The sequence below is a fragment of the Coloeus monedula genome, assembly GCF_965178545.1.
Source record: "Coloeus monedula genome assembly, chromosome: 23".
NCBI classification, from domain to species: Eukaryota; Metazoa; Chordata; class Aves; order Passeriformes; family Corvidae; genus Coloeus; species Coloeus monedula.
The window spans coordinates 7,077,613-7,218,740 of NC_138803.1; the positions used below are offsets into that span (position 1 = coordinate 7,077,613).

The window sequence follows — 141,128 nt, forward strand, 5'->3', positions numbered from 1 at the left end:
AAAGGCTGTGATGGCTCAGCAGTGCCCTGTCCCTGTGTCCTGTCCCTGTGTCCTGCCTGTCTGAACCACAGCCCCAGGCAGATCTTGACATGTGCCCACAGTTCTCCCATGCCAAGGGGGCACATTGCATAGAGACACCCTGGGCAGAGCCTGGAGCAGCTCTGCCACAGCTAGAAAGGAAAGGGAAAGCTGGACTTCAGTGTAAGACCCACCAACCAAGGTGAGGATCTGGAGTCGCTTGGTTTGTTCAGCTGGAGAAAAAATTAACAGAGACTGTGGTCAGACCTCATTGGGGTCTGCTGCTTCCTCCTGAGGGACAGCTCTGATCTCTACTCTCTGTGACCAGGGACAGGACGCAACGCAATGCCTGGAGATGGATATTGGGAAAAGGTGGTTGGGCACTGAACAGGCTCCCCAATGCAGTGGTCATGGCCCCAATGCAGCCAGAGCTCAAGGAGTGTTTAGACAATACTCTCAAGCACAGGGTGGGATTTTGGGGGGTGTCCTGTGCAGGGCCAGGACTTGGATTTGATGATTCTTGTGGGTCCCTTTCCACTCAGGATATTCAGTGATTCTATGACTCCCCTCTGCAGGCAGGGCAGTAATGTGGTACCATTCTCTCTTGCAGGTACATCGGGGCGCTGGGTGCAAGGGTGATCTGTGATAACATCCCCGGGCTGGTGAACAAGCAGCGACAGCTCTGCCAGAGGTACCCTGACATCATGCAGTCGGTTGGGGAAGGAGCCAAGGAGTGGATCCGGGAGTGCCAGCACCAATTCCGGCACCACCGCTGGAACTGCAGCACCCTGGACCGGGACCACACTGTCTTCGGCCGGGTCATGCTGCGAAGTAGGTTCTGCCCTGTCCCCTTCCCAGCACCATGTGCCTTGTCTTCCTGGGCGAGTCTCTCCTCTCACTGGGCTGCTGTGCCCGGTGGCTTGGATTACTCCCTGAGGAGAGCTTTGCCTTTTCTTGTAAATTAATCAAGTAGTAATGGGAGCAGAGCACTGCATTTGGAATAGCTGCACCAGATGAGATGGAGCAGGGGGAGTGCTGGGGGAGAAGGGGGAAGGAGACACCTCCGGAGAACAGGCTCATATGTAAACAGTAATGGGATATATAAATATTTGGAGAGCGGGGTTGGCCAGGACTCAGCAATTCACGTGGGAACTGGCTGTTCCCTCGCATGGCAAGGGAGGCAAGGCAGAGACACAGCTCCAGTCCTTGATTCGGGCTCCAAGGTGGAGGAGGATCATGGCTATGGGGCAGGTGCCAGCCCTGCACAAAGGGCTGGGCATGGCCCCTACTCAGGAGGGACCTTCCCGCTCCAGGTGAGGGATGGACACAACACCAGCAGGGATGCACCCAAGAAACGTACCCAAGGAACAAAGAGGAAAGGTACCATGGGGACAGGCATGGGGCAGTTCCAGAGCAGGAGCAGCATCATGGGCTCCAGCTGCCCCAGAAGTCATCTGGCAGCAAACAGGCCCTGGGAGCTGGTGCAAGCCCTGGCACAGGCAGCGGCACTGCAGGACAGATGCTGCTGCATCCCATGACGTGCCAGGAGTATCCAGCCATGTGGCCTCCAAATCAAAAGCGGCTGGAAGAGTCTTCCCACTCGCAGCTCGTATGGAGGACACGTGAGCACCACGCAGGGAGCCAGGCAGCGGGGGGCTTGCTCCTAGCTGGCGGGGGGATGGGGCAGCTGCCCATGGGTTGGATGAGCATCAGAGCCACAAGGAAGATGCCCAACCTGACTGGAGGGAAGGGGACTGGAATGCCGAATGCAGCACTCACCCTGCCATGCTGCAGCCTGCCTGCTCAACCTCTCTGTTCCCATCACGGCACCTTTTCTCCTGCTTGCATCCTCTCCTGGCAAAGGATGGGGAATGATGAAAGCTACTCGCCACAGCCCCATCCTGCGAGGCCCAAAGAGACCTCTGCTGCCTTTGAAGTTGCTTTCAAAGGCTCTCAAAATGAAGACTAACATGGTTTTGATTTGCAGCTTCTTTTACAACATTATAAAAACAGCTGCAAACTTGAACCAGAGACATAAAATAGCAGGCAGTGAGCTGTGCTGTGTGGGGAGAGCGGAGCCCGGCCGGGGCTGGCGCTGCCTCCATGCTCCACACAGCACTGGGATGGAGGGAAGTGGCCCTGACAGAAGGGTGCTGGCTGGTCCTGCAGGCTTAGCACCCGTGGACATGCACCCTGAGTACTTCAATTAGTGTGAAAGGCTCCAGGGAAGCTGAGTCTGGACACTGTAGTCAGCAGAAATGTTTGGGCTTGGCTTACCCACATACAGGATGGTCTCGCTCCCCATGCCCTGGTCTTTCACGGGATGCAGGTGCTTGGCACAGCCTGGCACGTTCACTCCCCGTCCTTGTTTCTCTCCCCGTGGCAGGCAGCAGGGAGGCCGCCTTCGTCTACGCCATCTCCTCGGCTGGGGTGGTCTATGCCATCACGCGGGCGTGCAGCCAGGGGGACCTCAAGGTCTGCAGCTGTGACCCGCTCAAGAGGGGCCGCTCCAAGGACGAGCGCGGGGAGTTCGACTGGGGCGGCTGCAGCGACAACATCAACTACGGGATCCGCTTTGCCAAAGCCTTTGTGGATGCCAAGGAGAAAAAAGTGAAGGATGCCCGGGCGTTGATGAACCTGCACAACAACCGCTGCGGGAGGATGGTGAGTGCAGCCCCTGCAGCAGAGCCCAGCACTTGCCCATCCCACTGGGACCTTCCGTAGGGAACTGGGCAGCTGAGACAGCTTGGCCACAGAAACAGGACCTTGGGCATCTCTGGAGGGCGGTTCCTTCTGTGGATGAGGGCTGGATGCTGCCCTGCCTTCGCAGTGCTCCTCTGCACACTGTGCCCTGGGGAATGGCCCCACGAGGATGGCAGGACCCCACTTCCCTTTGCCTCCTGTGTCCTTGCCGATGTTGGCATCAGTGACCTCTGTACACAGCCCCCATCTCCAATTAGGAGCTCCATCCCACACAGCCAAGGGCTGATAAGCTGCACCAGGAATGAGTGGACACTAGTGCAATACCTGATGCCCAGGGTGACCACTGGTCCTTATGCATCCCTCTTCCCACAGGCTGTGAAGCGCTTCCTGAAGCTGGAGTGCAAATGCCACGGGGTCAGCGGCTCCTGCACACTAAGGACTTGTTGGCTGGCAATGTCAGATTTTCGAAAAACAGGGGATTACCTAAGGAAGAAATACAACGGGGCCATCCAGGTGACGATGAATCAGGATGGCACTGGCTTCACAGTGGCCAACAAGAACTTCAGGAAGCCCACAAAAACAGATCTGGTGTATTTTGAGAACTCACCTGATTACTGTGTGATGGACAAGTCAGCAGGTAAAACCCAGAGCTCCAGTCATTACCCAAAAGCATCTCTTCCTCCCTTCCCAACAGCCAGCAGCTCCCAGCTAGCCCAGCCTGGGGGCTCAGCTCCCCCACTCAACCCCAGTCTTTGGAGACGGGGTTACCCGGACCCAGACTCCCCACAACACCCCACACCTGCACAGGCAGGAATGCATCTTTCCAAAATCCCCAAGCTTTACACCAAAGCCCCAAACCCCTCAGGCTTCTGGTAATGACAGAAGTGGAGTGTATCATCAGAGCCCATCTCCTGCAGAGCAAAGCTCCCTTGAACAGGCAACAAAGAGCCTGTTCCGTGCACAGGCTGCCAGCTGCTCCTCTGAACACAGCCCGAGGTTGGGATGAGAGTGGGGAAGGGGTGTCAGGGCTGCTGGACTCGTGCAGAGATGATCAGTGGTTTCTCAGCCTGGAGCATTCCCAGGTTAGGAGTTCGCAGCAGCCATGGGAGCTCGGTGGGGAAGACAAAACATGCTCCTGCCATACTCAGCCCGAGCAGAGAGGGTATTCTGAGCTTTGCCAGCTGCAAAGCCTGGCTCGGTGGGCACACACTGCTCCAGGGGTCCCCCAGGCACAGAGGGGCTGCACAGAGCCCATCCCTGTCCCCCACCACTCTTATGCTCTGGCAGCAGCAAACACAGGCTCTAGCAATGGGCATGGGAAAGGGGGCATGCAGAGTATCATAGAAACCCAGAATGTTTTGGGTTGGAAGGGATGTGAAAGATTATCTCATTCCAACCCTCCATCATGGGCAGAGACACCGAAGCTGCATCCCTGGCTGGGTTCGCAGCATCCCATATCCATAAAGCACAGCAAGTGCAGGCTCCAAAGTGCTGCCTTTGGAGACCCCACTGCAGCACATGCTGTGACAGGAACAATGGGATTTCCCCACTGAAGCAGTCGCACCCAAGGTCCCCACCGCAGATGGAGATGCCCAGTCTCACCAGTAACCCCTGCGGGTGGGCGGGCAGGGAAGTGTTGGAATACGATGGAGAACACCCTGACCTGCTGTCGCTTCCTTCCCCAGGCTCCCTGGGCACGGCCGGCCGGGTGTGCAGCAAGGTGTCCCGCGGGACGGACGGCTGCGAGGTGATGTGCTGCGGGAGGGGGTACGACACCACGCGCGTCACCCGCATCACCAAGTGCGAGTGCAAGTTCCACTGGTGCTGCGCTGTGCGCTGCAAGGAGTGCGAGGACACTGTGGATGTGCACACGTGTAAAGCTCCCAAACGGGCTGAGTGGTTGGACCAGACCTGACGAGATGGGAGCACTGAGGGAAGAAGCCACTGCCACCCCCCTTGCAATCTTTTTTAACCCCTGTGCCCTGAGGGCCATGATGTTCTGGGAGCTGTAGTTCAACTGCATGGCTTTTATTTAATTAATTCTGCAAAGCACTAAGGAAAGGACTACAGTTCCCAGGAGGTACTGTGGGCCCTTCAGATTTGCTCAGCAAAACTAATCCCTGACCTAGGAGGAGGCTGCGATCCTTGCTTAAACTGTGAACCTGCAAAGGTTCTCTTCGCAAAGGGACAGTGCAACCAATATGGACTCAGAGGACCGACTGTCGGGACGTGATGGCTGAGGAATCCCATTCCTCCCCAGAGAATCTACGTGACAGTAAAGCTTCACCAGCAAAAAACATTAGTTCAGAATAATCTACTCTTGCAAAAGCACTCTTGCTTTTCCTTTTCTGCAAGGCCAGAGGAAGGGTGGTGTGAATCTGTAAGACAGTTCCATGATACCCGTGTTTCCCTTGAGCAGACCTGGCACATCACTAACCCCACTGAGCAAGAGTCACCTCTGCACGAGGCTTGTCCCTGTGTCCCCAGCACAGGGAACAAGTAGAGCTCTAACTTGGACCTGAACCCTGAAGGACTGCACAGAGACAAGGCCACCTCTAGATGCTGGTGGATACAAAGGGCTTGAAAGAGCAAATGAAACCTGTGAACTTACTGGTAGGTTCTGAAGTCAACGGTACAACAGCATCTCTGTACAACTCACGTGTATGTTGTGTATATTGCTTATTATTTTAAGTCAAAATTCATTATAAACCTGTATCAGAAAATTATGTCCTTTGCTTTTTGAATTCCTACACACTCAGTTGGGCACTTTCCCAGAGCAGGAACCAGCCTGCAGTGTTTCTCTTCCCTGCTGTCTGCAGCTCCTGCTGTCCCAAACCTTCCTACAAAGTTGAGCACCTGAAGCCCCAGGGGAATCCTTCCTCAGCAGCATCATGCTTCAGGACATGTGGATGCCCCATCCCCAAAAGTGTCCAAGGCCAGGTTGGACAGGACTTGGATCACCCTGGTCTAGTGGAAGGTATCCCTGCCCATGGCAGGGGGTGGAACAAGATGAGGTTTAAAGTCCTTTACCACCCAAACCATTCCATGGTTCTATAGCACTGGGTTGAGCAGGAGACGCTTGATAAGCTTCCAAATCTTTCCCATTAAAAAACCCCAAACACTAGAAACATAGTCAACTAAAATTGAAGTTGATGAGAGGAAGGGCAGGCAGCTGCAGAGCTGCTGGTAGATAAGTTACAGGGATCCACCCCTCATGTCTACAAATTTCCTCTTTTCTCCACCAATTTGAGCAAGCAGACATTACAAGAATGCTTTATTCGGTGTACAGATATTTTATAGAGCCTGGTCGAAAGGTGCCAGTCCACATAAAAAAATGCAGTGTATAACAGTTGAACCTGGAAACTAAACTGACCCAGATAAAAAAGAAAAATTACCTTAATCATTGCAATTCGTGAGGCTGAGGGTGCTCCTGCAGTTCCCTCACCTGAGCTAGGCTGCACATTGCCTCAGGCAGGCTGTGCCTCCTCCCTGAGCCAGGAAAAATGGTGTTCATTTTCCTGATACTGCTCAGCATCGTGCTGGTGAGCAAGTAAGGATGTTTCACACAGAGGAAGTTTTCATGGAAATTCCAAGCTTGTAACAATAAGAAAGGCCAAGTCAACAGGGATATTCACCTGCAAATACTTTTTGCTGGGGTCTGCTTTACAGCAATTAGCTGCCAGAGGGAATGTCAGAGGTCTCAGAGGAGCTGGGGTTTTCTCCTGGAAGCAGCGAGATGTGTGGGCAAGAGGGAGCTGAGAAGGCTACAAGAGCAAAGTCTGAAGGAAGGTCAAAGGAGCATGATGGGATTAAGGCAAAGAAGATTATTCTGGTCCTAAGCCACCCATCGGCTACTGTACCAAGAGCATCTCCGAACAGGAATTTTACTCAATGGCCCTAGGAAATAATAGTTTAAGTGGGGAGAGAAAACCACTTTGAAACCGGTTTTGATGGGGGAACTGCTCAAAGAATTAAAAGAGCCTGGATTAAGCACCTTCCTCCATGCCAGACCCCCGAGAGTGCTCATGCAGAAAAAGGACCTTCAGCAGAGCTGCTGCAAAGCCACAGCCAAGCCAAAAGGTGACATTTTAATGGAGCTCTTAATGGAATCCCACCTTCCCACTGCCTAACCTGTTTCTTACAGAATTAAACCAATTCCCTGACAGCACTAGAGGGTTCGGCAGCACCGTCCCTGCTCTTGGACTGGAGCTGGTGTTTACCCAGGAGACTTCTGGTCTCCCCCCCAGGCCCTTCCAAGACCCTCTGAGTTTCAGGGAGGGACAATTTTCCCATCCCGGCTGTACCGAGGAATGCTGACAGGTGAGCGGGAGGTCTGAGCCAGGCCAAAGGCATCCCAAGCCAGTGCAGCATCCATCAGCACAGGCTAATTGACTGGGAAGAGCCTCTCATTTATCTTCATTACTGCTCCACCTACCATCAATTTATGACAGATTTGAAAAAAATGCTGCCCCCTCAGCCATCAATCCAAGCCACCCTCCCAGAGCAGGACACACTCCCTGGGCTGGGAAGGACCCAGTGCCTGGGGACCCGGGGTCAGCCGCCAACAAACACTTCTTCTGTAGAGGACCCTGGGGGGCATCTGTAGGAGATCTGTAGGAGATCAGGGCCCACCTGATGAATGACACCTTAATCAGTGGCTGCTGCCAAAATATACCCTCCCTTTGAACACAGATGTTCATATTTTAAAACAAAGAGGGAAACTCCAAGAACAGGTTTTCTTGGGTTTATTGGCTTCCCCCCTTACCGGTTTCATCACTGAGATGCTGAAACTGGATGCCTCCAGTGCTCTGTAGTGTAACCACAGCTGAGACAGGAACCCTCCCTAGCCCTGCCAGGTCCACCTGTGCAGCTGCGGTCCTCTGTCACAGCAGTAAATAAGAGGAGTAAAAATACTTGAAATCAACTGCAAGTGCTACAGAAGTACCTGGAAAGCAGTCATGGAGACAGCCCATCGAGCTCAAGTCCACCTGACAGAAGAAGTGACAGTTTCTTCTGCAAAGGACTAAGCAAGGCTACACTCATTTACTAACAAGCAATTAGCAAAACTCCACAGAACTGCAATAGAAACACTGGTCAGCCAGAGCAAACTTGTGCTTGTGCAAGACAAGGTCCCACTGTGGGCTGAAGGAAATTCAGACTGGTCAGCGCCTTCCTGCAGATGAGCCGCACAGAAGCTCCGCTCAGCACACTCCTCCTTGGCAAACAGCTGCTCTCCATCTCGAAACATTTCTGAAGGCTGCAGTCTCACCAGGGAACACTCAGTCCCTCTCACAAGCCCCTCTTAAGTAATCTACCTAAAATGTGCAGGGAGCCTTTTATGCAAGTTCATCTTCTAATTATCTTCAAGTCAAAAGCATGTCTGCACTCAAGGACAAGGAGCAGAATTAATTGCTTAATGAGCTTCTGAATATGTTACCTTCTCTGAAGCAGCTGGACAGGACACACAGGAGGAGGTAGAAGGCATTGGAAACATGGAATCATGTGCAGGGCCAGGAATCAGACTTTGACAGCCAAATGTTCCCTGTGGGTCTCTTCCACAGTCCAGGAGATTCTATAGTTCTGATTTTCTCTACACCGGTGAGAACAGGCCTTTGCCCAGGTGACACCACCATGTATCAGGATGGAGGTAATGGCAAGATCTGTAAGTTCTTGAGCTCAGCAATGCAGCTGAATACATTGCCAAGCTACATCCCAGTCCCAACACCACTTTGTCGCCCCATGGGCCTTTTCTGTTCTCCATTGAGTTCATAAAGGCGCAGAAGGGCTTTGCTCAGGTACCTGTGATCAGTGTAATCCATGGGGGGGATCACCTGCTGTAACAGGCCCAGCTCACAGGGACAGATTTATTGTGGCACTTGGACTAAAATTTGCACAGCCTGTCAAGATCTGAGTGCAAGTTTTCACATCCCATATTCCTGAAGCCGAGTCAGCCGAGTCAGCTGCTCAGCCGAGGGCTGCTCCAGCTAGCAGCAGGGGGATCACTGCTCTGCAATCACAGCCGGTGAGTCAAGGCAGGAGAATGCAATAGTCACATACTGTGTCACTCTGTTTTATAACTGATGAAAGCCCACAGCCAAATTAGCAAAGAAATCAAGAGGTTGTTAAGAGAAGGGTCCAACCGATGAGGCCACACTGTGATTGCACAATTCAGTGCATCCAGAGTAAAAGGAAAACGTTGCTGGCCAGAAATAACCAAAAGGGGAAGATCCCAACGGAGGAACACACTCATCGTGGTGGATGCACCCTTACCGATGCCGTAAGCGTGGATGTGTTATCTCGCTCTCCCCAATGACCAGACTCACTGAAGATCCCACCAAAGAGCACAGAACAGCAGTCAAGGCTGGAAATGAGGAAAATTCCAAGCACATGAGCAGCATCCCTGATCACCGTCTTGTCCCTCCAGTGTAAGGGCTGGGGCGTGCAGAGCACACCCTGCCAAGGAGGCTCCAGACAGGGAGGAGGCAGCCAGGAGACAGAGCTGGAAACTGAAACTGCCTTTACTCTCTATCCACCTTTATTGTAAGATGGGTGAATTCAGAGAACAGGAGACTGAACACAGAAGCCCACTGTGATTGCTACCGTCATCCTGACTAATCGGTAGAGATCTTTGACCCAAAAGCAGGTGACAACAGCTCATACGTCACCTCTGCAGCCATCCTAATTAAATGCAGGAGGAGTCTGTCCCTTGTAACAGCAAAACAGGGCAAGCTGGGCACTGCTCAGAAGCTGGTAGAGTATGAGTGATGGAGAGGAGGTTTAGACTGGACATCAGGAAAAGGTTCTTCCCCCAGAGGGTGGTCAGGCACTGAACAGGCTCCCGAGGGAATGGTCACAGCCCCTTGGCTGTCAGAGCTCCAGGAGCGTTTGGACAATGCTCTCAAGCACAGGGTGGGATCATTGGGGTGTCCTGCGCACAGCCAGGAGTTGGACTTGATCTTTGCAGGTCCCTTCAGCTCAGGATATTCTGTGATTCCATGAACCCCCACTGCCCTGCTGCCCACAGTGCTCTCTGCAAAGAGCACAGCACCAGTTTACATCTGCTCCCAACCTCCACAGCTGGGCCCTTTCGGACACCTCAGCGCAGCCTCACTGGCTCCCAACTACATGCCCCATCCATTAGTGTTTGGGAGATGCTGCTCCCCTCAATGTCTCATCTCCAAGCAGGGGGAAGGGCAATATTAATTTATGCCTGGTTGAGCCCCATACACGTCTCCTTTCCCTAAGGGAGTCTGCTCTCATATTTAACCTCTTCATTCTGCTGGCACTGGAGGTGGATGATGCAGCTTGTGGAGAGGTGCAGGCACTTCCCTCTCCCCCTCCTCCTGGAATCCTCCTCTCACTTGTGGTCCTTGGGATTCACCCAACGTTTCTCAGGAAAAAAGAGAAAAAAGAAAAAAAAGAAGACCTCTAGACAAGTATGCATTTAATAAGCAGTGAGACAAATAAGCTCCAGTTATCCCAGCAGAATTACAACACCAGAGAACAATTTTCTGCATTCCTCTGAAGGCCTGAAGGAACCCAATTGCCTGCTCTCAGCCTAAATAGGTACCAGACACCAAGTGCTCCATAAGCAAACAGAGCCCCCGAAGTGCAAAAATGAAATAAGTAAAAAGCTTCACATTACATATAAACCAGCCGTTTGCACCTTGTTATTAATGGTCTCAACTATGACCTTTACACCCTGCCTTGCTCAGAGTCATGGATCTACGAGGCTTGGCACCCTCACAACAATTCCAGGATGAGGAACAGGGAATAAACATACCCGGCCAGTGCTGGAGAGATGCACAAAGGGAACTGGCCTGTGACAAACCTGGATGAAGAACCACTCCAGGGCCATCTCCATATGAATTTATCCCCATAACCTCAGTGACTAAGGTGTCTGACAGTATGAAAAGTCCTTTTGCCACATACGTACATGCATAAAAGCTACTAACAGGCATCTATTCCAAATTTCAAAAATGAAGGGCTCCCAGCATGGTAAGTATCTGCCAGAGATTATTCCCCAGAATTCTGATGTGATTTATAGCCCACATGGACTAGGGTGGCAATGAACAGACCTTGCTACCCTGAAATATTTATTATTCTAAACTGCCTCACCTCTGCTGTAAGAGTTTTATTATTCTAACAGTGCCAATAGCCAGCAGCACCCACTGCACCATCATGGTACACTGTACTGAAATGCTCCTACTTCTGTGGCTACATGAAATCAAATGGCCAATAGCATGTAAGCATCAGCTTCCAAACACTTCAAGTCAGACAACATTAGGAAACTGCTTCAGTAATGTGCTAAATCACATTTGTGTCATCTCTCCAGATGCACATGCAATAAACTCCTGATTCACAAAGATCTTTAGACACTTTTCATTAAAATCAATGGTAAGAAAGGGCAAATTCACACAATAATTCAGTTGCTTAATTGCTTCACAAACAATAGTTTTACTGTGGTAACACTGCCCCCTTTCCTACCCTTCCTGTCCTTTTTGGAAAATACTCCTGGAGAAGTCAGAGGCTGGCAGGAACAAATGCAGCCACATTCTCTTCCTGGACATCCTGATCAAGAACTAACCTGGTCCTGACATGGAGAGACACTGCTAGCACCCAGAACTACCCAACAAACCAAACCCACCCCAAACTCAAACCCTGCCTAAATGATCGAAGAGCCTATAATTACCCTGGTTTACAATTACACATATTAGATTCAGGTATAGAAATAAATGCTGATCTTAAAGATTGACTTTCACTGGCTACTCTGAATGAACTGAAAATATGAGGAGTCTGTTAATGCCATATAAAGCCTTGTGAAAAAGCTATTGCCATCCCAATGGCTGTAAAGTCACCACAGTTCTTGTTTCAAGGAAGTTACATCAATATTTATCTGTCCTGAGTCATAACTGTAATTTTTATATATATATATATACACACAACATAATTGATAAGGTATTACTAAGGTATGAGTCAGGTTAAAGTCCCTGCTCCTAAGTGGCAAAGGAACACTTCCAAAAAGCATGGAGAAGCCTGCTGGAAAATCATAGAGAGCATTCCTTCCTCAAGAATTGCTGGCACTTCTAGAGACAGGAAGATTTTCATTACACAGCCTGCTGCCAACTCTCCTTTCAGAACAAGCCCATCCCCTTTCTGTTACTGTTATGTCAAGGGAGGACAGTGAGAGAAAGCAGCTCTTGGGATGATACATGGGAGGCAGAGCTTCATTTATAACCCCACACAACTGCTGGAAAAGGTTCAACTTTAAAAAGCATTAGACTGGTTACCTTATGGGCCCCTGCAGACCAAGAAGTGAAATCACATGAACACAACAGGCCTATTAATCACCACAATGATTCCAAAGTGAGCAACAGCCCCAATGACCAACTGGAAAGAAAGTTGAGAAAATTACATTCTAGTAGTTAGGTAATTCTAAAAACACTGGTAGTATCTTTCTGTAGGGCTTCCCTTTTGATTCCTTGAAGAATTCAAATACTTAACCTGGATTAAAGTCCAGTCAACAGAAATATGCAGTGGAGAGCAAACAATGGCATTTCTACCTAAACAAGTGTGTTTCCCTTCAGAGTTACAAACAAACTACACTTACATGAGATGCAGAGGTGACTTTCTGCTTCATAGAACTTGGTTTACAAGGTAAAGAAGGATTTGAACATAAGGAAAAAGAAAAATAATTCATTCTTCATCTTCTGTGTAAGGAGGTATTCTAAGTCCATTCAAGTGACTTGTAATTGACTGACTTAGGGATTGTTTCAGAGAATACAGCAAGCTACTTGCTACAGCAAGCTTCTTCCATCCAGGATTCAGAAACTGGAATAATTTACACCACCTTTGAAAGAAGCCATCAATGTCACAAACATTCACAAAGATAGTGGAGATCAAACATGTAAAATCTCCCCCGTTCTTAGAGGTAAGTATATGTGTTTATCTGCAAAAAGTAAGATGATGGGTTTTCATGTGCTCAGAATTAGCATTTATCCACAAGCCTGTGCTATTTTTATCTCTTCCCCTTCTAAGAAGCCTGGGCTAACATGACTCTGATGCCAAGCAGCAGACCTGCGTGGGAAAAAGACTTTTGATCTAATGGGAGAGTGGAAACAGAAGTCACACCAATTACCTCAAACCACTTGGTTGCCACAGCCATCCTTTCACCTCTGCAGTAAACAAACCCTCAGGGCTGGTCTGTATATCAAGCAAATCCTTTGAAGAGTTTTCCCCATCTCCACTCTCTTCAAGTCTTCATATCAACAGCAACATTACACTGGACTAACACTTGAAAGTTCAGGTCTCCCAACAGACTCCCATGCAGACATCACAATATTTTGGGCAGTTTCAGAAACCATCCTGTCTTTCAAAATGCTTTGTCTTGAAGAATAAAAGATGCACAAATAAATCTAATGAAGTAACACGAAATAGAGGTGTTTACCATCTCCTTGAGTATTGCAAGCTCGTAAGATAGAGAAGAAACAAATCTTTGTTTGCACATTATAATCTATATTAAACAGACACTTAAGAAGTCAACAAATTCAATGTGTTAAGTAGCAACCTTTTAATAAAGAAAGCAGAACCATACTTTGCTGTTAACAAATATTTTGAAAAAGGCTTATAAAATTAAATCTAAGCCAAGTATCTGGTGCATCTGCAGCTGAGAAGGAAGTATCAATACCCCGAACACCTGCTCAGTTTGTGTATTCTCCTTTCTTACAGAGGAAGTATGAGCTTCCAGTTGTCCAAGTGATTTAGAGAGCAATAAACTATTGCTCAACAAGAACTATTTTCTTAGATGATTACAGATTAAGGCCAAAGAAGAAATTCGTATGTTAAGCACCATCAACGTGGAAGCCTGTCAAAGATATCAGTTTGAAGAGCCCAGATTTCTTCCTTGGCCCCCACAACTGGGGGTCAGCGAACCACCAAGAGAGGCTCATGAGAATAAAATCAAGCTATCATGGAAAACACACTCCAGTCACACTGGAGTCAGCTTATGCCAGGGGCTGGACAGCAGCAGGACCTCTGTGTGCTCCACAGTGAAACTGAAGGGTGAAAGAAGTGTCCCAAAGCACTGGAAAAAACAGAACACAACAATAAATCAGCTCAGTTTCCAAACCAACTTCCTTCTTCAGACTCAAGGTATGAACAAAAACCACCCTGGTGTCTTTCCCTCAAGGCAACTGAACTCCAATCCCTTCACTGCTGATGCCATGAAATAGGCTTGTTGTAAATATTAGATATTAATGAAGACACACAGAAGAAGAAAAACCCTCTGGAAGCCCCAATTCCAGCTTTGTCCACTCACCCCTGGTGCAGTCCATTCAGCTGGAGGCCAGAACGCTGGGAGCACTCACTGGCCACAGCACCCGCAGCACCTGGGCAAAAGCACGAGGGTTAGAATGGCATTGCTCCGTACTACAACTCTTCCAGCTGCTCAGCACTGGGCCTCAGCACTGGGCTTTCAGGGCTGAACAGACATGGGAGAAGAGGACAGCAGATCTGTCAGAGAATCACAGGATTGTTTAGGTTGGAAGGGACCTTAATGATCACCTCATTTTTTGAATATTCAGGCATAGATTATTTACAGGTCACCACCTCAAAGTGAACAGCCCATCCACCAAGACCAGTCTGTGCTTCCAGGCAGGATCCATATTCTAGATGCCATCTAAACAGTTCCAGAAGTAAGATTAGGCTAAAACAAATCGTGCAAACTCCCCTGCACCTTCTCAACCCATCCCCCAAATATTCCACTGGCATTTGGGTTATCCTTGTGCAAACCCTCATTTCATGAGTTAGCAACAACAGGACTCATTTACTTTGAAGCTTTTACTTTGGCCCTCCTGGCTTCTATCATAACCTCAAATATTACATTAAAAAGGCTTTTAAAACATAACATTCGCAGCAGTGCAGGAGCTTTTCCTTGCAGTGAGCTTCTTCCCTGCCTGTTTGCGTGTGGCACCTTCACATTAAGTGCATGAGTTAAGATGTAGATTAGCAAGGCAAGAAACCTTTGCCCTTGGCATCGACACTCAGCTCTGACAGGAAACTTCAGGCTTTTTTTTTCCTACCAAGTGTAGAACCACTCATTACACATTGGCAGGGAAGTGCACATCTCCAAACTATACACATTTTCTCTTAGATAAGCAAAAGACTCAAGTGTTTATAAATATGAAAAGTTCAGCAGCTGGCTAAAAAGTTAATTCTCCAGTCTCACTTAATGAGCTTTGGGTAAAGTGGTAGGGGGATTTGTTCCGAAAGTAAAGCAGAGTGTCACACAAAGCAGGACTTGCCAGACACAGCTCTGCTTTGCCCTAGTTTCTGTCCCTAGATGGCTGCCATGGACAAAATGGCAAGGAATCCTCCAACAGGGAGCTAGGGAACAGCCAGAATGAGAAATGTTTTCTCCTAATCTCGCAATCATAAAAATTAGCCAATTTTTAATTTAAGTCCCATGACTTCTTTCTTTGTTGTGAAAATATCAAGCAATCCATATAAAACCACTTTGGAACAGGGACGATCTTAGGATTTTATCCAATTCCCTGAAAAAGAAAGTTGTTTTCAGTAGGATACAGCAGGAACACTGCTACACTATTTTTTTCAGTATTTTAAAAATAATTTATACTGGTCTATTCCAGTAACATAAGGTTCAGATGCAAAAAATGCGATCAATCTGCTTGGAATCGTCCAGAGCAGCTGTGGCTGCCCCATCCCTGGAAGTGTCCAAGGCCAGGTTGGACGGGGCTGGGAGCAACCTGGGATAGTGGAAGGTGTCCCTGCCCATGGCAGGAGGTGGAACAGGATGAGCCTTACGGTCCGTTCCCACCCAAACCATTCCATGGTTCTGTGAAGGTATGTTCAGTGTTTTCAGGAACTCCTGAGAAATGTTTACAGTGCCTGCTGTCACTCTGTATCACTGGTGTTCTTGCAGACTTCTTGGTGTCCTTGTATTACAGAAGGAATTGTGCAACCTCACTTTTGCAAGATGATACACATCCACCCACTTCTCCATCTGTGTAATTATTAAAAAGTAAAAATACATACTGAATGAAAAAACAATCAGAACCTTTTGACTGCAATTGTAACAGAAGTTGTTTTATCTAGCAGTGTTTTTCAGCTTGTTCAGTGAGCTGTTCAGATTGTCGTCATTTGCATACCTTCCTCCCTTCTGTCACTTACTGAGAAGACTCTAAACAGCAACTACTGAGAAACAGAGCTGTCTGATGATCACAAACAGTGTGATTCTCCAAGAGATCAGAAATCTGGATGAAACAAACAGCGAGGCCCAGGGAGCACCTGCACTGGTACTGCAGCTCCCGTGGATCCCCTACCACTGCCTGTTCCACTGTCCTCACCGGCACCAACTAACACAGTTATCATGGAATCACAGAACAGTTTGGGTTGGAAGGGACCTTAAAGATCATCTAATTTCAACACCTTGTCATGGGCAGGGACACCTTCCACTATCCCAGGTTGCTCCAAGCCCTGTCTAACCTGGCCTTGGACACTTCCAGAGATGCAGCAGCCACAGCTGTTCTGGGCACCTTCACGGACCCTTAAGTGCATCAGTAAACGCTCAACATTCTGCCAGCACCAGTCCCCAACACGTGCAAACCCTCCGAGCCGTGCAGACACCAAAACTCCCCGTGGCGCCGGTTCCCAGGGCTGGGAGCGCGGGCGCAGGAGTGGTTCCCGCTGCCGCAGCCAGTGCCAGCGCTCCGGCCTCTGCTGATGCTGCATCACACTGTATACATTGGAACTAGGAAATGCTTCATTGTGATTTTTGGCCACTTGGAATATTTTTAGCAATTTGCCAAGGTTTACCCTGTGATTTATTATGGAGGAAACAAACTCAAGCACTAACAAATGAAAGTATGTAAACTCAGATTTTTCAAGTCAATAGAAAGGTATTCAACTTCTTAAAGCCCTTCTGAGGCATTCAGCTCACTGTGGATTCAACTGCTGGAAAAACAGTTTGATTAAGAAGTAACTGAAATGTAATCTAAGGAGCCATTGCTTGGAGATTTACAGTGAAAAATTCCATATACACAATACTTTCCAATTGCCATTCCTAAAACCGTGCTCTAGGTTTCTTGGAAATTCAAGAGTTGGAAATACATTTTGCATTGCTTTAATCTATGGCCAAAGCACTCCAGATATACCAGCTAGAACTTTATTATCTCAAATTACTATATTTAATAAGTTAAAGAACAGTAAGATGAAAAACACTTGAAGTAATGAAATACATAGGAAAAAGTAATTTAGAAAGCTTAAAGCACTGGAATTACTTGAAGATACAATGCTCAATATAGCAAATAATAATTGCTTTATTTCTATTTATTTATTTATTGCTTGAGTGGAAAGGCTGGTATCATTAAATAAAAGATGATCTTCCATTTTTGGTATGAAAATTCAACTAGATGCTACTACTACAGACCTCCAGAAGACAAGAGAGTATGTATAAAGTAGCAGCCACCACAGCATTATCTATAGTTAAAATATTCAAGCAATCTATTAACTAAAACATGGAATCACAGAATCATAGAATGGTTTGGGTTGGAAGGGACCTTAAAAATCATCTAGCTGCAACACCCCTGTTGTGGGCAATAAAACCAGAAATGCTACTTTGATGTTGAGTATCATTGTTTCTTACAGGTTTTCTGAATCCCTCTGAAAACATCAGGAATGGGATCATGAGTACAATCATCTAAAAATAAAATATGGAAGAATTTTTATCATTAGAGTATGATTGAGAGTCAACATTAATTCTAGCTAAACTAGCAGAATACTGGACGTTGGTATTTCCTTCTCAGCTGTCAATCTCAAGAGAGTAATACAGAATTCCCTACTTGCCTGATGATCTCAGTACACAATTTCAACTTTTGCTGGTATTAAACTGCCACAGAGAGTGTCAAGAACCCCTCTGTCTGTGCCTGCTGCCACTGTGATTTGGTTGGGGGAATGCTGTGGCAATGCGCACCCCTCTTGATCATCTTTTCCTAAAGAAAATAAACACACTGCCAAATGACCAAACCCTGGGAGTTTTTTCCCCACACTTGAGACATGTCACTGGACATCCCAACTCAATTCTACAAAGTCTTTTCTTTTTTTTTTTTTTTTTGGTTCAAGAAACCCAGCAGAGAGAACTTCACCAAGCAATTCTTTGTTAGCATAACATTTGGCCTTGTATCTCTTTGGAAATCATACAACTTTGCTAATGCAGCCCTTATAGAATTAATCAAGCAGATAGTTAGTCCCTAGTTACTATGAACCCAGCCAACTATGAGCAGCACTGAAATTTGTCACTGGCATGTCCAACTACATTTTCCAGCATAAAGATCAACACAACTGTGTGGAAATGAGGCCCCACTCTCAGACCTGCAGGACTTGGACATTAGACTGGGCTCACTAGCAAAGCCAACGCTTTTAGGAGCAAAGTATCCTTAAAAAAGAAGGGCTTTCCTCCTGGGTCTCCATTACCTGTTGCATTAAACCAGCCAGGAAGCAAATGTCTTTTTCTCTCTATTTTGATTAGCAAAGCCAGAATAAATGATTCACTTAAAGAGTTCGGAGCTCTTTATTCACTACTCTGCTCTACTGCATGAGATCCACAGTTCAATAAAGGCCAAACCTACTGCTTGGAGTAGTTTGAGAAGCTGGGGCAGGAAGCTGCCTATGCACTTTGTTTCTCAGCTTTTATTTTTGAGGCTCTCCCACAGCAGTTGTTCGCTTCCACACGGATAAAATCCATACTCAACACAGTGCTCTGTGGAAAAATTTCCCTGGTGCTGAAATGCTGCTCTCTCACTGTAACAGTGCAAATTAAAACCATGGTATGTAACAGCAGTAGTTCATCTCTTGTCAAAATAGACATTTTGCCCAAATTTCAACCTGTGTTTGTCACTACGGAGATTCTTGCAAACCAGATAAAATAATTTATGCCCCACAAGCATGAGACTGACTAGAGGCTATTTCACCCTGGACATCAAAATTCCCAAAAACTTAGGAGAAACCTAAGCAAGCCCCATGACAGAGGTACTTACAGCTTTCACAAAAGTGACCATCAGCTCAGGGAACTGGTGGGTAAGGAGGGCCAGCATGGCTGAAAAGGAACACAGGCCTGCTGTGAAATGGATGAAAAAGGGAAGCTCCTTCTGGGGGTAAACGGAGACTTCATGAAATGCTGAAAGGAAAAAATGAAGAATGTTGACATTTGATAACCAAGGACTGCTTTCTGAATTACTTATAGCCTTGTAGCTCATTTCTGGACTTTCAGAAGGAAAGACTCATGCAGCACATCTTAGGTTCCAGTACTTTAACTTAAAAATTTTTCCCCTACATTACATGCTTGTTTTCATTATTAATAGTCATTATATATTTGTTTTCATTATTAATATTCTCTTCCCAGTCATATTTTTCATTTGCATGGGCTTTATTTTTGAAGCATTTCATCAGGCTCAGTTTCTGGTACCTACTCTTCTAACAGGACAGAGGGAACACCTGTAAAGTTCTGTCTTGGGGTGACTTCATGATGTGTATCCCATATCGCTGCCTATGCCCAGAAATTAATTCTTGTGCCTTTCTATGCCTTTAAACTGAGCCTGAGAGGAGGAAGGAAAAACGGAGCAAAACTTTTTCAAAGCAGTTTGCAGCTTGTTCAAGGTCACACAGAGATAGTGACTATTTCTTTTTCCAGCTGCGGCAGGGGAGCGAGGAAGCACCCGGCTTGCAGGTTTTTTTTCCAGTCAGTTTTTGGCCAGTTTTTCAGTTTCTTTTTCTCTGGAGAGAGACTGAGAGTTGAACTTTTTTTTTCCTTCCCTGGAATTTCAGATTTTCTCCCTTTTCTGCTGGACTGCTTCAATACCAGAGCACATCGGGAGGACTTTCCACTGAGCACAGAGGGCCTGGCCCTGGGCCAAGCCCCAGCTCCGAGGAGACCAAAGGGAGGACTCTAACATTTTCCCAGGTTTTTTCTCCACAGCAAAATTTTATTTTTTAGCATTATTATCCTTTTCCCGTGTGTTTGTTAAATAGTTTTTATCTCTTTCACTTTCCTTTGAGGAAAATTTATTTTTCCCGAAGCTGGTGGGGGGAGGGGTTGTTGGGCCTTCTCTCAGAGGATATATTTCTAAATTTGACTAAACCGGAACAAGTTCACAAGCTGTCAAAATTACCCACACCAACTAAAACAATTCAGGTGCTTTTAACTCTCTGGAGCTCTAACCCTGTTACCTGAAAAGAACAGGACATCTCCACACTCAGTAAGAAGCTGAGCAAGTACAAAACAACCAGCATGTTATATATACATCTATTTCTTAGTACTTCTTGAAGACTTCTGGTTGTAGACTACAGTAAATCTGTTCAGAGCAGCTGACAGAGCAGACCTCAAAGAAAACAGCACCAGGACTGGGTTATAAATTCTGTACATAGCAGCTCCTTGCAATTTCCAATCTCTGGTAACAAAATCCAAAGCGGGTGATTAGCCAGGCCAAGGGTGGCATGTAGAGCTTTCAGCACTCACGACACTACTACTGGTCACTTGCCGAGGACCTGCTTGGTGAATGTGCAATTACTTACTGGCTCTGGATACCTGCAGCTCTGATTTCTATCCAATGATTTGAAAAGATTTTTTACATGAAGAAGAAAAGAGTTTCTATAGACATAAGTAATTATAAAAGAACTGCCCTTCTTGACAAGCTGTTTTTAAAACCTAACAAAAACCTAAAATTATACATAAGCTTTTTTCTGTAAAATGAGAAAATACAATTGTATTCTTTTTAAACTGAAGTCTGAGGAGGAAAAAGACACTTTACCCTCCCAGTTACTGTTTATGAATGCTGGCACATTAAAGCACCATTAGAAGAGTAAACCCACCGAAAGTGTCTTGTGCTCTTGCAACTCATTAATGGCAAAGTGCTCAGGGTTTGTTTTGGTTTTAATGATATGATTTTGGAGCACAGTTAAGTAGAATATTTGGAAATCCATGTCTAACATCCATCAGAGATGTTAATGGTACCCAGAGACTTATACTATGTAGAAACTCACCTAATTTCTAAAACATGGAGCAATATAATTTAGGAAAGTGTTTAAAAAATAGGAATTAATTCCTTTTGCAGTAGCTTTTCCTACACTGAGAAATTAAAACCAAATTCAAAATAGGTAAAGACAAGTAAAGCTAATTCTATACGTTCACAGACATTTGAGAAGCGTTACTCATCAGACCAGTCCAGGTTTTCTGAATCACTGATTTGGTCAACGTTATTTTAAATAGATAAATTTTTTTAAAAATTAAGTGCCAAGATTTCTCGAGGAAGTACTGCAATAAAAGTGTTAAGATGATTTTATTTATAGGTAGTTTTATATTTAAAACATAACAGGAATGCGTGAGTGATCCTGTTGAAATATCTGCATGTGTTGGTGTTTAATTATGCTGGGAAGTCTACAATTTAGGGTTAGTTGCTAACCAAGGAATTCCTTGTGCAATATCCTGCATAAGTGAGAAATGAGTAATTTAAAGCAGTCTGGGGGCAAATTTAAATTACACATTTTAAATATAACTTCAGGCTTTTAAACAGAAACACGTCTGTGCAGTTTTCCTTTTCGCAGCTGTGGTCTCTGTGGGGCTGCTGGTGCTTTTGCAGTAGCCCTTTCCAGTCCCAGGGGAATTGTGTTTCTTCAAGATATAGAAGTTCAACCCCAAAGGAATTCAATTAAGATATATAATTAACAGCTCAACTCTAATCTAAATTAATGCTATTTTCCTGAATATCCTGGGTACAGGCAGTAATGATACAGTTTATTTGTCTTGCCCAAAGGAAAAAACATGTAGGCTCATAATTGCATAAAGTAACCTTGAAGCAAAGAGCAGCTGGATAAGACTTACTTTTCAGTATCAAATGTTATTATAAATCTGTAGAAATACATGGATAAGAAGTTCGAGGAGGCAGCCAGCAGATAAATACAGACCATTGAATTAATGACAGAAAACAATACCTGTTCTACGAAGCTACAGATTAACCAAAGATTCTCTGTAAGATCACAGTCAGGTTTTACTGCATACCCAGTGCAGGACTAGAACCATGGATTGATTCCTTGCTACAAAAGCAGTCAAATCCACAAATTCTTTTAAAAGCAATTTTTAACAAATGGTCCATTTTGTTGTTCTCAAAGTTGGCCAGACTCAGTCTGAATGTACCACACACAGATTTCATCTCTGAAGGACTTCGGCTATTACAGCATCAAGCTGACATTTACCACACACACACACGTCAAGTGCTTCAGGATCTTCTGGGAGGGACATCAACAAATAGCTGAAACCCCTTCACAGGAAGCTCAAACTAAAAAAATCACAGTAAGGTAAATACAGAATACCACAAACTGAATATGTCCTTGGCCTGTGTTTTATTATCATTACTGCTTAGAAACCACTTACTTGGCAACAGCTCTCTGTCTGCTGTTTCGGTACAGCTTGGATAGGGATAGAAAAGATGGCCTTTCTCTAACGGGTACGGGATCATCCTAAATGCTGCAAAAAGGGTGAGTGACATTAGATCTGTATCTATTCAGGCAACCAGCTCCTCACAAAGAGAACCAATCATGTTTGAGGAGGGTAAAGGCAGAGAGACTAGTCTACTGTACAGAAAAAAAGAAAAGGAGATACTTACTGCCTTCCCAAGTGCAGTGTAGCAGATTTAGGGCTCCTTCTATCCTCTTCCAGTGCTGGAGGTGAAAAAAAGCATAGGCTACTGCCTCACTGTCCCCTCGCTTCAGAATGTGCTCTGGAGGCAGCACTAGGCTTTTCATTTCTAGTAAATACTGAAAGGAAAAATGGAAAGCCCACCTGGTTACATGGAATATTCCAAAACCTTTTATTGTGAAACGTAAATGATCATTTTAGGCGTAACTGAGCGTAGAAGGGGCAAGTTTCTACCACAAAGCAGCCAGGCTGCACTCACATGAGAAATGAAAAGCAGCAAAACATACTCCTGTGTATATGACTCTTAAATTAGGCTTTCACATACACAGGAAAAAAAAAAAAAAACAGGAAAAAGCATACAGCTTCAGTAAGACAAAATAAAAATACATTCTTGTGGAACAGACGTTAAGCATAATGCTGCACGTGCAACACCAATGAGGGACAAATTTAGGCTGACAAAAAACCCCAAACCAACGGTATTTTTGCTCATTACTTCATCACTGAAAGTTAGCTCTAAAGTATAAGCAGCAAACCTGAAAGTGTCAGTGTGCTAACCAAAGGAAGAATAATAAACCAAACGCAGGAAAATCTTCTTTTAATGTGGTCTTTCTGGGCTACCACAAAGTATCTTTGATTTCAGATTTTTTCAGTTTCAGCCCTCTCCCTCCATCAGCAGAAAATCTGATACTCAGAAGGGTCAAAGAACACAAGGATTCATCATTTCCCATTTCTTTTGCAACACAGAACATGCAATTTTTAAAATGTATCACGTTTTCTCAAGGTACATTAAAAAAGTCAGGTATTCATTTGAACTTAGCTTTTAAAAACAGAGGACTACTTTTTACAAGAATGAAATGACCATTTCAGCTCTAGTATTTACCTGTGAGCTGTTCTCTCCTACCATACAGTGTCTCATTCAGTAACAGCCAAAGTTAATGCACATCTTTGATCAGTGTAGCTGGCAATTCCTTGGAGTGTCCCCCAAAGTGTAAGAATGCAGCTAACTCACCGATTTATTTCGGCAGATGCCACAAACTATGAGATTATTTACTAATCCAGTTTGAGGACTTAACTTTTCCCATTCAGACTCTTCAAGGAATGTAGGAGGGGTTGTGCCCCAGCCAAATAAAGCACATTTGCTGCCTGGCTAGGTTCTTCTCTCCGTGCCTTGGGCCTGCACTCCAGAGGGTAATATTCTTGTTAATCCCCTCTAATCCTCTTCAATTTTTTTTGGAATTTTTTTTTTTTTTTTTAAACACAGTAAAGGATCACTCACACAGGGCTGCTGTGGGAAAATGGTCTCAAATATCTGACCCCTGACCCGACTCCTCATGCTCTCAACAGTGCCCACTCTTCCATTATGCTAACTGGGAATATAAATGCAGGAGTGGTGGTGAAGCCCCACTACAAGTATTGCCACAACACACCAATGCTCAACTCCAGGCTTTAGCTCTCTCTGAGCCCATGTTATCACATAAACAGAAAAATTCCAGCCTGGCAGGTTTTCACATCCATAAGCATGAAACAGGCAAGGTAACAGTACTGAAGGTATCTCAGTACTGAACTGAAGGTTGTGAAGTCTTTATACACAATAAAAAAATCTCTAAAATATTCAGAAGATGACTGCAAACGATTGCTTCATACAGTACCAAAATGCAGTTATGGATTTCTAATTTGAAATGGCTGAAGAGGACCAGTTTTCCAGCTGGTTCTAACTTTCCAAACAAACCCCAGCCTTGTAAAAGCAGAACAAAGAGAAACAAACCTTGTTTTATTTTCCTTATGCAAAACGATGTTATGTACAATCACTTTAATCAGATGTGTGAACAAAGGGATTTCTATGTTACATACTCATTTATTTTTAGGCTATGGGACAGATCAGATTTTCCTCCCCCTCTGTGATCCACTGGGCGAGTTGCTTCACTTCTTCGCCCTTGTTCACTTGTTTGCTTTGACCATAAACATTTCAGAGTTCTAAACAGCCTGCACCAATAAAATTCTGCTCTGTCATCTCATCAACTGGTGCCTCGAGGCAATATTGTAATAAAAAAACCATGAAGAATGGAGAGATGTACAATTAGAAGAGAAAATCAAATTACTGAAACCTGGAATCAGTTTTTGCATTTGTCTGCAGAACTAGAGACCATATTTTAACAACAGCCTGTTTGAAATGATCTCTTAACTTCTTTAAAAAGGTATATGAGGCTTCAGAAACAACTGGAGGATACCCAAAACAAAAGAACTTTTAGATAATAATAATAATGCATTATAATCTTCTGCCCCTAAAGGCAGAGGCTAAAGAAAAATCTGTCTGAGACTGTCTGAAATGGACTTGCTACGCTCTTGATCAGTCATGCAAACAAGCAGCAATTTCTCCCAGCAATTAGCTTTCTCAGTGCACATTCTATTGGATTGGACAGGCAGACATAACGGAGCGGCCGGATCATTCCAGCCTCCCCAGCAGCAGCCACTGGGACTCCATCATCATTTGCAGAGGATTAGACCCTGCACTGAGCCAACCTCCTGCATTCAAGGTTTCCTACTGCAAGCATCCCTAGTACGGCAAAAAGCAATGCAAGATTTTATTCACCCAATGCTCTGTGGAATCTGTGTTTTGATGCCAGACATTAGCCTGTGGTGACACAGACTCTTAATCTTGTTTACATGTGGATGAAGAAAATAAGTGACTGTAGATCCTTCAATAACCATGGAGCCATGGTTGGAAGCACAGCAGAATAAAGGGGTTTGGAATACTAGAGTGATTATTGTTTGAAGAACTTAATTTGGCTTCAGGGACTTGGAAGCAGGGTGTTGGAATGAGGAATCTTTAAGGTCCCTTCCAACACAAACCATTCTGTGATTATTCTATGACTTTAACTATCTGCACTTATATTTATTAATGTCTACCCTTATTGAGAGTAAAGGGCCCTCAGTAATACCTTACTGGATTTTCCCAACGAGTCAGGAAATTCCAAGTTTAAATTTTTGTGCATAAAACCCTGTTTGAACATCAGCTATTATTAAAAAAAAAAAAAAAAAAAAAAATCTGGTGACAAAACATTTATGATATAAATACTAATGTTCTTAACAACTCCATGGCTGGAGTTATAACCAAATTCAAGAAAACATGGGGCTAGAAAGGCTTCAGTAACAAAATTATATTATAACATGGTATTTTTCAGAATACAGTAAAAGCAGTCCAATAAGAAATAAAATACTCTTACCTTTGGAACATGAGGGTTAAATTCCACAGCTCTGTGAATTGCTTCCACAGCATTAATTTCTGCTGTACTAAGCCCTCTCTTGGAGGCGGTTTCTGGGGAGAACCTGAAGGGAAAAACCCACACTGAACAAAAGTAATACATAATAAACGCTAACCAGGTGTTCATTTGCATTGTGAACTTGGATTTCATTAAAAATTGGCTGATTTATCAAGAAAGACAAACAAACCCTTCTAGGAGAAAAATGTTCATTTTAAGTTAGGTATCTTGACTGTTACCAATGCCCATATGACATATGAAAATTCATGTCAATCATGTCAGGTGAGTGCCCTGACTTTCAGCTCCCTGTTACAGCATCACCTGCTGGGAGGTGGAGCCTCAGAGCACAGTGAAATGCCAGCATCAACTACCACAAATTCCCTGCACCCACCCCAAAAAACAAATCCCAAGCAAAACACTAAAAACAGAATTTACACAAAAGCACTTGGCCAATTCATGGGCTCTTGAAAAACATCCTCACCTGTACTAACTTTATGGATGCTAAAAAGGAAATTTAAATTGTGCTTAATTACACACACAAATATATGTGTATATATAAATACACTCAGCTTGCTCTTAGAAATGTAACAGCTACTTATTTAGGCATAACCAGGGATATAAAAAAGATTTAAAAATTAAAATAATCCTTGAATTGAAGCAAAGATTTCTTTACAGTTCAGAAGTAATTTTAAAACATAAATTATTTACACCTTTTTCCTTCATATTTTACATCAGAACCTAAGATTAGCTACAAACCATTGTTTTCACACATGTCTTTGCTTACCTTTCTGAAACAGCTCTGGCTTTTAGCAGAGCTGCTGTGTAACATATTGCTGCTGATTTGGGAAGACTGATATCTGTGAAAAAATAAAATAATTAAGCTGTAAGATTCTAAGGCAATACAAACATTTTAAACCCACATCCTTTGAGTTAAAGGTTTTTTCTTGGGTATGGGAGACAGTGAATGTAACATCTGGAACATTTCAGCTGTGATTAGAAATTTTCAATTTCTTTGCACAGTCACCAGTGAGTCTCAGATTGAAAACTCAAAGTTGTATTTAGGTGATAGAGTCATTTTTTGTTTCTATATGTACCAACACACTGAAACTGAATCCAAAGAGAAATGCACACATAAATACAATTTACAATTACAATAAATACAATTAAAACCAGAATGTATTTCCTATATTAACCCACAAAGATTTAAAGTAAGCTTCTAATTTTTACTTAATTTTGCAACTGTACCTTAACACAGTTTTATACAACGCTGAGAGACTGACCAGATGCTGATCACAAAAAATTACGTTACAGACACATAGATGAATTTTAACAAAAATGCAATTTCTGTTCTTCTGCAGTTCCACGAGGGAGAACTCTGTTAGTTGTATCTTTGTAGAATATCTGAAGCCAAGTTTGAGCTGACAATTACAGATTAGAAGGTTAGCACTCCACAGTGCAAGTTTACTTTAAAAGCAGACAAAGTCTGGGGTCTAATTCCCAAGTACCATGTTGTGTATAGTCAGATGGTTCTTGCTTTTTTTGGTAAATCCCATCCTGGGCTTGTCCATCACTTACTACAAGTCTGGCTGTCATGTCAAGCAAAACACAGGGGTGCTGCATGGAGTTTGAAGCTTGTACTCATTTTTCCAGACACTCAGAAAAAAATCAGCAACCCTAAGAAAGTGTCACAATTCCTGGTGTTAACAGAAGCAAGGACTGGGCAAAGTGCAAATGGTTTTCATAAATTAAGAGGAATCCACCCAGAAGAGGATCAAGGAATGGGAGCAGGGTGCTAGGCTGGCCATATACAAGTGGCACAGGATTTGGGCAAAAATAGCATACCCTTTGATTCCCTGAGACAATAAAGAATTGACATAAGAGAGAACTCAACAACTTCTGAGAGTAACTGTCATAAAATACTGCTGCTATGTCCCTCCATTCCAAAGGTGATTGAAGGCCCTACTTTGACAGCAGCCTATTGTATACTCATGAAATGGGCACTGCCTAGGTGGCAAAACTGAGGGCAATAAAAAATAAGCATATGTTTTATTAACCTTTCCTTAGACTTACACAGTATCTGAAACCTACTAATTGAGACTGAAAGTGAAAGCAAACGACACCATTTGATGCACACCACTGATCTCTGGCCAACAGCATGTTTGCACACTGCTCATCTCTGACGAGCAACCTCAGCATTACAGAAGCACGAGAGCAAGCCTGGAAGATGACAGAAAGGAAAAGTACCTTTTCCATCTTATTTACATAATTACTTACAGGGCCATGTGCTGGCTGAAAAAGGCTGATGAATTTAGGCATAACCAGGGATGCAGAAGAGATTAATTAAAATAATCCTTGAATTGAAGCAAGGATTTCTTTACAGATTAGAAGTAACTTAAAAACATAGAAAGTAATTTGTATGCAATTTAGTTTGCCTAAATTTGACCTCAGCAGTCAAAAGGAGAACTTGACCTGCACTCAGGAAGTATCTGTTTGCTACAGATGAAGGGAATCTGCTCACCTTGCTGGGGTCATGGGTAGACTCCTGCCTGTGGACAGACATCCCTTGCCCACTTCACTTGCACTCTTATTCAAAAATACCCACATTTTCCAACAGGCATCACTTACCATCATACTTGGCTAAAACTGCCTGGACGTCTGCATAAGCTTGTAACTCCAGAAGAGCCTCCAGGAGGTTTTCATGGATATTCAGCATACTCAGAAGTGGAAACTCTTTCATCAGCTGCAAATCAGTAAAGAGAAATAAATTACATACAGTATTGCAGTTGAATCACTGAAATGCTTAACAGAAATCAGTACAATAATCTAGGATTTTTCAATGTTCTGTTGTCTCAGAGTGTTAGAAACAGGCATGGAAGCAGCATGAAAAGAATTGCATCATTTCATAAAATCACAGAACGGCTTGGGTTGCAAGCAATCAAAGCTCATCTCATTCCAACCCCCTGCTATAGCAGAAGGGCAGGAACAGCTGCTACTAGACCAGGTTACTCAAAGCCCCATCCAATCACGATGTGCAAATCTCATGGGAAAATAATTCAATTAGATTAATTATGATGCCTAGGAATGAACTTAAAACCATCAATTTGGACAATGTGACTGAAAACAGTGGTTAACTCAGGTCTTCTTTACTCTTACTTACATCTCTCATCATTTTTACTGCTTCTCGTATTCTTCCAAGTTTCCTGGCACACATAGCTAGTCTCCTTTTCACATACACCAATACATTGGTGTCTCTTCCTGATTACAAAGACAAAAAAATATTAGTCTATCAGTTTCAATCCTTACCTCTCCTAATTATAGCTTTAGTTTTACATTTCTGCTCACACAAACCCAAGAGTTAATGTGATTCAGAGTCCTTACTCAGCTGTGCTTCATGCTGGGGGCTCTGGGAATGGCAGTTCTGAGATTTTCTGTAAATCATTTCTCCTGCTTTCAGAGCCTGCTTGAAATATTTCTCAGCATCCACAATAGTTGTTGCTTCCTCCTCAGCCAGAAGGACATATGCAGTAGCACAACTGAAGAAGAGAAAAACCTACTAGTTATTTTGAGGGAGGACGTTTAGTATTTTTATTAAGTGTTAGAAGCATTAGAAATGGGCAAGATTCACTTATGTTTAAGATGTAAGCATTGACAACATGTAAGTTTCAAAATACTGATGTGAATTCAAAGGGAGAGTGACAGGAAAAAAGCAACCTTTTCCATTTTACAGAAAAAAACGACACCTCCCCCCTGCATTTAGAGAAAAAAACAAAGGAAAAAAATGTAAAAGTAAGTTAAATTCTTTTCCTTGAAACCGTAAAAATGGTCTGTAGCTGTCTGGAAAGGTTTTTCTTTGTTTGGTTTGCTTTTGCAGAATCAGGAGATTTAAAAACATTTTATGCAAAAATAACAAGACAACGTAACAAAGCAGATCATAGTAGTGGGGGAAATTCTTTGGTTTATGCTACAGGATTTTTAAATCCTTTACAGGAGTGGCATCTGTGAATTCTGAACACAGTTCTACCACGATGCCATCTCTGAAATACATGATCTCATATTCAATTTAGACTATTCCACACCTGAGTAAGATTTCTCATTTGTTATTGCCACTAATACAATGATTTAAGAAAAAAAGCAGCACAAAACATGTTTTTAGTAGAACAGTTCAGTACTTCAGTGCAATTTACAGCCCCATGTGCGATTCCCAGTCCCAAAAGTTCCCCTTAAGCTATTTAGAACTTTGCTAAAAGTGAATTACTAGATGAAGAAACTGATAGTGCGCTCAGTATCCTTCCACTTAATCCTTCACACTAGAAATACAGCAACTGAATTTATAAACTTACTCATTGTTCAACTCTAGAGCTTGATATGCTGCTTTAATCCGGGCTTGCGGGCTCCTCTCTCGCCACGCTTTCTGCATAACTGTAGGAAAAAACACGGAAAAGCTGGTGAGGGACATGGACACCTGTGAAAGACCTGGGAGCCAGTGGAGGCAACACTGGCTGCGTGGAGCCAGCTCTAATTAACATTCCCTTCCGGTCTGAAAATTCTTGTTTGCTGTATGATTGTTGTAAGAAAGAACAAGTGTTTCAAATTCAGCCTGCTCCTACCACAAGCATCGAATTTTCAACAGTTCATTATGCCCCAAAGTTAGTTTAAGAAAGCAACACCACCAGGAAGATTCCTCACTGACCATTTCACAACTCCTACACAGAGCACAGAAACAGCTTACATAACCAGGCAGATGTACAATTTCTGAATTGCTACAGATTTTCGGAAACATTTTCCAGAACTTGTTGAAAGCTTGGCAGGAGCAATTGTTAAACACAGGTTCTTGCATAGACCTGCAGAGAACTTAAAGCTTTCAAACAGAACTTCAAAGAAAACAGTGATGGAGTAAGTGGCGTCTTGCACAGGTAGAGTTTTGTACTTAAAATATTAAGTTGGCCAGAGCAGCTGTGGCTGCTCCATCCCTGAAGTGTCCAAGGCCAGGCTGGACGGGGCTTGGAGCAACCTGGGATAGTGGAAGGTGTCCCTGCCCATGGTAGGGGGTGGAGCTGGATGGGCTTTAAGGTCCCTTCCAAACCAAACCATTCTGGGATGCTGTTCCACGATTATTTTTAGACAACTGTCAGATCATAAAGAGTTAACAATTTTTAAAAAAATTTACAAAGCACATTTGAGTGGCATCACACAGCAAAGCCAATTCAAGATACACAATTTATCAGCTTATTAGAAACTGTTCTAGGGAACAAGTAAAAAGGGTGAAATCTACTCAGAAGTGTCCTTTGAACTACAACTTGAATTCAAAATTATTTCAATGCAATGACTCTAAACCCCTCCTCACCATGCGTCCATTCGGGAAACATGGAAAACACAAACTGAAAACCAACTTCTAGGAAAACAACAGACTCAGAGCTACCATTTTCAATGCAGAATTATTAACTTTCACACTAAAAAACAGTTCTGAAAGAACTCCAAAACCTTAGACTCATGGAGTTCTATATCTGGCCTATCTCAAGGACGATAAGAAAACTGAAGAATCTATACATGTTTCTTTTGGAACAAAACCTCCTGCTGTCCAGCAAGAATAACGTGGAAAAATATTTGAGTTTTCTTTCGGAAACAAAATATTAGTCTTGGCTCAGCAAGCGAGACAATACACTCCCTTTTGTGAAATAAAAACACATCTTTCATATCAAACATGTCACAGCCAGCTGACAAGGAACACCTCTGGAATGTGACAAACTGACAATAATTCATACCCACACCGACAATAACCAGGTAAAGAACATTTTCTGCACAAAACATGTGGAACACAAGGAAAAAAAAATCTGGAGACCGCACTATTCATTACTAAGGTTTAAATGAGACCACATTTTGGCTGTTGAGAATATAATCCAGGTTTGCAATATTGTGTTAATTATTTGAAATGTGTGAGATCTTAAAAAATGTCAGGACCCTGACAGCACTAAAGTTGTAGAGAATGCACAAGGTAAAACATCTTTCCACTCAATTTCAAGGTCAGATTGGATGGGGCTTGGAGCAACCTGGTCTAGCAGAAGGTGTCCCTGTCCATGGCAGGGAGTGGAACGAGATGGGCTTTAAGGTCCCTCCCAACCCAAACCCCTCTGTGATTCTATACATCTATTAAACCTCTTCAGCAGTTGAGAAAGGCCACAGTTTCACAAAATATTTGACATGATAACGTGCACTACTTTGAAGTTCACTAAAAACACGCACTTGACACTGCCCAACACTTACACACCTTACACAGATGTCAGTACCTGTATCCGAAGGCCGAAGGACATCCGTGTCACATGTGAAGAAGGTTTGATGATCTTGAGCAGACAAATTCATGTCATAGTAAGTAAGAGGCTCCTTCCCAGTCACCCACATGTACCTAAAACAGCACAAATTTCAGTAAGAGGCATTCCTAGCAATCAGCAATGCTGATACCAAGGGGATAGCTGATGTGCCTAGTGCAGAAAATCTGTAATAATAAAGACTAAAGCTACTAACACAAAGTTCCAAGTACTACTGTTCAATAATCTGTAAAGTTCTAAACAACTCGGGAACTGGCTTACTAGAAAGCAGCTTTTTCCATGAAGTAACACTAGGAGGCTTACCATACATTTTAAAAGAAGAGAATTCAGATTGAGAATCACTGTCTCAACCTCCAAATTAAGTTTTTTTTTCTACTTTACTCTCAAAAAAACCCTGATATTACAGTAATATTTTTGTTCTTAACACTGAAACTGCCAAAGCTTGGCTTGGTGCCTTTTAAACACAGGATTGGCATCAATCACCCCTATAATCTTGCAGGTCTCCAGCTGTCTCCTGACATTACCAGTGCAAGGTCTGTGAGGAAGTCATGTGTATGCCCCCGATTGATTTTAACAATATGCAGTGGAAAGCATGATAATTAATACCTGCTATACTCTGCCCCTCTGAATAGATTGAGAGGATTTCGCCATACTTTGCACTCTGGGGAATAAAAAAAAAAAAAAGTACTTTTTAAATTAAAAGCACAGGAAATATTACCTTGACGTTAAAATGCAGTAACGCAAAAACACTTGTGCTTTCAAAAGCTGCTTTTATTTTATTATTATACAATCATTTTCATAAACTTCTGCTATTCCACAAATATTTCTGCTCCCCAACATTGCTGGGGTACAAAAGCACAAGGTGGGAAGATTGAACACCGCCATGTACACTCATGCAATGTTTACCTTGCACATATTTACAGTAGTAAATAACTAATGTTACTGAAACAATTTTAGCTAAATGTATAACATTTTCTAAATCATATTTTTAACAAGGAATGGCTTAGAGCAAAAATACATTATTATTTAGTTTATTTTTACCACTACTAATAAAGCACTTTGTAAGATGTAGGTTTCGTCCATTCTTTACAAGCACTAATGCAGAGGCAAAGCCATTAAAAGCCACCTTGAAGCTTAAGGAAAGCTGCTGGGACACATCAGGAATCACCTGGCATGTTCTGCCTGCTGGTCTCATTCTCCCCCGCCGAGAAAGCTGCCGGGGCTGGGGGGCTGTTCTCTGCACCCCCGATGAGTGGCCTCAAATGGCTCACAGAAACCTGCTCAATGAAGGATGTGCCGTATTTCCGGAAGTGCCACCACTCAAACACCTGTCACAGGAGAAAAAAGCACCAGAAACTTCCTTAGGTGATACCCTTCTAGCAAACACGAGAGCTGAAGAGTGTTCACAGCGAGTACATCCCCTTGCAGATGATCAGGGATGGAACTTATCTCCAGACAGAGTGACACTAATGATCTGGTTTGGCCTGTCTTGTCATGCAGGATCACTCACAGAACATGAAAGAGATTGGAAAAAAAACAGCAAAATTTTAGTCAAATGTTATGTTCCTCCCTCCCCAGGTCATTAGGGTAACTCATAAACTCTTTCAGTAGTGCCTGTATAGGGAAACTGGGAACAGAGGCAAAAAAACATTATATCCTCCTTTTCTGGTGAGGATATTTCAAGCTGTAGCCCTACCTGTAGTACCAAATTTGTAGTATTCAACACAGGTGTAGTTTTTTCATTTCACAAAAATAATCTAAAAGAATAAAGGACAAAACGGCCCATTAAACTGAGATGTTCTGCTAACCAGAAAGAAAGAGGCTAACAAAGAGACAAGGCTAAGTTAAGAGCAATGACAGTCACTTACCAGAAATTTTGGGCCAAAAATACTACTATCTCTTTTTGAAGCTATTAAAAATACTTGCATATCACAAGCCCTCAAGGACTACACCAAACTGTCAACCCTAGACCAACTTGGATCCTGTGCCTGGATCAGGCACTGGTCTCTTCTCTCTGGTGATCAGTGACAGAACCCAAGGGAGCAGCTGGAGCTGTGTCAGGGGAGGTAAACAATTCTGGGATTCCATACAAGTTATTTTCTCAGACTCATACAGTCCCAACATACAACACACAGCAAAAGAGTTGTTACAATACGTCAGAGAAGTTCCTTCCCAGCACAAAGGCACCCTCTAGAGTCTGATACTCATTCCATTCACCCCTCATAAAGTCATCTGAGAGGTGCTAAAGTTGTTTAAAAAAAAAAAAAAAAAGGACTACTTACAAATATCAGTCCAGATATAAAAGATGAAGTCACTGTAAGGGCAAAGTAGAATTTTGGAGTCAAAGTGCTTAAGAACATGGTCGCTGTTAAGAGAAACAAAACCAAAAGACTTTAACAAGCAGAACTGAAAAACAAAAATAGCTTGTCTATTAAAGAATGCTGAATATCATGGAAATCTACAGTATACTATAGGCCCAGGAGCTTTATAATGCTACACTGCTAGGGGGAATTCTCACCACATATTATTTTGTTTGTAACCACCTGTGACAGTTAATTTTTATACCAAATTTTTAAAAAATCGGTGTACATTTCTAGATAAAGCATCTTACGGTTTCACCCATACAGTGGCTGGTGGACCACAACAAGCCAATTTAACATACTATTTCACTTTAAGACAAAACCATGCTGTTTTGATGCAAATTTATATTCAGTGCTAACATATATTTTCCAAAGACCTCTCCCTCCTGCTATCAAGAGCATAATGCTCCGTGGTTTGGACTCAAACTGCACATCAGCCTTGTCACCTGCCAGCAGCACAGGCTGGACAGGGACAGGGGTGGCCAGGGCAGGGCTCCAGCCTGACAGACCTCCAGGTGGGAGCACACAGCAGCACGCAGGTGGCACCGGGGCAGTGCCTTGGCTGCTTCCAGCTGCCCCAGGACTGCACAGTCCTCGGCCATGTCCCCAGCCCTGTGGGCAGGTGATGAGCCCAGTATGCCACTGAGCAAAGCTGGGATGCAGGACCAGCCCACAGGCACTGCTGGCACATATTCACAGAATCAAAATATCAATTAGTTTGGAAAAGACCTTTTCGAGTCCAACCTGTGACCAATCCCCACCTCGTCAACACTGTGACCAGAGCACTGAGTGCCAGGTCACCGAGTGCCCTGGATACTACCAGGGATGGGGACTCCACCATCCCCTTCCAATGCTTGACCACCCTTTCCAAGAAGAAATTCCTGCTGATGTTCGACCTGCCCCTCCCCTGGCCCAGCCTGAGGCCGTTCCCTCTCCTCCTGTCACTGTTCCCTGCGAGCAGAGCCCGACCCCCCCGGCTGCCCCCTCCTGTCAGGGACTTGTGCAGAGCCACAAGGTCCCCCCTGAGCCTCCTTTGCTCCAGCCTGAGCCCCTTTCCAGCTCCCTGAGCCGCTCCTGTTGCCTCAGACGCGTTCCCTTCTCTGGACACACTCCAGTCCCGCAACATTCCTCCTGAATGGAAGGTCCCAGATTTGGACACAGCACCTGCGGAGCCCCCCGCCAGTACCCAGCAGAGCGGGACAATCCCCCCCCGCGGTCCCGCTGGGTACACTATTCCCAATACAGGCCAGGATGCTCGGGAGATCCGGGCCGAGCCTGCCCTGCCCACACGCCCGGCTCCACAGGCAGGGTCCGCCCCGCCCCGCCGCGCCATCCGCCCCTGCCGCCCTCACCCGCGGCCAGGCCGTCCCGGAGTCGCACCGGCACCCGCAGCACCGCGTATAAGAGCCCGAGCCCGGCGGCCATGGCCAGGAGCCCGCGGGCCCAGGGCGTCGCCGCCCGCCGCCGCAGCTGCTCCCAGCGCCGGAACGCCGAGGCCGCCCCGGGGCACGGCGGCCCCCGGCCGCTCCCACCGCTACCGCCACCCTCCGCCATCACCGCCGACGGGGCACGCCGGGACAGGGGCGGGACAAGCACCGGGGCGGGACTCCGCCAGAGCGGGCAGTCCGTTCGCCGACCCCATCACCGCTGCTCCAGGGGGAAGCGGGGACTGATCGTCGCGCACACCACAACCGGGATCCCTGGAGGCTCCGGGAGGCGGCAGGTCCTCCACTGCCGTGTTCCCGGTAGCGAAAAACCTGCCCGCTCCTATGATGGCGGCAGCACGGCATCTGCCCGTAGCTAAGATGGCGGCAGCCGTGCTTCCCGTCTCCCGGCCGTCACAGCCGACGGGGCACGCCGGGACAGGGCCGGGATGACCAGAGCGGGGCTCCTCCAGAGTGGGCAGCCTGTTCGTAAAGCCCATCACCGCTACTCCACCCGAGCATATCCCACACGATGACCGGGAGCCCCGAAGGCTCCGGGAGACGGCGGCTCTATCAGCCGGTACCGCGAGAACGCACCCGTTTTTATGATGGCGGCCGGGCGGCGTCTGCCCGCAGCTAAGATGGCGCCACCTGCGCTTTCGGCCCGCCGCCTGGCTCTCCCGGCATGCGCTGCGCGGGGCCGGGCACACAGCTGCCAAGATGGCGGACTTGGAGGAGCGGGTGTCGGATGAGGAGAAGGTAAAGGAAAGGGGGTGGCCGCTCCCCCGCTGTGGGCCGGCGCCGCTGCCCCCGGGAAGGCGGTGGGTGGGGAGTGGCGGGCAGGCTCGTCCGCTGCCTGTGTGCCGGCCTGCGGGTGCCTCGGGGCGGGCGGGTCCCCGAGAGCACCGGGCCGCCGCCGCCCGGGTGAAGGAACGGCCGTTCCTTACCTCCGAAGCACTTTGCCTTCCGATTTCTTCATTGCCTCGGTGCAGCTGAGGTTTAGGTTGGACATCAGGAGGAGTTTCTTAACAGGAAGGCCTGTTAGACGTTGGCAGGGGCTGCCCAGAGAGGTGGTAAAGTCCCTATCCCTGGTGATGTTCGAGGAACGACCGGACGTGGCAGTCAGTGCTGTGGTCTTGTTGACAAGGTGGGGATCAGTCACAGGTTGATCGCTCGATGATCTTGGAGGTCTTTCCCAACCAAAATGATTCTGCGAAAATGTATTTTCTGCGCTTCTTTTCCCGAATCAGCTAAGTAACGAGCGTGTCTATAAGGTCCTTTGCAACTTCTTCACTTCCTAAACACCCTCCGAGTGTGTCGGCGCGTTTTCTGCTCGCCCCAGCTGCTGACAGGAACTTTGATGTAGATCCTACAAATTATGCTGGGTGGAAAGGACTAAGTAGGAGCAAATAGAGCCATAATTATTTTAGGAAAGGGGGAAATGAGTAGTTCCTCTTGTGTAGGAATGTGAGAAAGTTACAGACTGCAAGTTCTGTGCCAGGTAACACTGTTGTCTACAAACAGTGGTTTTAAAATACACTGTTACTCTTCCTTACATCATAGAAGTGTTAAATTTAGTGCTTGCTTTGTTTTTTAACATTATGGAGGAATTGTTCAGGCTCATGGATCCTCAAGGATCCTACAAGTCCAGAGGATGCTTTCATTTTTCCCTTAAACTGCAATTTCAGCTTCATTTCAGTGACATCATTTGTGAAACAAGCAGAGCTTTAAAGGTGAAATTAATCCATTAGTCACTATTTTAGGTGATGCTGTTTGAAATAAGCATTCCAGAGCAGAATTGATATGGCTTTTAGAATATAGCTTGATTCAATTTCAACTGCCTCCACGCCTCACACAGGCAGAGAAGGACAACCTTAAGGGAGGATCTGAAAGAGAAACATGCAGCAAAGATTTACTGTAGTATCCATTTTGTGACTATTCAGATGAGTCTTGAACTTTATAAATGTTATTTTTTTTAAGTCTTAATTTACCAGTACTTTAAAGCAAAGCAAAAAACCCAAAACCATCAATTGAGCAACAAAATGAGTTCATTCCGTCCTTCAAGCTTCACTCCTTTATTCTCTATGGGCATATTTTTGGTAAGAGATTCATTTCTTAGATAGGCTGGGAGAGCTGGGGGGTGTCCAGCCTGGAGAAGAGAAGGCTCCAGGGAGACCTTAGATCCCCTTCCAGTGCCTAAAAGGGCTCCAAGAGAGCTGGAGAGGGACTTGGGACAAGGGCCTGGAGTGACAGGACGAGGGGGAATGGCTTCACACTGCCGGAGGACAGAGTTAGATGGGATATTGGGAAGAAATTCTTCCTTGTGAGAGTGGGCAGGCCCTGGCACAGGGTGCCCAGAGCAGCTGGGGCTGCCCCTGGATCCCTGGCAGTGTCCCAGGCCAGGCTGGACACTGGGGCTTGATGCAACCTGGGACAGTGGGAGGTGTCCCTGCCCATGGCAGGGGGATGGGACTGGATGAGCTTTAAGGTCCCTTCCAACCCAACCAGTCTGTGATCCTGTGATTTTCTTTTAAGTTCCTCTGAAATCTCCCCTGTTTTGCTCTAGTTCATTCTGCTGCCATTTTGCCAGTTTAAACTAGCAGCTGAGCAGCTTCCCTTCCCCTCAGACACTTTCCCCATTTTAGAAGCAGGAAGTTGATGTTGCAGGCTGAAATGGCACCTGAAATGGCGCCGGGGGCCAGGAAATGGGGCAGGTTGCAGAAAGTCCTATTTTGGTGTTTCTGCAGAGAAGCATCCTGACACCGCCCTGCAAGAAACCAGCTCTGAAAACCAACAACTGTTCAAGTGCTTGACATTTCAAATTAATCACTCCCCAGCCTGTTTCCTGCACTCCTGATTTCAATAGTTTAACTGAAATGGTTTGTATTTTATTGCTCCGTGAGAGGCAGGGCAAGGGGTAATTATCCAAGTGAACACTTTCCACTTGCAGCCTTTGCTTTGATCAGAACTGGGTTTGTAATAACATTTGATTGAAGTGCAGAGGCCTTTCTGTGTTGATTTAGTTTTGTTCATCCTTCCAAGTGAGAGAATTTGTGGAAGACTGTAAAAATCTCTCACATAACACTTGGGGGTTTTTTCTGTTTGTTTGTTTGTTGTTTCTTTTTCCCATAAGGATTTCATTACGAGAATCCATTGATCTAAAGTTCAGCCTACTAAAACAGTGACCCCTTTGCGAGGGTTTCATGTTCTGCAGCCACAACATCATTGCATAAATTTATAAGATATTAAATTTTATAAGTTTTTAGGGACCTTTTTTTGCTGTATGTTGAAGCACCTTATAAAAGAGAATCTGTTCATCCAGGGAGTTAATTTGAAGGGTGTATTCCAGGGCTGTCCTCCCACTGAGAGGCATCCTGGCATTAGTGGTAGATATTTAGTGGTAGTGTGAGAGCTTTAGCACAGTGATATTCCGTGCTGTGCTTACAATTGCACTTGCTCAGAAAAGCACATGGTGTCATTTCAGAAATCTTTCAGCCTTTTGGGGCGGACTCTGAGCGAAGTGCACAGAGGATATAGAGCAGCAGGGTCTCCCTAAATTACTGCCAGGCTCTCTTCATCATTGCCCAAATTTCTGACAGTGAAATTTGACAATATTATGGTAGCAATCTGTCCTAATTGCAGCTCTTTAAATAGTGAAAGTTTTAAAACAGTTTAAGACTCCATTTTTGGAATTGCTGTATACTTACCAACCTAAAACCAGAAAATTAAGAGAAAATGGTTTTATGTTCTGCATTGTATCAATTACACAAGATACTGTCTTTTTAATGTTTTCCTTGTATTGCTCAATTACTTCAGGCACAAAGAATGTATATCTGTTTTTCGAAATCATTGCTAATTTGGAAGATGATCTATTTTTATCTGAAGCTCAGTCCAGTTAAGGCTGAGTTGTTACTTGATCCTGTTGGAATAAGGCAATTTTAAAGCAAAGCAAAAAACCCAAAACCATCAGTTGAGCAACAAAATGAGTTCCAATCCTTCAAGCTTCACTCCTTTATTCTCTATGGGCATATTTTTGGTAAGAGATTCATTTCTTAGATAGGCTAACAAACCTTTTGTTTGGAAAAGTGTTTATTTCTTTTCGTGGCTTGCTTTAAATAATTGTGCAACAAACAATACAAACAATTTCTGATTAAAACAGGGAAGGCTGTTGAGAGAAGCGAGTTATTTCCAGCTCTGGCAATAACTCAGGTGAAGCAGTTGGATATATACACACAATTCTTGTTTTGCTGCTCAAAATGAAAAGTAGAAAGTAATCAGAAAGGTAATGAGCAATTCTGCAGTCACTTTCAATAAATGTCTTGTTAGACTGGAGAGGCTCATTGGTCAACTTTGTTAGCTGGGCTTATCAGAGGAAATGTGATGTTTTTATTATTCTAAGGGAGAGGTTTAATTTTGTGGCACTTCCTCTTTCATTTCTTCCAAGATCTTTCTATTCCCTTTGGTCCTGTAAAAGCCATAAAAGATTTGATAATGAAAACCATAAACTCCTACTAATTCCAACAGAATCAATACCTGGACCACCTAAATTCTAACAGTGCAAGACATCTATATTGGATTTCAGAACACATTTCAGTTTTATTACACTTTAGAAGAGACGGGACTTTCTTTTCCAGATTCAAAGTCTCTGGACATTGAAAGTTGGCCTTTTCAGTTATTTATGGTATCATTCACAGTTCCACATGCCTTCATAGAATCCCAGAATGGTTTGGGTTGAAAGGGACCTTGAAGATCATCCAGTTCCACCCTTTGCCGTGGGCAGGGACACCTTCCACTAGACCAGGTTGTTCCAAGCCCTGTCCAGCCTTGCTTTGAATAGTCTTATGAGAGACTATTTCTATCTTGACAATGCATGTCTAGATTTCTCCCTACATCTGTCACTTTAGAGTTGGTTTTGTTGGTAAATTGCTTCAATATGTATGAACGCAGTAAATTATCTTTTGTCTTTAATTACTTTTCTGCTTCATTGTAGGTGCGTATAGCTGCAAAATTCATCACTCATGCACCCCCTGGAGAGTTCAATGAAGTATTCAATGGTAAGTAGTTAAGGAAAAAAATGATCTGTGGTGTTTTCTTCACGTTTTATCTATTGTAAGAATCTGAGGTTGTGTCACACCATACTGCTTTTATGGTTAAGTGCCTAGGGAAAGCATGCAGTCCTTCTGGACTACTTCTGCTTAATGAAATTATTTAATCATATTAATGTTTGCATTTGTACAGTTGAAAATAAAATGCATAAGGAGAAAAATTTTATCAAAAAATCCAGTAACCCACCTGAACCCTTTCTTCTCCAGATGTCCGGTTATTGCTTAACAATGACAATCTTCTCAGGGAAGGAGCAGCACAGTAAGTACTAAGATTTCAAACACAAGTCAAATTACCATCAGAGATACTTCTGGTTTTTTTATACCCACCATTCTGTGACAAAGAAAACCATTTGCTGTATTCAGAGCAATCTTCTGTACTTCCTTACCCCACGTAACAAAATATATAATGAAAGGTGTGGATGATTCTTTTTAAAAGCCCTAATTTGGAACTTGTGCTGTATAAAACTGACAGGAAGGCACTCTGCCAAAGAGTTTAAATCTGCAGCAGCAGCAATGTCTGATCATGTTGAATCATCTGATTTATAAAGTAAGCGAAGCCTGTAATAGTGAGTAATTCATAGCCTAAGTTTAGAAAAAGAACTGCCCTCAATAAAAAATTTTCCAAATATGTTGTTTACTTCCACAGCTTCATCAGAAGGTGCTTAAAGATTACACATACAAGCTTTTTGATGCTAAGATTTTATTTCAAGCTAGGTGACGTGTCAGTCAGCAAGTCTTTACATAAGAAAATTGTTGTAAATTTGTTTACCTTGCTGCTGTCTAAATTGCAGCTGGGGTGTTCCTGTTTTGCCTTGGCTTGCTTGCATTCCCCCAGGCTACCTGCTGTTCTACTTTTGAACTCTGTATTTTCCTGGTCATCCCTAAATAAACCTGCTTTTAGACCTGGTGTTTATAGCTATCTACAGTGAAAGGTATTGGAAAATCCTTTAACAGTGCTCGTGTGTATTATTTGCCCAATTTAAGTTGATGTTTGCTGGAATATAATCACACAGTGTACTTACTCTTGAGATAAAATAATTGTGCATGAACAGCTAAAGTTCATGTTCTTTTAATCCTCAACAGTGCATTTGCACAGTACAACATGGATCAGTTCACTCCGGTGAAGATAGAAGGGTACGATGATCAGGTAAGAGGAAACTTTGTACACTTGAGGTTTGTATTACTGCACTTTGAAAAAGCAATAAAAATGTTGTTTCGTCAAGATGTTGACTCATAAGTCAACATCACCATCAGCTGACTCACTCATTCTGCTCACAAGGTGCCGCCTCTCCTCCTTCCCCCACATATCATTATAATGCCAAACTTTCTTCTGTAAGAACAAAGCATAAGCAAAATATTCTCTTTAAGTCCTGTCTTGTACTACTTAGTAAGTCCAATTCGTTGTTCCTTAAAGCTTCATGCTGAAGTCACTGGAATTTTACTTAAGAGTGTGAATGATTAAAGATTACTGTCTATTTAAAGCTCACTCGCAAGTCCTTATGTTGCTACTTGCTTACAGTTCCTATTGACAATTGATAATAGATTCTTAATAGTTTATTTTCTGCAATTTTAGTCCGTTCCCAGCTACCCTAAAAAACAAACGCTATCTTTGTTTATACCAAATCATGGATTTGGTGTAATGATTATACCTAATACTATCCAGTCTATGCCAGCAAAACAAGTTGTTTAGGGGGTTTTTTTAACTTTTTTCTTTAGAACAAACAAAGTCGTAGGGAAGCCAGAAAGCTGCCTGACCATCTGCTCTGTTCTCTGAGCCAAGCTCTGACCCAGCTTTTGTGGTGTTCCAGATATGTTTATGGGAGGCAGATATTAAGAGGGCTGCTCATAGAAATAGCTTTGATGAGAAAGTTACAGTACAACCTGCAAAAGAAAAACCCCACCCCAAAAAAGCCAATATTTGTGAAGCCAGAGAATTATGGTGAAAAAGAAAAAGGGAGGGAATGTGCAATGCTGCTTTGCTGTCTGCTTTAGTTGGTGTATTTTAGAAGTAGTCACATCTATATACCCTTCTTGCCCAGAAGTAGAGCTATTGCAACATGGAACATGGCAATAAATGGTAGATTCCAGAGTAAAATTCTCTGTTTGCTCTAGAAACAGAGAAGGAAAACAGCTAAAATAACTTCAAAAGCAAAGCAACCTGCTTATATTGTAAGGATACCCAATTTTAAGCTAAATATATACATTATTATAGTTCAGCCTTTTCTGGAACAGAAGTCTAAGTGCAGAATTACTGTGGAGAGCAGCAAGTTACCTTCAGCCTCACAACTACTACTATTAATTTAAATTATTACTGAAAAGACTTTGTTTTCTTTATGTGATCTTGTAGCTCAATGAAAGAACCTATTATAACACTGATATGCAAGTAGGGAAAAATGAGAAATAACACATCTATAGCAGCCTAAATGTATCATCATTTCAACTTCTTTTACAGGTCTTAATCACAGAACATGGTGATCTGGGCAATGGCAGATTTTTAGACCCAAGAAACAAACTTTCTTTTAAGTTTGATCACTTAAGGAAAGAAGCAAGTGATCCCCAGCCCGAGGACACAGAATCGACTTTAAAACAATGGAGAGATGCCTGTGACAGTGCACTGAGAGCCTACGTCAAAGATCATTACCCCAATGGCTTCTGCACTGTTGAGTATCCATATTGTTTCCCTGAAAGTGTATTGCTCTGAGTCAGTCAGTTCTAGAGCCGAGTGTGCTGGGCAGAGCTGTTGGAATTCTCCATCCTCACTAGTATTTTGGCTAACTTTGGAATGACAGGTTCCGAAGAGGGTGCAACTATCTTGGTATGCACACAGTGGTAAAGATAGATTAGACATTTTTCATAGTCATGGCTGCCAAGCACCTTCACACCTGCAGGTAATAAAATGCCTGCCAGGGGAGGTGTTGGACAGTGTAACTCGTGGTGCATGTTCCCAGTGAGGTACCACCACAGCAGCCTCCACCCTGCTGCCAAGAACAGAGATTAAGAATGGCTTTCCTTAGCTCTTGGGCCTTTTTAACTCTTTTTCTAAATACAGGTTTATGGTAAATCTATAGATGGACAGCAGACAATTATTGCCTGTATTGAGAGCCACCAGTTTCAGCCCAAGAACTTCTGGTAAGACTATTTCAACATAGTGTGTTTTCTTCCTTTGCCTGGTTCCTCACACCAACCCATCCTACTATAGCTCTGACACGGTCTGAAGGACAGGGAGTTTTGGGCTTCCCAAGAAGTTCTTTTCCTTCTGTAGTGTTTTCCTTGCAGCTCCCTTGGCACTTATCAAAACCCTTCCTGTGACCTATGCAGAGTAAAGGCATTAGCAGAGCTGGATAGATAATCCTTTACATCTCTGGAGCACAAGTGCACTGGAGCTTCTTTGTACTGAAGCTTCATCATATTCAGCTGGGCTGCTGAAATTTGACTCTGTCATCTGAAGCACTAAATCCTTGTGTAGTAGTGGTGATAAGACAACATCAGAAACAACTTACTCTTGTTAGTTTGGTTCTTTTTGCTGTTAGAGCTTCTTGGAAATAGTTTTTCATGCTTTGATTGCTTTTAGGAATGGGCGTTGGAGATCAGAATGGAAGTTTACCATCACACCACCAACAGCTCAAGTGGCTGCCGTGCTCAAAATCCAGGTGAGTTAATTTCTCCTGGCAGTAACAGAAGAAGCTGCACTGTGCTTCTCTTACACAAATGCATTGGCTCAGAATGAGATGCTGAAATGCAGCAGAGATGTCCTTCTCAAGTCAGTATGCTATTAAACTAAGCAATTCAAGAAATTAATTCTTAAATCTAGTATTTCAGGAATAGTCTCAGATATGGCCTGTGGTTTATTATGTAGCATTACCATATAGGCCTCCACTTTGCTTCACTTCATAGGGCTAAAACCTCTACCTTGAATCTTTTATATTTGCTCTTAGCTCTAGGTGTTTACTGCATTAACATAATCTTGAACAGTCTTGACAAAGAATGAAACCTTTTAGAAAATCCACCCTGCTTTTAGTCTCCACGTAAGCAGAGAAGACTGGCACAATGCTCTGTTGTGCCATTTTAGTAGCATTTGGGGGCTCAGGAATTCTGTGATAAAACGTTCATTCTATCTCTTTGTCCAGGTCCATTACTATGAAGATGGCAATGTCCAGCTGGTTAGTCACAAAGACATTCAGGACTCTGTACAGGTGTCAGTAAGTATGCTAAAAGATCCTTATAATAAGCAACTGTTTTATTCCTTAAACAGCTCACAAAGCATGCACTGCCATGACTGCAGTCTCTTGACTTTAAAGTAATTTTAGGGTGAACATTCAATGTAGTATTTAGAGTCACATAGGAATCCCAGATTCCCAATTGCTTAAAATTCAATCTTATTAGAAAGTCTCTGCTGGAAAGCTTCTCTTGGAAGTTTGGGTTAAAGAGGACAGAATATGCTTCTCTATCTCTGTGCATGGGAAAGGAACAGTAAGAGACATACACTAAGGGGAAAATAAGAAATCCTCTAGTATGGTAGAGGGAGCAACAGCTGCAAAATGACTCATTTTACCATGAAGGTCCACATCCCTTTTGCTCACTAGGGTGCAGCCCTGCTCCAGTTTGGAGCACAAGCTCTACCCAGTACGTAGTAAGTGAAAGGAACCCAGCTACAACCACGAGGCACAAGCTGATGATGTTACCCACTTTATCTGTACTCAGCCTATCATTTGAGAAGAAATCTATTGTGTAGCTTATCTAAGTTGTGCTTCAACATACCAACTTTTTTTTTTTTTTCCTCTGCAGAGTGATGTCCAAACTGCTAAGGAGTTTATTAAGATCATAGAAAATGCAGAAAACGAGTACCAGGTAAGATCAATGGTAGTTAAATAAACCATAGAATCATATCGGTCTCCATTTGCAGTTAATGAAAACATGGAAAACTGACCTCTGGTTCTGTTTCTGGCTGAATCTGGTATTCACTGTAAGAATTACTTAGAAGAGGGCAGCAGTATTTGTTTAAACAATATAGTTATAAAGCTGTAACGTTATAAAGCTGTGTTATAATTAACTATCAAGTTTGCTGTATGGTTTTTTAAAGGGTTACAAATGGTACCTGGAACAAGCATGGGAGGGGAGTGGGTGAGTCAATGTATTTTCCTCTGTGACAGTTAAAAATACTGAGGAGGAAATTTGTGCAACAGCTTTTACATTGTCCCAGCCTGTGTGTAAGGAGACTCAAAAGAGATAAGGCAGTGAAAGACCTAAGGAGATGCTGCTGCATTACAGGGAACGTGAATAGAAACCCTTTGACTTGTGCACACACTGGTGACTGCATTATTAATTTAGTTAATAGTGTGCCTTACACCTTACAGAAAGGAGTTTGTGGCTTTAACACTGAGTTGAGCTTTCTTGTAGTGTTTTATGAGTGCCCTAACCAAATCTACTTGCACTTGCAGACAGCAATTAGTGAAAACTACCAGACCATGTCAGACACCACTTTCAAAGCCTTACGCCGGCAGCTGCCCGTCACCCGCACCAAGATTGACTGGAACAAAATCCTCAGCTACAAGATTGGCAAAGAAATGCAGAATGCTTAATGCAGAAACAAGGAGGCGTATGAAAAGTTTGTGTGCAAAAAAACAAATGTGGTCCTATGCCAAGTAGATGGTTTCTAAACCAGAGCAGCATTTTTTAGGGCTTTCAAAGTTAACAGGTTTTCTAGCCTGAGAGGGAACTGTGGAACAAATAGTTGTCTTTGTGTTTTGTGTTTCTTGCCACATAAACTTCCTGTTGTAGCTGCATTTAATAGGTCATTTAAATTCAGCCATTCATGGCTCAGAAGTGTAGCTGTTTTCAGTCACTGGCTGGAAAACTTCCTAGCTGGAAAAGCCCTATTATTACCCCAGCAGAGGGTGCAGAGCGTTCCCTTCACCTGTATCCAGCACTCCAGGTATCCAGTAAGTTTGTCAAACCTGCCAAGAGCTCGTGGCGCTGCAAAACACAGTAAGTGCAAGACAGTGAGTCCTCGTGTACCCTTATTCCCAGCCTCCACAAAGCAGATGACTGCAGGCTTAGATTTTACTGTAGAAAATGAGTTTACAGGATCCTTTACAGAATTCCCTACTCACCCAGCTCTTCCAGGGACATAACTTTTTTTTAATCTGAAGATTTGAGCCATGTTCCCTAAAAGTGAACATCTTTGTTCTCCCCTCCCTTGTGTACGTACGGTTACCAGACATCTGCATTTTTACAAGATGCATCACTGCTGATCCACAAGGGCTGGATGGTGATTAAAAATGCAGATGTCTACAGAATAATAGGTATGTTGTGCTTTAATGCTTTGTGGCAGGTTCATAGATTTGTATCACAGGTGTATGGATGGATAGTGTACAAAATAAATAAACTTGCACCAAAGTGAGAGAAAAAATCCTTTCCATTTGTCTCAGTTTTGGACAGTTTCTTGTCATGTTTAGAGGGGATTTTGGAGTGAATCTCTTCTACGTGCATGCTCTGCGTTACTTTTTTCCCCCCTCTAACATCAAAACTAGCAGTCCTAACAGTTTCTGTGAAGGAGGGGATGATGCCTTTCTCAGATCTTGGAACATGGATTCACTACAAAGTGAACTTCCTCTGGTGAACTCCCTTTGCTTTGTTTGCACTTGGCTATCACTGGCCACCTTGCAGGTTCTGGTTTTTAAACTGGCTCATGTCTTCCTGTTTTTAAATACACAAAGGAAAAAGGGTTGGGAAGAGAGGGATGGGGTTGCCTGTGCATTACACTTCAGTTTTTGCACAGTAATACCACAAAACAAGTGTTTATCCTTTGTGAGTTTTATCTAAATAAAATATATTTGTATTTGCTGCTGAGACTGACCGTTCATCCCTCAGGCATCCTCTGTATCGACTAGTCTAGTGCAAATACACCAGTCTTTGGTTAAAGCCATTTGTGTGTGTTCTTTCATGGTCTCACTCCTGTTAATTCCTAAAGGCTAGGAAGTGGTGGAGTCACCAACCCTGAGGGTGTTCAAAAATGTGAATGTGGCACTTGAGGACATGGTTTAGTGGTGAACACGATGGCAGTGCTGGGTTCAGGGTTGGGCTTTGATGATCTCAAAGATCTTTTGCAACTTTAACAATTCCACAATTAAAGCAGGGATGGTATCACTCCAAACCCATGGGTGATGCTCCCGCCCTGGTATACAGACATGGGAACTGGACAGCTGAGCATCCAAATTAAAATAAAAACAGTCGCAGAGCTTTAATGCAGCTCCTCCCTGGAAAAAACTCAGCAAGGAGGTAATTCCATTCATCCTCTGTGTCTTACTGTAACACCTACGTCAGACACTCCTGGTCGTATCCTACACGGGACAAAGCAGGGCTTTTTTGGAGGGTTTGCACAGAGCTGTGATTCAAGGACAGTTTGTTAAGAGGGTCCCCTCCCTGCGGCAGCACCCAGGGGAGATGAAAAGTTGTGTGGGCCTCAGGTGCTGTGGGCTGCGGCCCTGGACCCATCCAGGAAATCGCTGCAGCAATTCCAAGAATGTGAAGCTGAAACAGGGCCCAAGATAAGGCTCTGCACCCAACACGGCTTTTATCTCCCTCAAGGCTAGTCTTCTGCTCCTTGGTTACACTGAAAGTAGCTCCCCGCCAGTGTTCCAGCCTTAAGAGCGTTTCTATCTCTTTGTCCTTCTCCAAATCTTTAGCTAATCATCCTTTACACTGACTCGTTCCCTGCATGCCTCCTGGCCCTTCTCCCACCCAGCCTTCTCTACAGCAGGCTCCGCTGTCCCAGCCCCTCCATCCCCCCGTGCCAGGCGGGCGGGCCCGCGGCCGCTCGGCCCCTTTCGCTTTCGTTTCTTCCTGCGCGCCCAGGTCCGGGTCAGCCCAGCCCAGCCCAGCCCAGCCCAGCCCGGCCCAGCCCAGCCCGGCTTAACCTCGCACACCTCGACGCGGCACATCTCGGCTCGGCTCGGCTCGGCACGGCACGGCACAGCTCGGCTCAACCATGCCGCGGTTCAGCGTGGCGGAGGCCAGTCTGTGGGGGGATCAGTTCGTGCAGTTCCTGCGGGAGACGGGCCGGGAGCAGGTGAGCCTGCGGGAAACGCTGCGGACCATCTACAACCAGGAGTTCCGGCCCAGGTGAGAGAGCCCTCGGGCAGACCCGGGCAGCATCAGCCGGGACAGACTCCTGGCCAGCATCGCCCATTCTCCCGGGCCAGCATCTCCCAATCCCCGGGCCAGCGTCCCCAGTGCCTGGCCAGCATCACTGGGGTCTCCAAGCTCCTCTGTCTAACCAAAGCCCTGCTGGGATGATCCCCAGCTCCATGGGCCCCCATCAGCTGCCTGGGGACGGCCTTGGACACCCACTGCCCACCACACTCCCCCACCTCACCCTGCTGACACCAATCACACTGGCCCTTGTGCAATATTACCACTGTTAATCATTGGCAAAGCCAGGGCTCAGTGCACTGGTGGGACTGGGAGGAGGTACCTGGGGAGTCATCACTACTGGGGCCATTATCTGTGCCAGCTCAGCTCCTGAGTACTAGCATGGACAGGCTCTGCACGGCTGTCAGGGACAGGCAATGATGCAGTGAGACAGCTGGAATAGCTGTGGCATAGCTGGAACAACAATGGCACAGCACGGAATTGCTGGAGCAGCCAGCAGGGATGTAAGATTTGCACAGGCCAATGGGAAGGCAAAGTCCTTCTTCCTCTCCTGGAGCAGAGGGGACCCACTGAGAACTCCCTCACTCCAGCCTCAGTGTCCTGCTTCATCTTCCCACTTGCCTCACCTCAGCTGCCTGTGCCCATGGCAGCCAAGCCACACTCTGTCCCATACAAACCCTCTCCCTTGTCTCCTCAGGACTGACACAAAGACACCCAGGTTTTCCTGCATCTTGTATGCGCTAAAGACAACCCAGCAGGTGCAGGTGCGTGGAGAGGTGGTGAAATTCAAGGTGAGTTCATGCAGTGGCAGTTCCCACCAGTACTGGCTCCTCAGGAGCCCCCAGCAGGATCCCAGGGCCACGCTAATTCTGGCTGCTCCTTGCAGGTGAAGAGGCGTGTGGTGGTGGCAGACCAGTACCGGAGACCCAGAACGAATGCACAGACGTCCATGTCCACATCTGCCTCAGGACAGCAGCTCAGCTTCACTCCACAAATGCCCCAGATCTATGCCAAGCAGTGGTATGACTGGCAGCACCCTGCCTCGGCATGGCCTCTGGATCCCCCGCCCCAGCAGGGAAAGCCTGACCCTCCCTCCCCACAGGGCTGAGCTCATTCGTGGGAAGCACGGCATAGAGATCGTCTCAGACTATGACCAGGGCAATGGGAACATCCGCTTCCCAGTGGTGCCAGGTGAGCCCCAGACAGTCACTGTCCTGGTGCAGAACTGTGGGGCGGAGGTGGTGACACTGCAGCGGTTCCAGCCACGCCAGCAGTCACAGGAGCTCTCCTTCACTGATGAGCAAGGGGCAATGCAGGGCCAGTCCCTGCTGTTACACCCAGGTAGGGTCCCATTGTCCCATCCCATCCCTGCCCTGTGCCCTGCCCTGCAGAGAGGACGCAGGACTTGATCTCGCCTCTTCACCCCGCAGGTGGTATGTACCCCATCCAGGTGCGGTGCCTCACCACCTGCAATGGGCACTTCAGTGCTGTGTTGTTCTTTGAGTTCACCAAGGAGCCAGATGACCCCTTCAGCATCTCACGCTATGTTGCTGCCATTGCCGAGAGCCAGCTGGCCAAGGACCTGGGGCCCTCGGCACCTTTCCAACCTTATGAGGCCAGCCTCCAGCGCCTTGTCACAGTCATCACCGAGGATGGCATCCCCCCTGCCAGGTATGTGCTGAAGTCACCTGCTGCCATCCTGAGCAGAAGGGCCCAGCCTGTTCTCCAGCCAGGACGAGGTTCAGCTCCTTGGCTGTCTGACACCACAGGACAGTGCTTCAACCCTGTGCGATGGCTGGTGACAGTGGGGTTGGGGACATAATGCAGTCCCTGCAGCACTGCTGTGCCCTCCACCCAGCTCCCTGAAAAATGAACTGGAGAGGGAAGTCCCTCTGGGCACTTACCAGTACCCAAAGAGCCTCAAGGACACAATCCTGCTCGGACCCAACACTAGTGCCAGCTCCAGCTGGGCTGCCATGTGGTAAGTGCCAAGGGCAATGCTGAGGTGTTCCCTGAGGGCCAAGCTGTCCCTGGGACACAATGACATTGCTGCTGCCCTCAGCTCGCTGCTGGAAGCACCTCTGCAGGCTGAGAACTACCACCAGAAATTCCAGCTCCTGCTGCACCTGGAGGAGATCCAGATGGAGGTGGACATCCGGCGCTACGACATGCAGGATGTGACCATGGTGCAGGACAGGGCGCTGCTGGTTCTCAATGTGCGTAGGGGGCTGAGGGGTGCTGGCATAACACTGGCACTCCCAGAGTGCCTGGCAGCACACTGACCCTCTGGCACAGGTGCCTGGCGTGGCCGAGAACCGCCCGTCTGTGCTGAGAGGGGACCACCTCTTTGCCCACCTGAGCAGCGAGCGGGACCACTCTCCGCTCGTCCGGTACAAGGGCTATGTGCACAGCGTGGAACTGGAGAAGGTCAGGCTGGGCTTCTCCTCCAAGTGAGTGATGTCTGCTCCCAGCAGCCTTTCTCAGAGATACCAAAGGCCAGGAGCAGGTTGGAATGGGACAGGAGGGCATGGGAGAGTGCTCCGTGCCCTGCTCATACCACTCCTTCCCAGGCTGCAGAAGATGTTTGTGAACAACTTGAAGTTTGATGTGACCTTCACCTTCAGCCGGCTGCCACTGCAGGTCCGGCATCGGGCTGCAGTCCTGGCCATGCGCCGTGGCTTGTCCAGCCTCCTCTTCCCCTCTGCCTCCTGCCACAAGTCCCTGTTCCCAGGCCCCTTCCAGCCCCGGTGAGTCCCCAGTTCTGCAGGAGAGGGTCCGAGAGAGTCCCCAGTTCTGGGAGGGTCCGAGGGATGGAGGGGATGGAGGCAATGGGGCTCCGGCAGCGCAGCCTCTGCTCCCACAGGTGGTTTAACCGCAAGCTGGAGACCAACGAGGAGCAGTGCAGAGCTGTGACCCACATCGTGACAGGGATGTCCCGGCCAGCCCCATACCTCATCTTTGGCCCCCCTGGCACTGGCAAAACGGTCACTATGGTGGAGGCCATCAAGCAGGTGAGTGGCTGGTGCCCAAATCCAGCCCTGAGCATTGCTGCCCACTTTCACCCATGGGGCTCAGTGCTGTCACCTCCTCCTCCTACCCAGGTGTGGACATGCTTCAAGGATGCCCGTATCTTGGCCTGTGCCCCCTCCAACAGTGCCACAGACCTGCTGTGCCAGTGCCTCATCAAGGACATTGCCCCTCAGAACATCTACAGGCTCATCGCCAGCTCCAGGAGCCACAGGGAAGTGCCCGCTGATATCATGGTAAGTCCTTGCTCCTCCAACCTGAAATCCTGACAGCACACCTGGGCTGGCATCCCCTGGGATAGTGGGACCTCACCCAATGCCCATGCTCCAGCCCTGCTGCAACTGGGATGATGAGCAGAGCAGCTACGTGTACCCAAGCAAGGAGCACCTGAGGCAGTACCGGATCATCATCACCACACTGGTGACAGCAGGAAGGTCAGAGGAGCTGGGATTGTCCCCAGCACCCGTGGCAAGTGGACCCAGGGCTGCCTTGCAGCCAGGCTGTGAAGGCAGTCCCTCTGGGATTCAGTGGGGAGGGGTTGGAGGAGGGCAGGCAGCAGGAGGGGAATCCCTCCTCTGTGGAAGGATGAGGATGAAGAGTAGGAGAGGAAGGATGGCCAGGTGGGGCAGGATGCTGAGACAGCCTCATTCCACCTCTCCTCCAGGCTGGTGTCAGCCAACTTCCCCCCTGGGTTTTTCTCCCACGTCTTCATTGACGAGTGCGGCCATGCGGTAGAGCCAGAGAGCGTGGTCGCCATCGCGGGTGAGTGGTGCCTGGCTGCTGTCTCAAGGACCAGCATCTCTGCATGGCCTGGGGTCCCTCCCATTCTCCACTGAGATCTTCCTGTTCCCAGGGCTCCTGGCTCCCATGGACCAGGAGACCAACCCCAATGGGGGGCAGCTGGTGCTGGCAGGAGACCCCAAGCAGCTGGGCCCTGTCCTGACCTCACCACTGGCCATCCAGCATGGTTTGGGTGAGTAGGGAGAGGGGTTGGGAGTGCTGCAGGCACCCCACAGGGGCTGAGTGGCCTTGCGGGGAGCCACAGGCTGTCACTGGGCACAGGCACCTCATTGCTGGAGAGGCTGATGCTGCACAACCCCCTGTACAAGAAGTCGAGTGGAGGATACGACCCACAGTTCATCACCAAACTGCTCTGGAACTACAGGTGGGGACAGGGATGGTGCAGGAAGGCATTGAGCCAGTCAAGATTGGTGAACATGGCTCTCCAGGATTTGTCCCCCAGAGCCTCGTAGTGGCCCGGCTGGTGTGGGAGATGGGAGTGCACCTGCTGTCCTGGTTGCACAGTGCCTGAGAGTTCTGGACCCACAGGGCACCCACCCCAGGCACTGTCCTGCCTCTGCCAGGTCCCACGAGGCCATTCTCAGGATCCCCAACGAACTCTTCTACGACAACGAGCTGAAGGTGTGCAAGAGCAACGGGCTTGACATCCAGAATCTGTATTGTACCTGGGAGGAGCTTCCCAAAAAGGTGAGGGGCGCAGCAGGGACTGGCCCAGGAGATATCCCTAAGGCACAAGCAGAGCAGAGCCAAATGTTCTCCATCCCCAGGGCTTCCCCATCATCTTCCATGGGGTTTGTGGGGAAGACCAGAGAGAGGCCAAGAGCCCCTCATTCTTCAACACGGCTGAAATTGAGGTCCTGGTCCACTACCTCAAGAAGCTGCTGCAGAGCCAGGGCAAGGGAAGCTGCCCCACTGTGTCCCCCAAGGAGATCGGCATCATTTCTCCCTACAGGAAGCAGGTGAGGGACACAGCTCTGCAGGCAGGGCATAGGCAGAGACCTCCCCAAGGGACAGGGAACACTGGGACGGATGGGCAGCCCCAGGGCTGGCACAAAGATGGCCCTATGGTGGCTGGATTTTGCCACATGCCTCCACTCAGGTAGAGAAGATCCGGAAAGCCATCACCTCCCTGGATCCGGATCTGCAGAAGCTGCCGGACATCAGCCAGTTGAAGGTAGGTCCTGAGCATGGAGGGGAGAGGAGCACACCCTGCCACAGGAGGAGGGAGCCCTGCCAGCCCCAGCCCAGGGTTGCTTCTGGCCCCATATCTGCTGTCCCTGCCCCAGGTGGGCTCTGTGGAGGAGTTCCAGGGCCAGGAGCGGCTTGTGATCCTCATCTCCACCGTGCGCAGCTGCAGCACATACCTCCAGTTCGACCAGACCTTCAGGCTGGGCTTCCTCAAGAACCCCAAGGTACCACATTGCCCCAAGCAGACCCATCTTCCTAGGCATCCCCTTCTTCCCTCTGGTTCTCACAGGCAGGTAGAGCTGCTCTGGGTGCTCAGTGCCACACCAGAGCTGCCTGCACCCAGGTGGAGCTGGGAGAGGATGAGAGGTGCTGCAGCCAGGTAAAGCCCTCTTGCTTGTCCTCTTCAGAGGCTTAACGTGGCCATCACCAGGGCCAAGGCTCTGTTGATCGTGGTGGGTAATCCGGCTGTGCTCAGCAAGGACCACCACTGGCACAGGTGAGCTGCTCTGGCCCCTGCCACAGACAGTGCTCACCAGGATGTGCCCTTTCCTGCTGCCTGGCCATGCCCGCTGCCATGGAGCAGTGAGGCCGGTGCCCCCTCATGCCCACGCTCCCCTGCCTCTGCACTTGCAGGTTCCTCAGGTACTGCAAGGAAGAGGGCGGCTACACAGGATACCCCTACGAGGATGAGAGCACAGCTGAGGACAGACTCGCTGACGACCTCCACGTGCTGCAGCTCAACGTTTAGTACCCGGGTGAGCAGAGCTGGGCACTGCCAGCGGGGCCCCGACAGCAGCAGGCTGCTGGTCATGCCGTGCCAGCACCAGGGGCAGCAGCATGGCCAGGGTTACAGCTGGAGCACTGCGAGGCTTCTCCTGCCCCAGTGCAACAGGGCTTACAGTGGGTTTTTGCTTAGGGCTTGCATGTCTCCCTGTCAAAGTCAGGGGCCAGCTCTGCCATGAGGTTTCTCTGCAGGAAACCCACCTCGGAAAGGAGGAGAAGCCCCACGAAGCTGCATCCCCCTCAGCCTGTCCCTGGCCTGCAGCAGCTCCTGCTCCTCCTGTCTCAGTTCCAGGCTGCTCCACGCATCCCTGTGGAGATGGGGCTGAACCCACCGGACCAGAGGGTGTTGCCAGCCTTTGCTGCCAGCCATGAGGCTCACACCAGCATCAGACTGTGATCACTCTCCATTTTAATCATTTTTTGACATGGCTGTGGCAAAACAATTCTTTGTGACTGGTCTCACCATTCAGTGAAAGGCTTAAGCCTGGAGACTGGCCTCCAAAGAGCATCACTGGGTGCACAGGGGAGCTCAGTGCTGCTGTGATGGGTGACTTGGGCAGCCAGGACCTGGCCTGGGGCAGGCTGGCTCGGTTCTCCACTGGGCAGCTGCCTGGCCTGAGAGCTGGCATGGCTGTGCAGGCACTTTGTTTCCTGGAATAAATGTTTAGAGAAAAGCAGTGTATTGTTGGGTCCTGGATGGGCCTTGCTACCACAGACAGGGCTTCCAGAGCAGCATCAGGCTCACTGCAGCCCTGTCCCCACCTGCTCCAGAGGCAGCATGGCTCCAGCAGTGACAGCAGTGCCCATCACCCAGGGACTGGGTACAGCTGGGAAGCTCCTGCCTGGCCCTTCCCACATAAGGTGCTTCCTGGCTCTTCAGCAAGCACAGGGTACTGAGCCCTGATCCTCCACCAGCAGCTGAAGCAAGAGGGGCTGGGGGCCAGGCAAGTCCCCACCCTGCAGCACAAGGTCCCGATCCCCAGGCAGGAGCCTGGAGCAGCGAGGGGCATGAAAGAGAGCCAGAAGAACACACAGGCAAAGTTACAATTACTAAAATACTGGTTTGCATTTATTCTCCCAATTACGCAGTTCGGTTGCTGCTGCCAAGTCGGTGACCGAGGCAGACTTAGCGGCAGCGATACCGGCAGAGCTGGGCACACGTCCCGGGAGGAGAGCTCCTGGCAGCAGCTGAGCCCAGCTCTGCTCACAGAGAGGCTAAAGCTGCCCAGGCAAGTCTGTAACACTGGTGTGTGCTGCCTGCACGGCCAAGGAGAGCAGGCAGAGCACACCGAGGGCCTGGCACACCCCACACGTGAGCTGTGACCGGCACCTCCTGCTTCTGTGGCACCTGCCCAGAGCTTGGGAAGGAGAGTGAACACTGCAGCAATTCCCATGGGAAAGGCAAAACCAGGGAGCTCAGTACAGAACGGGGTGACATGGGGAGCAACACAAACACCCGGCCCATGCAGAGCAGCAGGCGCTGAAGGCACTGGCCCCTCATGGCCCCAGAATGTCGCAGGGACACCCCGCGAGCACGGGCGGCAGCTCTGGTGCAAAGGGTTCAGGGCAGGTAGTGGCACCATGAGGTCCTGCCTGGGCTGTCTGCCAGCATTCCCTCCCCGGCAGGGCAGCCAGGTGCCAGTGCAGGTGCCAGCTGGGGCCGCTCACAGCAGCGGGCAGCCTCTGCGCTTCTTGTTCTTCCGGACCTGCAGGCCAGCGCGGGTGGCCATCTCGAACACCTCCCGCACCCCCTCCTTCGTCTTGGCCGAGCACTCAAGGTAGCCAAAGGCATTGATCCTGTTGGCCATGTCCCTCCCCTCCTCTGGCTTCACCGGCTCCTACAGAGCAGTAAAAACAGGGTTTGGAAACATTGCCAGAACACAACAGCAGCTGCCCTTGGGGCATCCAGCCCTTCCAGCAGGATCTGGTATGGGCAGAGGCGGGTTGCTGGCTGGGGGACCCAGGACTGTCCCCACCTGCTTCATCTTGGCCAGCTCCCGCCGTGTGTGCTCATCGTTCCGCAGGTCCTTCTTGTTCCCCACCAGGATGATGGGCACATTGGGGCAGAAGTGCTTCACCTCTGGTGTCCACTTCTCAGGGATGTTCTCTTCAACAAGCACACATGGAATCCTGTGAGCTGAGGGGCTGCTGCCCCACAGCCTCCTCACAGAAACCAGCCCCAAGCTTTTCCCGTTGGAGCAGGGAGAACTCTCCCCACAGCATCCTCCTCTCCCATCACCTCCACCCAGTCAGCAAGTTCCCAGCATTTCCCTGAAGTGCACACAAAATCAGGGGATGAAGGGAAAGCTCTGGCATCCTCGAGGGGCAGCATGGGGGCTTCCCAGACCCCAGGGGGTTCAGTAGCAGCACCCAGGTCCCCCCTCAATCCCCGGTCCCTACCAAGGCTATCCGGGCTGTCGATGGAAAAGCACATGAGGATTACGTCTGTGTCCGGGTATGAGAGGGGTCGCAGCCTGTCATAGTCCTCCTGTCCTGCTGTGTCCCACAGGGCCAGCTCCACCTGAGAGAGGACAGGGACATGCCTCAGTGGCTCTGCAGGCCAGGAGTGACAGATTGATCTTCCTCAGGTATAGCTGTGCTCTTCCTCAAACTGGGGCAGGTTCAGGGTGACCCAGAAATGCTGGAGCCATGGGGCTCCTCTGTGCAGGTGCATCCGAGCACACAGACCAATCCTAGCAACAGCACTGGGCGGTGGCACTGCCAGCACGGGACCACGGAGCAAGGGCATGGAAATGGCAATGGCCCTTACCTGCTTCCCATCCACCTCAATGTCAGCAATGTAGTTCTCGAACACAGTGGGCACGTAGACCTCGGGGAACTGGTCTTTGCTGAACACAATCAGCAGACACGTCTTTCCGCAGGCACCATCTCCCACAATCACCAGCTTCTTCCTGATGGCCGCCATCGCTGTGGGGACAGGAGCAGTTGAGCAGGACAGAGCAGCATGGGCAGTTCATGCTCCTGGCCCCCCAAATTCCTGTGCACGACAGCCTGGGAGATACCAGACACAAGCAGCTGGGCACATCCCACTGTGAGTAGCCAGTGACAGGACACATGCTCCCCCAACCTTCTGCCAGACACCCCTCCAGCTCCCGCACACATCAGCTCATGGGCATCACAAGAACTGGCCTGACTAGAACCATTTATACCCAGCACTGCTGCTGTGGCTGGGAGAACCATCCCAGACGTGGTCAGTGCTGGTGGCTGCACGCAGGGACCTTATGCGAGGCGATAAACCACTCTGCCTTCCCCAGACATCCAACCCTCCCTTGGCTTTGCTGAGTCACCACCCAGGTAACCAGGATTTTAGACAACCTCGGAGTTCCACACACATGCTGGGTTTATTTTAAATTATAAATTCTTCAGGGCAGAAACTGTGCTCCAAGTTTCACCCCGGCACGCTCACCAGCCCCCAAATAATCTGATCAGGAGCTGGAACACACTAAGCCAAGCTCTTGCAGGTCTGGGCAAACAGGACCTGTGTGCCTGGCACCTGGCACCAGGCTGGCCCCATCCCAGCCCATCTGACAAAGGAGCCTTTGCCATGGAACCAAGAGAGCCGACGCTGGCCCTGGTGGTGGGAGAAGCTGCCAGTCATCACTCAGCAAACAGAGCTGAAACCCCATGACAAAGCAGGCGACTTTCTGCCCCAAGGAAAAAGGATGCAGTTCTGCAAGGAAAACTATGCCTTTGCATCCCTCCGTTTCAAAAGAGGTTTACAGCCGAGCCTGGGAACCAGCCAGGACAATGCCACAAAACGCCTGGCACAGCATCTGAATGAGACATGAGAAAATCAGCCCTAGTGGGATCACATCCCATCCCAACCTTGTGACCAAAATCTTTTTCCATCTCCAGATTCCCAGTCCAGAGCCTGACCCACTCCTTACATGCCTTCAGCACATCACCAGCTCCCTGTCCCTGCAGAGATCCTGGCAGGGATGATGGCAGGCTGACATGTCAGGGTTTAATCCCTGAAAATTCACACTGCTCTGGGGGAAATTACAGGTGACCAGGAAACCTCTCCTGAAGGCAGGGATGTTCCATGCTTCCCCCCTCAGGCCTGTCCCTCTCCAAACCCTCTGCCCAGGCAGGAGGATGGGAAGGAGCCATTCATGCTAGGAGCCTGGGGAAGGTTCCCAGGAAATAACCCTGTGGGAAGGACACACACACATCAATGCTGACGCATTGAGTGCAAGCTGTAGGAGTGGATCATGCTGAGATCACTCCAGGATCACTGGGATCACCCTGGGAAGGCCAGAATATCACAAGCCTGGCCTTTAACCAGGGCACTGATACCGAGCCTTAACAAAGGCATCTGTCCCTGCCCCGGCGATCTCACCCTGTGCCAACAGAAAAGGGAGGAGAAGGGTAAAACAGGAGTCTGGCTGCATCATAATTAGCTGCAAGTGAAGGATTAAGAAATGAGCCTGAATGGCTGACTCGCATTCCAAAGGCGGGCTGCAGAGCTACTTGTCTCATCGACATGCCTGGCAGGTCACCCCACACAAACCCTGGGGAACCACACCAGCTTCACAATTCAAACTGCCCAATGGTTTGGGCAAAAGAGAGAGAGTTTTCACCCATCCCCAGACCAGACCCTGCTGTAGCCATGGATCTTTGTAGATTCCTAGCATTTTGGCTCACAAGCTGAGGCAGGAATGGTTCATGGCTACCGAGTGCTCTGGAGCTGTCAATAAAAATAGAAAGCTGGCACCTGTAAGGTGAGAAGAGTGAGAATCAACGGCTGCATCCGGGAGGATCTGACATTCCTCAGCTGGGAGCCTTGGTGTCAGGCACACATCCTAGTGGAGCAGCATGTCTACAGGAATGTGAGCACATTTGTGCAACACTGAAGTTGGAGAAAGAAAGAAAAAAGGTGCTCCAAAGGGTCCCTTTTAGGGACCGGGGAAACTTTTTAGCTCCTGTCCCTATTCCTCATGCCCTGCTGCTCCTCCCAGCTGGGCCAGGCACACCCAAAGTTCCACACAGGGGCAGCTGGCCAGGAGCTCAGCCAAGGAGACACAGAGTTTGTGTCATGGAGGCAGATACAAGGGCTGGAAGAATCTGCTGACTCCTGCCCACTTGAGGAGAGAAAGCTCTCGAGGACAGCACACCCCTGACACAGAAATGCATCACCCTTGGAATCACAGGATCACTAAAGCTGGAAAAGATCTCCAAGATGCACAAGTCCAACCCTTGTTGCAAACCATCCTTCTTGTCTGACCAAAGGCTCGTCCTCTCTCCAGCAGCATGTCCACAGCACAGAAAAAGGAGAACTCAGGGAGAAAAAAAAACGGTTTACTTGGACACAGAGCTTCTTTGCCCACAGCAAAACATGATATACCGCTTTGTGGCTCCGTATCTCCAAGAGGAAAGGCAGTTTGGGCCGTGCCAAATCTAACTCACACCACCACGCAGACGACAACATCTGCAGCGTAAGGAGCAGCAGATGCCCAAGGACACAAACACCGCTCCCAGACGGACACCAGGATCTCCCTGTGCCCAGTCTGCAGACACTGGATTGAAACCAAAACCAACCAGAGTGGCACTGCTCCTGCCCAAATGCTGCTCTGCCCATACACTGCCCCGCAAGGGGCATGGCAGACGCCCCAAACTGAGCACAGTCACCGCACCCAGAGCTCCTTCCCACGGCCTCCAACATCCTCCCTGACCCGGGACGGCTCTGGGCCCCAGCAGCTCCCAAGCCCGGCGTGATGCCGAGTGGTGACTCAGAGGGCAGAGGCACTGTCCCCACCCAAAATCTCAGCACAATTCATTCCATTACTCAGGAGAGCCATCCAGAAATAGCCCATTACTAATCCAGAGCTGGTGTGCAAAGGCGAGCAGGGCAAGGAGGCTGGAAGAGCTGTGAGCCTCAGGGGTCAGCTGGGTGCCCCCATCCGTGCCCTGGACCCAGCAGCTGGCACAGCATCAAGAGCAGATGCCAGCAGCTCTCTGTTCCAGCAGCGGTGAGCTTCTTTGCCAGGGGATGCTCTGTTGCTCAGCAGGATAAGGCCAGTCTGTGGGATGAGGAGTCTGATGCAAAGGTCTTTGCACTGTTGCCAGATTATGAGCAGATAAAAAGAGTGGAAAACATGAAGACCATTTCATGAAGACAAACAGGGCAATCCCAAGTACAAATGCAGAAGAATGACTTGAAAGCAGTCCTGAGGAGAAGGACTTGGGGGTGCCGGTGGATGAGAAGCTCAACACGACACAGCAGTGTCCACTGGCAGCCCAGAAATGCCCCCGTGCTGGGCTGATCCCACAGCATGAGCAGCACAGGAGGGGGGAATTCTGCCCCTCTTCCCTGCTGAGATGAGACCCCACCTGAAGAGCTGCCTCCAGCCCTGGGGCCCAACACAGGGAGAACAGAGCCACTGGAGTGAGGCCATGGAGCTGGAGCCCCTCTGCTCTAGAGCCAGCCTGGGAGAGCTGGGGGTGTTCAGCCTGGAGAAGAGAAGGCTCTGTGGAGACCTTAGAGCCCCTTCCAGAAGAAATTGTTCCCTGAGAGGATGGTGAGGCCCTGGCACAAGCTGCCTAGAGAAGCTGTGACTGCCTCATCCCTGGAAGTGTCCAAGGCCAGGCTGGACACGGCCTGGAGCAGCCTGGGACAGTGGAAGAGGCTCCTGCCCAGGGCAGGGGGTGGAACAAGATCAGCTTTAAGGTCCCTTCCAACCCAAACCATTTTGGGATTCTATGATAATCTGAGGACAGCTTTACTACAACTGCCATCAGGCCAAATGATTAAAAGCACACAGTCATCAACAACAGACATGGAAATTGAGATCTTAAACTCTGCCAAGTGCCAACCACCCCAAATTACAGCCAAAGCTGTCCAGCCCACACTGGCAATCCAAACTGGCAGCTCTCGGGTGTGAGCAGCACTCACGTGATCCCACTGGAGATGCCTCCTGCTCATCCATGGAGATAAAAAAAGGGAGCAGCAACCATGTGCCAGCATTTCCCACTGCCAAACCCCACAGGACTCCCATGCCCATCCCTGTACCTGCTGCTGCGGGCACGCTGGGCCCACACAGAGATGACTGTGGGTTTAGTCTGTGCCACCACTGCCAGCACCAGCCGAGTCCTGAGCAGGCATCTCCTTCAGCTCCCCAAAAAGCTGCAACATGACCCCAAATTGCTCTGTTCTACTTTCCAAGCAACTATTCTAAAGCCATCACCATAAAATCAGCCAGGCTCCAGGGCAGCCCTTGTGTTACTGGTCTCTCCCAGCTTTGTGCCTCAAAATGTTCCTGCTGAGCAGGATATGGGGAACTCCTCTGGCAGCAGGATGTGTCCATCATCCAGTGTCTGCTATGGAGACTCAGGAACTGCAGAGAAAGATGTTAACACTTTGAAGGACTCCAACCAGGGACAGAAATGTTTCAATGAACCTCCTTGGTCGGACTCAAGTTCCTAGAGGTAACAGATGGGTTTTGTTCTAAAGCAGAAATTCCCAAGTGCTGCTGACGGCCCCACCCCAGTCAGACCGGTCACACCAGGGATCACAGCCCTGGCCAGAGGCACAGCTCTGAAGTCTGGCCAGGGCTGGGGGGGAAAGAGTTGTGCTGGGAGCAGCCCCTTGGCAGGGACACCCCCCACAGGGATACCCCCAGTGCTGTGGGGCAGTTCCACTACGGAAACGGTTTGTGCAGTTTGGACTCACTAGTACAATGATAATGTAAGTAGACTTCCAAATTAAAACCCCACAGGAATGCCCACTGTGGGGAATTTCATTTGCTGAGACACCTAAACCATGGCCAAGGTAATACAGGACAAGTGTCTTGGCCACTGTTGCAAGTACCAGAGGGACTCTTACTACAGAAGCATAGAATCATTAAGGTTGAAAGGTAGAAAAAAAATTCCAAAAAGGGCTGGAAGTAAACAGCGATGCTAAGGGGAAATGCAATGGGCAGGGCAGAGCTTGAGCTCCTGGGCAGATTGCAGCTCAAGACCATCCAAGTGGCACTGGCTTTGGCAAAGCAGCACCTGCAATTTCATGCTCATCCAGCCCCTGGGCTGGCTGAGCTGTGCAGTTTGTGCAGCACAGACCAGTCCCCAGCCCTTGCCCAGGCCAACAGCCATCGCTGCCACCCAGGGCTGACCCACACCAGCACCACCAGCACCCACTGCTCCAAGCCTCCTGGCTCGCCTGCCATCCCGCCTGCCTCTGCTGCCGAAACTACCCGGTGCCAAGGAAAATGTCTGTATTTACCACTGACAGAGCTGCCTGAAACCTTCCTCAGACCTCCAGACCTGCCATATCCAAACAACAAGTGATCATCAAAACAGGAGCTGAACCAGTGCTCAAGTTTAGACCCTACCCATTTTTTTTTGAGATATTCCTTGGGCACAACTAGGCAGGCTGGGCTTAACATACACTCCAGCAGCAAAGGGCAATTGTCCAGACCCAGACCCAGATCAGAGTGTCCAGGCTGGCTCATTTTCATTGCTAAATCCCACAAAAAACATCCACAAGCAAAACAGAGAAAGGAACTTGGAACAGAAGAATTTGAAAGCCTAAACAAAGCTCAAACCACAAGCGTTTGAGCTTTGTGGGAAAAGCTGCCTGCCCTTACCTCCTTTTCCAAAGGACATCATGCCATGTTCTTATTTTACCGCCTGCAGTAGTGACAGCCTTCCCAGCCTCATGGCAGAGCAAGTGTCTTGCTGAAAGCTCCAAATAACATGCCACAGTCTCAGCAGATGCCTGTACTTGTGCAACGCCTGACTGCCCCAGCGCCAATCAATATTTGCTAATACAATTCCTTACTTTTCATGTCAATACGCCTCTCCAGTGCAAACGGCAAGTTGGGAGGTGAGCCTGGTTAAACGCTCCTGATAACCTGTTGGAAGACAGTGACTTGGCTTATTTTCCACTTATATGTTTCCCTGGAGAAGCTGTAGCTGTCAGGAACATGGATTTAAGTGAAAGTCCACAAAATCTCATGCAGTCTCTACCTGAGCTGGGGAGGAGGAGCTGGACTTAAACCGAAACTGTTTGGACACAAAAAGCACTTGGCAAAATAGAAACAAAATCCAACTGGTCTCCATGACACACAGCCAGACAAACCGCTACCTCCTGTCTCCAGTTTCCTGACTGGAACACTTTCCCAGGGATGATAGCTTGGGGGGCTCAGCCAGGGCCCTGCTCCCAGCCCACCCCATGCAGATGCAACCCACGGATCACACCCCCGTTCTCAGGGGGGTGTTGAGAGGCTGGGGCTGGGTTTAGGGGGGTTGGCGGCCACTGGGAGACTTGGCTGCCAGACTGCTAGTGCTGGAAAAGGCCACGCAGTCATGCTTTTGGAATGCTCCCCTGCTCCTAAGACATTACACAATTATTTCCCCTCCACTCAAGCCCCCCTAACATAAATGTTTAAGAATGAGCTCAGCAGTAAGCAAAGGAAACTTTTTTCCTTTTTCTGAAGAAAACACAGAGCGGCCACTCCATGAGCATGGCTGTGCATGAGGACACTGCTGGGGTGCAGGCTGTGGGGAGGGATGCGGGATGGGGCAGCAGCCCCCAGGCTTTCATCCCAGGTCAGACACTGCCTGGGAGACAACGGCAAGTTGGGATCCATAGCCCAAGGCCACCCTCAAGGGATGACAACCTGCAGTAACTGAGGTGCAGCTGACCCATCCCTCACCACACTCAGGGACCCCCACCCCATCCCAGGCGCACCCACCCCACCCTGTTCCGCTGCACCCCACTCAGCTCAGCTGGGCCACCCACCCTACGCCCCATTCCCCCAGCAGTGCCCGGACCCCAGCCCTGCACTGACCCCAGACCCCAGTAATCCCAGACCCCACCTTTGAGCCTACACCTTACCAGAACTGCTAACCCCACATCCCACTAGTAACCCCAGATCTCAGTCCCTCCAAACCCTACCAGTAAAACCTGATCCCAGTTCTTCCAAGCACCACCAGTAACCACAAAGCTGTTTCCCCAGACTCCACGAGTAACTTAGACCCCATCACAAGCAGTAATCCAGACCTCAGTTCCCCCAGATCCCAGCTCTGACCCCACTCCTTACCAATACCCCCCACCCCACCAGTATCCCCACTCCCCAGCTGCCGCCCCCCTCCGGCACAGACCCCAGTCCCCCGCAGCCCCAACAGTGCCCCCCGCCCCGCTCGGCTCCGCCAGACCCCGCACCTCTCTCCGCCGCTGCCCCGTCCCACTCCCGATCCCGTCTCCAGCTCCGTCCCCGGCCCCGCCGCGGCTCCGGCACCGCCCCGTCCGGGGCCGCCTGCCGAGGGCGGAGCGGGAACGCGGGGCCGTGCCGAGCCGTGATGGGCCGTGCCGAGCCGTGATGGGCCGTGCCGAGCCGTGATGGGCCGTGCCGAGCCGTGATGGGCTGTGCCGAGCCGTGATGGGCCGTGCCGAGCCGTGATGGGCTGTGCCGAGCGGGGCCGTGCCGAGCCGTGATGGGCCGTGCCGAGCCGTGATGGGCTGTGCCGAGCGGGGCCGTGCCGAGCCGAGCGGGGCCGTGCCGAGCCGTGATGGGCTGTGCCGAGCCGTGATGGGCCGTGCCGAGCCGTGATGGGCTGTGCCGAGCCGTGATGGGCCGTGCCGAGCCGTGATGAGCCGTGCCGAGCCGTGATGGGCTGTGCCGAGCGGGGCCGTGCCGAGCCGTGATGGGCTGTGCCGAGCCGTGATGGGCTGTGCCGAGCCGTGATGGGCCGTGCCGAGCCGTGATGGGCTGTGCCGAGCGGGGCCGTGCCGAGCCGTGATGGGCTGTGCCGAGCGGGGCCGTGCCGAGCCGAGCGGGGCCGTGCCGAGCCGTGCCCATTCCAGCGCTGCCCCCGCCCGGCTCCGGGACCCCCGGGACCCGCCGGTGTTTCCCCGCGGAGCCCTTGGGCGCCCCGAGGGTGTTCTGCCCGTTCAGGTTCCCGAGGCCAAGTGGGGAGGGGCTGAGCTGCTGCCCTCAAACGCCCCTGTGCCAGGTAGGACCAGCATCAGAGAGCGCTTCCCACTGTGACACGCACGGAGGTGGCTGAGGGACATGCCTTGTCCCCAGGGTCTCAGTCCCCTCCACAGGGGCCCTGGCAGAGGGGTCTGTGACGTGTTGTGCCCTGTATTAAGGTGACCCCAGTGCCACTGGTGGGGGCTCCGGCTCCCCGTGCCCACCATGGACTGTCGGAAGGGAGGGAGGACCAGGTGGCTGCTCCCCCCTTGACATCCAGCTGCAGGGCAGAGTTCCTGTCCCTCGGCCGGGGAGAAGCAGCCCCAGGAGCCTGGCCCAGACCCAGGCTCATAAACCGCTGCTATTTTAAGGGCTTGCAGACAATTTTTCTTAATTTACCAAGCCCCAGGCCAGGAGTTGGTTCCAAAGGAAATGTTTCCTTAGTAAAAAAGGGAACCACAGAGGAAGCTTTAAATACAGCCTCTGCCTCCTTGCCTTATCCAGCAGCCGGGCAGTGACCTGGAAAAGCAGAGCCGGTTCTCAGCCACCAGCACGAAAACGAATGTGCCAGGGGAACAGGGCTGTGCAAACAAGTGTGGAAAGAGTACCAGGGGTACCAGATGGCCATCAGAGGGACGTGGGACAGCAGGGATGCTTCCAGCAGGCAGCCGACCCTCGAGGCAGAGGTAGCTGCTGCTTGAGTGCCTGAACTCCCAGAGAGGGATAGTCACACTCCTGGGAGCCACAGCCTGCCGCACTCCCTCCCCCACAGACAGGAAAACCATTAGCCTTTTCTCCCTTCCATTCCGTGTGTAATGTTCCTGTTCCCACCAGACTGGCCATTGCTGCTGCCTCCTGGCCAGACCCAGCGATCCAAGACCCCCAGGCAGCACCATGCTGAGACTGGCAGCACAGCAGGAGTTCCCACTGCCCATGGGCACTGGATGGATACTCCATGGGCTCTGACCATTGCCAAGGGCAGAGGGACAGCAGCTCACATGGCTCTGTGCAGGCCTGGTTGCCTGCCTACATAAATTAATCAGAGCTAATTGGCTTTTCGGAAAGACTTTGAAGTAGGACTGCGAGTGGCAAAATCTTTATTTAAACGCACAGTGCTACACAAGGACAGGCTCCCGGCCCCAGCACCACTCCCTGCTCCCTTCAGCATAGATGCCAGCAGGTTTAAATCTCACTGCACAACTTTCACTTTCCGTTATGTGCACACCCAGTTTATTTACATCTCACTGGTTACAGGAGACAAACAACATTCACCAGAGGTGACACTTGACAAGAGCTGGCTGCACCCAGTGACAGGACACAAACTACTGATGCCATGGAGCCTTTCCCAAACAGCTCTCCCCATCCCCACAATGCCAGGATGGGACAATGCCTCACAGTTTAGGAGGATGCAACACTCTGCAGAGGTCTAGGAAATGAATGCTCCAGGTCAGAGATGTGTGTGATGCAAAAATCCTGTGCAGAGATCAACCACTCCAGCTCCCCTCTGCATCAATTTTGAGATTGTTAAGGAAAATGCAGGAGCTTCCTTAAGTCTTCCCAAGCCCTGGTCACGCCAAGCTGTTTTTTACAGCCCAGGGCTAAGCAGATCCAGTGCAGTTAAGCTGCTAAGCTCGCCTGAATAGGCCTGTTCTGTGTGAGGCTGCTAACTCAGAACCACTCCAAAATATAGACATAACATTCATAGACTCCCCACACCAAGAAAGGATTTAGGCATTTTCCAGCTCAGCTCTCCAGTTAATAAATAATTGGCTCCAGAAGCACTGCAGTGATCCAAGGCATGAGAGGATGGGGGTAGAACCTGTGGCACAGCCAGTGCCGGTGCAATGGCTTATCCCTCCTCAGGGCTCTGGGTGCACGGCAGATCTTGGTCACTTCTCCAGTCTCCCACACTGGAGACTGAGACAAGGTATGTGACAGAATGAAGGTGTGAGGGGCTAAAAATTGTGAGCACAAGGCTGGGATGGCCATTGTGAGGCCACGACTGGACTTGTGCCAGGCTGAGCTTTGCCCAGCTGCCCATGGGGCTTTATTCCCAGTCACATCCCATCTGAGCCCCAGCTCCCAGCTCCAACAGCAGCTTCAGTGTCACTGGCAAAAGTATCACAGGGCAGGAGATAGGTGGTGACTGCAGCAGGTATGAGTGCCCCAGTAGCCCCATGGCTGTCGCACAGGGCTGGAGTCAGCACAGCCATGGCAAGGGGCAAAGGACATGCTGAGGAGCCAAGGAGCCTTCAGGCTTTTCACAGCATTGAGAAAATAGCAGCACAAAAACATCCCTCAACCCCAGTCTTCATTCTCTATCCAAGGCCTCTCAGTCTCCACCTGGGACTGGGATGCAAGCAGGTAGAGGGGGATGCTCTGAACAGGAGCACAGACTGAGGCTCCGGGTTTCTTACTCTTCTTGCAGTTCAGAAAACAAGTGCTTACAGGAGAGGTGGCCCTGAGGCAGCGTCAGTGTCCTGCTCATCTCCATCCAGGCAAGGTGAGCCCCACTGCCCCAGGCTCGTTCCACATCATGTGTAGTTGCCGGGGCCACCCAGAGGGATGACAAAAACGGAGATGTCGTCACCAGAGCCCAGCTTGTCATTGGCCAGCCGCCAGCCCCGCTCCTTCAGCACCCCCCGTGACCGCACCACCAGCTCCTGGGCCACCATGGTGTACCTGGGGGCACAGCAGAGCACAGCAAAGCACAGGGGCTGTTCCCTGTTCCCTGGCTCAGCAGTGACCCCAGACCCCCTGATGCAGCATCCTGGCAAGGAGAGAGAAGCTAGAGCAGCTAGAGGTGCAGGAAAGGGTCTCTTGGAGAGATCCAGGCTCAGATACACACATCCAGGGGAGCAGTGCACACTGTGGAGCCCAGAGGGATGCATGGCCACAACACTGCCCCAAGGAGCCAGGCCAAGGGGAGGTGGTAGAGTGCAGGACATGCCCCGTCCCCTGCCCACTTGCAGCTCACCTGCATGGGTCGTTGGGCTCATAGCTCGTCAGCACCTCCATCACCACACCAGCCACCTCCTTGTCATTGGTGACATCCCAGAGCCCGTCGGTGCCCAACACCAGCACATCGTCAGGACAGTGCTCGTACTGTGTGAGGTCATAAACCCTGACCTGGCAGGCAACAGGGCAAGATGCAAGGGTGAGAGGCAGAGAGGCAGAGGAGGCTCCTGCTGCACTGGGCATATCATGGACCTGGTCCTGCCGAGTGGCTCTGGCCATTGCAGGAACCTGTGGGTGCAAAGCAGGCTTACCTCTGGGAAGCAGGACAGGAAAGGCTTGATGTGGATGTTGGAGCTGAACACCTTGAGGTCATGGTCTCCCAGGCCTCTTGTGACCCCAATTGTGGCCATCATCCGCGCCTGAAGAATGGTGGAATCAAAAGAGAACTTTAAGTGTCTTTATCTCCAGCTCCATTCCCAGCTGAGAATTGGTGGCCTTGGAGTGATGACAGCACTACCAAAAATGGGCTGAAATCCCCCAAAACAGCGAGAGCAGGCAGGAAACAACCCCTGCCAAGCTTCTGCCACAGCACTTCACCTTTTTGCCTTCCCCAAAGATAAGTGGAAACTTCAGGTCATCCTCTTCTATCTTTTTGTAAGCCCTGGTTAAAAGAAGCCAGAGACAAGGTGTCAGCAGGTGAAGGCCTCCAGCACCTCCGCTGACCACTTGGGACGTGGGTACCCAGTGTACCAGAGCTCCCTGCCCCGTGGGATGGGAAGCTGAAGATGAGCAGCCAGCACAGCAGGACCCCAGAGCCACTGGCGGGTTGAGGGATTACCAGCCATTCATGTTCTGGTCCCTGTAGAGCATCTTCTTCCCCAGCTCCTTAGGCTGGATCCTGCGGGGGAACTCCAGGTGGGTGAACTCCTTCCCCAGCAGCTCGGGCCTTAGCAATGCCTGCAGGAAGAAGTGTCAGCTCAACCACAGGGCTGGGACAGCGGGATCTGTGGATCCAGCCCTGCCCAGATCGGGATCCACCACCCACCAGGACCTCGGCTACAACATTCCCTGGTGGGATAACATCAGCTGCTCTGAAGCAACTTGAATAGGTGCTGGTAAAGCAGCTTCAAACCACCCACCTGTGCTAAGCCAGAGGGGAAACTGGGGCTGAGGACAGCCATGACAGCACTCAGCGAGAAGGTGAAACTTTTGCATAGAGAGTTTTGGGAAATAAAGATCTCCAAAAGGGGTCAAACAATCAAACCCCAGCAAATTCCAGGAGAAGCTGGAATTTACCCAGAAGGAGTCATAGCTGCAAACCTCCCAGGATCCCAGGCTCAGTGCAGGGCACTCACCCAAGGAAAAGAGTGGTGGGTCTTTTCTAATACAGTGGCCCAGCTGTGACCATGACAAGGGACAAGCAGCAGCACAGAGCCCTACCCAGGGCAGCCCCAAGCCCTCATGGAGCACAGTGGGGAGGGGACCAGGAACAGGGAGTGTTGGAAAATGCCAAAGGGGAAAGAAAAAGCAGAAAGAGAAGAGGAGATCCCTTGGGAAGATGGGCTGGCAGGGAGTTGGTGCAGAGGCATGGAGACCCCCAGCCCACTCCGGGGGACCTCTGACCACAGCCTTGGCATCATGTGGCAGAGCAGCATGTGCTTGTCCCCAGCCTGCGCCCTGCCCCTCACAGCCAGCTGAAGAGGATCCTGATTGCAGTATTTTCCTCCTCTCAGTCATTCAAAAATAGATTCAAGAAAAAATGCCTCAGTGTTTTTCCAAATACTTTGCAAGCCAGGAAATTTCATCCAGCAAGACCTCCAACACAAACTCCTCCTCCCCTGTGCTGCCCTCAGAGAGGCCTTTATAACCTTGAAGAGTCTCCCTGGGTGGCACCAGGGGGTTCATCCAGGAAAGGGACAGGGAGCTTTCAGGGAGAGAGACAGAAACCCACTGGCACACATCGGCTCCAGCTCTCCAGGGAGCAGCCAGGGAAGAAACTAGGACTCAGTGGGAGCACTGCAGCTCCTCTGACAGCGAAAGGGAGCACAGTGGATGGAGCAGAGCCACGCTCCTCCAGGTTACAGCAGCCCAGGCAGGGGATGTTCCCTGTTCCCTGGACAGCAGCAGGACAAGATGTACCAAAGTGGCTCCATGCAAACAAACCAGTGCAGCCCCATGCCAACAGCCTGGGCTCTCCATGCCCCGGCTGTGCCAGGCTCGCAGTCACAGACCCTCACACTGAGCCCACAGCAAACCAGGGCTCTGCCAGCCACAGGATGCCCCCATGCCAGCTCCCTGCATCCCAGTGCCTCTTTCCATCCCAGGGAGCAGTCTGGGATGGAGAAGTGCCAACAGCAGGTCCCAGCCATGGGGCTGCCCTTGTCTCCAGAACCCCACCACGGCAGCAGCCCAGCAGGCAGCACAGGGGACTGGGAAGAGGCCAGGAGGTGTTTCAGCAGGAATGGGGTTAGAAGAAAGGTCTTTCTTACTAAAAACTGTAGCCTCTGCCTCTCTGTCTCTGGAGTAAACTCCCTGGACATTGGAATGATTTCCCCATTACGGATGATAATGGCCCTGCAATGAAACATGGAAGGATGAGATTAGAGAGAAGGAGAGGAGACTTGTCAGAGGAGCTGAGCCTGGCTCTCCAGGGCTGATTCCCAGGAGTGGTGCAACCCCTTCCCCTCTGCTGCCCACCCTTTTCCCAGCCTGAGATGGGGTCGGCTTCCCTGCCGACCCTGGGCAGGACATGGCATCCCTCCCTCCTGTGCAGGAGAGGGGCAGGAAGGAAGGGAAAATGGGAGAGAAGCATGGGGCAGAGGGGGATGAAGCAGACCAAATCAAAGGACAGGATATGGTTAGAAAGGGAGCAGCACAAAGGTGGTGCATCCTCCTTTAGAGGGGAGCTGCACACAGCAGGGGCAGAAATCACCTGCAGCAGGACATGGGTGCATGTGCCCATCCCACACCAGACTGTCACTTGCTGCTGGGGCTGCTCTTACAGTTTAATGTCTTAAAAAAGCATAAAGGTCTGATTATGAGATGTTTCTGGATGTCATGGTAGACCCAAGGATCTCCAATGCTGGTGGCTGTGAGTCTCCTCCAATGATGTAAGGCCAAGCTGAATTCAGCTCTGGCAGTGTCTGATGCCCGAGGAGGCAACACAGACTGTGCCTAGAGGCACAGTGACAACCTCAGGACCCTGTGCATGCTGACATCCTGCATGGCTGGTGCCTGGCTGCTGCTGCCATGGAGGGGGACCTGCACCCAAAAGCAGAGGCATGAGGGATCTCCTTCTCTGTCCCAGAGCTGGAAGCACATCCAGCCTCAGAAAATTGACCAGAGCCTGTATTTGCTGGTCTGACATTGCTGAGGACAAGGCAACCTGCAGTAAATACCCAGAGCAACTGTAGCTGCCCTTTTCTTGGAAATGTTCAAGGCCAGGTCGGACAGGGCTTGGAACAACCTGGTCTAGTTGAAGGTGCCCCTGCAAATGTCAGGGGGTGGAACGAGATGAGCTTTAAGGTCCTTTCCTACTCAAACCATTCTTTGATCCAATGATAAATACAGGGCAGCGCAAACCAGCTTCACCTGCAGTGTCACCTTCAGTGTAAGGTGGACCTGCCCTTCTGCCATTGCTTGGGGGTGTGGGCACACACAGGTGCAGTTACAGTAGCCCACCCCTGGAAATACATAAGGCAATTAAAATTCTTGGCCTCCAAGCTCCCACTGCACATAGATTTGTGTCCTTGTCTTGAAACAGGTCCCTGGTATGAAGTGTACCCTAAAATGACTTCTTGCACATTTTTGAAAGCTTTGCTGAGCACAATTTTCACTCCCCAACCTGCAGCCCAGGCCAGTGCCAGCAGCAGGGGCCAGGGTGTGATCCAGAACCATCTGGGTAGCAGAGAGGATGTTGTTAGGAAGGAAGGGAGCACATCCCAGATTTTGGGAGGCAATTCTACAGCCCTATCTGTGCACAAGGAAAACACAGAGATCACAGTAGGGTACGTTGTCCCCGGGGCACGGAGCTGGCAGGGGATGACTCTGCCCAGTTCTGTCTAGACAGGGATGGAGCTGCGTGTTCCTCACCAGCCATGCCTCCAGCACCACCCCACTCTACTGGGGTGACCCCAGCCACTGTGAAAAAGGTGAGGGCTGCCCTGTGGGGCTGTACCTGCTGTCACCAGCGTTGGCCACGTAGAACTTGCCCATGAGGTAGATGGCAGCCAGGGCACAGCAGCCCCCGGCCAGGTGCTGAGATGCCCGCTCCCGCTCGATCTGGTCATCCTGGGGAGACAGAGAGAGGCTGCAGGCAGGGTAGGTGGGAAGCCCCAAAGAGCACCTGGCTGCTCCAGCAGCACCTCAGCTTCAGGTGGGAAGCAATGACCAGCCAGGGTACCTTTCCCCACACAGCCACAGAGTGGCTGTAGGGCTTGGGGGGCCAGGGGTCTTGTGGGGCAGCCAGGAATGTGGCTTCACTGGGGCAGTGGGACAGGCAGGAAAGAGCAAGACAGGAGGGGCGTAGGTGGGCATCCTGGAACAAAGTGTAATGAAGCCCTCTGCACCCACACAGGCCTGGAGCCCAAAGCCTCTACCTTCTGAAAGCTCAAAATGCGGGGCATCACGGAGCCCCCTCTGAGATCATCGCGCTTGGAGCCCTCCCTGCAGTCCCCTCCTTGCTGCAGAGCTGCCTTTTGCCAGTGGGGACAAGCTGATGCAGACACAGACAGCAAAGAGGTGCTCCCAGGGGATGCCCTAGATGATCCCACAGGCAGAGGATCCTCACCATGTGCTTAAAGGCATTTTCAATGGCGCCGATCACCAGGCTCTCATGGGATACTGCTTTCTCCAGGTGAATCTGAGGCACAGCATCGTTCAGGACCTCCCCATGGTCCTCTGCATAGGACATGTGGTTTGGATCTGCAGAATCGGTCTTTGTGTTGTGCGAGAGGCAGATGGGAGGTGGGGAGGGGTCCTGCAGGATCTCCACGAGGTCCCGGAGCTGCTCACAGATGTGCAGGTGGAGCCTCTCGGATGCCATGACAGCAGCACCACTGCCCGCATGGCCATCAAACAAGGCCCAGTAATGGAAATATAAACCTTTCCTGCCCTGTGGGGAGAAGAGGGAAGGTTAAATGAGCCTGCAAGGAAGCAGATGGGATGGGGAATTTAGAGCAGCTGGGGCCACCAGCTGAGGACAGTGACACTAGTCTCACAGTTCCCAGTGCAGGCAGGAGTGATGTGGGCAGCTGACCAAGGGTGTCTGGACACAGCTGATCCCTGGCTGGAGCCCAGCCCTGTGTCAGACATCTCATGCCTCTGGCAGCCTCCAAAGGGGCGGCACCACCGTGCCAGCACAGCAGCCACCTCTGCAGCCCACCAGGGCACATGGACCAGTGGGTTATCCCATGGGGATGGAGGATGGTAGGAGCAGGCAGAGAGAAGGGCCACGAACCAAGGGAATCCCCAGGGTGTGCACATCACCACGTGTCCCATCTCATGCCCTGCTGCTGGGCATCTTCCCTGTCATGTCCCTGCTTGTGAACACCATGGCTCTCACCCCATCCAGCTCCCCGCTGCCTTCCCTGGACGACAGCCAGCCCCTTGGGCTGGGCCTCTGCTCCACAAACACCACCTCACAGCATGCCTGGTCCTCATTGTGCTGGCTCTTCCCTGCATTTATCACCCTGCCAGGAAGAAAAAAGGTGTAAAGGCCCTTTCTTTCACATCATGGTCCAGCAAATGCCACCCTGCAGCACCTCCTCCCCCCACCCCCAACCCTCCACTCATGTCCCCAGGGATGCCCTGCACAGGTGCTCCTGTCCTGTCCCAGGTGTCCCAGACCAGTTGTGGGGGTTGATCTGGGACCAGGAGGAGCATTGGGTCCCACCCACAGCTGGGTCCAGGGGGGAGCAGTTGTCCACACACCTACCAAGGGAGGTGACCAGAAATAAACTGGATTTGCTGAAGGTCCCCACCACTGCCCAAGCAGAATAACTGCCCAAAAACCTGCACCAGCCTCAAATATACACCCCCGGGACACACAGACAGAATCACAGCCTCACCCATGTCCTATCACCTCTTGGGGGGAGCAGGGGACTCAGGGAAGGAGGGGAGAAGGTGATGATGATGAAACCAGAAGAACTTTTGCAAAAAGATTCGCACTGACTTTTCCCAGCCTATGCTGACACAGCAGATTTCAGGTCTAAATTGCAGAACCTGCTCACAGGAAGAAGCTGTAAACACAACAGGGTGGTTTTTCTTTGAGCACAGAAATTCCAAGTGGTTTGCAGAAAGAACTCTTGGGACACTGAAAAGGGAATTTTTTTCACTCTGGGTACCCCCCTATCTCCAGGGGCAAACCAACATCTCATAAAGCTCTCTAGAATACCGGGAAGATCAGCTCGAGGAAGGGATGCTGGAGTAGGCTGACAGCACTGAGCAGCAAAAGCCTTCAAAGTCTGACCTTCCCGCCCCCTTTCAGTTAGAGGTGAAACGCGCAGCTAGTGAAAGAAGACAATCAAGTCCTTGAAGGGGAAGTCTCAAGCAGTTCCACTCCCAGGAAAGCCCCGAGTCCTGCCAGAGCCGCCGCAGCTCCTTCGCCCTCGGTACCCCATCGGTGACAGCGGGTGTTGTGCAGAAAGAGCAGAAAACAAAACGGACAGAAGAGCCTAAACCCCTCGGGGATCGGTGAGAGCACAGCCCCTCGCTGATGCTCTCCCATCACGGACATCCACAGCGCCCGCTCCTCGCTGCTGCTGCTGCTGCTGGAAAAGGGACAGACGCAGCTCACCGCCCGCCGCGACCCACTTTCGTCCCCAAAGTCCCCGTTTCAGTGCCGAGCGATGCCATCCAGCCCTCCCCAGCCTGCAGCCGCCGCCCCGCTCCCGGCCGCGCTCACTCTGCGTATCCCGTGCTCCAGGGCAGGCGGCGGCGGCCGTCGCGGGGGCTCTGCACCGCCCGCCCCGTGTGGTCATCGGCGCGGCGCAGCTCGTCGGGAGTCAGCTGGAGGAAGGCCGGCCGGCAGAATGCGGCTGGCGGCGATCCCCGCCCGGCCCCGGCTCCGGCCCCGCCGCCCCGGGGTTCGGCCGGGGGCTGCGCGCCCGCGCCCAGCCCCGCCGCCAGCTGCGCCACGGCAGCGCGCACCCGCAGCAGCATCCCGAGCCCGGCCGAGCGGAGCCAAACCGAGCCGAGCCAAACCGAGCCGAGCCAAACCGAGCGGAGCCAAACCGAGCCGAGCCCGCCGCCCCGCCCCGCCTCCCGCCCCGCCGCGGTGCGGGGGGGGAACCAGGCGCGGCAGCTCAGCGCCGCAGCGCGTACGCGCATCGCCCGCCGTTATCCCGCAGCCGGCGGAGAACGAGCCCTCCCGGGTAATGACTCCCCCCCGACGGTATCCCGCAGCCGGGTGGAGGTGGAGGTTGAGCCCTCCCGGGGAGGGCCCCGGCACCCCGCCAGGAGCTCCGGGGACACGAGCCATCCCGGCGCAGAAAATGCTCTGGGAAAGTCTTTTCCCGTCCGGAGGTGGAGCTGCGGGGGGACGGGCTCGCCCTGTCCACGCGTTTTGGCGACAGGCGACTTTCCTAACTGAACGTCCCAAGGCTCCAGCAGAGCCACCTACTCCGGGACAACCTCCCCGTCCAGCGCCAGGCGCTTTGTCGCACCCCCCGCCCCGCGCTCCTCGGCCCACGCGCGGCCATGCCGGGCTATTAATAACCAGCAGCCTGCGGAGGAGCAGGGACGTACCCTGAGAGGGCTGAGGGCTGAACCTCTCCCTCCCTTTCACCCAGGATGCTGCGCTCCAGCGTGAGCAGGATGTGGATTTAGCTGATCCAGAACAACACATCCTCCCTGGCTGGGAGGGGAATAGTCGCCAGCGTAAACACCATCGCTGCACAGCCCGACCTCAGCACCTCCCTGCCTCTGGGCTCCTGTGACAGACAAAAAAAAAACTGATGAAAAAACACAGTACTTGCCTACTGTAAAGGAAAATTGAGGCTATTTCTTAAAATTTGTGTGCCCCAGTGCCTTAGTTTCACAGAGGAACCGCTTATTCCTGTCAACACGGGGCTTTTGCATTGTAAGTTTCAAGCAGAAGCAGCACTGGGAAGCCCTCCAGGCTTTAGCCATCTTCAGCCAGAGATCCTCAAACTGTACCAGATTATTAGGATCACAGTACAGAAGTCACTCAGTGGTACCTGTATTCCCACCTTCTAATCCCAAGATTTAAAGTCTTCGGTACACTTTTAAATTCTTTCAGTACCCTTGAGGACCTGATCTAGTGGGTGGCATCCCTGCCCATGATGGGGAGTTTGAACTAGGTTATCTTTAAGGACCCTTCCTGGGGGGTTGGAAATAGGTGATCTTTAAGGTCCCTTCCAAACCAACCCTTCCAGCCTGAGGCCAGCACCTCTCTAGTTCCTCTCCAGCATTCACGGGTCCTCTCCTCAGCTCCTGATGCCTTCCCCCTCACAGCATCCCTGTCCAGCTGCTGGTCAAGAGCATGGGGTGCTCTTAGATATTCTGAGTGCAATATCATCATGTTATTAAGGCTGAAAATCACTGGATTTTCCAGAGAATGTGTCTCCCTGTTGTGGGACTGCCAATCTGTCCCATACTGCTGAGTCACCAGGATGCTTTCCTTGGAAAGAAGGAATTGGCAGTTTCCAGACTGACTTCTGTGACGCTGCTCAATATTTGTTATTTCCGTTATGTTGAGCACGGCACAGAAAGAATGGTCTGACAAATAAACAGTCTGCAGGAATGTTCCCTGAAACAATGTGATGCTAAAGACTGTTTTCCAAGAAAGAGGGCTCCATTTCCCCCTATTCGTCCTGCCAGCCAGATCCATGTGAAGTTTTCTCCTTATCTGCGAGGCTGATGTTCCCCTTCACAAGGTTGCCTGGCACAAGGCCTGGGGATGCAGATGTTGTAGACTGAGTCAGAATGCAGGGGAGGCCACTTTGGATGCCAGCAACTCTGCCCTTTGCTCTTCCCATCCCTCTGGGAGCTATGCCTGGGATGCTCATGCTTTCGCTGTCTCCCCATCTCACCCAAAGTGCCCCTCCCTGAGCATATTTTAGTTAATTTCTCATGCAACTGCTCAGGATTGAAAAAGCCTTTCTAAGTTTCATCTTTCATCTAGGTTGCTGAGCTCCAGAGGAGGTAGGATGGAGCCAGGGATATTTCTTTGTGAAAGAATGACATGTTGGTGGCATTTAAGCCAGAACAGAAGTAAATTAAACATCCAGATCATAAAAGTTCCAGAGGATGTTTTAAAACAGGCTCTTTGCAGCAGTGCATTAGTTGACTGTACAGCCTTACTGTGTAATGAGTAATATATTAATTTATAATTAGCATAATACAGTGAAGCTTGGAAAATAGCTCTGTGCAGTCTGGATAATTCATGAACAGAAGAAGCAGTTCTTAATGGTTTCAAGGTTTGCATGTTCCCTGTAATTGGGAAGTTCAGAATTTATTGTTATTTCTTTGAAGGGATAATTTGATTGCAACCACACATCTTTATTCCCTGTCTGTTCCTGCTGGAGTGCAGAGAAGCCTTTAGAGTGTTTCTGCTCTGGGTATGTGTGTGACCTCTCTGCAGGTGAGTACATCAGTGTTTTGCAGAGCAGATGACCTGGATTCGGTGCAGACTCCCAGAGGGTTTTACCCTTTCCTCTCCCTGATGCAAAGGAGGGGGGGGGGCCACGCACATTAACTTCTTTGGGTCACTTGGCTTTTCCCCCTCTGCTGCTTCAAAATCTTCCACACCATTTTCATATTTCCCAAGGGATCTTCATTCTCAATTCTGCTCTCAAAGTCTTCAGGAGCCTCCTAGTCTCATTTGATATTGCCTGACAGTAGAAATACAGAAGAAGAAGAATAAATGTATGACAATAACACTCACTGGAATTTATGGAGGCTTTGGGGAACTTACTTTTCAATTTGGAAGCTCAGACCCACATTCCAGAGGATGCAGGGAGCAGGACTTCTCCCTGCTTTTGTAGCAGTGCCCAGGCTTCCCAGAGATCCTCTCCCTGGACTGCCATTTTGACAGGCTGAGGATCTGTACTGAAATTCCCTGTTGTCAGCAAAATCTTCTGAAAAGGGAACAAAATCCTCAGGGGTGGGTACTCAGTGCTGAGACAGCCTGGAGGCACTGGGGCCTGCTCAGAGGAAGGGGATAAATAAACTTGAATCTTAATTCAGTGGTCCACTGAAAACAGGGTGTGATAAATCTTCCCCAGGAATAAAATATCAGGAATTCTGCTTTTCCCAGCTTTAATAAAATAATTTGTACCCTTCTGCCTATTAGCAGCTGCAGATAAGTTGATTGCACTGAGCATTTGAAGTCTTCTGACATGCCCATCTGCCTTTGCGTAACCATTTGCCCCTAACCCTTGTCTTGTACCCCAAGCCCCAACCAATGAGTTTTCTTCCTGAAAAAAAAAACCAACTGGTTGCTCACCTGGAAAGTACAGAAGGTTTCCAGGCATGTGACAGATTTCTTACATGGGAGCAGGATTTATCATCAGGAAATGTTGCTAAGATTTTCTTGGGCAGTTCCTTTCCTTTCCAAACTTGGCTTGTAATGGATACTGGAAACTTGGGTCCCCCCATCCAGTAAAGTACTGGGCTCCTTGAGGAGTCACAGCCAGCGAAGAGAGCAAGACTGAAGGCTGCTGCTGGACACTCAGTAAGAAGTCAGGATGATGATGAGGAGGAGGAGGAATTACTGTGTTCACTTCCGGCAGAATTTAAATTAAACCAGTTTTACTGAAGTCTTAATTCTTGCCTTGCATTTAAATGCTGTGATCTGGAAAGCAACAAATTTATATTTCTGTATCATTGCATCAATAAAGAGCCGGAGTTTTGTAGGCTTCCTTATTAAATAATCTGGCCTAATTTAATTGGAATTTGGGTGGTGTGAAAAATAGCTTTGATTTCATTTGCTCTTGATCATTCCACTAAAACTTTGTGATCTGAAAGTAGTATGTTTGTATTTACTCATCACAGCACTGGAGACCTGAATTGGCAGGCTCTTGATCAAATTACCTGATGAATATAAACAGCAGATTTAATTTAGTTTCACATTGATTTTTGTGATTATTATTAAAACCCTTTGATCTGAAGAATGAGATGCTTGTATTTCCTTAATATCTTATTACTGGGGTTTGGGTTAATCTTGTAAAGCTTCTCCTTTTTCTTTTGAGTAGCCAAGTCTAACTAATTCAAATTTAACACATGGCAATTTTGACTCTTTAAAGGGGGAAAAAGAATTCCGTTTCCTTGGACAAAATAGCAAAGTAACCTATTCTTGTCATGGGATGGAGTACTCTCCCCTGGATCCCTGTGTGCATTTTGGGGTGACTCTTACTCTAGGGAAGAGTCAAGGTTGTGGGTCCCCCAGGAGCTGGTGGGTCACCTCAGGGCATCTGCCTTGCCATCTGTCTGGTGCCCTGAGGAGACTGCCAGGGGTCCCAGCATGGCACTTGGCTGGGATTCTCAGCAGTGCCGTTTCCAAGGGCTGGTTTCCTGGGAAAGGAGAGGGGCTTTGGGGATTCCATGGAAAGCAAATGGCTGGGAAATTTGCAAACTGCCCACCTGTGATTTTTCTGAACAGCTGCTGTTCATCTGTAACTCAGCTTGGTCTTGGAAATTATTCCATGCTTCCAGCTGAGCGGTGGGGTGGAAGGTCCAGGAGTAAGCGGTGAGCTGTCTTCAGAAACCAAAGGCTTTCATCGATGTGCAAATAGGTTTGAGCAAAGCAAAGAAAATGAGTGCATGTAACTTCAGCCTCTCATCTCAGCTGCTCTGAGCCTGCAGCTTTAATTCCTGGCAGCAATTGTGAAAATTCAACCTTTGCTCTTGCTGTTGGTGTTTTAAAGCCTGTTGCTGCCTGTTGTGGGAGGAGCCATGCAAGCTGTGTCCTGGGGGCACCGGGAGGGGTTTTCTGGACAAGCCTGGAGCTGCCTTGGGGAAAGAACTGACCCAGACTGGTGTTGTGGTCCCAGGTGTTGGAATTCCCTGTGTCAGGGAGAGTCTCCTGCAGAGCCCGATCCAGGCTGGTGATGCTATTTCAGTTCCAGGAAAGCTGAGTTTTGGTGGGTTGACTCCAAAGTCAGGCTCACGTTTTGAGAAGAGGGTTGCAGTAGTGGGTCCATCTGTCTGTCTGTCCGTTCCCACACCATTCAGCACCCCTCCGCGCTTGCGGGGCCATCACACTTTTTTTGGCGGGGGAAATTAGTTTTTGGGTAAATTAGCTCTGACCAGACACATGATTTGAGGAGAATGCCAGGGCCAGCAATCTGGCTGGCTGGCTGTCCATCCCCGCACCATTCCATATCCCTCTGAGCTCGCGGGGCCATCACTCCCCTCTTTTTTTTTTTTTTTGGGGGGGGGGGGGGGGGAGGGAGGCGGGGGGCGGCGGGAAGGGGATTGTGTGTGTAAATAATTTTTCCGGTAAATTCTCTCTGCCCGTTCCTCCTCCCCGGCCGCTTTGACGGGCACCGGGGCTGACCAGGGCGGGGCAGCGCCCTGGCGGGCGGCGGCGGGCAGCTTGGTGCGCAGCCGGTGCCGGTGCCAGCCCGGGATTGCAGGGCCGGTCCCGGGGCGGTGGCAGCAGCAGGCGGCGCTGCGCCCCTTCGCGCCGGCACCGGGACCGCCGGGCTCCGCTCGGCTCCGCGCCCGCCGCCCCCGCCCAGCCCCGCGCTGCCGCCGCCGCCGCCCGGCGATGCCCGCGGCCCCCAGCGGCTGCGGCCCGCGGAGGCGGCGCTGACCCGGCGGAGCGGAGCGGCCCCAACCATGGGCAGCGTCGGCCCCCGCCCGCCCCGAGGCCACCGGCAGGTACGTGCGGAAAGTTTGGCGGGGGGGAACGAGACGGGACCCCCGGGGCGACTCCCGTCGTGGTCCCGAGCGCCGGCCCGGTGCCGCTCCGAGGGGACGCTGAGCCCCGAAAAGGGCCGGGGAGCCGGGGTCGGAGGAGCCGCCGGGATCGGCGTGCCAGCGAGCACCGGCGGGGCGCCGGGATGCTCCGCCGCGGGGTCCAGCTCTCCCGGCTCCGCCCGGCCGCCGTACGTCGCTGCCCGGTCCCCGCGTGTCGCGGTCCCCTGTCGCCCTCCGGGACTCCCCGGTGCCGATGTGAGGTTCGGGAGGGTCCCTGCAGTGAGTTTCTCGGGGCCGGCTCTGCCCTGCGCCCCGTTACCGGTGACTCCGACAGCAGCGGAGCCCCTGGTCCCGCCCGCCCGGCGGCGGGGGTTGCGCCGTGCACGGGGATTCGGAGCCGGTGGGGCCCTGTCAGGCCACCGGCTCCGGGGGTGGGCTCGTCACAGGTGCTGTTTTGCCAGCACTGCGAAGCTACTCGCCCTTCTGGGAGGCAAAGCACTGCTGGAGAGACCCCAGATTCTGCAGCCAAGAATGCTCCTTTACCCTGGAAGGGGCCACGGATCCGAACTACTGCTGCCTTCAGCACAAACTGTCCCTGCGGCCGAAGCCTTGAGCAGGACAGGATGAGATGGGGGCCTTCCTCTGCTTCCTCCCTCTCTGCAGCTCCAGCCAGGATGGGTTTGTCTCTGGCCAGCACCAGGCTAGAGTAGGGCAGTGGCACTGAGGGCCAGCTTCCTCTTGGGGTGGCACGAGGGGCACAGGATGATCACGGGTCAGATGGCCCATCACCATGAGTAGAGGCTCAGTGGCCCAGAGGAGAGCGTGAGCTGTACCAGTCCCATTCTGGAGTCATGAGTTTGTCCATGCTGTGGTGCCAAGGCAGGGAAGCAGGAGTCTCCTCCTCCTGCTCATCAGCCATCCCTTTTGCTGCAGGGAGAGACTTGGGGGGCTGTTCAGCGTGTGGGTGCCCTTTACCTGGAAGAGTTCATCTGTGCTGGGACAGCCACACCCCAGCAAAGAGCCTGCACAGGTGAGATGTTGTCCATGATGGCCCCTGCCCACATATGCCTACATGTGCCCACGCAGAGGAACCATCATCTCTTGACACACTGGTTGCAACTGAGATTGACAGTCTGAGAGATTGGGGAACTTGACGGTTACTTCAGGTCCCAGCTCAGACCCAAAAGGCGAAAGCAGCTAAAAAATGTTAATGAAAAATTCCACAAAATTCCAAACAGCACATAACAGAATGGAGAATACCAAGATGTTCAATCAAAATTAAGTGTTTTGACGTGCCAAAACACCACTCTTCATTTCACACTGACACTCCAGGCTGAAAAATCTCAAGTCAGACCAAACATTTGTAGTTGTAATCTCACAACACTGGAGGTTGATAACTGTCAAAACAGCAATTTCTGTGGAGCTGTGTTTTCTAATGGGAGTTTGGGCATGAGTGGGAGCTCTGAGTGCCTCTGCCAGCATGGAGCACTGGGATGCACCTTGTCCTTGTGCTCCCCTGAACCACGTGTGCTCTCCCAGCCGCCAGTGCGGCTCCTTCTGCTCAGCTTGGTGGCTTCCCTTTGGAGTGTGGCATGGACAGTGTGGGTTGCATTATTGATAACGCTGTGATTTATTTATGCTTCCTTAGCTATAGCAAACATCTCAGCCTTTCTGAGCTAAATATACTTTGCACTGGGAGTATGTTGCTGTCCTCTGTGGGATGGAGCAGCCAGTGCAGTGCTTGGTCTTTGGTCCAGCTGAGAGGTTTAGGGATGTCTCCTGGAAACCTCACATGGCCTGGAGGGTCCCATGGGCAGGAGCTGGGGATGGGCTCCCCCAGAGGAGCTCTGGTGTGTGCTGTGGGGCTCAGGCCTGGTGCCTGGGAGCTGGGCTGTGCTCTCTGCATGAAGTGGGAGCCAGAGCTGGAGCAGCAGCCAGGAAACCAGGGTCTCCTGATGGGGACCTGGCTGCTCTGCTGGAAGGCACAGGGCAGCTTCGTTGGCATTGGAGACTCACTGTTGCAAGAATTGCAATAGCACTGTGTCTGCTGTCCTCACATCTGGGCTGCCAGATGTGCCCCATCATGGGGCAAGACAGCTGGGACACAGCTCCTCCGCAGTGCAGCGTGGCTGGGTGGGGGTGACCACAGGTGGGGGGCACTTGCCCCACTCCCGGCTGGATGCAGTGCTGTGGCACGCACTGCCTCTGGATTCAGGTGAGGGACTGAGCAGCTCTGAGAGAGCTGTTCACTTTGTCATTGAGAAAATAGTGCATTCTTTAAGCTGACATCAGTATTTACGCAGTGGGCTGTCACGTCTCCAAAGGGACTCCAACAGTACCAGCTGCTGCATGATCCCCCCCTGAGAAGCTTCATGCAGAGCATCACCAGAGATCACCTAAATAGGGGTTTACAGGAGGGAGTCTCACAGTCCTGTCACATCACCTCAAGGAGCAGTGGTTTTCTTGCACATTGAGCCATACTGGGCTCTTTCTGGCAATGGAAGGGCTGGAGTAGGATCAGCCCCTCATCACCCAGTGGGCAGGGATGGAGTCAGGACAGCGAATGGGATGCTCCCAGCCACTCTTCAGTCTGTTCCTGGCCAAGCTGACCATCCCACAGCATTAATTAGGAGTATTTCCTTACCTCTAAATTCTTTTTTAGCATTAAATACATGGTTTTGTCAAGATACCTTTGGTTTTTCCCTGGGCAAATGTCAACACTTCTGATGACATTTTCTGATTTTTGTTTTCCAGATGGGAGAATCAAAGTGCAAAATATCACTTTAAATCACCACTTTGGAATGAAGCATTTCTCATTTCGAAATGTCAGTTTAAAACAGGACAATTCATTTTTAAATGCTTCAAAACAAGAAATGTCCTTTTTACCACTTCAAATCACTTTGTTTTGATTAAAAATGTCAGTGTTTTGTGTCCTGGCTCTTCATTAGAGGAGTCTGTTTCACTGTCTCGTGGTCCAGAGCAGATAGAAATTTTGAACATGGTTGAAAATTGGAGATTTCTTCTCTCAGAGGTGTGGGTTTGTCCAGTGCACTGCTGGAACTCTGTGCTACCCATGGAGTGGACTGTGGATGCGAGATTGGCACAGGGCAGGGGTACCCCTGGCACCTGCTGCTGGTCCTGGCAGTACTCCCCAACCTCAGTGTCACCACCACTTATCTTTGTGGCATCTTGTTAGTAAGTTATGATCCAGAACTAAAATTTTATGAGGGACATGGTTGTTTGCTGGACCTGGTTAGACCCCAGCAGGTGATAATGGAGGCTGGGAGGTCACCACTTGGCAGATGCCAAGCAGTGACGTCGCTGTTGGTGCCACTGCCTGTGGAGCACCGGAGCTGTTTCCATCTTCAGGGCTGTGTCTGTAAATAGTGAAGAGAACATACTTAAAGCACTCAGCAGTAAAATACCAAGCCTTTTGGGATTTACGTTTTTCCCTAGAGGCTCTAGATGATGTAAAACTTGGCTTCTTCCCAGCATGTCCTGCATGGAGTGAGAGTAGTGCCAGTGTGGTGCCTCGGTATTTGCAGAGGTGCCAAGAGAGGTTAATGGTGTGTCCAGAGGTAGTGGATGCAGTTTGAAGTGTGTGGTTGCATGAACTTGGCTTGTATGCTGAAAGGAGGAGCAGCCCCAGAAGAAAGTGATGTGCTGGGAGAGCAGACTGCAGCTCGTGGTGCTGCCGTGGGCTCTGTGTATCCGACTGGCAATCAGCTGCCCCGTTCCTCAGATTCCTGTGGGGTGCTGGCCCCAGGACATCCAGTGGGATCAGCCCTTCCTTCTGTTTGCCAGCAAGCGGTTTGCAAATGCCAGACCTTGGGCATCACTGCGAGGAACCTCAGTGACACAAGGACAATGACAGCACATAACCACGCACAGAAGAGGCAGAACCTGAAATGACTCGCTGCTGATCTACTCTGGCTCTTCCCACACACGCTGGGTCTGCATTTAATGTTTGTCACCTGCTTTAATAACCTACTATAAAGGACCTGATTTTGTGCTCTCAGCAGTAAAAATCAGGAGCAGCTCTGCAGGTCTTGCTGTTCAAAGGGGTGAGCAGGGTTATGGGCTGAGCTCCTGGAGAGGTTTTGGTGGTGCAATGGGCACATGCTCATGCACCCAAGAGTATATGTCTTGAAGTGGGGCTGGTGAAATTCCCCAGCCACTCCCAAGGACACAGTGGCTCACAGTCATAGCAGCCCATGTCCTTTCTCCTCTCAGATGCGCTGATGTCTGCTCCTTGCAAAGACCTGACCCACCTGAGGTTGGCAGATGCACAGATGTGAGCGTGAATCCCCAGTAAAAGGTAACTATCACTCACCTGTACTGCTGGTGGGATTTCTTTCTGTCCTGCTGCAATGGCCTATGCTGCTGTTGAAGTCTGAGGCCATCTGAGGGTGGTGGGTGAATCCCTTCATCTCCCAGGACCATGTCCCCACAGCCAGGACACCCCAGTCCTCACAACGTTCAGGAGTCATACCGCTGTGTGCAGGAGCATTGGTGAGTGGATCTGCACCTCCCAGCCCTCCTCAGTCCCTCTTCCTCCACGCATCTCTTCTTCTTTTTCGTAGAATGAGTGAGAGAGATATACAGAGCCTGAGCAAATGGATTTTCGTGCTCAGTCTCTGCCTTACCACGCTGTGGGGACGACTGACATTGGCCTCCACGCATCATCACAGAAGCCATTCAGGTAGGAGAGCGACATCCTTGCTGCGTGTATTGCATGTTTGTGCAATCATCTGGGTCCCCATGATACTGGTGATACCTTGGGGTCTTCATGGGATGCCTGAGGTGGGGATTACATGGGGATGAGATGCTTGGTGAAGTTCTGTCTCACACTTCTTGGTAGGAGGAGGAGTTTCAGGCTGTGGTTCACACCAGGAGCAGGTGGGAATCTCTCTGGGCACCAAATGCTGACAGCCTCAAGGAGCTCGGTGTTCATCCCTGGTTCTGGGGTCTGGACAGCAAGGATGAGTGTGCCAAAGGTGTGGGGCAGCATCCAGAAAACAGCCACCAAGAGGCACCAACACAGTGCCACTGTGACAGCTGTTGGATTGGCATTTGGTGTCCATGTGTGCAGGAAACTCCCAAGACTGCTCCTTTGGGATGGGTAGGAACATGCAGCCATAGGGCTGTAAAGCTGCTCCTTGGGAGTTATGAGTTGTGAGTACTCATTATGGGGCATCTAAAACCTGTGACTTGGTGAGTCTGGATGGTCTGAGGAGTTAAAGAGGGGATTTCTTCATGTCTGTAACAAAATCTGAGACACATATAATGAACCATATATACATCTGATACATCTGTGTGAATCTATTATTGCGGTAATTCTTGCTCTGTGAGCAGTGGATGTAAATCTTTCCATCAGAGTTGCTATGGGTATCACAAACCCCACTTGTTATGTGGTGGACACTCTCCACTTCAGGCTTTCACTAGAAATAAAAATTTTCATCCCCTTGGTTGCAAAGATCATCTAGAAAGGTGGAACAAGTGTAAAGTGATGTAGAACTGAAAGTCTTGCTGGAAAACGTCACAGTGGCTCTGAGATGTTAATTTGTTATTCCCAGCTGTGAATTTGAGATTCCCTCTGTGAGTGTTGGAATGCTACTTTGTGGCATGAATGTGATTTTTTGGAGGGGTTATGTGAACCCATGGTTGAAGTTTGTGTCCGGAGAAGAGAAGCGTCTGAGAAGTTATGCTCAGCCCTTTGTGCCCATCCTGTCTGGCACCGAGCCTGATGGGCCAGTGGGGGGCCCAGTGGCCCAGGGCTGGGGGCTCCTTGGAGCATGGTGGGAGGACGTGTGGGGAGGTGGATGCTGGTGTTACTGGTGGTACTGGTGTTACCAAAGTTACTGGCAGAGCCAGGCAGCACAGGCAAACACTTCAATCCTGGGGCACCTGCTGTCTGCTTCTTGTGCCTCTGCTTGGAAAGGGCATTTAAGGGTTAATTTGAAAGCATTCATGCTCTTGATTGACCCCACACCTAACCCTGTCCTATTTCTGTCATTTTTGCCTGACAGTTAAAGCAGTTCTAATCCTGTAATCCCCACCCGCATTGCTTAAAACCAAAGCACATTTTCCAGAGTGACTCCCTCACCCAATCAGTGAGCAGCTACCTGCCTTTTCCTTGTCCTAACCCTCGATACCCCATCCTTGGAAGTGTTCAAGGCCAGGTTGGACAGGGCTCTGAGCACCCTGCTCTAGTGGAAGGTGGCCCTGCTAATGGCAGGGAGTGGAACAAGATGAGCTTCTTTCCAACCCAAACCATTCTGTGATTCTGATCAGGAGAAAACTCTTCATTTTTCTTCTGGGATGACTTTTTGGCACTGACTCAGGGCTACCAGGGATATGGGCACTGCTCGCAGCTCAGGTGCTCACTCAACCTGCCCAATCCCAGTGCCAGAGAGCCCTGCTCCTCCATGGGATTGATTTGTAGACAGCTGCTTCTTTGGGGAAGAGTCAGACCTGGGATTAATAAAGCACCAACTCACCGAGGTTTGAAGTGCAGACGCCCAAGTGTGGTGGTGTGAATTGTGTATAAATCTCGCTTGTCCAGGAGCAGCTAGGCTCGTGGATTCACATGCCAGCAGGCATAGAGTTGGGGATTTTTTGCTCTCACAGACTTATCCACAGCAGACCACACTGTGTGCTTTTTATTCAGGAAAATTCTGATCCACAGAAAAGAGGGCAGACCAGGAGCAAACACTTAAAAGTTTGACCCCACTCTATGTCTGTATGAACACAGTTTCTCTCTGCCCATCCTGCTTTCCTGACATTGTAAGAACTTCCTGTGACTGCCTCGTCTCTTGGGCTGGGTTTCCATGGTCTCAAAACAAGAATTCTTGGTCTACTTGGTGAGTTCATGGGCTTTATTCTCCTGTTGTCTGCCCTATTGTTGCTGCATTTGGGACAGTTTTCACTGAAGGTTATGTTTGAAACACCCTTTCATAGTGCTGCATTCTCAGTGGCAGTGACATTTGTGTCCAAGGAAGCTGCAGTTACGTTTCTGTGTGGAGTTGAACAGGGATATAGCTGTGTCACTGATGCCTGAGGCCCCCAGGGTCAGAGATGCTGAGGGACAGATACATCCAGAGCTTTCATCCCATTAAAGAATTGTGTTTATTCACAGGTAAAACCACCTAAAAATGATCAATAGCAGAGGAAGGTCTTTAATTGTGACCTCAAACTTACAAATTTCTTGAAGAGAGAGCCCACATGCAGACCCTCTGTTTGCCATCCAGAGTCAGACCTGACTGTGGCAATCAGGTCTGATAATAGAATTATAGAATATCTCACATTGGAAGAGATCCACAAGGATCATTAAGTCCAACTCCTGGCCCTGCACACAAATTCATACCATGTGCCTGAGATCCCTTGTGCCCCCCCAGCATGTGGAGATGCTGCTCTGTCCAAGCAAAGCAGTGCTTCCTGCACAGTGTGGTTGGATTTAAAGAGCTACATGAATCAAGCACAGTCATTTGGAAACAGAGTAGGAGACTCCTTGGTGAAGAACAATTCACCAGCAGTTTCATCCCCTGTGTAACATGGTGAGGTCTTCATGGTGAGCAAGGCTGGAATGTCTGCATCCAACTCCCACAGGGGTGGTCCCACCACCTTCTAATGCTGCTAATCAAAGGGCTGTCTTTGCCTTTATTTGTGTTCATCACTCAACATGAAGCAGAAGTAAAAGGCATTTAGTCAGCTGGGATCTTTTCTTTTGGGAAATGAGGTTCTCTGGGCATTGCCTGGCACTTACATGCATCCAACTTCTCTTTATTTTGTAGCTCTCCACCAGCAAGCAGTATTTTACACTGAACATGTGGAGTTGTGCCCACACTCCCTGAGACACTCAAAATGTGTCATTTCAGGTTATGCCATAAAACCCCCATGTTCTGCCATTCATTTAAAGGTCAACCTGAGTAGGACAGCATTTTTATTTTATTTCTGCATGCGGGCTTCAAAAGCCTTGTGCTCTTACAATTCTTTTATGGTTCCATGAGATAAGCTGTGTCTTTTTAAAAAGGGTTCCAGTGGGGAAATACCAGTTAAATGGGAGGGAGAAGCACACCAGAAGCTCTGGAACTTATCCCAGGCTCTCGGGAGGTTTCCTGCTGTCGGTGTTAAACACACCATCCATCTGATCTGCATTTTGTTCCAAGTTTCCTGCTGCTCAGCAAAAGGAGAAGCAGCTGCAGGGAGCTCTGGAGCCCATTGCTTGCACTGCACGTGGGCTCAGCCTCTCTGCTTGCACCTCCCAGGCGTGGGACATGGAAGCCCAGTGTGGCAGGGAGCCTCTGGGCACCGCTCTCCTGCTGGCATCCCTCGGCCTGGGGATGCTCATCTCCTCTGCAGTGAGGAAACAGCAGTGTCTCCTGCTGACATCCTGGGAATCACCAGATCTGGGGCAGAGGGATTTCTTTGCACTCAGTTACAACCCCCCAAACTCCTGTGCTCACTTGAACGTTGGGGTCTGGCGTGGTTCGTGTTGCTTGTGGGCCAGCGCTGGGAAAACCAGAGAATCTGGTGTGTAGGAGATGGCTCCTACATGGCTCCCCATGGGCATGTCACCTCTGCTCAAATGCCATGGCCTGGGAAGGGGATGCACTGTATCCTGCTGTCAGGGCTGGGGCTGGCACCTGGAGGGGGCATATTTCCAGTCTCATTGTGTCCTAGGGCAGGGTGCCAGATGGTCAGAAGACAATGCAATGGGGAATGGTTTTAAACTGGAAGGAGACAGATTTTGATTAGATACTCAGAAGAAATTCTTCCCTGTGAGAGTGGTGAGGCCCTGGCACAGGTTGCCCTTGAACACATCCCTGGAAGTGTTCAAGGCCAGGCTGGATGGAGCTTGGAGTAACCTGTTCTAGTGCAAGGTGTCCCTGCCCATGGCAGGGCATGGAATAAGATAACTGTTAAGGTCCTTTTCAACCCAAACCAGTCTCTGATTCTACAATTCTAAGACCTTTAGGTAAATGGAAGTATTTTGTGGCCTGAGAGCGGGATGGGTCCTGGGGCTGTGTGCTGCTCCTTCAGCTCTGCCATCAGTAGGACCCTCGGTGTGAGGCTGGTGTGTCCCGAGGGGGCTGTGGGGTTGTGCCAGGGCAATGGGATACCTGCTCCACACAGGCAGCTCTCTGGGCAGAGACTCTGAGGCTGCAGGTTCAGCAGCACAGTGCCCCACGCTCAGCCAGCTGCAGTAAGGGAGAGGGAGGCAAATTTCTCTTTATCTCTGAGCTGCACCTTTCTGAGCAAATTAAAAGGGCTTTGACACGTTAGCAAACTCCTATTGCATGGCTGTAATGACCGATTTCTCAGTTCTGCCTGGCTCTCCCTCAGCTGAACCTTTTAAAATTAGCTGAAAATGAGCAGCCGGAGAGCAGGAATGTAAGGGAGCAGAGGGGTCGCCTGGGCAGCCCTCCCGGGAAGAGCTCTGCTAATGAAGCTTTTCTGAAAATGAGTCAAAACCATAACTACATGAGAATACTGAGGCTTGAGGGTGTACAGTCCCCTGGTGAGGTGCACAGGGTGGAAGAGTGACTCCTTGTGGTCCTGGACCACAGTGTGATAGGAACATGGGCTCACAGGCAGCCAAAGCCAAGGATTTCTACTTCTTCCTCAGATTATTTGAAAAAGCCCATGAAGCATAAAGACAGGGCAAAACAGTCATGTTTGTTCTGCAAAGAGTTACTTTCTTTCTCACTTTCATCGAAGTCTACCATTTCTGCATACAAAAAGAATGGAATTCATTATTAAAGCTGAATTACTATGGCATTTCAAAGGGAAGATAAAATTTATGACCAGAGATGCTATTAAAAAATATTCCGTATAATAATTGTGCAGTTATTATGGGCAGAAATGAAAGTAAGGGTTCATTAAAAGAAAATTACCATGAAATAGCAATAAATAAAATAAAGACATGGTGATTGTGCAACCCATCCTGCCCGTGTGCGGTGGGTGCAGGGCACAGGGGGTGTCCTGGAGCAGCCCTTCACATCTTGCTCTTTGTCTCCCGTCTGGAGCTCAGACACGGTGAGAACAGAAGGGCAGGGAGTGCTTTGACTGGAAGCTGGTACAGCCATGCCCAGCTGCCACAAGCCAGGAGTTTACACTTAGACCAGCATTTCCCAGCAAGGGGCGTGAAAAAAGGTCTGCAAGACAAAGGGATTTCCCCCAGAGCTGGGGGAGAGATCCCATTTCCCTCAGTTTTCCTTGGAGAGGTGAAGTGGCTGCATTCCAAAAGCTGGGCGGTGTTTGTCCGCGAGTGTGGGGACCTGACAAGGTCTGCAGGGACACTCATAGTGACACAGGTCAGCTCCCCCAGTCCCCCTGACTTTGTGTCAGTGGGGGTGGATGGGATCCCCAGCAGGATCCTCCAGCAGTGACCAGGGGTGAGGCAGAGCTGGGAGCTGTGACTGGATGGGTAGGATGAGGCTGGCAAATGCAGGGTGGGTTGGAGCAACTGCCAGGCTTCCTGTGCTGGGAGACAGTTGAGTGTGGGCTTGTGCTCACAGGTACCTGCACCAGCAGCACCAGGACACATCATTCCCCGCAGCCCTGCATGCCCTACTTGCACCTCCTTACAAGTCTTTCCTCTGGTGACAGCTCCTGGGGGCTCATGCCTGCAATCCGGAATGTGGAAGGTGTCCTGAGCCCAGGATATGGAGCAGCCAGGAACGCCCTGATGTCTGCTTACCTGCACCTATTTTGGGATGCCACACTGCAGGAATGCAGCTTCTCTGTCCTCTACCCAGCCTGGCTCCCATTTGCTTGGGAATAAATAATTTCCTGGTGACCCAAGGGACCCAGGGCATGCCCATGCGTGGCTCTGCACTGCTTCTCCAGTGCTCATTAAGCAGCACCTGCAGGGATCTCTGGGGTCATGGGAATGAAGTCTCTCAGCCCTTTTTGGCTGATTTGTATTGTGCTTGTGTGGGCCATTACCCAGCCAAGGCATTGATTTGAGATGCTGACCAGCTCTAAACTCTGATCCCAGAGGTGATCAGCCAACACAGTAGTTTTCTATTTTCCTTAATATTTTAATTGCACTAGGAGGGGGAGCAACAGAGCAGCCTGGATTGGTGATAAACACCGTGACATTTCTCTGCCACTGCAGGGTGGAAATGCCATCCTGATCCTTCTTCCTCCAGGCAGAGGGTGGTGGGTGATGGCGAGATGAAGGCATTGATTGTAGCTGGGGTCAGAGGTGGTGGTGCTCTGCTTGAAGCCAAAAGCAGCACGATGCACCATCCTCTCTTGTAGCAAAGTGCATCTCATTATCAGCTGCAATTAGCTAATGTGCTCGTTAGTCTCAATAAAGCTCTTGGCTTGGCCGTGGCAAGAGGGGATGAATTTTGGAGGGTAGGACAGGTGTGAGGGCTGTTAGGAGCAAGACCCCAGATGCAAGAGGTGTGGAGCAGGACCCCAGCTTTTCCTTACAGGTGGGCTGGGCAGATGCTGTGCCCAGACACCTGTATGTCACCAGCAGCCCTGGGGGTGATTCCGAGGGCCGGGACAGTGCTTCACATGCCGGGTTCTCCTGGTGCCTTGGTCACAGCTCACACCAACAGTGTTGCCCAGGGCAGTGGGCAGGAGGTGGTCTAGGGTCTCTTCTCAAGGCACTGGGCAGCAGATGGCCTGGGTCTCTGAGGTCTGACGGTAGCTGTTTCTCCTCCTGCAGTGCATGTAGAGCCTGGCACATGCGAAGTCATCGCAGCTCACCGGTGCTGCAATAAGAACAAGATCGAGGAGCGCTCTCAGACAGTGAAATGCTCCTGTTTCCCGGGGCAGGTGGCAGGGACAACACGGGCGGCTCCCTCCTGTGTGGATGGTGAGTACCCCATGGTGCAACCCCATCCTTTTCAATCCCTGACCTCATCTTCACATCTGGTTAAGCTGATGTGTGGTTTCCATGCCCCTGGCATTAACAGAGGAGACCTGCCCAGGGATCCTGCAGCAGAGCAGTGGGGAAGAGGGCACATTTTGGGGACACTCTCTCATTGGACACTCAGACAGTTGGTGTGGCTGTGTTACCCCACTCTGCAGCCCTGGGCTATGTACTCTGGGGGAGTTACTGGGGTTCCAGCATCGCTGTGCTGGGGTCAAATCTGCAGCATTGATCCCTGCATGTCTCCTCACTGCACTGCCACAGCTGGAAGCAGGGATATGATTCCAGCCACGCAGTACCTTCACCTGCAAGGAGTACCAACCAAAACTCAAACTGTGAATGTTTTATCAAATGCTGTCACGTGCCATGACCAAAGAGCCATCAGGAGCACCGGCAGCCCCTGCCAGCGTGGTACTGATTTGCGTGACAGCCAGTGCCCTGTGAGTGCAGTTCTGTGCAACACCAAGAAATGCCAGAATGAGTTGTCAGCTGTTGTCCCCAACAGCTCAGGTCACATTGTTCCTAAATACAGGAGAGCCTGCTCTGGTTGTCCAAACTGGAGGCGTGAATCACGAGATCCTAATAGAGCAGAGTGGTAGGAGACAATCCCTTTGCTCTGTAATTGGAGCCTGGAACGGGTTATTGAATAGTACTGCTCTCACTGGGAGTGAGGACATTGGGCTTTTTACCTGGGGTAGCGAGAGAAAACCGGGTGTTCCGGAGGCAGGTGGAGCAGTTGGGTCAGGTGAGGCCAGGCAGGTGACGAGCAGCTCATTGTCCAGGGCTCCTCGATGTGGGCTATGCTGGAGAGAGGGGCTGTATCTCCTGATGTCACCCAGAGGTGGGCAGAGCTTGTCCTCCACACCCTGTGCTGCAGCCTGGTCGCTAATCTCCTCCTCTCCCCCAGCCTCCATCGTGCTGCAGAAGTGGTGGTGCCAGATGGAGCCATGTCTCGATGGGGAGGAATGCAAAGTGCTTCCTGACCTCTCAGGATGGAGCTGCAGCAGTGGCAACAAAGTGAAGACAACCAAGGTACATCCCTGGCAGGTGATGGGGGGAACCCAGCTGTGCCTTCCCCAGCCTGGGACAAGCAAAACCCAGAAGAGCATCCCAAAACAGTTCTGTGGGGAAGGAGAGAGCTCCAGCTCCTTCAGGGCACACGCTGTTTGATAAGGACTCACCAAAGCAGAGCAGAGGGTCTGGGCTGTGCACTTGTCACTGGTGCTGGAGGGGCTGGCAGGCGTACCACAACCCTGAGGGTATGCCACGGCTTTTCAAGTTGATAATTCTTGATGGGAAGCTTGGTGTTGGATGGCTCAGGCCCTGAGCAGACATACTAGGTGTGTCTCTGTAGCATCCCCAGGCTCTCAGGGTGTCCAGGTTGCTCCCCAGAACCACCCGCTGCTCCAGGGCAGCAGGTTGCCCTTCCCAACCCAGTGACATAGCCCTTAATCTGTCCCCATTCCCCATCTGAGGCAACCATTTGTGACAGAGCACTACATGATTATTATTTTCATGGCTTGCTGAATGCCCCAAAGAACAAGGTGTAATTAAAATTTTATCAAACTCATTAGTAATTACATATATGCCATGGTTAATCAGTTGCATAATTTTGTAATCATTGTTCTTACTGTTGAGTGTAATTATTCCTTATGCTTTCGTTTTCCTCGCCCCACATCCCCCACCACAAAATTATTGTATTAAGCAATGTCGGGATTTTTTTCATTGCTGCTATTATTTCTGTGCACAGAAAGCACTTTCTTGCTGAGGTGTTGTTATGGACATCCAAAAAGGTTTCTCCAGTCCTGAGCATCCATAACTGACCAGTAACTGCAGCCCTACGTTGAGCTGGTAGTCTTTTTCCCATTTTAGTGTTGTTTGGTTGGTTTCCCACAGCTACTAACTTAGCCCAAAGCCTCTGCTCTGGTTTTGCTGTCTTGAATTTTCCCTGGGGCCATTCCCCTCTGGAATGGGAGTAGGACTCTGGAGCTTCTGCTCTCCTGCCTCATCCAGCAGACCCATCCATGGCCAATCTCCTTTTGGGTGCCGTGCCCTCCCTTAGGGAGGTGGCAATTTGGAAACACAGCCCTGTGTTTTCAAAAGGACTTTTGGTAACTTTGGGTGACTTTAGTGACTTTGGAATGGTGCCAAAGGGCTGGATTTGCATCTCAGTCCCCTGTGCAGACGGACCTCAGTCGGAGCTGCAGCCAGAGCACAGAAATCACAAACCATCCATAAGGTAACATTTGGAATGACCACTCCATTAAATGAAAGTAAAGAGCAAATCTAATTTGCACCTCTTGAGGCTGTTTGCTGATAATTCATGGATGTGGAATCAGCTGGATGCGTTGGATAACTTCTCCTCTCCTACGCAGGTCACTCGATAGCCTCCGTGCAGCGCGGCACTGGCTGACCAGCCTTGGCGTGGGTCCTGGGGCTCCCGTGAGCAGCAGGATGTGGCCCAGTGCCTGCAGGGGTGGGATGCTCCAGGGCCACCATCCTGCACCCACCAGCAGGACTGTGACAGGTACTGGATCAGAGCATCCGGTGAGCCCCAGCTTCCCTGGAGGCTGAAGGCAGGGACCCCAGTGCAGCTGCCAGAATCCCATCACTCCACGATTTCCTCCTTTTCTGTGGACGTGTTCACCAAGCAAGAAATGGGCTCGTTTTCCAATCCTCCTAAATAAAACCTCCATCTATGTAAGAGCTGTTGACAATACAGAGACAGACAGGCAGCAAAATGGGCTTTGATCTGAATAGCTGAAATCATTGCTGTGAGTCGGCTTTCCCTATCTCCCGAGATGCTGAATCCAAGTTGCAGTCAGGAATCGGGAAGTCAATGGTTATGTGAAACCCTTCCCCATGTGGCTGCAGGCTCCTGGCCCACGTGTTCCTAGGAGCAGCCACTGAGTTCCAGCCTGATCCTGAGTCACTGGGGGCTGCTCTGCCCTCGGAGCACGGGGCTTTTCCTGCCCCACCACCTTCCTGATATGACCACATGCAACAGATGTGGCAGCGTAGCCAGAGGGTGTCTGACACCCTGTTGGCCCACAGGGATGGTGAGATATCTGCATGGCGCATGCTGCTGGTTTCTCCTTCCTTGGTAAATGCATTAATCAGGTTGCAAATTTAATGTTTTCCACCATGCAAGTCCCAGGCACTGAGTTTCTGCTTGTGTTTGCAATTGAATTTCAGAGTTGTGTGAGGGGATCTCTCTGTCAGTGGCTCTGGGGTGTCTGGGGCATGCAGATGCCCAGCCAGGGCCTCAGACCGAGCCAGGTTCTGTTGCATTAATCCAAAATAAAGAAAAATGTACCACCTCCTGGCCCTGAGCTCATTACCTTCTTCAGGACACACCATTTCCTGTGGTGCGGCAGCTCAAGGTGCGGGAGAATATGAGCTCTGTGCCCCTGAAGTCAGTGGTGCTTGGGACCCTGGGGCTGTGGGACCAACACCTCCAGCACTGCTCTGGGACTGCTCTGGGACCCTGCAGGGGACATGCTGGCTCAGGAGGGGCTGGAGATGATGTGGGGACCATGGCAGTGTCGAGGTCAGTGGTGTATTTGCTGCCACCTGCCTCCTGCCCTGGTTCCCACCATGGGATTCATTATTAAGACATTTTTGTAATGGGGTATGTAATACCCTGTCCAGATGTGATGTAAATACCAGACTGTGAAATAATAAATTCATTTTAATCTCTGCAGAGGATCTTTTCACTCAGCAGCAAAGGGAGGCTCCAGGAGTGCTTCTCATGCCGACTGGATCTGAGGTGAAGGGGGTGGGGACTCTGCCCTGGCCATTCCAATCCCAACCAGCTTGTCCAACTGTGCCTCTGGAGGAGAGCTGAAAGCTTCTTGTGGCAACAAAAGGCTGATTAGCTCACAGCGATCCTAAAGAAAACTGCATTCGTTTCTACAGGATGCTTTGCTGAGAGCTTCTCTTCCCTCCACCTTTGTGTACCCCTACCCAAGGCCAGACTGTGACTGTAAGTTCCCCACCCAGAGTCCTGTCCCCTCTGAGCACCCAGGCTGTTGAATGCGGAGTGGGAATCTCTTATTTCCAGTAGCAAACACCAGGCTGTAGATGGGAGCATCCCTGCTTGGCTGGAAATTTTCATAGTTGGCTCATAATGTGAAGGATCCACTCTGCGGAAGTGATGAGCTTGACACCTACATTGATAGAAAAATATTTTATTGTCTGCATAATAGGCACCCTTGGAGCTTATTTTTCACTTACTGCAGTCCACAGTTTAGTGAGGAAATAGCCCCTTGGTGTCTCTGCTGAGTGCTGACCTCGCTGCTATCACATCATCAGAGTACACAAATACTGCAAATTGCTACTCCTGTCCTGGCAGGTAAATGCATTTCCAAGGAAAAAGCTGCAGCCTGCAGGACTGCTGGTGTTATCTCTGTCTCCTGAGCAGCCAGGGAAGGATGCTCCTGCCACAGCTTCTGGCCCTCTGCCTTTCTTCCACTCACTGTATTTTCAGTGCTTTCCTTTAGGCAAGTGGGCAAACGCCCTTAGCAGGAGCAATAAGCCAAGGAAGAGAGTGATGGTGATGGGAACATCTCTGGGCTGAGGCAAGGACTTTGATGCCCTGTCTCTTCACTGCCTCAGTGGGACAATGCCACCTGCGTGGTCCCCAGCTACCTCGGACACCCTGATCCCTTCTCTCTACATGTGACCACACTGCTGGTCCCTAGACAGATCAGCCCTTGTGGCTGCATCAGCAGCTTGGAGACCCCAAGCTCCCAGGCCAGGGTCCCAGGTCCACCCTGCCCAAGTCCTCCTCAAGCTCCATCTTGGCACAGCTGTGCAGTAACTGTTTGGGAGCTTGCACAGACAAGATTTGAAGTTGCCTGAGGGGTGATTAGTCAGAGGAAACTGTCACAGTTAACATACTTTCAATATCATCTCCCTGGGTATTATAATTACACCCCATTCAATTAGTCTCCAGGGGAAAAAAGCCTTTTGTATTAAGATTTGGTGGAGAATTATTAGAGAGTGAATTAAAAGACAAGGATTCCATTTTACCTCAAAATACTAAAAGCATAATGCATAAAATGCCCCTAAATTACAAGCTGACTAAATTTAGAGCTGTGCTAGGAGGTGAAATGAAAGGTAGAATGAAACCCTTTGAGCAGTACAAGGTGCGGTATTATCAGAGAAATAAGATGGAAACATAATTAACCACCCGGCATTACGCTGAAAGATGGCAAATTGAAATGGGAGACAAAATTAGGTGAAATTGCAGAGCAGGCTCATTAATTTCTGCTTTATAAATCAGTGCTACCTGTCAGCAGTGATGCCAAGCCATTTCAGAGCAGGAGCTTTCCAAGGGATGCTGCTCACAGGGACCTCACCTTGTCCCAGTTGGGGCTGCTGTGCTCCCCTGGATGGTGAACTGTGTGTCACTGTAGGAGAAGGTGATACCTCCAAGGGTCACATCTTTGGTGCCCTTTCCTTCGCCCAGCCATGGTGCATTCAGGCCAGATCTGGTCTGTTCTCTTCCCCAAAAGCTGGTTCCCTTTCCCTGATGCTTTTGCTGCTCCAACTAGTGCCACCCTTGTGACATTTGCCAGTGTTGCTCCTATGGCATCTCATAGGGAACCTACCATCAGTGGCCTCTTGCACTGATGAGTTGAAGTCCAGTTTAGGGCTGGGGGAACATTTTCTTTAACTGTGCTGAATTTCTTCCTCTCAGGCTTAATTGGCTCCCATTCCCTGTAACCCCTGCCCCCTCCACCCTTCTGCCATTGCTCTGCTTGCTCCTCTCTGCCCATTTGCTTTATTGCTGCTTTTCAATGAATTCAAACAAGAAAAGAATTATCTTTTCCAGAGGTAGAAAGATTTCTGTTTGAATCACCTCAGCTATGCAAAAACATCCCTGTGCATCTCCCATGCTGGGCTTAGGAATGGAGAAACCTGGAACTGGTTTATCAGATGAGAAGCAGAACCTGTCTTGTCCAGCTTACAGGATTCACAGAGGTGGCAGGTGCATGTGACTGTTCTGGCACTCGTATGTTTGGAAGTGAGCACATTGGTCAGGTTTTTTTTCTGCTTTGCCAATACCTTTCACTGAGAGACTACTTTTTTTTTCCTCTCTGGCATGTTTGTAAGTAGATATACTCCTGTTTTGGGTATGTGAAGCAAATGGCTTCAGCATCCAGACATGCTGCCCCATCCCGCCAGCATTCAGGAATGTGGGGGGATGTGGGGACATGTGGCTGTGGGGACATGGGGCCATGGGCACCTTCCCCATTGCCTCGCATGCCATGGGATTCCATTAGAATCACCAAGATAAAATTACAACAGCACGGTGTTTGCTCTGGTTAATACACTGTGATGGGGCTGTTTGAAGCATTAGATGGTTCTTCCAAAAATGCATCCTCATGTTTTATTCAAATGTGCATTTGTGGAGATGTTCTTAAGGGAATGAATAAAATATTCATTCAGATGCTACTGTGCAATAAAAGCAGTCAGGGCATGCTGCTGGGTCGGGGCTGCCAGGCAGCCTGACTCCTGATGGGCCCCAGGAGGATCCCTGGGGATCACAGAATCATAGAATATCCTGAGCTGGGAGGGACCCACAGGGATCATCGAGTCCAGTTCCTGGCCCTGCACAGGACATCCCCAAGAACCCCACCATGTGCCTGGTGTGGATGAGGGATGGTGGCCCTTGCTGCCACGTGCTTGGGAGACACCAGCCCTCTCCAGAGGCTCTGGCACAGCCCTCCACATGGAACTTGTGGATCCATCTGGCCCTGGAGCAGTCACTGCTGAACAGGATGGTGAGCCACTGGCACAGGGTGCCCAGAGAAGCTGTGACTGCCCCATCCCTGGAATTGTTCAAGGCCACATTGGATGGGGCTTGGAGCAATCTGGTCTGGTAGAAGGTGGCCCTGTCCATGGCAGGGGCAGAACAAGTAATCTTTAAGGTCTCTTCCAGTCCAAACCATTCCAGGGTTCTATGATTCTGCTGCTGCCCATTTACTTCTGTCCCGGGTCAGTCCCTCTGTGCCACACTCAGGCAGCCTGGGGAGACTTGCAGAGGTGGCACTCCACCAGAGAGCAATGTCCATGTCCCATCTTGCTGCAGTCAAAGCCCCATGCCTGACTCCCATCCCAAGCTGGCAGGAAAAGTCAGGAGTCCCAAGTGCCCTATGTCTCTCCTGTCCATCTCCACATCTGGATCCCCGCATGCTTGGCAAAGCCAGATCATAGAATCACAGAATCATGCTTTCCCCTCACCAGGAGAAAGGTGTGAGGACATGAGGGGCTGCATAGACATGGGCTCATCCTGGGCAGACTCTGCTTACTACCTGCATCAGGGACTAAATAGGGGCTTATTTTTATAAAGTGATTTCTAGCCTTGTTTTCCTGCTGGGGCAGCTGCAGTGGCCGCAGCAGAAACAGAGCCATTGGCTGGGACAGAGCAGAGAGGGAGGATGCAATTTAATTTGTGCATTTCCCAGCTTGTTAATCTCCCGATTTACTGCTGGTATTTTATTTCCGTAGCACTGCTTCATAGTAAAGGGATTAGCCTGGACCATAGGTCTGCTCTGATGCTCATCTACTAGGAATTACTGAGAAATTTTGCAGTTAGTTAATGGGTCAAATAGGTAGAAATGAAAATATGTGCATGGTTTTGTTGACATTTGCAGGAGCATTCAGTCTGTGACCTAGCACTGGCTCTCCTGCTCCATTCAGCATCCCCTGCTTCCTGTGTCATGGAGGTCCTGATCCACTGCTTCCTGTTTCACAGGGTTCCAATACCCTGTTCCCTATCTCACAGGGGTTCCAATGCCCTACTGTTGGGCCCAGAGCCCCAGAGCCAGGAGCCTCAGCACCTCTCCATTGTCAGGGTGTTGGATGCTGTGGCAGCAGCCAGCTGTGCCTCCAGCTGCCAATGCTGGCCATGGTCAGGAAGTGTAAAATCCCTTGGGCAGTGTGTAAAATCCCTGTGAATTGTGGTTTGAATTTTTCCTGTGCACATCAGTGCTACCAGAGGTTAACATATTAGCAGGCTGACCAGGATACAAGTCAGACATCCCTAATAAATGCCTGCTAACTGAAAACACAGACAAATTAACACATGCTCCATTTCCTTCTAATGATGTGCTTTACTCTGGTCTCAGCTTCCCCACCTGTGTCAGGAGCCAGGTACGCCTGGAGTTCTGTGAAGTAGGACTGGCCACCTCCCTTGTGTCACCTTCTCCATGGTGCTCCCAGCCCAGCCTGGTCCTCTGAGCCACCAGGAGTGAGATCCTACAGGCAGAAAGATGCATAATTGATTTATTGGTAACATGATATAGTGCACGGAGCCAGGATTAAGTAATGATCCTATTAAACACTCCTGGATGTATTCATATTTGCAAGCTCTAAGTCAATCAATTATTTAAATAAAATAATATTTAAATACCCTGGAAATCCTGTATTTATTACAGGGGCTGAGACCATGTTCATTAACAACAATAAATATTGTGGATACTCAGTTCTATAAGGAAATTATTCTATGAGTTGTGAAAACTGTGCAGGAACTGCAAGGCTGGGAGGACATGAATATGGATCAGCAGGATTATTACACACACCAGCACCAAGGGACAAAATTAGTGTGTAAAATTCCCTGCAAAGACAAAATGTAAAATACGAAAACTTTTGCAATCATTCCTAATAATGAAATTTTGATTAGAAAGCCAGGATCATGCATAAGTTACTGAATCCACTCTGCGGGCCAAACAGCATGTTGAATCCATGAATCTGGTTGAGAATATTTTGGCTTTGAAGAGAATTTTGGCTTTGCAGTGGACACAGGGGTTCCCGATCCATCCAGGATGCAGGTGGACCACGGGCCTGAGTGCTGGGCTCTGGACACACAAAATTGACTGACCTGACCTGACCTGGAGGAGGACAAAGAGGAAGAGGAGGAGGAGGAAGATGAGACTGACTGCCTGGTGAGGGGTGTCTTTCTGAGACATCCTCCGTTGGGTACATGCATGACCATGCTGAGGACAGCAATCTTCCTTCAGGGTTTTCTGCTCTTACATAGCAGGGAAACCAGAATATAAATTATTTAAGCAGGCAGAAGATAATTAACTCTAATCAATCTGGACTCTGCCCAGGTTATAGCTCTGAAACAGCATTAATCTCATTAATTACTTAATATTACTAACACAGTTTTCAGTGAGTTCAACAATGCATTCAGTGAATCCAACATTGAGCAATAGATGTAAAGCAATTGATTCTGAGTTGAAAAGCCTTGTGGTACTGCAAATCTGACCATTTTATTAATCAAGTTATCACTTTTAGGGCATTGAAGAAGTAGCAACTCAGTCTCATGGGGAAATTTTTTCATTTCGATGATGGGTTATTCTGGGATTGCATTAGAGGGTGTTATTTCAGAAATATTAAGAAAGAAGAATTTAGGTTAGCGGGATGTCTGGTAAACAGTTATTTAAATTATGGGGTGAGCGTTTAGATTAAAAGCCTGGTTTTGACTGAGGAATTGCAGCTTGTGTTTGGCTCTGAGGTGAACCACCCCACCAGACGATTTGGGCAGGACTCCATCCAGGAGTCTGGGAACATAAGCACTAGGCAATGCCTTCCATCCCTCTCATGGTGCCTTTGCTCATGCCTTGGTCTCTGTTTGGTGGCCTGACATGGGCTTATGAGCATCAGCATCCATCGCTGTGAGGTGCAGCTCCCACTGGGACTGGGCTGGAGATGTGCCAGACAGGAAGGAAGGTTGGACTGAATCAACTCCCCTGTAAACACCAACCAACATTTCAAGCCACCAGACAACCCAGTCCGTTATTTTCCAGTCATTCTGCTGTGCAAATCACAGCAACCTAGAGAAATGAAAAGGTGAGAACACATTATTGATTAATTACTTAGTCATCTCCAAACAGTTATTGAGCCCAGACACGACTTTGACAAATTACTCCTCAATTTTTGTGACTGATACACAATTTGATTAATGCAGTTTTACAGTAGTCCTGTCAGAGGGTGACAGAGAGTCTGATTCCAGTGCCTGGCAAAAGGCAATGGTGTCATGGTCTCCGTATCTGGTGGCACTTGCAAATGGTCAGCCGAGACATCATTATGCGATGTGATATTTTGTTTGAAAGGAACAGTGGGTTAATAAACTGAGCTGAAGGCAAAATATCAACATTATCTGATCAGACTGACACTGATAACTGTGAGCTGGTACCCTTGCCATGCAGGGTGTCTGAACACTGAACCACCCAATGTCAGTGTCAGGAGATTGATATTGGCTGATGGCAAGGAGACTTCAGAGCTTTGCCCACCTAAGTGTCTGCCCTGCAGAGCCCTGGCACAGGGATGGCCCTGGGCAGACACCTCTCCCACTTCAGCCCCATCTCTGCCTTTCTTGGAGCTGATACTGCTTCTGGGAAAAGGCAGGAGTGAGCTGTAACACTGTGGGGTCTGGTCAATATTTGGTTAAGGTTTGGGTATGGCTTTTCCACCTTCACTTTGAATTGGAAACCTTGCACAGCAGAGCCCAAGAAGTGCAAGCAGAGCAAACCTCCCATTTCCACAAGGAAATGTTGTCAAAATCCTGTGCAAGAAATAGGAAGATTAACGACCTGTGGCTACAGTGCCTGGAAGTCCTCATCTGCAGCATCCCTCACTTTATCTTTAAATCCTCAAGAGCAGCACCTGTGGAGCAGGACAGTGGGGCAGGGGACAACAGGGGTCTCTCTAACAAATAGCACTGGGGATAACAGGGAGCACTGGATGCTGCAAAAGGCCCTTCTTGTAGACCAGAAGGCAAGTGGCATCATAAGGAAGGATTTCACACTATTTAAACAATAAAATCCCCACTGGCTGCCGGGGGAAAGTCGCGTTTTACCGTGGAAAAATTGTGATGTGACAACAGTGACTGTCAGGCGCCGTCCCCATAAAGACTCATTGTGAAAGGAAAAGCCAGATGAGCCAGTGTCGTAATGGTTCTTCACAGACATTAATTACTTGTCTGTGGCACATCCCTGCCTTGGAGCAGGGACTTGGAAATGTGCCACCAGATGCTGGGAGTGAAAGAGAACTAATCTCACTCCTCTGGGGCTGGGAGGGGAGCGCTGATGCCTGTCTGGTGTCCCTGTCCCTGCCTCTGTCGCTCAGCCCAACCCCTCCTGCCTTAGGCTGGCTGCTCCCTGATTCCCATCATTTGGGGGAATGGGCAGGGGTGAGTGCTGAGGGTCCCATCGCTGGTGCTCAAGCAGGTGGGTCTGTGTATGCCAGGACACGGGTGATGATTGATGCCACGGTCACCACTTCCAAATCAATATTCCTAGAAATGTCCATCACTCATACCCCACCCAGTGATTCTGCTTTTCTCTCTGCAACAATCAATTATTTACTTTTTAAGCAAACTGACTTTTTGCTCCCTTGAGAACCATTTCCCCAAGTTCCCCTCAGTGCTCCATGTACATTATGTGTTTAACAAGTGTCATGGTCTGTGCTTTTCCCTCAGAGTCCATGTGCAGAGGGTTTTCCTGCTGCTTGTGCTCACCACGGGGTTGCTGATGAGGTGTTGGTGTGGTCACTCACTCCAGTATGAACTGTTTCTGCACCTTCATCTCTTCTGTTAGCACCTGTGCCATTTGAGACCTTGTCTGGAAAGCTGATGCCTGGAGCAAGGAATCCAGGATGATGCACAGGGAATGGAGACTCTTAAAGGCAGCAAGGCAATTCATTATTATTTTAACTGCTCTGCTGGTATAAATTCAGCTTTAATGAAATAATATGAAACCAGTGGTCTGGTGCAAAATGAACACAGGGATGGAGCTTATGTCATACTGTAGTGTCCCAGTGGTGAGTTTTTAAAGAGAAAGCTGCATTTCAGGCAGAGCTCTGGATGTCAGATGGTTTTCACTGTACCACTTCCAAATGCAGTACAGCTGCCTCGGAGCCAGGAGCTGGAGATGTGCCACCAGATGTTGGGAGTTAAAGGGAACAAGCAAATCTGTATCTTAAAAAAGAAGCCACTGTTATTTGGGATGGGGCCACGGGACTTGGCATCGAGTTCCCTCTTCCATTAATCAGTATTTGTGTTGGGTTTAATTAGTTTTGATTGCAGTTTACAGATGTAAATGTGTCTCCCATGGCATTTCCCTCACCTCCTGGGAGTATGAAATGAGTGTTTAGTGTAACAGCAATTGGAGCAATGCACAGGAAGGAAAACAAACAGAAGAGCTTCATGTACATCCACAGAGCTTCTGGTGATCTCCACCTCAGTCTGTGGTAATAAACAGAAAAGGGAGAAGATCCTCAAGAAGAGAAGGGAAAGGAGCAAGGAACCCCATCTTGATGCTCCTGGAAAGCAGTGTCTGATGCTCTGAGGAAAGGTCCAAGGACCATCTCTGTGCCAATGTGAAGTCTGCAGGAGTTATCCATCAAGTTGTGCTCTGCGGGAGGAATCACAGCTGTGCAGGAGGAAAGTGTCCCATGAACAGCCCAGCAGTGACACGGAGGACACCTTGCATCAAGCTGTGAGGTCTCTCATGTCTGTCAGATGAAGAAAGAATTCCTCACCAGGAGGTTAATGTGCTTGATTCACCCCCCCCCCCCCCCCCCCCCCCAGGAATATCATCTTTCTTATTAGTGTTTGCCATTTTATAGTTTAATTAAGGTCACCCAGTGGGCCTGTAAATGACATCTAAATTAATAGCCTGCAATATCTGCCAGCCAGATCAGGCTTACTGTGGAGTTGGTACCCCAGGAGGAGAGTGAGAACGGAGACGTGAGGCACACCTGGAGTTCTTCATCTGCAAGGAGAAGAGGTCGGTGCTGATTCCAGTGTGCTCCTGTGTGTGACAGGAGCATCACAGCTCTGCCTGTGGGTGCTGCGTGTCCCCAAGGAAGGTGCAATTTGATATTGGCATCCCAGATTTACACTTTGACATTTACTCCCAAACTGTGAGATAGAGCAGAGGCCACCTCACCAGCCCATAAATCGGGATGTGTGTGATCTAACAGCCTGCTTGTGACTCATCAGTGTACTCAGATCCATCTCTTGTGATCTGCAACTCAGCTTGGTGACTTATTTCGAGTCAGTCAAGTTCAGAGACAACCTATAACTCAGACCCAATCACGTATTCATCAGTGACACAGGACTTGGATAACTTGGGGATAACTTCAGAATTAATTGTGTTACTTATGAAGTTGATGACATGACTAATCAATTGCTACATGGCAAATAAATCAGCGAGACACCTGAGAAATTAATCATCTTTTTTTTGTTGTCAGGAACTTCATATGCCTTATAAATCAGACATTGGAACAGCTTGTTTTACATCAAACCCATACTTGGAAAATGGCCTTTTGGGGAGAATATATATTTATGGAATATCTGTCCTGAACTGGTTAAAGGAGTTAAAGAAAATGTAAGGGCAGTGGGTTGGACATTTTATTTTACAATCATTATCTGTGTGCAAGCAATGAACTAAGAACTTGCCACAGTCATGGCTCAGTGGTTCAGGTCAGTGCAGGGCATGGTGTCGTGTCCAAGGTGGAGGCATGAGCCATCCCCTCTATCCCCACAATCCCCGCCATCCCCATCCTGGGGATGAGCTCCCATCTTACCCCTGGGCTCTCAACCAGGGCTGGGAAGATGTGCAAGGAGTTGACCTTCAGATCAGATCAGGTTGGATGAGGCTTGGAGCAACCTGGTCTAGTGGAAGAAGGTGTCCCTGCCCGGGGCAGGGGATAGAACCAGATGAGTTTTAAAGCCCATTCCAACGCAAACTATTCTGGGATTCCGTGATACTTCCCAAGTTGCACACAAAACATCCTTTCTCTGGAGCTCAGCAGTGCTGCTGTCATCCTGTCAGCCCCCTGCTCACCAAGAGTAACAGATCTGCTCTTAATGATAATAATCAATACATTCAATGAAGAATCAGATTTTATTTAATGTGCAATTTACTTAGATCCTGACACCTCTAGATTTATTAAAGGAATTCTTGTACATTGATTTGGTACTGATTGATTCCTTGAAATGCATTTTAGTGGGGATTTAAAATCCCAACAAGATAGACATTTTCTATATCCTGCATTTAAACTGCTACAAATGCAATGTGTTCTTATCAGTAGGTGTCCCTTTAGAATACAGAATCACCTCACTTTTGTTCTATACATAAAATGCATGGAAGAGATTATTCAGGACATATTTAAAGGATGGGTTTTTTAATGAATCTGTGGGCAATAAAGCATAAATTACGCATGGAAATGTAAAATCTAATCGAACTAGTTGCATAAGTAAAGCCATATGTGCAGGAGTTCCACTCATGAAAAAAAAAGCAAATTAAATAAAAGCATTGGAGATTATTTGAATACATAAAGTAGATATTTAAAGTATTTCCTTAAGAAACTCAGCCTGCACAAAGCACTGTCATTAATAGAATGAGAAAAGTTGCCAGTAAATATTTATATTAGCAGCTTTAGATGGAAAACCGAAACTCCAGGCAGAAGATCTAAGATTTCCCATCAGATGCAGCTCTGAGACTTGCTGGTTTCTTGCTGCTCTCCCCGGTGGAGTGAGATTTTTGGATGGCTCTGCCTGGCTTTATGTGGAGGGATCCCCTGGAACCCAGGGAGAGAGCTTTTTCCGAAGCATCTTTTCAAGACCTTTGCTTACAAGAACTTCTCACCCTAACTGGAGGCCTTAAACTCAATTTCCCTGTGTGAAGGGCTTGGTGAGGGGTCATCGCCTCCTTTCTCCAAAGCCCTTTGGAACTGCCAGCTGAGAAACATTAGGAAGCTGCTGCTGCTGCTGCTGCTGCTGCTGCTGACCAAGTTCTTCTGGGATGCTCTGGAAGTGGTGGGATGCAGAAAGACTTAACTGCCCCAGTATTCCTGCTGCTCCAAGAGCTGGCACGCAGCCCATACCTGCACAGTGATTGGACACAGTCATGGAACAGGCAGAGATGGAAGAGGATGTGCAATTTTACTAGTCTGAGAATCACAGAATCATAGAATGGTTTGGCTTGGAAAGGACCTTAAAGATCTTCATAGCAGGTGATGAAAACAGTTTTTAACATACTGGTAAAGCAGCCAGTATTGGTGCCAATAGGCCAAGAAACATCACTGGCTTTACCCTCTCTTGTCTCCTCTCTTCCTTGCCTCATCTGCAGCTGGAATAGATTAATGAGATGCAAACACTGATGGCAAACTGCAGCTCTTGAGCTCCCCGGGTGCTGGCATGGGATCATTCGCTGCTGAGTCCCACCTTCTGCTGGCAGCCAAGGCAGGGTGGCCATCCCCAGTCACAGCGAACACCTTGGCTTTCTGAGGGGTGGAATAAAGCTCTGATGAGAAGTTAAAAAGCCCCAGTAGCCTGACTCTGCAGTGATGTGCTGCTCAGTTTCTATGGGAACAGGCCGAGCTGGTTGATTGGAAGCCCACATGCAGGAGAAGCAAGAGAAGGAGTGAGTGGGGCTACAGATGCAGAGATTAATTGGTGTGACTCAGGCTGGGCTTTTATATAATTTTCAGCCATTCCAAAAGGTGCCTGGGCACTGGAGTTGGAACGCAATGAGGAGGTGTTCACAGGAGAACAATCTCATCGCTTGTTGAAACTATCATAGCGCCTACTCAAAAAAAAAAAAAGGAAATGGGTAATCTATTTTTGTCCCTTAGTTTCTAAATCACCTGTAACATACAAGCATGGAATTGTTAAGGTTGGAAAAGTCCTCTAAGATCATCGTGTCCAGCATTAACCCAGCACTGCCCAGTCCACCACTAAACCATTTCCCTCGACATCACATCCACATGTTTTTTGAACAATTTCAGGGATGGTGATTCCACTACTTCCCTAGTCAGCCTGTTCCAATGCTTGACCACCCTTCCAGTGAAGAAATTTTCCCTAATATCCAATCTAAACCTCACTCATAAAGTTCACTGCTAAGGCATGAGGAGCATCTGCTGGTGGTGGGAAGGCAAGAGGCTGTTCCACCCCTTGCCCTTGCTCGGCTTGGTCTCACCAGTATCGGTCACAGATTAAAAATGGATTTTTTTTCCACTTGGGAGATTATTGCCAGCTATGGGAAGGACTAAAATAAGCTATAGGACTGCCAAGCCTCAATCCTGACAGTGCATTACACACATCAAACCACCAATCTCTCCTAAAAATGATCCCTGAGCTAAAAACCTCCCTTTTGTCAGCCTGGAGCTTGGACATGCCCCAGCACCATGCCAGGCAGACGCTGTCGTGTACCCTTTAGGGAGTCAAAGCTGCTGCCAAGCTCCATGTCCATGCCTCCCCCAGCCCCTTTGGTTTGTTTGGATGAATTTTTCAAGAAGGTGCATGAGCTGGGAGAGCAGTGGAATAGTTGTAAAGCATGTGTAATATGTTCCACTTCAGCCATTTAGAAATAACAAGTAGAGCTACATGCTTGCTTGAAAAAAAACACATTTGGAAACCAAAATTAGATGCAAAGCTGAAAGATAAACTCTGTTGTAAGCACTTGTAAGAAAGAGTTTAAGAAAAGGATTAAAAGGGATTAGTTGAGCCTCTGAGACAGAGAAGATCCATCAGTAAATCTGATTATCAGCTCTGCATAGCACTCTGTGATTTAAAATGCCAAAAGGCTGATGCTGGAAATAAGGAGGATTTGGAGAGGTGGGGTCCCATCCCTGCCATGGTGATGGAGGCTGGAGGCCATGTGTGGCCAGCACTAAAGGGGGTGATGGTCCCAAAATCCTCTCTATGGGGTGGGGACTCCCTGGGATCAGGGCATGGTGCTCCCCTCCTGCCCACAGAAGGACATGTTGTGCCTCCAGGTCCTGGATAAGAAACTGGACCAGCATTATCATCAAATCATGGAATGGCTTGGGATGGAAGGGACCTTAAAGCTCATCCAGTTCTACCCCCCTGTCATGGGCTTGGACACCTCCACTAGACCAGCTTTCTCCAAGTCCTGCCCAACCTGGCCTTGGACACTTCCAGGGATGGGGTGTTAGCTGGTGGATAGACGAGGTTTTCATCCTCTTCCTAATGAACGATGCTCAATGCAAATCAGGAGCTGTTACTCATGTGTCAGCGGCTGTTGAATTATTCATTGGTGAGAAAATCACCAGGGACCAGGCCAAGGAAAGCTAAATAAGCAATTAATTGCCTTTATTGGTGCTGCCTGCCTCTTGTAAGTCCACTTCCATGTAATTGGTACTTTTTCCAGGGGATGCATTTGGCTCAGGGAGGGAGCAGAGTGCATGAGCCATACTCCACACAGGGTACCTTCTCCTGGTGTTTTCTAGAGAGTGGAAGATTTTTGTTCGTCCCTGTCTGTTTTCCTTTGGTTCTTTGGTTTGGTTTTTTGGCAGTTTGTTTGTTTGTTTGTTTGTTTGTTGTTTGTTTTGTTGTTGGGTTTTTTTTTGTGGTGGTGGTGATTTTGATTTTGTTGGGTTTTTTGTGAATTTTTGGGATTATTTTTGCAATTTTCTGGCTTCTCCCCATGCTGAGCAGTGCAGTCCCGTTCAGCAGAGGATGTGCATCGGCTTCCTCAGCATTCCCTGGAACTTTCCATTCTGACCCTGCTACAAAGCAGACCCCAGCATTGCCCTGGGGGTACCCAGGTCATGATCCCCCTGCAGGGCTTGGACATTCTCATCCCACTCCAGCAAGGCTTTAGGTGACATGTCTGCTTTAGGTGGCACATCAGCCCCAGGCACTGGTGCTGCTTTGTGCCGACTTCTGAGAGCTCAGGGCTGGAGGAAGCCCTGTAAGCCCAGTCCCATCCCACCATCAACACTAAGTCTGCAAGTCTTTGTGGAAACTCGTCAAACAGCTCCTTAGATGGAGGACAAGTAGGGTGGATTTTTTCCCCACTGTTCTTGGAAGGGTTTTACGGCCTAGACCCGCCCTGCTACAAGCTCAGAAACCTTTTTGTTATTTCCATCCTAAATTTATTCTGCAGTTCATACCTCATTATCCCTCTGTTAACAGCATTCTTCAATAACCCCTCTCCCTAGGGACAGCCTGACAGAGAGGTTCTGATGCATAATGAGGACACTTCCAACCCCGAAGCCCAGACAGACCCCTTGAGGTGGGACCCCCTTGCTGCCCACTCACTGTGGCTGCCTCCTTGCAGTAGCAGTGCCATGGCCTCACTAGCACGCCCATCCCACGGGGGATGCTCAACCAGCCCAGGTACCCCTCACTCCTGGAAGATGAAACGGACCCTTGGGTTCAGGCTGATCCATAGAAGCTCATCCCATCAGTGTTTCCAGTCTCTGGGTGTTTTATTTTTTTCCTTTTCACAAAGATAAAGCCTTCTAATGAGCTTCTAAACTTATAATGAGTTAAACATTGAAAACAGTCTTTCATTAAATTTACATACAAAAATTTGGTTGCAATTACAACAATTAGCTTGCCATGAAAATTGGGTGTGTGGAGAGGATAAAAATGTTCCTGCAAGAAAAGGACAGAAAATTCACATTCACACTTACCAAAATAATCTCCTTAAATTTGTCACTTTGACTTCAGTTCTGTATTTTAATATGTGCTTTACACCCCAAGGGTTTAGCTCACTTGTTGAATGATGCCACATATGCACATACTTGTAGGATAAAAAATAGTTGGTGTTTCAGGAACTGTCTTAAGTCCCTGGTTTTGACCGTTGTGTTTCTGACCCTTTAACCCTCTGCTTCGCCCTTTGGTGAGGAGTACCAATGCTTGCTGGAGAATTGAGACCTCTTGGAGAGCCGAAATATTCCGGGGCACTTAATTATGAGAAAACAGAATGGTTCTTTTAATTTAGGATCAAGAAAGAAAGGGAAAATGAAACAAAGCTCATGTGATTTTTAACATAAAACACTTTTGCATTCTTGAGGAGCACAACTGATGTCCCAAACCAGGTCTGTTTTGACAGTGATGTTTTGCAGAGAGAAAGCAAACATTGCTGGGAATCTCTGGCATCAACACTCTCAGAACAAAGGCAGAGGAACAAATGTGAAAAATTCTGTTTGTGCTCTTTACATTACACATTTACATGTGGCTATTATGACGAATAAAGGTATACGTCCACTTCCATCTCTGCCTGTTCCCATCCCCTGCCTCAGTTTCCTTATAAGACACAAAATTTGAATTCATTTTCTCCAAGCAAGTAGCATTTATTTGTGATTTACACAGTGGTCTTTGCTGGGAAGAGCCATGATCCGGGGTGCATCACAGTTTCCCTCATTCAGTTTTATGGAGCAGGAATATCACAGTCAAGAGTAAATTAAATGGATAATAATTACTTTTATGCCTCTAATTTATTTATTTGAAGTTATAAGGGCATCCATCTGCTTTGCTCCTTTGTTTGCTCCTGACATCAGCAAACACTCACGTAGGCTCTCTCTAGCCCATGTGTCTGGGGGCTCCCTGACAAGGAGTGGGCAAAATCTGCAGCAAAAAGAGATGGATCTTAACTCCATCGAGTATTAACACACCAGGTCCCCACTGCTGGCAGCAAGGACACTGTCTGGAAGGCTGTGCCATCTCCTGGTTTGGTTAATAAGGGGAAGCTACTTAAGTAAAAATCATTAGAAGAGTACGCAGAGAGGCAGTGCTGTCAAGGAGGACACGGCTGCAGAACCTCCCTGCAGGGAGGGAGGGAGAATTTGGTGGCCATGGACCAGGCTGCACTGATGGTCCCCAATGCCTGCTGCTCTGTACATCCCTGTTCCAGAGCAGCCCATCTGTGTTTCGAAGCCTCCTGCACTCGCAGCCTGGCCTCAGTGCAGTGGAACAGTACTTAGAAGTTACATTTCATTCAGAACAACTGTAGTCTAAACGAAATTACTCTAGCAAAATGCAAATGAGCTGCAGTTCCTTTTCATTTTCCATCTTTAACAGCATTTACTCTGTCACTGGTGGATTTATGGCATTTGGCTGCAGGTTTTAATTGCTGTTTGCATGCACAGCAGTGCCACAGCCAAGCACTAAATGTGTATTTCCATTTTGCATCCAAATCCGAGCCACTGCAGAAAAATTACCAGTGTTTTGATATCAGCTCCATTGTAATTTGCCCTTAGAGCTGCTGAGGAGAAGGGATGAAGTATATTTGTTTTATTTTGAGCTCTTTATAAAACACCCAATGAAGCAGAAAGGAAACCAATCCCACAGCAGATGCCACACAGGACGCAGGGTCACTATGTGACTTTGGGACTGGAAGGAAATGTAATAAAATTTGTGTTGCTCCAGTGGGATGAGGCGAAGAGCCGGAGGGGTACAGGGATGTGTCCCTGGTTTGGCTGGTGCCACCAAGCCTCAGGGACAATATGGTGGCTCTGTCACCCCTGTCACCCCTTCGGTGTGTCACCTACCCCCCACACTGAGGTGTCTTTCTTTTCCAGGTCACACACCACCCGGGTACCTTTCTTCCCTTCTTATTTCTTTCTCTTTTTTTCTCCTCTTTCTTACTCCCTGGTTGATCAATTATTTAATACATTTCATCCCAGTGCAGAGCTCCCTGAAGTGAGTTGTTTTAAATTAAATACATTTCTCTTTGAATCAACTGGAGTCCCTGAGAAATTTTTAGCTCTGCAAATGAGCTCATTAGAATTTTGGAGGTGTACCTGAATCTCTCCTCTGTGTTTTTTCTTTATTTTTATTATTTCAAATCTCATTCTACTTCATTCCAGGTTCAATCTTTTCCCTGCAGCAGTGCCCTATGCACTGACTGATCGGAATAATTTCAAAAGGAGAGAATTAAAGGGCCCAACATGAAATTTCCTTAGAGAATTGATGTGGGTTAACTGTCTGTATCTTATTGTGCTGCCTTGTTTGGAAGGCTTCTAGCAACCATCCATTATAGTTATAAGGCTGAATGATGACTAGAGCTACACTGGAAAAAAAAAAAAAGGGAAAGAAAAATATAAAAGAAAAGCATTTTCTATGAATAATAGCACCAGGGTATTTAAAACACTTGGCTGCACACTTTTCAGGCAGCAGGTGCTGAAAAATGCATTTCTCCCCTAATAACCTTTAAATCCCTTGTATGATGTGGGTTTTCTCTAATCCTCTAAATATGTTCGGAGGAGACAACAAAAAGACATACATCACATGGCTGATTGTGGCTCCCAGGGTGGAAACCACTTCTTCATCTCCCCATAGACACAGAAAAAGGTCTTATTCAAGCTGTGATTCAAGAACAGCCCTGGACCTCCACAGGCACAGCTACACTTCTGTGTGGGCAGAGGTTGTGGGAGTGCCTGGACTTGGCTCCCAGGAGCTGCTCCAGACGTGCTGGGGGAGCCACCCAGAGGCTCTGGGGTGAGAGCAGGGCTGAACGCAAGGGCAGAGGGAGCAAAGGGAGCCAAGTGAGAGGCACTGGGGGTCACAAGCAGAGCCAAGCTGGGGTTACAGCTCTGTGCACCCCCATACCAAGAGAGCTATTTGGCAGCAAAGGCATTTATTTGCAGCCCCAGCTCCACAGCATCCACATTCATTTTTTTTCTCTCCTTTCCTCCTGGGGAGAGGTCAGCTCCATTGCATGCTGTCCAGGTGAAAAGCTGAGGGGTGACTGCAAGGCTGGGGTCTCCATGCCCTCTGCCACCTCCTGACCACACATGTGGGTGACCCTAGCAGGTTATGGGCATGGCCAGGCTCAGTAAAATGATGTAGCTGGGAAATTACTGTGCAAGTGTCTGGGATCATGACAGTGAGTTTTCTCTGTCCCTCAAGCAGATGAGGGCAGCACCAGACTTCTACAGCTTTTAATGCCAAGGCTGCCAAAAACTGGAGGTTTTTACACAGTCTGTGCCCAGCAGTGCCAGGTGAACTCCATGCATCCCACTTCGGGGCAAGATGCCAGCTCCTACCTTGCTGTGGTTCTTGGCAAGAGATTTTGGTTTTGTTTGTAGCCCACCAACTCCTGGGGCACATCATGCACCTCTCTGCCATCGCTGCTCTGCCAAGGAAGTGAGCTCCTCACAAGTGTGGTACAGGTCTGTTATCACAGGAATCAGCTCTTCAAAGGACAATTTTCACTTGATTAAAACTTCTGTTGAAACAGGATATATAATTTGCACCTGGATCTGATCCTTTATAATGCAAATGTACAGAACTTCAAACACCAGCTGGCTCCCACTCCACAGGGCTGAACACCCTAACCTGGTTCTGGAAGTGACACTTTTTTTTTACCCATAAGGGTAAAAATTTTTTGTCCATCAGGATACTTTTAACCACCAGTGCCCATCAGTGTCCCATCAGGACACTTTTACTCTCCAGTGCATTATGGCCATTCCTATTTCCCTCCTGTCCTGGTTGGAGCAGGGGTGCAGTCCCCTTTCTCTGGAGGAAATGATCATTCTAGACCTTTTTTGATGAATGCCACCTTCTAACCCTTTAACTGCCTCACCATCCCAGGCTCTTCACCTTTGCTGCTATGTGTTTGTCAGGGGAGGCAGCTGCACTGCCAAGCCATAAAGAATGTGAAACAACTGAGGTGACAGTAAGCATTCCTAAGCCTAAATCAGCAATGAAATAAATTGGTACAAAAGTCCTTTGCTGGGATTTCCTGAAGAGCCTCCAGGCAAGCCTCAGGCAGCCTGGTCAGACAGTGAAGCAGCCAGGGAAGAGCAGTCACAGAATCACAAAGTGGCTTGGGTTGGAAGGGACCTTAAAGCTCATCTTATTCCATTCCCTGTCGTGGGCAGAGACATCTTCCACTAGACCAGGTTGCTCCAAACTCCATCCAGCCTGGCCTTGAACACTTCCAGGGATGGGGCATAAATGCTGCATACTCAAATGTGCTCCAAACACATTGGAGAATTCAGGAGAAAATGAACAAAGAGGAAAAAAAATTAGGAAAATAATCCTCGGTGTTGTAGTGAGAACAAGAGCTCGTAGGGCAGGAGACTCTATGGGAACCTCTTGCTGAATGGAGCACACACTAACCTGCAGGATCAGATCCCAGAGCCCTGACAGGATGGGAAATCAGCCAGGTCAGGGGAGATGTGAACCCTGTGCCACCAATGGTGCTGAATTAGAGCACTGAGTCCATGAGCTGAGGAGGAGCCTGTTTGTTCCACTATCTGCATTTGTGTCACATTTCAAGAGAAATTTTTTCCAGGAATTTACTCCTGGTTTTTACAGGACCCCAGAAGCCACACAGTCTGCCTGAAGCTCTGCTGCTTTTCCCTTTCTCTCACTCAAAGAAAGCCAAGGGTTAACAAAAGCCAAGCCAGGCATATTTACACTGAATCCCCCCCTGCAGATCCCAAACAAAAGCTGCAAAAATGCCATGAATAAATTTCTTCCTGTTTGGTTTCGGTTCTAGTGTTAAATGGACCATTCTGTGCTTTGGTGCCGAAGCAGGGAGAGGGCTCTAGGTCTGCCGAGCGGAGCTCAGTCTGCCTCTGCTGTGCTGTTATTTCATTTTCATCATGACTAGTCTAAAGACTCAATAATCACAGATAAGCCTGAGTGAACTCTGGTTAAAGCCACCGGGCAAATAACCAGCCCAGCCCAGGGACCCCACAGAGCCTGGGAATTGCTTCTGCCACTCCACTGCCTCAAGCCACGCAGGACAAGCAGCTTTTGATCCACCAAGACTCAAAACCGAACTGTCCAATTGGAAATTTCCAACAGGTTCATTTCTTTCAAACAGAATAATTTGCAGTTTGCTCAGAGTTTTTAAGCCAAGCTCTTTCCCTGCTTATTTTCTGAATTTGCTGTTTAGATGAAAGACCTGCCTCCTCTGCTCAACAGCAGCTCTGGGCTTACTGCTGCAGCTTCCTTGACAGGAAGAATGTCCAAAAATCAGAAAAATATCCCAAATGCCTCCGAAGAGAGTGACACCTGCACCCCTGGTTCTGGTGAATGTGTGACTGCCCTATGAGTACAGAGGAGAACGAAGCTGTTGGAATTAAAAGGAAATGGTTTGGGGTGTCTCATCTCTGCCTCATAACGCTGCCAAAGCAAGAAGGGGATGAGCAAGAGCCTTTTCTCAGTGATGCAGATCATTTGGTTCATTTTGAGGCCCCAACAGATTCTGTGTGTTGGGAAGGTTCATCCATTGCCAAGGCAGGCATGAGCTCTGATGCTCTGATGGATGATCCCACCCCACAGGACACTTCTGCTGGGGCTTTTCTCCCTGGAACAGGGGATTGTTACTTTGGAAGCAGCCATGGGGTCATGGTACAGGATCAGTCAGGGAAGGGATCAAAAGGGCTATGTCACTGTCACTTGGGTTTCCTCCCAAATGGCAAAACCCTCATTTCCCAAAGAGTGAAACCCATGGTACTTTCTCAAAATACCTAGAAAATGGAGTGGAACTCATGAATGACAAGAAATTGCCTAATGTGTCATTTTCTGAACATACCTTGGGAGAAGGAAAGAGGTTACTTGCAAATAATGAGTTTCATTTGCTGATAACAGGGGCTGTTAATTAGCTCTGGGCACCACTGCTGGCAGACGCCAGAGGTAATGGAAGTGTGAAAACTTACACTTCTGGAAGTCTTTTAAAAGTTCATTTAATATGACACTTGGGAAGACGGTTTGTGCAAGGAGTCACAGTAGTCTCAAAGAGAATTAGCTTAAAGCCAGAGACAACAGGGAAAGAAGAGGGCAGGACATGCCAGGGTTGGGCAACTGGGAATACTCTGCCACAGGGTTGTGGACCACTGTCCGCTTCTCTCTGGGCCTGAGACCCCTGGAGCATGCAAGGGAAATTAATATACAGTGAAGGCAAAACCTCAGCTGCTCTTTCCCATCAAGTATTGGCCCATTTCTAGGTTATTTAGGAAGAAATTCTTCCCTTTGAGCATGGTGAGGCCCTAGCACAGGCTGCCCAGAGAAGCTGTGGCTGCCCTATCCCTGGAAGTGTTTAAGGTCAGGGTAGACGGGGCTTGAAGCAGCCTGGGGTAGTGGAAGGTGTCCCTGCCCACAGGCAGAGGTGGGATGAGATGAGCTTCAGGTCCATTCCAACCCAAACCATTCTGTGATTCTATGATTCCGTGATTATTGCTTTTGTGTGGAGCAGAGACAGGAAGGTAGGGAGCAAGGGGCTCATCAAGCAGGGTTAGGAGCTCAGTCATGAGTGCAGAAGATTCCTTTGAAGTTCTCTTAGTTATCTCTCTGGCTGGCAGAGCAACACTGCACATCTTGGAGTTTTATTCCCTTTGATCTGGCTGCCGTGGTGTTTGCTGCCCCTGCCAAGCCTCTTGCTCGGGTCTCCATCTTTGATGTGGGTTAACAATACCTCCTCAGCCCTTTGATGCTCCCTGTAACACCTGCTTTTACATTTTTCAGTAGCAATGTGCAGGGCAGGGAGTGCCACTCTCACTGGCACCCACAGCCGAGTCCTGGAGCCCTGTTTGGACCAGTTGACGCTGAGCACACACAGCTGGGGCACTGGTGAGGGCAGTGACAGGAAAAGAACCCCGTTATTACCTGCAAGTATGGAGTTGTAGCAAATGCAGCCCTGAAATACCCACCTCCCACCCCGCTTTGCTGGAGGGACCCCTCTTTCCCAAACACCTCCATCACTGAAGCCCTCAGCTCCCTTCCCTCCATCCCAGGGTTTGGCTGCTGTTCCCTAAAATTGCCCCTTAGTTGTGCCAGGTCCCAGGGGAAGCTGCCACAGGGTGATAACCAATAACAACCCCCCTCCATGATTTACACAGAGCTGCACCCCAGAACCCCAAGAACAGGACCTTCATCATCCTTGAAAAATCAAACTCAGCTCTTTGCTGGGATGCTCAAGGGTAGCAGGACCAAGACACTTTGTTTGACATTGAAATCGTTCCCACTGTGGTGTGCTCGGTGCTAATTGTTGCCACCACTGAGCCGGGGCCACTTCTCCTCCTGTACAAACAGCCATTAAATGTCACCTGAGGAGCCTGTCGCAGCCCAGCACCTTTTACTTAATGCAGACCTCGTCCTGGTGTGCCAGCTGCTGATTGATTCCACTTCCTCCTGTAAATATTTTAATTAGGACTGTATTTCCAGGGTTAGGTAAATTTGAGAGGCGAGCAGCAGTAGCAGGGAGCTCACAGCTTTACTTGGACCTGCAGAGTGGGGCACACGGCTTTGTTGAAGAGGGTTCAGCCTGTTGCACACCCGCTGTCAGACCTGATGTGTTCCCTCTCAGGGTGCCTGAGGCCACATTTAGGATTTCATGTGGCTCACAGAGCCCCAGAAGCAGCAGGGTCACCGCTTGACACCAGAGAGCACCTGTCCATGGGGTGAGGGGGCACAGGAGCCTTGGGATGAGTCTGCGTGATCGAGATTTCGGCCCAGCATCTTGGGGGGTTTCATGGGGCAGCCACATGCTGGTGACTTCCCTGCCAAGGGATCTGATAATCATGGCTGCTCTCACAGGTTGTCTGGGCAGGATGGGTCCCACAGAGCTGGTGTGGGATGCGTGACAATGCCAGCAGCACCGGGGTCCTGACAGCACCCTGCTGCTGGGTCACACAGATAATCTCTCAGGCACATGCCCTCCGGAATGCATGGCAGAGCTGGCTGACCTAATTACAGGGATAAATATCACACACAGAGCAGGGAGAGGGAGGGAGAAGCAGAGGTGAACAAAGGATGTGAGGGGCTGGCAAGGACTGTAAGGGCACAGGTTTCATATTATTGCAGAATTGTTTGGGTTGGATGGGACCTTCAAGACCATCTTGTTCCAGCCCCCTGCCATAAAGCTCATCTTGTTTCAACCTTCCTCTATCCCAGATTGCTCCAAGCCCCATTCAACCTGGCCCTGAACACCTCCCAGCATGGGGCAGCCACACCTGCTCTGGACAGCCTTTGCCAGGGTCTTACCACCCTCTGAGTAAAGAATTTCTTCCTAATGTCCAATCTAAACTTCTCCTCTTAGTTTTCAGGCTTCCTTGTCCTCTGTACTGATCCCTGATCTTTTCCAGGGTCTTACCAAACTTTTTGCAGTCTCAGGTGATGAGTATCTTAATTTAAGATAATGGAGAGGAGAAAAAACTCCATGGGGATGAGAAGGTGGGCAGAAGGGAGGCCATCACGAGAAGTGGGGCAGGAGCTGCATTATTCCAGTGGGTTGTGCTCCAGCACTTTGCCCCCCAGGTGTTCTTGGGGCTCCGCTGCAATTGCTCTGAGAAAGACCAAAGCAGAGGAGTCTGGTAGATGATATCCTACATGGTAACTTCACAAAACTCACTTCCTCCCAGTGTGGAAATAACACCGAAGGAGGAGAAAGGCAGAGGGGAGAAGATTTTAAGTTATCAGAGAAAACTGCTTTGAAGAAAAGTGTAAGTTTCCCCTCCAGAGGACTAAAAGCATATTATCTTCTAACCCGATTAAGACAGGACTCCTTACAAATGAAGCAGGAAATGGCTTTGAACTTTTGCACAGAGCACAATCAGCATATGCTGTGCTGTGGAAGGGGACAGAAGACCACAGGGCTGCTTGGCTGGGGAGTGCTTCGGCAGGAGTTTAATTCCTCTAAAGGCAAGTTTAAGGCACTTCTCCCAGATGAAGGTTTCTTATCTGGCTCCTTTCCTGCCCTCTCCAGAGCTGACTAATATTGCCAAGGCATGGAATCATCAAATCATGGAATGGTTTGGATGGAAGGGACCTTAAAGGTCATCTCATTCCACCCCTGCCCATGGGCAGGGACACCTTCCATTGTCCCAAGTTGCACCAAGCCCTGTCTACCCTGGCCTTAAACACTTCCAGGGATGGGGCAGCCACAGCTTCTCTGGGCAACCTGTGCCAGGGCCTCACTCCTCTCACAGGAAGAATTTCTTCCTAATATACAATCTAAACCTGCCCTCTGTCAGTTTAGTCATTCCCCCTTGTCCCACCAAAGGGCTCCATAGGCAGGCTCCTCCCATGATTTATGGTTTAAAAAGGAAGAAGGAAACATGCTGGAACCACTACAAGAAGCCAGAAGTGTCTGGAAAAACCCACCCGGCTGAAGACCCATCCCTGTGCTGCCTGTGAACTGCCCGTACAGCCCTGCCTGCTTGGGGACAGGGTGTCTCACCCAGCACTTCTGGTGGGAGCACCCCAGTACAGGGTATAACCATCCCCTTGGAGCCAGGTGTGCCTGTGCTTATTTCCAGGTGTGAGACTGGGTGCTGGTCCTGGCAGGCTGGAATCAGAACCTCCTGGTCCCTGCAGTGTGTGAAGGCACACACGTTCCATTTATAATTTTAACCATTAAAAGTAGTGTTTTTCTTCAAATACAGTCTTACAAGCTTATTCATTTTAATTTGCTCCATCCTTGAAGGTGAGTTTAATACCATTCATACATTTTCATTTACAAATTTGTCAGTAATAAGAGAGTTGGCACATGGGAGAAAGTAACTGCATAATTGCAGCTTACACGCTTGTCTTACTGAAAAACTGCTGGCTCAGGCATCGGCTGTGCCAGGCATCATGCATGAAATTGCAAATAGAATTTAATTTGCCCTTGTATCCTGTAGGATCAGCTTAAAATGATTAATGCAGGGGAGAATGTTGTCAAGATTTTATTCATTACAATCTCTAAGGGCTGCAGTGCAAAGCCATCATGTATAACATGACAATGTGTAATATGCAGCTTTCTGAACTGCTTTCTTGTGGCAAACAATCACATTCCTGCCCTTAATTCCAGTGCTGAGGTAAGTGGGATTCATCCCATGCATGTTGTTGTGATCTCCTGGACAGGTGGAAATGTAATTTGTTTAAATTTAGGACATACAGAGCTGATGCCTGGAGCAGCTCTGGAGCAGGAGGTAGTGCAGGCTCTGGAGGCTGTTGGACCTGCAGGAGGGTGATGTGACCTGCTCCATCACCCCTGGGAACAGATCAAGCTCTGGGACAGGGAGAATCCAAAAATTTTGAGTTTAGGTGTCCCAGTCATCTGTGAACTCAGCTGTCAGCTTCTCTCACCCTTCCCCTTCCCTCCACTGGGTGCAGAAAGAGGAGTTGGCCAAGCCTGGGATCATCATCAGCATGAAAACACTGCAGAAGTGCAGGAAAGTGGAGCAAGAAAAACAGTGGAAAACCCCATGGCTAAATTGAAAAGGACAGCCAAGGCAGAACTGCAGGACTGGAGAAATGGCTCAATCCTAAGAAAAGGCCTCTGAACAAACAGATGTTCTTCCCCTAAAACTTCTCTTTCCACTGCTGATGAGTATCCAGTAAGAAAAACCCCTTCTGCCTCATAGCCACTGGCTAAATGGCTTAACGTGGTGAGAGTAATTATTGGATTGTTCTCTTTTTAGTGGTGGGTTTGTAAGGAGGTTATGGCTTAGAAATTGTTCTCATCAGAACTCTAATGGAGGAATGAAAGATGGGTTGTGATTATGTTATTGAAATTGATTGTCTGGTAATTATATTAATACAACAGAATTACAGTAGATCCCACAAAAACTGCAGTTGGGAGCATTTCTGTCTCAGAGGAGTATTCCCTCCTGCCTCCAAGTTAATCACTGCTTTGTTAGAATGAGAAATGACTCTCACAGTCCCCCAAGTAAGAGACAAACATCCTTTTTCCTTGGCATGAAATCCATTTTACCTTTTGATTTCTTGTTGGCTGATCCACACCGGCTGTTGAAGTAAAAGCAACAAGAACCCTGCCCTTTCCCCCTGCCTGTGTCATTCCATGGGTGATCTCAGGTCCCTCCTGATGCACAGGGATGCATGGCTGACTCCCTGAAGCTGCCTGTTAGGGAATACTCCTGCAGCAGGTTGTGCTGCTGGAATTACAGAAGCTGTTTGGCTAATTAGGCATTCAAAGCATGGCCCGGACACCTCAGGCTCACATCTCCAGCCCACACTTTGCTGCCTGTGCTGTGGTAGGGACAGAGCAGGGCTGAGACTGGCAGAGCAGCACCGCTGCTCACACAGACCTCCCCTATCTCCAGGGTAGACAGTTCACCCCAAAACCACATTTTTAGTGGAAGAACAGGGTGTGCATCAGGGGAGCTGAAATGATGGCAATTAGATGGTTGCGGTGAAAAGTCAGTATAAGGTCATCGAGATGTTGGGCACCCACTGATGGCTCCCAAGGCACGGGCTCCACACAGCTCTGTTGATCCACCTGAGTATGAGGCCCTGGCACAGGGTCCCCAGAAAAGCTGCGGCTTCCCCATCCGTGGAAGTGTCCAACGCCAGGCTGGACAGGGCTTGGAGCAACCTGGGATAGTGGAAGGTGACACTGCCCGTGACAGGGGAGCTGGAAGGAGATGAGCCTTAAGGTTGCTTCCAACCCAAACTATTCTGGGATTCTGTGATGATTTAGCAAGGTGGACAGCCTTGTCCCCTGCACCTGCCAGTGTGAGCACATTTGAAAGGCGTCTCAGTTTGATAGCTTCCACTTTTGCATTAATTTAGAAAAGTACTGCAAGTAGTAATTCTGCCTAACCCCCTTTGCAAAGCTTATGCCACATTTTTGTAATTAATTATTAGCTAAGACAAACATGTCAGGCTTGAAGAAGCCGACTGGGCCTCCTGGCAGGAGCACACGGACTAATACCTTATTGGTTTAGCTGCCAGTTAAAATGAGACAAATCAATGTAAATTTCATTGTATTACAACAATATTGATTCCCTATTAAAGAGCAGACAAAGCAGGTTATGGCTTTAGGAAAGCTATTAGGAGTTAAAGGATGTTTTTTCTTGAGAATAAATGGGAAACTGGTGTTTAATACTGGAGAGTCAAAAAAAGGAGGAAGGTGTATGGGTGTTAAGGGGAGTGAAGGGGCACAGTCAAGCCAAGAAATGCCACACACAGATGTCTTAGGAGTGCAGTAATGGACATCCCCTGAATGGGGGACGAGGGAATACCGGTTTCGGCACAGGGATGCTCTGGTCCCTTCCAGCCCCACTGAGTGGGATAAATACTCACATCCCATCCCAGTGAGGCACCAGTTGCTCTGCCACTTATCTCAGCTTCAATTCAGTCATCAGGGGAGAGCACCTGGGTCAGCACATCAGAAAATCCCTAAGAAATTTTATCATGGAGAAAACCTACCACAGCTGGAAGCCAGGCAGATGCCTCCATAACATGCCTCCTGCAAAGGGTTAAACCAACAGCAGCTGGGGGCCTGGGATTACGATAAATAATTATTAACTGAATCAATACTGATAACACAACCAAAGTCAGGAGCTTATTGACTCCTGGAGTCACTGTTAATGGTTCTTTACACAGTGAACTCAGCACCATCTCCCACCCATGTGAGTGCACGGCACAGACAGAAAATTCCCTGATACCACAGAAACTGGTCTGCACCAGAGGACAGTAAAATGAGGAATTAGAAGCAGTAATTTCCACTCTTAATTACCAATGACAAACTAAAAGTCAACTCAAACTCCTGTGAAGGAGCATGCGAAGGAAAAACGTTTTGATTCCTTCAATCAAATACTTGAATTCTAATTACTGTGTACATATGCAAAAAAAAATAACCTTTTGGATACTATTTACTGAGTGACACAGTGGCAGGATGAGGGCTGGGATGTTGACACAGTCCCACCAGGATCAGCCCCAGGACGGGGTTATTGTCAGTGTGGAAAATGGGAGGTGAGCTGCCACAGCAGAACCAAGAGCAACTCCACTCAGAAAGGGAAAATTCGTTTTAACCTGGTGACATTTTCTTCAGAAGTAAGTTCAGAGTTTGGTTAAGAACATGACCTGGACATGCCCCAGCTCTGCAGCCCCATGGCTGGCTCAAAATGATACGAATTGTAAGAGGAAGGAGGGGGATTCCTGTGGGATGAAGAGGGCAGAGCACCCCGTAGAGCTTTAGCTCAGTCTACTCTGCAAGGAAATGGATGAAGATTACCCATAACAGGGATCAGAGCCAAAAATTCTGTGTTAGACTGAGCTGCAGCCCAGCACTATGCCAGAACAGTCTGCAGCAGCCCAAAGGGCCTCGGATTGAAATAATCCATTTGAGGGAAACCAAAAATATGAATCACAGAACACCAGCTACAGCTACAGCATCCAGGTAGGAATGAATGGGAGCAGTGTTGGCTGGGTGATAAAACCAGCCTGGCAGGAGCTGGAATAGGATGCTGATAAAGCTGTCATCTTAATCAATATACAAAAATGTGGTTATAAAAGCTGAGCTTCAAGGCAAATATGGGCAGTTCTTGGGAGGTGGTTTGAACCGAGCCTTCCCTGTGTACAGCCAGAGCTCTAAGGGATGAGAAGACAGTGCTGCTCTCCTCTTTCCCTTGGTCCCTGCTCAAATTCCTGTTGGTCAGCTCAGGTTTCTGTGCTGGTGGTGCTTTTCAAACACCAGGGCCTTGGGCTGATGAAGCCTCTTCCTGGGGTGACAACAGAAATTTACACTTCTGGGGATGCTACACCCCAAACCAGCACTGTCTTCCCAGCCCAGCAAGGACAGGAGGTCAGCTGGGGGGGAGCATAAGGCATGGGGCTGGGAGCTGCATCTTCCCCCAGCTGCTCTCCAGCCTTCCTTGCAGCCTTGGCAGAACAATCCAGGCTGGTTTCCAACACCACCATGCTCTCACATTTGGATTTCTGGGGCAAAACCTCTGCCTGCAGTGCCCTGGGAGCAGCCGGTTTGGTGCCTTCAGGATTTGTTGGATGTCACTGTCAGGAACCAGAGGTGAAGGGCAGCAGTGATTCTAGAGAAAGATGCCATGGCCTCTCCAGGTGAATTATTTGTCTGAGGATTACATGATGTGGATGTGTTATTCAGATCTTAGCAAGGGATTAAAAAAAAAAATCAGAAGAAGAATGAGGAGGAGACAAAAATGCTGGAAAGATTATAATGGAGCAGGGAATGAAATGGGAAGACAAAAGATCTAATTACAAATGGCATTATTTGCATTCTCATCAACTTAATTCAATTTTGTTTTCTTATTGCTTTAATCTTGGAGCTTAATTCAGTGGAACATAGTGAATGAAGGAGGCAATGAGAGCTGTGCATGGTTTGTTCGGGGCAGGATGTGGTGGTGGGTACAGGCAGCCCCAGCTTTGTTTTTCCATGGGCTGGATATGTCAGGTTATTCCTCAGGTTATATAGTCTCTATATACCTAGATGTTTAAATTCAAAAAATAAAGGTGATAAAAATTCAACATTCCTCTCCATGCTTGCGTGAAATGGGATCTGAAACAGCTTCAGCTTTGATTGGATACCCAGTGTGACCTGACATTTAATTGAGGATGGGAAAGCACAGGTATCTTAAAGAACAGAATGAAAATAATTCTGACATTGTGCTCTTGATCAGAAAATAGCATTTTCACATCACACTGGGCACTACATTACATTTCAGGTACTGAGGGTGATGGGAGTGATGCTCAGAGGGAAACACATTTGGTCTCCCAGAGGGAACTTGTGATTCTTTGGGGGTTCACATGAATTTTGAATTAAATTATTAAGCAAAAATCTGGCCCAAAGCTCAAGGACTATATTGCATATCAAATTTTTTAACTTGTTTGAAATTGTGCTCGTAGTAGGCATGCTGCCATAGTGAAGAAGTAACTAGTTTGAAACAAATTAAGTGGTCTAAATTGCTCAAGCAACAAAACATGGGCAATGTAGCTCATGGAAAACAATACACTCAAAAGCCAAACCAGCTCTGGTGTCTCCACATCTTCCCAGTGTAAGGAACAACCAACCTGGGGATGAGCTGGGAGGCCAGCTGGGTCCTGCCAGGCAAAGTGGCCAGGATCACCAGTATTGTTGGCACCAAGTGAATCCTTGGAGCTTACAAAAAGGAGGGAGAACAACTTTTTATACAGGCAGATAGTGGCAGGACAAGAGGGAATGGCTTTAAGCTAAAAGAGGAGAGATTTAGGTTAGATGTTAGAAGAAATCCTTTACTCAGAGGGTGGTGAGACCCTGGCACAAGTTGCCTGGGGAAGCTGTGGCTGCCCCATCCCTGGAAATGTTCAAGGGAAGGTTGGACCTGGTCTAGTGGAAGGTGTCCCTGCCCATGGCAGGGGGTGGAATGAGATGATCTTTAAGGTCCTTCCAACCCAAACCATTCTGGGATTCTGGGATTAAAACTCACCCCAGCAGCCAGTACCATGCAGCTCTCTGGGGCTTGTATTTCACACCTCGCAGCCCTTTCCTAGGGACATTTCCCCACTCAGGCATGGATTTGCCTGCCACATGAGTTCCCACAGAGCAGATCCATCACCATGCTCACTGTCGCTCTCCAGGCTTCCCTGTCCCATCCTCGTGCTCCCAGAAGTAGCACATGACCTTCCATTTCTGCTCTTGTGGAAGTGGGAACACACACATTTTAAATTAGAGATATTTCAGCCAAACAGCCTATTTGAGTTCAGGCTTTATTATCACCTTACACTGTTTTCCAATTGACTAAAAGCAGGTGTGGGGGTTTTTGGGGTATATATAACGCTCATACATGCAGCCAACATAACTCCATGCATTGATTTTTAGGCCAGCTCTGCAAAAAGCAATTCAACTGACTATTAAATTAACAGCTGTATTTGTCATTCTTGGCCCAAATGAGATCCAGAGAAGAAATTGCCCTGCTGCCTGCTCAAAGTTCATCACTCTTTGAGGAACATTGGACATTAAAGCCTGAGTTGAACTGCATCTTCATCAGGCCAGGAGTCTGACTGGGAGCTTCATTCTCTCTGCAGATGATCCTGTAATATACCTTGGAACAGGTTTAGATTAGATTTTGGGAAGAAATTCTTCCCTGTGGGGGAGGTGAGGCTCTGGCACAGGTTGCCCAGAAAAGCTGTGGCTGCCCCATCCCTGGAAGTATCCCAGGCCAGGTTGGATGGGGCTTGGAGCACCCCGGTCTAGTGGAAGGTGTCCCTGCCCATGGCAGGGGGTGGAACGAGATGAGCTTTAAGGTCCTTCCAAACCCTTCCATGATTGTGTGACCTCCACTGCATTGCCAGGTATGGCAGAGCTGTTGCAGGTATCTGCTTGTACAGACCAAGGCATTGCAATGCTCTTGAACTTGTCTGTTCTGTTTGTCTGTTCCTAAAAGCAGTACCGATGGAAGCACAGGTTACAAAGCAAAGTGTTCCAGCAAAGGTGGGAGACTGGTGGGTGACAGCAGCACTTCTCAGTCTCACTGCTTGTCGTCAAAAGACTTTTGGTCACACCTCACCAGTCTCTGCTGCTGCACATCACACTCAGACACCCCTATATATGTAATACTGGGGAACTTGGGTTCCCAAATCACATTTTTCCATGGTTTTACAAAGTTCTGCAAAGTTTCATCCAACTCCTCAAAAGAGCATGTGGAAGCTGAGAGCCACCTGCTTTGGGAAGCGGCGCTGAGCTTCCTCCTTTCTATCAGATGCTCTAGATCTGGCCTTTGGCAAACCATATCTCAAGTACAGCATTTCTCATTCTGTTTCTATCTCCTGCTGTTACCAAATTCTTACCCCTCCCTCAATCTCAGCCAGTTGTTTTACATACGGTGCACGGCCCTGCACACAGGTTCTGTAAATGAACATGGTGACACTCCAGTGCAGATGAAAGTGAAAAATTGATGTTGCATTCCCAGCTTCATTTCACTGTGGCACAATTCATTGGTGCCATCTGTCTTAGTGCTTTTTAAATGGCAGCTCTTCTTGAATTGATTGACAAGTGAATAGATTTTCTGCCACAAAGTTTTGAGGTCAATCAATCACTTATGTGTACTAATTACGAAGATCTTGAAGTTGCAGTGGGCAATATTTTTACTTTAATGAGCTACACATACCGAGTTGCTTAAACTTATTTTTAAACAGCTTATTTTCACCTTTGGTCAAAACTCTGGGCTGACAGATTAAATAAAAAAGGATTGGCAGCTCGTGAAAGCAAACTATGATTTCAGCAGCCCACACTGTTGGGCTGTATCAGTGATGGCACAGCAGGAGTCTGAGGGCAGAGAAAGCCATGTCTTCCTCCAGATAAGGAAAAAACCCAGTTGTTTAGGCAATTAAATGTTTTATACCCTTTCTGCAAGAGAAGGGATATATAGAATCCTGGAATGGTTTGGTTTGGAAGAGACCTTAAAGCTCATCTCATTCCACCCCCTGCCACGGGCAGGGACACCTTCCACTAGATCAGGTTGCTCCAAGCCCCATCCAACCTGGCTTTGAGCATTTCCAGGAATGCTGTGGAAGAAATGAAGCCTTGGCCAATCCCTGCCCAAAATCTGCCATTTCATGCAGAAAATGAGTAGCATCCTGGCTGACAGGATGCTGTCCTAACTCCATGGGAAATAGCAATGTAATAATGTTGCCTCATGTTACATGGATTTGTAGTGCTGCTCTGCACAGTTAAACAAATAATGTTTCTCACCCAGAGACACCTGCAGTTTTACAGTCAGAGCAAAGATTCTTTATACACACAATATTTTTCTATACAGAGTTGCTGACACGTGAAATAGAAAATACAGGAGATAAGGTAGACTGTGTATGTATATCTATACATACATAAATTCTAGTTTGTGTATCGGTTTAACTTTTTAAAGGGTTTGAGCTTCTTAGCACAAAAAGGGACAACTTAAGCAGGTGTATGTTCCATGAATGTTGAAATTTTCCTGGATTTCATATAGCAAAATTCTGTATTTCAGGCTACTTCAAAGCCAGGTGGCTGGAGGAAAGGAAGTTTTTAGTAAGAACAGGGTTAAAAAGAAACTGGCTTTATATCCTCTATTATATTAATTGAATCTAACTACAATCTGATGGTGAGAAAATGTCTAACAACCTCTGTGTGTTATATCAAGTACCAGAAAAGAAAGGAGCTGGTTATTTTGGGAGGTTCTGCACTGGCGTAGCTAACTGCAACTTCTGCAAACGCTGAATTGTGTGAAATTTTTAAACACATTTTGGGGAACATTGAGAATGCTTGATTTTCTCCAGCATAGGGTATTAACAATTTTGTAAAATCCCTCAGCAGCAGCAGGAAAAGCATTGTAATATCCACCTTGGAAACGAGCACAGAGTAATTAACACCTCCACTGAGCCTCAGACACAATGGAGGCTTCCAGATAAACAGCTCAGAGAAGAAAGGGAAATGCTTTGAGACAGCAGCTCCAGGGTAATGTGCAGCCCCCACCCGGCATTTGGGTGAAGGGGTGTCTCTGCAGCACCCCTGGCTCAGGACACCCCCATCCACAGTATGGCTTAGTGGGGATCGTATTTGGCCCAAGGCTGGATTTGATGATCTTGGAAATATTTTCCAACCTTACTGATAATGACTCTGTGATCCTCCCCTGGGAAATGGAGAGTGGATCTGGCCTTGCAGACCCCAGCCAGCCCTAGATGATGCCCTGAAGAGCATTTCCTCCAAGCTCACCAGGAAGTGGCTCAGCTCCACCACTTCTGAACAAATACTTGCAGCACTTCTTCAGCTCCTGCTTCAGTTCTCACAGAGACAGAGAGAAAAGAGCCCATTCCATAGGAGCTGTGAGGTGCTGGATGCTGTTCCCACCTCTAAGCACCATTTTAACCCACATGCAAAGGGAAATCTTGAGGCTTGAGCTGGATGCTGGTGGAAGGCTTTGCTGCACGAGAGGGGTTTGTAAATGACGCAGTTGTAATAATTTGTATGTGAAACAGCTTGTCCTTCACCGACCAATCTAATGCAGCCAATTGCAATTCCAAATCTCTTTTTAAGGGAATAGCTTGAAGGAAAACGCGAGGCTGCAGCCCGTCTGGGCTTGTAAGTTTCTATTATTGCGAAATAATTTCCCATCACTGTTTTCTAAACTGCTTTGACAGAAACAAAGCGGTGGGTTGGAGTGCTGGCTTCCCTCGGCAGTAGCCATGCAGAATTGCAGGTTTGACCTCATTTCATCCTCTGAGTATTTAGAGATTGCTTTCATGCCCAGGAACCAGGAGAAGAATACAGATTCCTTCCAGAGTGCATTGAACTTGGAAACAGTAAGTGACCTCTAAAGTTGAATAGTATAGCCACAAGAATAAAGAATTTCTTTCTTTAGGAATGAAAGAAACAGGTTTTAGATCAACACCAGAAGGACAGCTGCTCAACTAAAAATACCTAATAAAGTGGAAATAGAAAAACTGTTTCCAACTTACATCTTTTTGAGGAAATCACTATTTCTGTGATTGCCTTATGCTTTCCATATCTATGTTGCTATCCAACAGCAGAGGCTGCAGAAGTTAAAGGATGTGAGTCTATCCTGGTGTCCCTTTGCAAGCACACACAGGCACAGGGAAGCTATGCCAGACCTGGTACTAGATTCTATTCCAGGAAAAATGGGCCAATTTCCACTTAGACAATGTGATGCCCAAAGGGCATTTTCACAGAATGGGAGGGAAAGAACAGAGTCGCTTCAGGCTGTTGGTCTGCTGGAACAGCTTTTGTAGAGGCCCAGACAGAGATTACTTCTCCTTAAGAGCGGGTTGTCACAGCTTTCCATGAGGAATAGGAAACAGTCACAGCAACGAAAGTGCAACCAACACTTTGACACTTTTGTGGCTTCTGGGTGAGCTGATTCCTGCTTCTGGGACATGTCCCAGCCTCCCATGGCTGTGCTCTGTCTGGGCACTGAAAGCAGCTCAACTGGCTGGGGAAACAGCTCCAACCAAACGTCACCAATCTCCCTTCTTTTGCAGCATTATTATTAGTATTAGTTTTATTGGTATTAGTGTTGGTAGTATTATTATAATTGATATTATTATTGGTATTGTTGCTATTGTTACCATTTGTGAGAGACTGGAGGGCTTGCTGGCTCAAAACACTTCTTTGGGCAGGTATGGGGGAAGAGGCAGATAGGACCTTGCCTTTGGTGAGACAATTCCCCTGCCCCACACACCCCACAACCCCGGGCCTGTATCCCAGCCCCACAATTGTCTGCCAATCCCTGGCACACAGGAGGCAAAGCTCCACACCTGCCTCTGGAGCCTCTAACCCAGATTCTGAGTGGCCAAATGAGTGGAAGTCCCACCTGGGGGTTGGGCCCAGGAAGGCCAAGGGGTATTTAAGCGAACACAAGACAAGCGCATGTCTTGACCCCACCTCTTCTTGGAACTTCTATCAGCTGAACACCACTGAAACCTTTTTGTTTGTTCCTTTCAATACCTTTTTTTCTCTTTCTTCTTCTAATTCCCTCTTCTCCGAATTTTTGAGTAACTTAAAATTGAACAGGCTTAGACTTTGTTAAGTTGAATGGGCTATGTTAATGCTGTTAATGCTTTGAGAAGTGTTTTATGTTGATTGAATGCTGCTCTAAACATTTTGCCAAAGTTCTTCGATTTTCTAAAGTTGCCAGTAAAGTTTTTCTTGTAATTTTGACTTCTTGAGAATATCTTGTCAGTATTTCTCCCATGCATCTAACTCAGAGTACATGAACACCTGTAAGCCCTTTTAAAAGTCTTGTTGAGCAAGTTGTTCGGGGCCTTACACCATTATATTGTCTTTTTTTTTTTTTTTTTTCCTCAGCGTGGTTGTGAGGTTGCTGGGCAGGAGGAGGGAGGGACACAGGGAGCACCATTACTATCACAGTGCATGACTGGCACAGTGCGAGGGGCCTGGGGACCAGCGAGATGGATGGTGACATGAATAAACGGGGGTTTATAAAAGCTTGTCCTCTGCTTAGCCCTGCCTGTGCTGACAAACTGATTTATGCCCTGCTCTTGCAGGGAAGTGGCAGAAGGTCTGTGTGTCCTCCCCATGCATGGGTTAGATCACAATGATTGCTCATTCCTGCAGCCCCGCTGTAGCATCCAACCACCTGGGGTATGAAATGCTTAATAAGCAAAGTTTTCCTTTTGCTTTTCTAAGGGCTTGTGCTCTTGCAGACTGCAAATTTCCAAATACGGTTGGACTAAAGAAACAATTCCCACTGATACAAACGGATTCAGCCCCAGCACACCCTGCCTGTGCCCTCCCCTCTCCTGGCGAGGAAAGAGATGGTCCTACCCCCACCTCCCATGTCTGCAGCCTCTGGCAGATTTCCTCTAAAGCAGATTTATTGCATTTTCTTGGAGTGAGTTAAATCAGGAAATTTGATTTCACAGAGTTTATTGAATTTTAAACAGAAATTATTGAGAAAGAAATCCCCACACACATACACTGATATGTTCTCCCTCCCTCATCCTCTTCCTCCCTTCCCTCCTCTTTGTGATCATGAGCTGAGCTACATGCATGCTCACTTGACATGTCATGGACAATAGGAATGAGAAGCTGGAGAGGAAAAAGAGGGGGGTGATGAGGGTGTTGGTTAAGGTCCCCTCAGAGTACAGAATAATGGAGGTACTTTAGGCCCAGCAATGGTGGCAAATTGAGGGACCACTGAGTGGGAACGAGTAGGAGCAGACAGCATTCTCTGCTGAAAACAGCTTGGTAATTACAGATTTTATATGCATTTAATTTAGGAAGGACTTCACTGTTTAATCTCAGGTAATTGTGGCCTGGCTGGGAGAGCTCCTGTGCCAGGTTCAGGCACAGTGCCAGGCTGGGCCAGGGATGCTAAGGGTTCATTGCCCTACTCTGTGCCATCTTCAACCCACTCAGCGGGTTTCAAAGGGCTTTTCAAACACTTCACATCAGACCACAAATGTGTATCCATTAGTTACCCACCCACAGCATCCAGGGAAATGGAAGCAATTCCTGAGGCTAACAGGGAAAAAATAAATCTCACCATTTGGAAGGTGATAGCATGGAAGTAACAAGTGCACATGTCTAGATAAAAATAGACGAATACTGCAGAGGCCAAATTGTCTTTTTGACAGATGATATGAAGATAGGGTCATAAAAACGTTCTCTCCCATAACTATATCCCCCTTGATTTATATTAGGAATACTGCCAGGAGTCATTATGGATTTAAACACAGCATTTTGCTGCCATGTGCTGTGATGTTTCCAGCCAGATCAGGAGACAGAAAATGGAAATTATGCTGTCATTTCCCAGGACAGGCATGAGGAGTTTGCACACCTTGGCATCAGCATCATAACCCTGTGGGAGTGATGGCCCCAGGAACCGTCACAGGTCACGGACCACTCTCCTCTTTTGGCTCCAGCAGCAGCAGCAGGAAGGGACACTGGGAATCCTGAAAAGCTGCATTTTGTTTTGTAGCCATGATCTTACATCCCAGCCCACAGGCATGGATGGAAACCCCTGTTCTGCCTTGGTTTGCAAACACAAATCTTTAGGTGCTTCAATGGTTCTTCACTGCAGGGCAGTCTGGAGATGAGCAGTGGGTTAATTAATTTAGGGTGGTGATGTGATATCCAGCACCCACAAGGGGCTCATGCCAAGCCCTCCACAGCCCCATTTAGTACCTGCTATCCCTGTGGCACATCCCAGCATGGTAACCAGTAACTACCACCTACATCCTTGATGAAGTAAACTGGGTACCAGACCCCTCCTGGCTCAGTCCAAGCCATAAGCACATTAAGCAGAAATTGCCTGGAAATACCCAAACGAACATGAAATAAAGCTGAATGAAACCCAGAGCCAGCTGCAAAGCTCTGGGTGCTGACCTGCCTCCCAAAACTTGGAACAGTTGCTGCCATATTGGGCAGGACCTGTCGTGTCACACGCAGTTAGCACCTAACTGAGATACAGGACTCCCATTAAAGGTGATTATTAAATGACAGCGTTCATGCTCCTCTGCTCCTGGTCAGACCACTCTCTGCTGCAGCTTCAGAGGTGTTTGGTGCAGCAGCAGCTCCCAGGAGATGGGCCTTAATGAAGGGCTCCCTAATAAAGGCTTTAATTGCCTGGTAAGAGGAAGGGCGATCCCCTGAGGTGGAACATCTCTACGATTAAAGGCTTCTCCCAGCCTTTCTCCCACTGCTTCTCCTTTTGACTTCAGGTTTAACTCTCTTAACACTTTATTTCTTTATTTCTCTTCCCCTTTGGCAGTCATGCAAAATAAATGGGAAGAATGAGAGAAAGCCCAATATCAAAGAGAAAGAGAAAAATTATCATCTTTAAAAACTTGAGATCTTTCCTCCTTTCTTTCCTTCTTTCTTTCCTTCTTTCTTTCCTTCTTTCCTTCCTTCTTTCTTTCTTTATGAAACCCCAGAATAACCCAGCCTGGAAAAAAATAGTCTTTAGGTGCCTTGGGAGCTTGGAAAGCAGAGTGGCTGAAAGAAATTGTTCCCTGTGAGGGTGGGGAGGCCCTGGCACAAGGTGCCCAGAGAAGCTGTAGCTGCCTCATCCCTGGAAATGTCCAAGGCCAGGCTGGATAGGGCTTGGAGCAACCTGGGACAGTGGAAGGTGTCCCTGCCCATGGCAGGGGGTGGAAGGAGATGAGTTTAATGTACCTCACAGCCAAACCATTCCAGGATTCTATGACAGCTTCCCAGATCCCATCCAGTGGACAGTGAGCCTGGCCCTGCCTGTGCTGGGGTCCCCTCATGCCAGTCACTCTGCTTAAGTGATGGAATGTGCAAAAGCGTTCCCTGTATGGAGAGGCAATGGTGCTTTAGCTCCCTTTCTCTGTCAGGGACTTTATTCAGTTGTCCCCATGATGCCATGAAGATTTTTGCCTTTTCTTTTATACCCGTTATACCTTTTTTACAACTTCTGTATTCTTAGTGCTTTTTGCCTACATTCTTAGACTTGTTTATCAAGCTGAGAGACTCAACATTTTAGAAGCTTCGTAGCTGGGGATCAGTGTGCCCCAGAGCCCAAGGTCCTCTCCAGAACACACTCTGTAAATTAAGATAGAACCATCCAGGGGAAGTTGGGGAGGGGGGCTCACTCGAGCCTCTCATTGGGGAATCTTTGATAGATGTGCTAATTAGTAAAGCCTATAATGTTATACCCAATGTTGGGGGACAGACTCAGTGGGGTGCATCTCGATGCATTTGACCTGGATGTGTGCACCTAAGGATCCTTACAATAAATACCAAGGTAAAATCCCTTTTCCCCTTCCAACCGTGTCTGACTCTTGATTTTAAGACCAGGAAAAGGCATCACCCAGACATGCTAATTAATTTATTCTGAATAGAAATAAATGTCTCTAGACTTCCTTTGTCATTTTCAATCTCTCTTTAACTCCCATCTGTTTCCTTCATGGTTTGTGAACTAAGAAAGAAAGAGGGGACAAATGGAAATGAGTTGATTTGAATTTTCTTTATTGAATGCTGTAACCGTAGTGAGGCCCTAGGGATCCCACAGAAAGGTTGCACACGCCTCTGCTGAAATCTAAACAGCTGTGGGAAATGCCCTTTTACTGTAAATGTTGCATGGAAGTCATTAATAAACTGCAGTTTCATTAGGTATTGCCAGATGTTAACTCGAGAACTCTGAGAGCAGCAGCAGGTCACCAGCCAGCTGAGACAGAAGTGGTGGCAGTGCCAGGGAGGGGAGTGCGTCACACTGGGCCTCTCCCTCTGCAGCAGAGGGCTCCTGGGGAGACAGGGACCCCCATCCCTACAAGCACAGTGTTGGAGCTGTGCTCTGACTGCTGCCCTGCCCTGTGCCAGGGCTTGGTACAAGCATGATGCATGGAAAGGCTGGGAATGCTTTATTCCTTCTCTTCGTCCCCTCCTCCTCCTCCTCCTCCTCCTCCTCCAGTGCACTGCATGATTCCTGGAGCAGCTGCTGCCCCAGATCTCATCCCGATGCATGGAGAATCCTGTTGGAAAAAAACTCCAAGACCATCAAGACCAATCTGTGCCTGATCCCCACCTTGTCAACCAGCCCAGAGCACTGAGTGCCCTGTCCAGTCATTCACTCCTTGGACACCTCCAGGGTTGGGGACTCCACCACCTCCCTGGGCAGCCCATTCCAATGCTTAACAACTCTTTCAGTGAAGAAATTATTCACAATATCCAAACTGACACTCCCCTGGCACAGCTTGAGACCATTTCCTCTTGTCCCATCCCTTGTACCCTGGTAGCAGAGCCTGACCCCCCCCCCCGGCTGCCCCCGCCTGTCAGGGAGTTGTGCAGAGCCACAAGGTCCCCCCTGAGCCTCCTTTGCTCCAGGCTAAACAACCCCAGCCCCTTTGGTTGCTCCTCATAGAACATACCCTCCAGACTACCCCAGTTCTCTTTCCCTTCTCTGGACACACTCCAGCATCTGAGTGGGAAGAGCAGGAAGTGTGGTGGCGATTGCAGGGTGGTCCTGCCATTCCTTGCTGCTGTGAAACCTGGAGCAGGATCCTGTCCATTTGCAGGGTGGCAGAACAGCTCTTGCAGTGCAACAGCAGGATAGTGATGATTATTTTGAAGACCTTGTTACAGAGAGATTCATTCCTATTCCTGGTCTCTGTTTCAAACTGAGCATTTTAACTGCACAGGCAGGAGGAGGGCAGTGATTAATTGTCTCAGGTCTTTGATTCAAGGAAAGCATAAACTCATCAAAGCTAATTTTAAGGAGTGGAAATGCTTTCCCAGCACAGGACAGTGATTATTCAGCCACAATCAGATACTCCAGAGCCAGCCAGTAGGAGGTCTCAGGAGAAACCTTACCCAGCAGAGGGAGAGTCCTGGGTTTTGTGCCCAAGTCACCCCCCATACAATGCCACCAGGACACACCGCTCAGTGCTGTTGCTCAGTGCTCCCACCTGGCCCTGTGCCCCTGCCAGGGTGGAAGTGTGAAAAAATCCCACTGATGATGGACCAGCAAAAGCTACTGCCATGTCCTGCCTCTGCTCAAAGGCCTTCCCCGAGGCAGTCGGGCTATGGGAAATGCTGACTCCTGCAGATGGGATCTAGGGAAAGGCAACCCAGTGCTTGGAAAGCCAATGATGTGCTTTTCCCCAGGAGAGTCTGTTAATACCCAGGAAAAATTGAATCTGCTCAGGTTCTGGAAGCTCAAGTTCACCTCTGATGCCACCATCACCAGAAGTCACACATTCAAGGAGCACAGTCATGGGTGCTCCAGCCACCTCCACCCCCCAGCCCATCCCTGGGGATGATCTAGGGTCACCCCAGCTGCAGGTGAGGCCTGCAGGTAAGAGCAGGACATGAGGCAGGGTGGGAACAACATACCAGCTCTGCAGAACGGGGCTCTTTTCCCTCCTCTGCAGAGGATAAAGTCAGCTATAAACCAGCCAGGACACTTCAGCTGGAAGTGAGCAGGTTGTTATACCTGGCAGTTGATTTTCATAGCTTTTTTTATATGGTGCATTAACAGAGTAACAAACCCTATTACAGTTTAATAAACCTGATTCCAGACTGAACAGCCTTGTTTCAGGGCTGGCTCCTGTTCAAAGAGCAGGACAGCCAGCTCAGGGCTCACTCAAGAAGCTGGGAAGCAGTCTGTAAGCAAAATGAGAACCATAAATGAAGCAAAAAGCTCTTGCCTAGGTTTGGGCTTTCTCACAGCTCAATGTTCTAGTTAAATGCACCAGATGAACACCTTGATTTTGGGGCACAGGGAAGGATGGCTGCAGAGGCCATCGTGCGGAGGACAGCATGACCACCTGCTCACCATGACCTTCTGTGTCGCTTTTATTCTTGGCAAAATGAATTTACCCTCCATGTAATTATAGAAACAAAATTGTTTTGACCTCAGCTTCATACTTCTCAGCTTAATGTGTATAATTGCTTTGCCAGCCATTTATTACTGTCAACATTTCCAGTCGGGGCTGGATATGGGGGATAGGGGAGGTTGGGCGTGTGCAATAATAAAAAGCTGTTTACAGTTGCATATTAATCACAAATACGGACCTGGGGTGCAGAAAATCCCACTGTCCTCAGTCACCAAAGGTTCACAGGGGTGTTGGAGGGAAAAATGTTGCTGCATCCCCTGCCTTGCCCTTGGTCTGCCTGCTGCAAGCTTCTCTCCTTCCAGAGGTGCTCCAAGGCAGGTATGTCCAAGACTAATGAATTATTGATCAGCAGATAATAGGAGTAGCTTTATTTCTAATGGCTGAATTGCTTATTGATCCGCTTCACACACAGAGAGTGGGAGGACTGAACATTCACCACATTGCCACTGTACCCTTGTCTAATTAACACCCCCCCTTGTCTAATTAACACCCCTCTGGGGTGTGTGCTGGAGAGGAGCCTGTGCCCAGGACCAGGACTGGGAGTCTGTAAATCTATCTGGATTTACTTAACATTAACAATGAAAGAAAAACCAGCAGCTTTAGGTAATCCTGGAGAGAAGAGAGAGAGGAAAAGGGGAACTCCCTGTGATGAACAGGCAAAGCCTGGTAATTCCCTGATACCACAGCATCTGGCATTCACTGTGAATCCCAACGGGATGAAGTGAGAACCAGCCACTGCTCGGAACTCCATGCTATTTGCAAAGCACAAAGGAGTTCTCACTCTTGGATTTATGGAAATCAGCCAGGTAGAAGAAACAAGGGCTAAATGCTGCCTGATAGTACAAAGTGTTACTGGGAAATGGATTTTTTTTCAAGTTCTTAACTGCCCTTTGTCCTTTAACCCTGAGAGACTGAACAGGTATCTAAGCTGGCATTTCAAAGTAGTATGTGCGAAAATAATCCTAGATTTCAGCCTTCACAATTTTAGCTGATCACAACAGGTTAACTCCGGGTCCTCAAATTCATCCCACCTTTCACCCCCTACATACCCACTGCAAACCCACTTTGTGTTCCTCCCTCCTGAAAAGCCCTGGCAGCCACAGCACAGGATTTTGCCCAGTGCCTGACAGGCTGGGCATCCCTTCCCAGATCCTGCTGCTGGCTCCCCAGCCTGAGCTGCCCCCACAGCTCCCGTCCACTACTGACACATCCCTACACCAACACTTGGCAAAAACTGCCTTCCTGCCACTGGCACCTTGTGTAGGACCTGTTGGTTCTTTATCTGCAGCACCAAAGAGAGCCTGATGAGCCCTTTCTAATGGCAGCTGAATTCAGAAGAGGATATTCCCTATTTGTCTGTGGAGAAGTTGTCAGCAGAAGCACTGCAGCCACCTTGTCTTTCCTCCTAGGTTTCCTGCGGCAGCTGTGCCTCCGCAGGAAGCTGCTCTTTCTTCTCCCAATGAGCCTCTTGTCCTCATACCCACCATCTGGGTCCTCTTCAGATATGACTGTGCCTTTCCACTTCCCCTGGCATGGGATCCAGGCTGTTGTGGTCCTGAGCAAATCTATTTGGGGCAGAAAAGCCATTCTGCAGCCCATGGTAGGAAGTCAGTCCCTGCCTGCCCTTTCCCCCTGTCTGGGATCCACAAAGGACAGCCAAGGAGTTTGGAACTAATGAAAGGAGTGATGAGGACTCACAATGACCAAGTCTCAATGGAGTGGGTTCTGGCACCTTTTCAAATTGATTTTAAATAGGAACTCCCTCTAATCCTCCTCCCTTATCTCATTCCCTACATCACTGATTCCTCATCAAACAGTTTAAATTAATTTGAGCCTGCTGTTCTCTGCCCTGTTATCTTTCCCCCCCTCATTTATGAATTTTAAATCAACTTGTTAACAACCTACTTAGCTGCATAATTTCCCTATAATAATCCCTGCCCCTGGCCGATTGTGCATTAATTCTGGAGATAGCACACTGAGCAGCCAATGGCACAGCTGTGCTCACACTGCCAACAGTGGCTGCAGTGACAGGAAAATGACTATACAGACCAGTAGCCCAGCAGCCACTGGAATTTGGGCTACTGGTGCTTTGCTTTTGGCTGGTGCCCACTGTTCTCCAATCCAGACCATGCCACACCATTCTGGTGTAGGCAGGAAGAGGGGATCTGTGGCTTGGTGCTGTGCAAGGACACTGGGGCACAGGACAACTTCATTGCCAGGCAGGTAGCCCTGTTATTCCCTTTGTCCCTTCCCCACCATCTCTATCCAGC

The 141,128-nt window shown here is 48.8% G+C and overlaps 7 protein-coding genes across 9 annotated transcripts in view; 4 read left to right on the forward strand and 3 right to left on the reverse strand.

Moving 5' to 3' along the window:
* The window catches only part of WNT2B (Wnt family member 2B), a gene marked incomplete at both ends in the record, with an annotated part of 15,359 nt that extends 10,723 nt beyond the window's left edge, over window positions 1-4,636 (forward strand). Inside the window, 4 exons of the mRNA XM_082296073.1 lie at window positions 629-849; window positions 2,405-2,682; window positions 3,094-3,358; window positions 4,407-4,636. Of these exons, the coding sequence (XP_082152199.1) occupies window positions 629-849; window positions 2,405-2,682; window positions 3,094-3,358; window positions 4,407-4,636 (994 nt within the window). The remainder of the gene's footprint in view (window positions 1-628; window positions 850-2,404; window positions 2,683-3,093; window positions 3,359-4,406) is intronic.
* Window positions 4,637-13,273: 8,637 nt separating this feature from the next.
* ST7L (suppression of tumorigenicity 7 like) lies at window positions 13,274-35,926 on the reverse strand. Its single transcript, XM_082296227.1, has 16 exons — window positions 35,722-35,926; window positions 34,292-34,374; window positions 33,178-33,337; window positions 32,616-32,670; window positions 31,971-32,086; window positions 30,027-30,105; window positions 29,065-29,219; window positions 28,844-28,941; window positions 28,312-28,426; window positions 26,471-26,543; window positions 25,651-25,753; window positions 22,395-22,545; window positions 22,163-22,255; window positions 18,774-18,913; window positions 14,039-14,108; window positions 13,274-13,804 (listed from the first exon to the last, which is right to left on the reverse strand). Exons 1-15 carry the CDS (start codon window positions 35,921-35,923, stop codon window positions 14,055-14,057), a joined length of 1,677 nt encoding a protein of 558 aa, XP_082152353.1. The 5' UTR covers window positions 35,924-35,926; the 3' UTR covers window positions 13,274-13,804; window positions 14,039-14,054.
* A 569-nt stretch (window positions 35,927-36,495) lies between these two features.
* CAPZA1 (capping actin protein of muscle Z-line subunit alpha 1) lies at window positions 36,496-47,752 on the forward strand. The gene is made up of 10 exons (XM_082295960.1): window positions 36,496-36,552; window positions 40,784-40,847; window positions 41,106-41,157; window positions 41,982-42,045; window positions 43,351-43,557; window positions 43,948-44,027; window positions 44,470-44,548; window positions 45,026-45,097; window positions 45,684-45,746; window positions 46,337-47,752. Exons 1-10 carry the CDS (start codon window positions 36,514-36,516, stop codon window positions 46,475-46,477), a joined length of 861 nt encoding a protein of 286 aa, XP_082152086.1. The 5' UTR covers window positions 36,496-36,513; the 3' UTR covers window positions 46,478-47,752.
* A 1,133-nt stretch (window positions 47,753-48,885) lies between these two features.
* MOV10 (Mov10 RNA helicase) lies at window positions 48,886-54,813 on the forward strand (the record flags this gene model as incomplete). The annotated part of the gene is given in 21 exon segments (XM_082296253.1): window positions 48,886-49,019; window positions 49,747-49,840; window positions 49,936-50,069; window positions 50,152-50,390; window positions 50,480-50,720; window positions 50,908-51,030; window positions 51,112-51,265; window positions 51,345-51,499; window positions 51,620-51,796; window positions 51,913-52,060; window positions 52,151-52,312; window positions 52,407-52,710; window positions 52,713-52,838; window positions 52,930-53,049; window positions 53,139-53,241; window positions 53,441-53,564; window positions 53,645-53,836; window positions 53,977-54,051; window positions 54,164-54,289; window positions 54,473-54,561; window positions 54,699-54,813. Coding segments are annotated over 21 exon segments (3,135 nt in total).
* A 1,072-nt stretch (window positions 54,814-55,885) lies between these two features.
* On the reverse strand, window positions 55,886-65,103 carry RHOC (ras homolog family member C). 3 transcript variants are annotated; one of them, XM_082296367.1, is made up of 6 exons: window positions 65,032-65,103; window positions 63,646-63,718; window positions 57,619-57,776; window positions 57,249-57,369; window positions 56,825-56,955; window positions 55,886-56,686 (listed from the first exon to the last, which is right to left on the reverse strand). In XM_082296367.1, exons 2-6 carry the CDS (start codon window positions 63,650-63,652, stop codon window positions 56,513-56,515), a joined length of 591 nt encoding a protein of 196 aa, XP_082152493.1. In that variant the 5' UTR covers window positions 63,653-63,718; window positions 65,032-65,103; the 3' UTR covers window positions 55,886-56,512. The 3 variants fall into 3 exon arrangements, with proteins under 3 accessions (XP_082152493.1, XP_082152494.1, XP_082152492.1); XM_082296368.1 differs by lacking the exon at window positions 63,646-63,718 and having other exon boundaries at window positions 65,032-65,096; XM_082296366.1 differs by lacking the exons at window positions 63,646-63,718; window positions 65,032-65,103 and adding an exon at window positions 63,452-63,527.
* Window positions 65,104-68,211: 3,108 nt separating this feature from the next.
* PPM1J (protein phosphatase, Mg2+/Mn2+ dependent 1J) lies at window positions 68,212-75,901 on the reverse strand (the record flags this gene model as incomplete). Its single annotated transcript, XM_082296280.1, has 10 exons — window positions 68,212-68,464; window positions 68,760-68,911; window positions 69,052-69,159; window positions 69,338-69,401; window positions 69,579-69,697; window positions 71,230-71,314; window positions 72,918-73,030; window positions 73,530-73,853; window positions 74,304-74,430; window positions 75,645-75,901. The coding sequence occupies 10 exons, from the start codon at window positions 75,899-75,901 to the stop codon at window positions 68,317-68,319; spliced, it is 1,497 nt and encodes a 498-aa protein (XP_082152406.1). The 3' UTR covers window positions 68,212-68,316.
* A 10,308-nt stretch (window positions 75,902-86,209) lies between these two features.
* TAFA3 (TAFA chemokine like family member 3) lies at window positions 86,210-95,905 on the forward strand (the record flags this gene model as incomplete). The annotated part of the gene is made up of 4 exons (XM_082296126.1): window positions 86,210-86,327; window positions 93,312-93,461; window positions 94,426-94,550; window positions 95,894-95,905. 4 exons carry the CDS (start codon window positions 86,210-86,212, stop codon window positions 95,903-95,905), a joined length of 405 nt encoding a protein of 134 aa, XP_082152252.1.
* Window positions 95,906-141,128: the final 45,223 nt, after the last annotated feature.

Excerpts from the sequence above, each read along its gene's own strand:
- ST7L (XM_082296227.1), bottom strand. The coding sequence starts at position 35,923 with ATGGCGGAGGGTGGCGGTAGCGGTGGGAGCGGCCGGGGGCCGCCGTGC. Across the intron at positions 30,106-31,970 it reads CCTTCGGCCTTCGGATACAG|TTATGCAGAAAGCGTGGCGA; the intron begins GTACTGACATCT and ends TTTTTCCTACAG. Across the intron at positions 28,427-28,843 it reads CAGTAAAAATGATGAGAGAT|CTGATGAAAGAGTTTCCACT; the intron begins GTAAGTAAGAGT and ends ACTGATTTGCAG.
- CAPZA1 (XM_082295960.1), top strand. The coding sequence starts at position 36,514 with ATGGCGGACTTGGAGGAGCGGGTGTCGGATGAGGAGAAG. Across the intron at positions 44,549-45,025 it reads CTGCCGTGCTCAAAATCCAG|GTCCATTACTATGAAGATGG; the intron begins GTGAGTTAATTT and ends CTCTTTGTCCAG. Across the intron at positions 45,747-46,336 it reads ATGCAGAAAACGAGTACCAG|ACAGCAATTAGTGAAAACTA; the intron begins GTAAGATCAATG and ends TTGCACTTGCAG.
- RHOC (XM_082296366.1), bottom strand. The coding sequence starts at position 63,473 with ATGATGTCCTTTGGAAAAGGAG. Across the intron at positions 57,777-63,451 it reads GATGTCCTTTGGAAAAGGAG|CGATGGCGGCCATCAGGAAG; the intron begins GTAAGGGCAGGC and ends CTGTCCCCACAG. Across the intron at positions 57,370-57,618 it reads TTGAGGTGGATGGGAAGCAG|GTGGAGCTGGCCCTGTGGGA; the intron begins GTAAGGGCCATT and ends GTCCTCTCTCAG.